This window comes from Bos grunniens, chromosome 5 (assembly GCF_055505025.1).
Source record: "Bos grunniens cultivar Pamir isolate PY7600 chromosome 5, Bosgru_T2T1.0, whole genome shotgun sequence".
NCBI classification, from domain to species: Eukaryota; Metazoa; Chordata; class Mammalia; order Artiodactyla; family Bovidae; genus Bos; species Bos grunniens.
The window spans coordinates 31267684-31379748 of record NC_141169.1 but is presented as its reverse complement, the minus strand read 5'-3'; the positions used below and the strand labels follow the sequence as shown (position 1 = coordinate 31379748).

Here is a 112065-nt window from a genome sequence, read left to right as displayed (position 1 = left end):
AGAGTACATCATGAGAAACGCTGGGCTGGAAGAAGCACAAGCTGTAATCAGGATTGCCGGGAAAAATATCAATAACCTCAGATATGCAGATGACACCATCCTTATGGCAGAAAGCGAAGAGAAACTAAAAAGCCTCTTGATGAAAGTAAAAGAGGAGAGTGGAAAAGTTGGCTTAAAGCTCAACATTCAGAAAACGAAGATCATGGCATCTGGTCCCATCACTTCATGGGAAATAGATGGGGAAACAGTGGAAAGAGTGTCAGACTTTGTTTTTTGGGGGGTCCAAAATCACTGCAGTTGGTGACTGCAGCCATGAAATTAAAAGACGCTTACTCCTTGGAAGGAAAGTTATGACCAACCTAAATAGCATATTAAAAAGCAGAGACATTACTTTGCCAACAAAGGTCCATCTAGTCAAGGCTATGGTTTTTCCAGTGGTCATGTATGGATGTGAGAGTTGGACTGTGAAGAAAGCTGAGCGCCGAAGAATTGATGCTTTTGAACTGTGGTGTTGGAGAAGACTCCTGAGAGTCCCTTGGACTGCAAGGAGATCCAACCAGTCCATCCTAAAGGAGATCAGTCTTGGGTGTTCATTGGAAGGACTGATGCTGAAGCTGAAACTCCAATACTTTGCCACCTTATGCGAAAAGTTGATTCATTGGAAAAGACCCTGATGCTGGGAGGGATTGGGGGCAGGAGGAGAAGGGGACAACATAGGATGAGATGGCTGGATGGCATCACCGACTCAATGGACATAAGTTTGGGTATACTCTGGGAGTTGGTGATGGACAGGGAGGCCTGGCATACTGCGATTCATGGGGTCACAAAGAGTCAGACACAACTCAGCAACTGAACTGAACTGAAGATTTTTGTTTATTAATAATGCTAATGAATTATTTAATTTATTCTGGTATATAATACTTTGTAAATAACAATATCAATAGTTAATAGAAATATGATTACTGAAAGCAGATTTTGTTTTGGAGTTCCTTTTCTTCCTTAGACTATATACTTACAATGGATATACAATCAAATTATTTCTTTTTTCTGGCCACCCCCTGCAGTGTGTGGGATTTTAGTTCCCCCAAACCAGGGATTAAATGCTGGGCCCTTAGCAGTGAGAACATGGACTTCTAACTACTGAACTACCAGCGAATCCCCAAATACTGTGATTTAAAGTCACTTGAAATAATCCTCCAGTTTGTAAATAAGCCACCAACTTCATACTTGGTTAGATTGATTTGTTTCATTTTGCTTTTGATTGGCAGATATTTTTTCCACCTTGATTTAATTCATTTGTATAATACATAATACAGTTACATGTTTCTACAGTCAAATGATACAACAAATACATTCAAAGAAGACTGGCTAGACCATATTCCTTTCCCTCACAGGTAATTTAAAAAATTTGTTTTGGTTTATGCTTCCATTGTTTGTTTGTTTGTTTAATCATGGTGAGATATTACAAACATTAAATGTACTATTTTAACCTTTTAAAAATCCTGAAATATAGGTGATTTACAATATTATAGAAGTTTTAGGTGTACAATGTAGAGATTCAATATTTTTATAGATTATACTTCATTTAAAGTTATTATAAAAAATAAAATAATAAAGTTATTATAAAATATTATATCAACTGTGTTGTTTTTGTCGTTCAGTTGCCCAGCCATGTCTGACTCTTTGTGACCCCATGGACTGCAGCATGCCAGGCCTCCCTGTCCCTCACCATCTCTCAGAGTTTTCATATTCATAGCATCGGGTGATGCCGTCCAGCCATCTTTTTCTCTGATGCCCTCTTCTCCTTCTGCCTTTAATCTTTCCCAGCATCGGGGACTTTTCCAATGAGTCATCTATTCACATCAGATGACCAAAATACTGGAGCTTCAGCTTCAGCATCAGTCCTTCTAGTGAATATTCAGGGTTGATCTCCCTTAGGATTGACTGGTTTGATATCCTTGCTGTCCAAGGGACTTTGAGGAGTCCTCCAGCACCACAGTTTGAAGTCATCAATTCTTTGGCATTCAACTACACTTCACTAAAAATAAAAGTTATTATGAAATAATGGCTATGTTTCTCTGTGCTATACAATATATCCCTGTTGCTTACATTTTAACCTATTTTAAATGTCCAGTTGAAGTTGTAGCATTAAGTACATTCACATTGTTGTGCAACCATCACCACTGTTCATCATTTCAAACCAGATGAAATAGTGTATCCTTTAAACAATAACTTCCCATTATATGCTCCCCCCATGCCCTGGGAACTCCTATTCTATTTTCTGTCTCTATGAATTTGACCATTCTAGTTATCTCATAAGTGGAATGAGACAATATTTGCTTTAAAAAAAATTATTTTTGGCTGTGCTGGGTTTTCATTGCTGCATTTGGGCTTTCTCTAGTTGTAGTGAGTGGGAGCTACTCTTCGTGTGGCTTCTCATTGCAGTGGCTTCTCTTGTTGTAGATCACCGTCTCTAGGCAAGTGGGCTTCAGTAGTTGCAGCTCTCTGGCTCTAGAGCTCCAGCTCAGCAGTTGTGGCACACGGGCTTAGTTGCTCCGTGGCATGTGGGATCCTCCTGGGCTCAAACCTGTGTTCCCTGCATTAACAGGTGGATTCTTATTCACTGTGCCACCAGGAAAGTACCAATATTTGTTTTTTTAACTCAATGATTTTTGTATTTGTTCCTATTTTATCTTACACTTTACTCTTCTAGCGAATGACCATTGTACATCTACCATGTATCATATTTTGCTATATGCTGGGAATGTAAATTAAACGCTGACATTTGATCTCATTTCCACACTAGTTTTTTATCTGAATGAGCAAAACCTTTTACTTTTGTGCATCAGATCTGTTTCCATTAGCTTTAGTTAAAACTGCTGAGCAGAAGTCCCCTCTTGGTCCAGTAGCTAAGACTCTGCGCTTGCAATACAGGGAACCCAGGGTTCGATCCCTGATGAGGGAACTAGATCCCACATGCTTCAACTATGAATCCACTAAAGATCCCCCATGCAATTAAAGATCCCACATCCACATCGAAGACTGGAGATCTCACAACTAAAACCCAGCACAGCCAGATAAATATTAAAAAAAAAAAAACTGCTAAGGAATACTGAATTGACTTTCAAATTAGTTGATCTATTTTTATTTCTATTAACTTACATTAAACTGATTATAGCACTACAATACAATTCACCCTTTAGTTTGCAGTGCCAAAGAAAAAAATAGATTAAATAGGTAGTTAATACCAGAAAATCATTTCATCGTCACTGGGTATTATCCCAGAACAAGGTAACACGATGGCACAAGACAACTTGCTGTTCCTGGGTTCTTAGCCTTTTCGTCAGTTGGACTGGCAGCTGACCTCTGTTGCTGAAGTCCTTAGTCCAAAACTTTCTTTCACCATGTTGGTTGTCGCCTACAATTACAGTATTAGAATTCTGTCTTCTGAAGTTATTGGCTCATATTAAAATAAGAAAATCCTCTGAGAGTTAAAGTTCAGGTATATAATAGAGTGAATAAATGTATCAGGCTGTTCCGATGTGATATTCAGCTGAAAATAAGTTTGGAGAGAAGAAAGTAAAGAACGAGGTCTAGTATAGTAGGAAACTGCTTGGAGAGAACAGACATCTTTTTAGAACCCAGGGCAGAGAAAGTGTGATGGCACGAGACACTTGCCAAGGAGATGAGGCACAGGAAAATCGGCTTATAAGCCCCACGATGCATTTGGAGTAGTCACTATTTTATCTGTTGAGTTGCATGAGACCAGCAGTCAACCAGATTTTAGTTGTGCATTAGATATAAATTCTCAAAGAACTAGGAATTTAACTATTATGCTTGTCAAAACTTAAGAGTAGCATGGATGTTATCTAATGGTATTCTTCACCTTTTTAAAAAATCAGCTTTTAAAGTTGAAGTACAGTTGATTTACATCTAATGATAATTTTTAGATATGTATTTTATATTTTGTAATATACTAGGACAATTTAAAATTAAAAAGCAAGTTGCTGTGTAAAATATGTATAAACTACAGTCAATAGTTATTCTTTCTTCTCAATGTACTGAATAGATGAAAAATTTCTGGACACCTGAATAGAAAACACAAGACTGAGCTCATTTAAGACAGGGAATACTTTATTCAAACCCATCGGAGAAACGGATAGCTTGGGTCTGTAACAAAGCATCATGTTTTAAAGCATAGGTCAGTAATTGTATATGAGCGTATACACTGCAACATACAAATTAACTGATCAGACCACAACTTTTCAATGTTTGAAACAGAATAAGCTTCCCTGTAAAAGCAGCACCTTTGTGACATTTTAACTTTAGTATTCCTCTCCTTCTTCTTCTCCTTCTCCTTCCACAGAATCCACACCAACCTCCTCATAATCCTTCTCAAGGGCAGCCATGTCCTCACGGGCCTCAGAAAACTCTCCTTCCTCCATGCCCTCACCCACGTACCAGTGAACAAAGGCACGCTTGGCATACATCAGGTCAAACTTGTGGTCCAGGCGAGCCCAGGCCTCAGCAATGGCTGTGGTGTTGCTTAGCATGCACACAGCTCGCTGTACTTTGGCCAGGTCGCCACCAGGTACCACAGTGGGAGGCTGGTAGTTAATGCCAACCTTGAAGCCAGTGGGGCACCAGTCCACAAACTGGATGGTACGCTTGGTCTTGATGGTGGCAATGGCAGCATTGACATCTTTGGGAACCACATCACCACGGTACAACAGGCAGCAGGCCATGTATTTCCCATGGCGAGGGTCACATTTCACCATCTGGTTGGCTGGCTCAAAGCAAGCATTGGTGATCTCTGCTACAGAAAGCTGTTCATGGTAGGCTTTCTCAGCAGAGATGACAGGGGCGTATGTGGCCAGAGGGAAGTGGATGCGGGGATAGGGCACCAGGTTGGTCTGGAACTCTGTCAGATCCACATTCAGGGCGCCATCAAACCTCAGGGAAGCAGTGATGGAGGACACAATTTGACCTATCAGCCTATTCAGGTTAGTATATGTCGGGCGCTCAATGTCGAGGTTTCTACGACAGATGTCATAGATGGCCTCATTGTCTACCATGAAGGCACAATCAGAGTGCTCCAGGGTGGTGTGGGTGGTGAGGATGGAGTTGTAGGGCTCAACGACAGCTGTGGAAACCTGGGGGGCTGGGTAAATGGAGAACTCCAGCTTGGACTTCTTGCCATAATCGACTGAGAGGCGTTCCATCAGCAGGGAGGTGAACCCAGAACCAGTTCCCCCACCAAAGCTGTGGAAAACCAAGAAGCCCTGAAGACCTGTGCACTGGTCAGCCTGAAAAAAGAGGAATAGAAAAAACATAGTTATTGCTCTTTGTGATGTCATCATAGTAAAGATTTTCACTTTTCACATTAATTCCAAAGAATGAGATTGCATTTGGACAGAAACTTTTAAAATGTAGACCTTTCTTAAACTACTCAGCATTTCTTTATTAAAAATATCTTCGTGAATATTTATCAAATGACATCAAATAGTACATATTTTAATTGAACTTTAAAACTATAAAGGAATAATTAACCTTACTCTTTATTGCATTTCAGTTGTTTTTGAAAAAAAAAGAGCATATTTCAAATCTCTCAGGTTCATTAATTTACTTTATTCTTTTTTTTTTTTAATTTACTTTATTCTTGAGAATAAATGTACCAGTTTCCGAATTCGGTCCAAGACGAGGTCAATGATCTCCTTGCCAATGGTGTAGTGACCCCGGGCATAGTTATTGGCGGCATCTTCTTTGCCTGTGATGAGCTGCTCAGGGTGGAAGAGCTGGCGGTAGGTGCCAGTGCGAACCTCATCTGGAAAAGGAAAATGAAGCAGCCACCCATCATTAACAACCCACACAAGTCTGCTCCACCCCAGGCTATCAGTGGAGCCCACAGGACACACCTCCTGTCCCAGACCCCCAGGATTCTCACTGAAGCTACTGAGGTCAACTCACCAATGACTGTGGGTTCCAGGTCTACAAACACTGCCCTGGGCACATGCTTGCCAGCCCCTGTCTCACTGAAGAAGGTGTTGAAGGAGTCGTCTCCTCCCCCAATAGTCTTGTCACTTGGCATCTGGCCATCGGGCTGAATGCCGTGTTCCAGGCAGTAGAGCTCCCAGCAGGCATTGCCGATCTGGACACCAGCCTGGCCAACGTGGATGGAGATGCACTCACGCTGTGGGAAGGAAAAGAGAAAAATTGTCAAATTAGTTATATTAGCATTTTCAATTTTCAATAAATTTCCAAACAATTTCTAGTAATATACAAGTATTCTTCAAATTTATTTAAGGTCATATCCCTAACATAATAGAAACAGTTAAAGAAAAGCACTTGCTACAAATGCTGCAGATGGGTGTGGTCTGAATAATAAGGCTGCACAGTTAAGCACATGGTGCAAGCCAATTGTTCCAACAGCCATACTCGAATAGATTTTTCATATTTAAAAAAGTCAAGCACAAAATTTTTGTAAAATGAATTAAATTCAATCACTAGTTAATTGGAATCATTATTACTGCCTCCTTCACCTTTAAAGATGAACATTTTTTCTGATAGGACTTGGTATTTCTATATGGACATTGTACTGCAGATGAGGCTAGAAGCCACACCCTTCTGCAGTCTATCTGCAGAATCCATCAGTATTAGGGGATAGAAGCTAAACAAGGACTGTCTCTTGCATTGCTGCATTTGCTGTGCCTGGTGCCAGCCTGTACTATCTGCTACATTATTTAACAGAGCAAGCTCTATTTCCAGCAACTGCCTACATGATCTCATTGTGCTATCTGCCAGTTTTCCTCTTCTGACCCAGCCTGGGACCATATGCCTAAATTGAAATGAATTAAAGAAGATGCACTAGAACAAAAGACAGCTACACAAGAGTGTAAGTCTTCTTTGCAGCATTTTCATTATTTAAAAAAGTTTTCCCAGAGTCTTCTCCACTGCAAAAAACTGAAAAGTTATTAGTATCTTTAAAACAACAGTTCCTAAACTAGAAATAAATAGAACATGAAAAGCTACCAAGCTTAAAGCCCAGTGAAAGAATAATGAAATATTTATATAAAACAACAAAATAATGTTTTCATTCTGAAATTTCGTACCCACCACAGAATACTCATACTCATTACATTCAGTAGAGAGTGTCCCCTCCGTAGCCTTTACGGTACAACTTCCTTTGTCTGTCCATTGTCTAGTCACTGACAAACGGGGGCTGGGCGGCGCGGGGCGGGGAGCGGGGAAGGGCGTTTCCCTGGGTCCTCCACATTAGAGCACCCTGGCTCACAAAATCGGCTTTTTCTCTCGCTGAATGTGCGATCGAGACAGACACACACAGGAGTCAGCCAGGGCGGGGCGGCCCCAGACCAGACATTAAAGGGCTTGTCATGTGAATTGTGACTTCGCTCCTCAAGGGAAAAAAAAAAAAATTAATCTAAGTTTTGACAGTGAATGAAAAACCTTTTACCGCCTACGGTTCTGCAAAGATGAAAGGCTTGTTAAAAGTCTTTCTGACAGAGGAGGCTTAGTGAGGACGAACCCCGCCCAGCGGCTCCAAGGCCAGAGAAGCAGAAACAAACAACTCCGCCCCTGCGCCGCCTCGACGCCGGCCGCCACAGAAACTAACCATTTTCCCTGTTAATACATGGGTGTCTTTCTAAAACACCAACGAACTGGCGAGGGATCCTTTTTTTTTTTAATACTAACCTCAGGCTCCGCTTTGTCCCTTTCCTTCTCTCCCCGAGTCTTCTTCCCAGCTACACCCACCGACCCACGTCTTTTCGGTCGACGACGCCTCTCCCTGTCCCCGGGGAACAACGCGAGGAAAGGCCTCTCCGAGTCACACGACTATCGTGCGCACACGGGAGCCGAGCAGGCGACGCCAAGACCGCCCTGCCTGCTCCAGCCCCTTTCGTGACCGACAGATGGGCTGCTGCATGCGGCTGCCAGGGGCTCGGATAACAAAACCTCCCTAGGCGCCGCCTTTGTTCCCCCTCACGGCTCAGCCGCGCCCTGGACTCAGTCGTGGCGGGGCTCCTGCACCCCGCACTGCGGCGGGGAGCCCGGCCGCAGACAAAGCTAAACCTCGCAAATAAAGTGTAAAGCTACTCTTACCCAAACGAGTTGTAAAGGACAAAGGTTTTAAGATTTTCCAAGGAGACCCTGGGGAGGCTGAACCCACCCAGCGTCACAAAGAGCCGGAGGAGACACTCTTACCATAGTTGCTGTTTTGCGGCTGCCGAGCAGATGGCGGAGAGAAGAGGTTGTTACTTCTTACAGCGCGACTCTTAGGCGGTCGATGTAAGAGAACCTGCGGCACATGGGCGTCTGCGGCTCCCTATATACAACTCGGTCACCATGGGGATGGGCTGGGGCCTTTTCCTGTTGGTCCAGACCCCTCAATCTGCCCAGAGGAGCCACGACAGAAGAGTGGTGATTGGTGCATGCGACATGGGATGAGGTAATCTCTCCCCCACCCCTTTTCCCCTAGCATCCATAGACTGCTTGCATCCTTCAGACAAAGAGACCGAGCAAAACAGTCAGCCGAGCATCCATTACGGGGTGGGGTTGGGAAGGGGTGGGGGGAGGGAGAGAAAGAGAACTGGAGTTGGGTGATTTTATATTGTTTAAACCTCAAACTGCAGTTAAAATCATCAATGTAAAGACTTTCCTCCCAACATTTAATCGCAGAACTTGAGATGAAATATTTTAATGGAAAATTACTTTCAGCTTCTCCCTCAAAGTGTACTAAACCCACATTCGGTGAAGATTCAGTATCTCTAATGCTTTAAAAATAAAGTAGAAGAGAAGATGGGAATGATGCTTAAAATGGCTTGGGTAAATGTGTTTTTTTTTTAATTAAAAAACTATTCAATAACCATCCAAAATGGTTTCTCAGGTTCAAGTAATTTTTTTTCAGACCTTCTTTTGCCACCCTCTCCCTAAAAGCTAAACAAAAACAGTAGATGAAAAGAACAATCATACTAACTATGGAAGCACACAAATAGTTCTAACATGAAGATAATTCAGATCTAATGAACATACCATACTTACTCTACTAGAAATATTCCAGAAGTCTATGTTAATATATTTTATGTCGTGTATTGTTCCTTAAAATGAATCATCTTTTCTAATATAGAATTGAGAAAATACAAGGAGAGAGAATTATGTTTAGACGCTAGTACTACCTGTGCATGCAGTTATATTGTGCATTGTTCTGTCTTCTGGAAAGAGAAAAATTACTGGGACACCACATTAGAAAGGAAGAGAGTTGTATAGTGTAAAAAAGAAGACCATTTTGTAATATTGTCTCCTCCCATGGACAGCTGTGTAGATGTCACCTCAATAACTGCATTTTTTTTTTTTTAATGTAAATCTTATGTGAATTCAGTAAATTCTCCTCCTCTAAGATTGGGCTTCTAACTGTGGGAATTGTAGCCAGCCTCATACAGCTGCTATTCAATTAGAGACTCTGGTGGTTGCTCAATTGCCTCTTGGGACAAAAGGCTTTGCTTAAGGAAGTGGACTGCAGTAACATTCTTTTGCTACTCAGAAAGCTTCCATTATCAACAAAGATGTACAATGCAGAATATGACTCTGGACTGGGTACATTTGACATTGCTAATGAAATTTCAGAGGTAAAGAAGTTTGCTGTGGCCCCCGAAGTTGGCAGATGATTTTTCCTTTTGGTTTTTAGCAAGAGATTTTCAGGATCTGCAGCACCATTTATAGTGCTCTGCAGAATCCATTCATTCCTGCTGGGCTGGCAGGCAGTGCTTTGGCGTGGGAGGGAGGGACTTGAGACAGCTGCTGCAGGTTGTGGTGTGACAGTGGCAGCCATGGATTTTTCTAGGCTGCCAGCCCCAGCTCTGCTTTACTTGTTCAAATTTGCTGCAGTAGTGTTCTCTAGGAAAAAACAAGACCCGACACAAATAGTTTTACCTATTTCTTGCATATTTTATAGGAAAAATAGTCTTTATTATCTTATCTTTATACACCCTTTTTGCAAATAGAAGTATATTTCAGTAAAGAGACACAGGATTAAGGATGACTTGAAGCTTTTTTTTGAACCCAGAGATACACTTAACAAAAATAGGAATTAAATGTCATAGGGAAGTATAAGGATTAATAAGTAGCTCATTGAAAATACTTCTTTCAAAAATTTAATAATGAAATAAATCACACACTTTTGGACCATGATACAGTATAAAAATCTCCTTTTTTGGAATGAGAGACACTGTTTTGAATTTGATTTTCTTTACAGTATAGAAGAAATATGTCATTTCCTCAACAGCCTCCGTTCTTTATGCAATTTACAGAGGATTCAATAAAAGAGGGGTGGGTTCATGCAATTGATTCTTTGTAATTCTATCTCAGAACCATTCATGAAATGTGGCTTTTTTTCCCCCTCTCCTTGGCCATAAGTAACAGTAAGATCTAGGTCAGAAATCAAATATATGAACACCATTAATCTTAAATATATAAATGGAAGATGAGGGGAAATAATAATCTATTATTTTTGTTCCTCATTATCTGGCTTAATAGCATGCAAACTATGGGAAACAAAAAAAACCATTTTTTTACTAGATCATTTTTTATATTTACTGTCAACTTTAACTTACATCAGCATGCATGTATAAATATTCTACTAATGTATTATTTCTTGTCGACAGTAAAATTAGCATAAAACATTTTTCTTTCATAGTATTTTTGGAATTTAAATTATTTATTTGATGGTCTGTATCTTTCCTCTATTACAATGTGAATCCGAGTCCTTGACAAATTGCCTAGCATATGGTAGACATTATATACATGTTTGTTGAATTAAATGAATGATTTCTTTCTGTGCATATTTTCATTAACTTTTCATGGTTAGTAGTTTAGAGGTATTTAATAAACCATTTTCCTTTTTTATTTCATAAGCATTTACTCACTGTCTACAATAAGCCTTGGATCATCCTATATATCTTAGAGAATTCAGAGGTAGTAGAAAGGTCTCTTTTCTCTAGATTCTTCCAATTAAAGAAATAAAACAAGTACATGTATATAAGTTTGAGAATGGCATGTGTTTCTGTGTGTGTATGGGGAGGAGACTTGTAGAATCCATTGAATGGCCCCAAATATCATAACTTCTATAGGAAACAAGGGAGTTATTTATCACTTCTTTTTCCTACTTTTTTTTTTTCTTTTCTACTTCTCACCTCCTATTTAACCCTAAATACATTTCAGTCTGGATTCTGCTCCCACCACTCCTTGAAACCAAATGCCCTCTCTGTTGCTAAATCCACTGGACACTTTTGGGTTCCTGTTGACCTGTGATAAGCTTTCTCACAGTTGACTGTTATCTGTTTCTTGAGACACTTTGTGTACCTTTGGCTTCAAAATTCTCTTATTTTCTGGGTTTCCCTCCTACATTTTTTTGTTTCTTCTCAGTTTCTGATTCTTCTTCTTTTAATCTTTAAATATTGGAACTCCTCAAGGTTTGGTCCTAGACTTTTTCCTCATTTTATACTGTGGATCCTACTCTGGTGGATGGTAAGTGTGTTCATTCCCAAGACTGCAGATCCTTTCTGTGCGCAGATGACTTCTTGACATCTCCTTTTAGATCCTGATCTTATAGTAAACTTCCAGTCTCTAGCCAGGTTTCTCACATATATACCAAATTGAACTAGTTCAGTTCAATTCAGTCGCTCAGTCATGTCCAACTCTTTGTGACCCCACGAATCGCAGCATGCCAGGCCTCCCTATCCATCACCAACTCCCGGAGTTCACTCAAACTCATGTCCATTGAGTCGGTGATACCATCCAGCCATCTCATCCTCTGTCGTGCCCTTCTCCTCCTGCCCCTAATCCCTCCCAGCATCAGGGTCTTTTCCAGTGAGTCAACTCTTTGCATAAGGTGGCCAAAGTATTGGAGTTTCAGCTTTAGGATCAGTCCTTCCAATGAACATTCAGGACTGATCTCCTTTAGGATGGACTGGTTGGATCTCCTTACAGTCCAAGGACTCTCAAGAGTCTTCTCTAACACCACAGTTCAAAAGCATCAATTCTTTGGCGCTCAGCTTTCTTCACAGTCCAACTCTCCCATCCATACATGACCACTGGAAAAACCATAGTCCAGTCAAAGCCTTGACTGGATGGACCTTTGTTGGCAAAGTAATGTCTCTGCTTTTGAATATGCTATCTAGGTTGGTCATAACTTTCCTTCCAAGGAGCAAGCGTCTTTTAATTTCATGGCTGCAGTCACCATCTGCAGTGATTTTGGAGCCCAAAAAAATAAAGTCTAACACTGTTTCCACTGTTTCCCCATCTATTTCCCATGAAGTGATGGGACCAGATGCCGTGATCTTCATTTTCTGAATGTTGAGCTTTAAGCCAACTTTTTCACTCTCCACTTTCACTTTGATCAAGAAGCTTTTTAGTTCCTCTTCCCTTTCTGCCATAAGGGTGGTGTCATCTGCATATCTGAGGTTATTTATATTTCTCCCAGCAATCTTGATTCCAGCTTGTGTTTCTTCCAGTCCAGCGTTTCCCTCCCATCAGATCAGATCAGTTGCTCAGTCATGTCCGACTCTTTGCGACTCCATGAATCGCAGCACGCCAGGCCTCCCTGTCCATCACCAACTCCCAGAGTTCACTGAGACTCACGTCCATCGAGTCAGTGATGCCATCCAGCCATCTCATCCTCTGTCGTCCCCTTCTCTTGTCCCCAATCCCTCCCAGCATCAGAGTCTTTTCCAATGAGTCAACTCTTCGCATGAGGTGGCCAAAGTACTGGAGTTTCAGCTTCAGCAACATTCCTTCCAAAGAGATCCCAGGGCTGATCTCCTTCAGAATGGACTGGTTGGATCTCCTTGCAGTCCAAGGGACTCTCAAGAGTCTTCTCCAACACCACAGTTCAAAAGCATCAATTCTTAAGCACTCAGCCTTCTTCACAGTCCAACTCTCACATCCATACATGACCACAGGAAAAACCATACCTTGACTAGATGGACCTTTGTTGGCAAAGTAATGTCTCTGCTTTTGAATTATGCTATCTAGGTTGGTCATAACTTTCCTTCCAAGGAGTAAGCATCTTTTAATTTCATGGCTGCAGTCACCATCTGTAGTGATTTTGGAGCCCAGAAAAATAAAGTCTGACACTGTCTCCACTGTTTCCCCATCTATTTCCCATGAAGTGGTGGGACCAGATGCCATGATCTTCATTTTCTGAATGTTGAGCTTTAAGCCAACTTTTTCACTCTCCACTTTCACTTTCATCAAGAGGCTTTTGAGTTCCTCTTCACTTTCTGCCATAAGGGTGGTGTCATCTGCATATCTGAGGTTATTTATATTTCTCCCAGCAATCTTGATTCCAGCTTGTGTTTCTTCCAGTCCAGTGTTTCTCATGATGTACTCTGCATATAAGTTAAATAAACAGGGTGACAATATACAGCCTTGATGAACTCCTTTTCCTATTTGGAACTAGTCTGTTGTTCCATGTCCAGTTCTAACTGTTGCTTCCTGACCTGCATACAGATTTCTCAAGAGGCAGGTCAGGTGGTCTGGTATTCCCATCTCTTTCAGAATTTTCCACAGTTTATTGTGATCCACACAGTCAAAGGCTTTGGCATAGTCAATAAAGCAGATATAGATGTTTTTCTGAAACTCTGTTGCTTTTTCCATGATCCAGCGGCTGTTGGCAATTTGATCTCTGGTTCCTCTGCCTTTCTAAAACCGGCTTGAACATCAGAAAGTTCACGGTTCACATATTGCTGAAGCCTGGCTTGGAGACTTTTGAGCATTACTTTACTAGCGTGTGAGATGAGTGCAATTGTGCGATAGTTTGAGCATTCTTTGGCATTGCCTTTCTTTGGGATTGGAATGAAAACTGACATTTTCCAGTCCTGTGGCCACTGCTGAGTTTTCCAAATTTGCTGGCATATTGACTGCAGCACTTTCACAGCATCATCTTTCAGGATTTGGAATAGCTCAACTGGAATTCCATCACCTGCACTAGCTTTGTTCATAGTGATGCTTTCTAAGGCCCACTTGACTTCACATTTCAGGATGTCTGGCTCTAGGTGAGTGATCACACCATCGTGATTATCTGGGTCGTGAAGATCTTTTTTGTACAGTTCTTCTGTGTATTCTTGCCACCTCGTCTTAATATCTTCTGCTTCTGTTAGGTCCATACCATTTCTGTCTTTATCGAGCTCATCTTTGCATGAAATGTTCCTTTGGTATCTCTGATTTTCTTGAAGAGATCCCTAGTCTTTCCCATTCTGTTGTTTTCCTCTATTTCTTTGCATTGGTCGCTGAAGAAGGCTTTCTTATCTCTTCTTGCTATTCTTTGGAACTCTGCATTCAGATGCTTATATCTTTCCTTTTCTCCTTTGCTTTTTGCTTCTCTTCTTTTCACAGCTATTTGTAAGGCCTCCCCAGACAGCCATTTTGCTTTTTTGCATTTCTTTTCTATGGGAATGGTCTTGATCCCTGTCTCCTGTACAATGTCACAAACCTCATTCCATAGATCATCAGGCACTCTATCTATCAGATCTAGGCCCTTAAATCTATTTCTCACTTCCACTGTATAATCATAGGGGATTTAATTTAGGTCATACCTGAATGGTCTAGTGGTTTTCCCTACTTTCTTCAATTTAAGTCTGAATTTGGCAATAAGGAGTTCATGGTCTGAGCCACAGTCAGCTCCTGGTCTTGTTTTTGCTGACTGTATAGAGCTTCTCCATCTTTGGCTGCAAAGAATATAATCAATCTGATTTCAGTGTTGACCATCTGGTGATGTCCATGTATAGAGTCTTCTCTTGTGTTGTTGGAAAAGGGTGTTTGTTATGACCAATGCATTTTCTTGGCAAAACTCTATTAGTCTTTGCCCTGCTTCATTCCGTATTCCAAGGCCAAATTTGCCTGTTACTCCAGGTGTTTCTTGACTGCCTACTTTTGCATTCCAGTCCCCAATTATGAAAAGGACATCTTTTTTGGGTGTTAGTTCTAAAAGGTCTTGTAGGTCTTCATAGAACCATTCAACTTCAGCTTCTTCAGCGTTACTGGTTGGGGCATAGACTTGGATTACTGTGATATTTGCCTTGGAAACGAACAGAGATCATTCTGTCGTTTTTGAGATTGCATCCAAGTACTGCATTTCGGACTCTTTTGTTGACCATGATGGCCACTACGTTTCTTCTGAGGGATTCCTGCCCGCAGTAGTAGATATAATGGTCATCTGAGTTAAATTCACCCATTCCAGTCCATTTCAGTTCGCTGATTCCTAGAATGTCGACATTCACTCTTGCCATCTCTTGTTTGACCACTTCCAGTTTGCCTTGATTCATGGACCTGACATTCCAGGTTCCTATGCAATATTGCTCTTTACAGCATCGGACCTTGCTTCTATCACTAGTCACATCCATAGCTGGGTATTGTTTTTGCTTTGGCTCCATCCCTTCATTCTTTCTGGAGTTATTTCTCCACTGATCTCCAGTAGCATATTGGGCACCTACTGACCTGGGGAGTTTCTCTTTCAGTATCCTATCATTTTGCCTTTTCATACTGTTCATGGGATTCTCAAGGCAAGAATACTGAAGTGGTTTGCCATTCCCTTCTCCAGTGGATCACATTCTGTCAAATCTCTCCACCATGACCCACCCATCTTGGGTTGCCCCACGGGCATGGCTTAGTTTCATTGAGTTAAACAAGGCTGTGGTCCTAGTGTGATTAGATTGACTAGTTTTCTCTAAGTATGGTTTCAGTGTGTTTGCCCTCGTATGTCCTCTTGCAACACCTACCATCTTACTTGGGTTTCTCTTACCTTGGGCGTGGGGTATCTCTTCACGGCTGGTCCAGCAAAGCGCAGCCATTGCTCCTTACCTTGGACGAGCGGTATCTCCTCACCGCCGCCCTTCCTTACCTTCAATGTGGGATAGCTCCTCTAGGCCCTCCTGCGCCCGCCCGCGCAGCCCCTGGCTTCTTGGACGTGGGGTTGCTCCTCCCCGCCTCCGCCCTTGGCCTCGGGCTTGGGGCATGGGGTATCTCCTCCCGGCCGCCGCCCCTGACCTCGGACGCGGGGTAACTCCTCTCGTCGCCACCCCTGGCCTCGGGCCTGGGTTGCTCCTCCCGGCCGCTGCCCCTGACCTCGGACACGGGGTAGCTCCTCTCGACCGTTCCTGCACCGTCGCAGTCTGGTACTCTCGGCCGTTGCCCCTGACCTGGACGTGGGGTAACTCCTCTTGGCCGCCGCCCTTCGGGCATGGGGTCCTCCCGGCTTCTGCCCCTGACCTCGGATGTGGGGTGGCTCCTCTCGGCCGCGCTATGGCGCGCCTGGCGCAGCCACCTGCGCCTATAGAATAAGTTAAATCCTGGTAAGTCTATCTCCTAGATATGTCTCAAATATTATTCTTTTCTCTGCATCTCTATTGCCTCCACTCTAATAAGCATATCATCTCTTGCCCAGACAACCTCAGTGCCCTTCTAGATTTCCTCTACATTCACTCCTATTGCTGTCTAGTTCCATCTCCACACAACAGCTGGAGTGGTCTTCTTGTGATACATATCACTGATAATGTCACGTGTACAGTTGTAGTCTGTTAACATACTACACCTATGTAGTATGTTAACAGTACAAACTCATGAGTTCATAAAGATATCCCTATCTTTATGCAAAAGGAAAAAAAAGATAAAAGTGAACTAAAAATAATGTTATCTTTGCACCATTGGAGATAACGAGGACACCAACTCCATTCTCTATACATTGGCATATAGTCAAAGAATTGAGCATTTGTCTTGCATTGCCTGTATTTCAAGGTAACCAGATGATCCTCATTAACTAGAGAAAATCATTCTTTATATCATTTACAATGCCAGCTTGTAAATATATAATAGAGTTAGAATAATCACCCTTTACATCCTCTAGCAAAATAGTTTGTTCAGGAAAAGAGTATCAGTAGATGAAAAATAAAATATTGATGGGGAGTGTTTTAATAGAAGTATAGGCCGTTGCCATCTGAACTCCTTAGTCAATCATAGCATTACTAACAGTGAGACAGTCACACCTTGTGAACCTAAAATGTGGTCCCATAGGAAGTACACAGCACCACTGGTGAAGTGATCTATCAGAAGCAATTGTGCTGAATCTAATTAAGCCTTTAGAGCCCACTTCTGTTTATAGGAAATATAGGAGCTACAGGAACAAGTCAGTTGATAACTCAAGAAGGAAAACATAGACAACTGCAGAGTGTAGGACATTCTACAGGACAAATTATCTTGTTTTTGCAACAAATCAATGGTGGAATGGGTGGAAAAGGTGAGAAAGGGGGACAGCTCTAGATTAGAAGAGTTTTTGGAGGCTAACTACTAAATATAACAACAGATGTTTGGATCCTGATTCAAATAAACCAAATGTAAAACATGATGGAGATAACCAGGGAATATGGACTAGTTATTATATAATAGCAACAAATTATTATTAATTTTATTAAGTGTGATAATGGTAGTATGATTATGCAATAAATTTTCTATAACTTTTAGAGATGCATGCAGAAGAGTAGTAGGTTAAATACATAAGGTCTAAGATTTGCTTTAAAATACTTCAGCAAATAAAAAGGAAAAGCATGATAGATAAGAGATTGTAGCAAAAATCTTGATAGGTACTGAATTTTAGTAAGGGGTATAAGGAGTTCATTATATTTTTCTCTACTTTTGCATACATTTGAAAATTTCTTAAAAGATTTCTAAAGAATATATAAAAAGAGGAAATTATGGATGCTGAAAACAAATTTTATCTATATTTATTCTTTACTGCTTTGAATGGAAAATTACAGAAATTTCAGAGAGGAAAAAGTCTTTATATTATGATCTATGGTTTATCATGGAAACCTTTTTTTGGAATAGTGGCTTTTAACTGAATGGGATAGTAGTAGAGTGAGTACTTAAATAATATTTAAGGAAAATAATATTAGCAAAGACATAATATGATGATGATATGGGACCTATATAAGGGAGGGCAAATAAATTTACTTGATTAGGGCATGCAAGAGAATTGTGGGTGATGTGTTATATAGGGAGAGTGGAGCTAGTTAATGAAGCATTTTGAACCCCAGTCTGAAGAAGGAGTTTGGGTTGAGTTCACACACATGGACAACGTGAAGCTTTTGTATTCTCATAGAAAGGAATGAAGGGAAGGGAACAACATTTCTGTAAAATTAATCTGACAGGTTAGTGGAGTAGGGAAAGAGATTGCAGATAAGTGGGCCAATAAGAAGGTTATTGTAATAATCTAAGCAGAACGTGTTAAACCATTGTAATCATCATGGGAATGGGTAGAAAGGAATAGTAGAAGAGACCACCCAAAGGATGAATCCTGGTGATGATTGATTGGACATGAGGTAGAAAGGAAAGAGTCAACATTAACCCTTGAAGTTTTCAACTTGGAGAAGAGAATGAAATGCTAGTTGTGCTCTTTACAGAAACGGGGAAGTTGAAAAGGAATGCCTGTTTAAGTAGGAAATGTGTTTGTGTATGTTTTTAAAATATTTATCTATTTTATTTTGGTTGAGCCAAGTCTTAGTTATGTAATGCAGGATCTTGTAGTTGCAGCATGTGGGATCTAGTTCCCTGAGCAGGGATCCAACCTGGGTCCTCTGCTTTGGGAGCACAGAGTCTTAGCCTCTGGACCACCAGGGACATCCCTATATATGTGTTTTGAGGAGGGCGTTGAGGGTGCGTGTGTACTCAGTCACTTCAGTTGTGTCTGACTCTTTGTGACCCCATGGACTGTAGACTGCCAGACTCCTCTGTCGATGGGATTTTCCAGGCAAGAATACTGGAATGGATTGCCATGCCCTCCTCCAGGGGATATTCCTGGCCCAGGGATTGAACCCACCTCTCCTGAGTCTTCTGTATTGCAAGTGGATTCTTTACTGCTGAGTCACTGGGAAAGCCTATTGAGGGCAGGACCCATCAGTCAATGTGATCTTACAAGTTGAATGTTACTGTTTAAGGTGGTAGGTGAATCAAGTGGAGAAATCATAGAGGCCACAGGGAATCTGCAGTTGGCACTGCTCAGGGAAAGGTCAGCATTAGAGGGGTGACAATGTATATTTGGGTACTCTTGCCTGGAGAATCCCATGGACGGAGGGGCCTGGTAGGCTGCAGTCCATGGGGTCGCTAGGAGTTGGATATGACTGAGCGACTTCACTTTCACATTTCACTTTCATGCATTGGAGAAGGAAATGGCAACCCACTCCAGTATTCTTGCCTGGAGAATCCCAGGGACAGAGGACCTGTTGGGCTGCCGTCTATGGGGTTGTACAGAGTCGGACACGACTGACTCAACTTAGCAGCAGAAGCAATGTATATTTGGAACCTAATGACAACAGTATTATGTGCCAGCAGTATGGTATAAGTAGAATTCTCCAAGTGTAACCCAGAATTTCAAGTTATGCTGCTAAACAGGCAACACAATTCAGGTACAGTTATGTTCACCAGGTGAAAAGACTTCCTTTTTTATTCTTTGATATGAGAACTTTTTATTGAAGAATAACATACATACATAAATTTTCATCATGTCTGAGTCTTTGCAACCCGGTGGTCTGTCCATGGAATTCTCCAGGCAAGAATACTGCAGTGGGTTGCCATCCCTTCTCCAGGGGATCTTCCCAACTTGAGGACTGAACACGGGTCTCCTGCATTGCAGGCGGATTCTTTACATTGTTTTCATTTCTATGTAATGCCCCATTGTATGATTATACCATAACTTACTTCTATTATACCATAATTCACATTTATTTCCCAATGTTAATGGATATCTGCTTAGTTTCCAATTTTTTTGCTAATACAAATGGCGTTGCTATTAGCATTCTTGTACACATGTTTGGGTGAATATATTTACAAATTTTTGCTGCTGTATACCTAGGAATGGAATTGTAGGGTGATAATATATGTTCACTTTAGTAGAAAAACGCTAATTTTTCCAGAGTGGTTGTGATTATGTACATTCCCACCAGCAGTATGGGAGAGTTAGTCCTCATCCTGTTTCACTGTAGCCATTTAGTGAGAGTTTATCATGTATCTATCACATAATGGATTGGAAACATTTGAGATGAAAGACAAGGAGACTAATTTGTAGCTCATACCATAAAGAATCTACCTGCAATGCAAGAGATCTCGGTTTGATCCCTTGGTTGGGAAGATCCCCTGGAGAGAAGGGTATGGCAACCCACTCGTGTATTCTTGCCTGGAGAATCCCATGGACAGAGGAGCCTGGCGGGCTGCAGCCCATGGGGTCACAAAGAGTTGGACATGACTGAGCGACTAACACTTTCACTTGGAATCATCCAGGCTTTAGGATGAAAGCCATGGGGATAGAAGGAATGATCTGCATTGCAAGAAAAGTGATACATGTGAGGTTGACTTACCAAATTTGGGAATAGACTTAAATTAAAAACAGTAAAGGACTTTGAGAGAAAGAAGTGTCAGAAAAGGAAACACTGATGCAGTGGCCAAGAAGGAGAAAAAGCTGGACATTGATGTTACAGAGACAAAGGAAGGACCACATCAGGATAGAGTGCTGAGTAGCCTCAAATACTGGATTTGGCTACCAGGAAATGAGTATGTAGCAAGGGCTTGATACAAAAGACAAAACGTGCTTTCTGGCCAGAGTTCAAGGTCCTGAGGATGGAAACTATGTTGAGTGCTGTGAGAGAGGTCAGTGCAGGAGCTTTCAGACACAAAGAAGTGTGTCACATTTCCCCACTTCATCCTGCTGTGGTGTGCCCTGTCTCACACCAGGTCATCACTGCCTCTGCATCCTTTGTGAAATGAAAATACCTGTCACCTCATGCTGCCTCCCTCATGCAGGTTAAAAAAAATTTATTTTTTTTTTTTCTATTTCTTTTTTTTTCTCATTTTAATAATGTTTTTATTAGGCTTAGAGACATCTTGGTGTGCCGCATAAACTTTTTGTGTGGTGTGTGTGTGACTCAAACTTTCATTTATTTATTTATTTTTTACTTTACAAACTATTTCTTTATTATTTTTGGCTGTGCTGAATCTTCATTGTGGTGCGCAGAGTTCTCATTGCATTGGTTTCCTTGTTGCAGAGCACAGGCTCTAGATGCTCAGGCTTCAGTGGTTGTGATACATTTGCTCAGTAGTTGTGGCACATGAGCTTAGTTGCCCCACAACATGTGGGATCTTCCCAGACCAAGGACAGAACCCATGTCCCTTGAACTGACAGGCAGATTCCTAAACTCCTGGACCACCAGGGAAGTCCTCCTCAGGCAAATTTGACTGTAAATGGAGAAATTCAAACAAGTACGTTTCCCTTAAATTCTACAACAAAAACACACCTCAAATTTTAATTTAAGCAAGGAGATGAACATGATTATGCTGACATGTTGAATTTACATTTATCTTTATTTTCAGGTTCAGCACTGATCAATATATTGAATGAATTGACTCTTACTAAGTATGGCCTTTAACGGAATATCTACTGCATCCCCCTTGGCCAGATCTTAATGTTAAAAGTTTAGGTAAGAATATGACCCCACATCTGAATTCAGAATTTTATTGAAAGCTTAACATTCACCTTTTCAACCTCTTGTCAACAAATGCACTATTACTAAATAATAGTTTTTTCTGGATAACAATGGTAAGAATTATCTGTGGTGATTCTGGTAACTGAGTTTCGTCTATTTTGGGGAGGACTTTTGTGTGTATGGCAGAGATAAATAAATATTAATGAATTTCTGTTCCAGAAGTAAAACTTATAACATAATAACATAATAAGTACATGTACTCCATAATATGAAAAATATACCTCTGGTATTGTAATGCAGTGCTTTGAGGTCACTCACTGATGTTCAGTTATTTACTGAACCATTTTTTTAAACATAATATTTATGTACTGAGATACAAATTTTAATTTGTAATTTTGCTGTGGTACCTTGAAGAGGTGGTTTCCCCACATCTACGAATGAAATCTGACATTTGGAAAAAGGGACAAAACTTGGAAGAGGCTCAAAGGCATCCTGAGAAGAGAAGGAGAAGGAAGTATAAAAGACAGTGGATAATCTCAGTTTTCCATGAAACACAATTTATAATTTAGTTGCATTTCATTAACCCCAATTACATATGCTCACAAGAATGCACATTGAACTGCCTCAGTCCTGCCCCTCCTTTCATTCAAAGCAGATGGAAATTAGGTGGCAGACTGGGAACGTTGCCATGGTGTACTGGCTTCAGGGATTTAATAGCAATCAAAAGAAGCTCCAGGGTCCCTTCCCCCAGTCATCCAAGTGTGTGTTTCTCTTTTCCTCTCAAGTCCTTGTCTTAATTAACTCCATGTAATGGATAAATCAGGATGAGATTGATTTACTAGTGAGAAAAATTTTTTACTGCCTCCATAAGTGTTTATAGATGCATTGATATTGTTAGAAGTAAAATACTGATGAATTATAACTGGTTCATTTTTATGTAGAGCTAGCCACACAGAGAGTAAGAATTTATTTTTTAAGTATTAAAAAATAAGTATTATTTTTAAGTAATATTTTTTAAGTATTGTACAATATGCCCCCAACTTTGAGATTTATTTTTCTTATTTGTTTTTATCCCCCTGGATAATATGCAGGCATCTCAAATTCAATATATCTAAATGAAATTAATTATTTTTCTCCATTATCCTCCTCAGTATTCTATACTCTCAATTGTTCCATATTCTCAATATCAAGTTCATTGTCACCATCCTTCCAGTTGATCAAATTAGTTGAAAATAATAATAACCTCATATAATATCTACTATGTGTCAGGCTCTGTCCTTAGCACTTTATGTATGTTATTAACTGATTTAAGTTAATCCAAACTAATCACTAAATTCTGTCAATTATATTTCAAAATTGTCTTAATATTTGCAGAATGAAGAAATGACTGATTTAAAACTTGACCAATTTTATTAGCCAAGGGGCCTAGTTCAAAGGGAGGATGTGGCAGAATATTTAGGACTTGGTCTTTGAATTTTCCTCTTTAAGCATTACATGTATAAATCCAAGAGCGAGAATAGTAGAAGCTAACCCTTTGTAGCATATGGAAATCATCCCCTGCATCAGTGTTTCCTGATGTTCTGAAGTAACTAGGGTGCTAGTTCCTGAACTGAAGAATCTGATGCAGCAGGTCTAATTCAATAAATAATAACCTCTTATAATTAATAATTTACCATTTGAAACTAAAGGGTTTTAATGCTTTGCGGTAGTGTGATTCAGTTCTTTCTAAATTTTGATAGCTCCTGGATAAATTGACAGAGAATTACTCTTCAGACAGTTAATCCTGAAAAACACAATCCTCAATGATGTCCAGCTGAAAAAGGTTTTGGGAAACATTTCCCCATCTTCCTTTAGATTTAAAAAGCAATTATACATATGCAGAAGAGAGGAAAGGCTACATTTTTCTTCATCTGATCAGCCTGAAAGATCATTTCTCCATTCCCCTTAAACACTGATTATGCATGTGTTGAAGAGAAAGGATTAGAAAATGCTGCAGGTTTGGGGGTTTTTTTCATCTGCTTATAAGAACAGCAATCTTTTATTCTTGTATGTAGATTATAAGATGTAGAGATATACTCAAGATATCATGGCCTTAAATAAGATCCTCCTCATGGTAAGAGTATCTCTGCATTTTGTATATTTTAGTAAATGAGCCCAGGATTAATATTTTTAAATGATTTCAATATTTTTAGGTATGTAAGAGAGACTTCATTCTCACCCTTCATGTTACTAAGCAACGTATTATACAGTTGCTAGGAGACAGGCTGGCAAGCTTTGGGGTAGTTCAGTTTTCCCTTATCACCTTGCAAACCACATGATTATACACTAGAGAGTTTTACAGCCTTAGAGAAAAGAAAGAAAAGTTAATGGCCCATGGAAAGGATGGAAAAAGAGATCAGGATGAAGAAACAGAATAAAGAAAACAGCAAGGTATTTGAGAAGAATATGTGAACTTGGCTGAGGAAGGCTATTATGCAATTTCCTTGAATGAGTCATGAAAAAACCTTAAATTGCTCATATTCTTTGTCTTTCTATCTTTTCTAAAAACAAATGAGACAGTAAACTGGAGAAGAAGATCTTTCAAATATTATTCCTGAATATTTTCAGAAAGGTGGATATCAATTGTAACTCTTACAGAAGACTGACAGTTACAAACACATTAAACAAGTCATACATTATTTAAAATTCCAAAGTCAGATATACAACACTATTTCCTTCCATTTCTCCCTCAAAATAGTAAAAAAAAAAAAAAAAAAAAGATAATACTGAGAGGGAGATTATAATATAAATATTCTTAGACAAACTTAGAAACAAGGTGGTCATTTAGGCTCCTGGCGGTATATATTTCTGTACAGAATTAAACAGATCTAATATAAAGAGGGGAAAGAAGAAGCTATTGTGCTCTACTTTGAGGACTCTGTTGTATCTGAAATAAGAAACCAGGCTCTAGGTTTCATTGTGCGCATGTGAAAGGTTGAGTCTTTGTGTCTCTGTGGTATTTACTGTTGCTGGCAACCAGGAAGCTCCCTAGCGATTGTTGCTAGGTCCTCAGTGCCTCTGTTTGCCTGAAACCTCAATCAATGCCAAAAAGACCAGAGATAGAAATCATTGCACAGATTCCAGTGCCTGTTGTCCCCAGTGATCCTGCTGCAAACAGTCCCTCTTGTGTTCAGTGAAAATCAGTATAAAATGGAGACCTCACACAAAGAATTCATCCTCAGCTTCCTCTTCATGACTGCTAGTGCTCTCAGTGCAGAGCACTAAAGCACACTGGGGCATGGTTTAATTAAAATACGTTTATATTCTGGTGTCACCAGCTTTGACTAAATATGTAATGAAGAGACTGAGACAGGGAATGCAGACAAGAATGATTTTGATAGATTTAGGTGACTTCCTGCTCTGAGGTAGGATGGTCCCTTTAATGTTTGCTGACAGTATGACACCGTAGTGCCCACAGAAGCCGTGGTACAAACGATGGCACCATTCTAAATCGAAATCTGGAAGATTCTGACAAAGATCCATGCCAGCTATATTCAGCATCTTGTAAGAATGTGTGTGTGTATCTGAATCACTTTGCTGTACACCTGAAACATTGTAAATCAACTATACTTTAATTAAAACAAAAAAAGATCCATGTCAGCATCATCCCCAGAATAACTGACATCTTCTCTTGAAATTAACCATCAGCTCTTAGATGAACCTCACAGTCAATACATCCGACTTGCTCAAGGCATCCTGTACAGATGCAGGCTTTAAATTTTCTTTTCCGTGCAACTCCTGCCCAGTCATAGACAGTTTTAGCTCTGAATTTACCTGGAAACAATTATAAATCTGGGGTGAGATTTATTATGATGCTAAGACATAGTATCTACTTAAATAGTATTGTGTCTACTACATCAGGCATCTAGCTTCCAAAAGTAGGACTGAGATTTATTTATTATTGTTATTAGTACTAATTTTTGAGCACCTAATCAAGGCTAAGTACTTTATATGTATTATCTAACTTAATCCTTAAAGTAATTCTAAGAGGTAGATACAGTTATATTCCCTTTTTTCCTCAGTTGAGGAAGCTGAAGTTCAGAAAAATTAAATAATATGTTCAAGGTCTCTCACAGCTAATAAATGGCAAAATGATAATTCACACCGGGACCTATTCTGCTCCAGTGTTTGGCTCTGAACTACTGTTCTATGTTTTCATTTAATAGCGAATGCTTTTTTTAATGGGAATAAATTGTGGTGGTTCAGTTGATAAAGAATTCGCCTGCAATGCAGTCGACCTGGTTTGATCCCTGGGTTGGGAAGATCCCCTGGAGAAGGGCATGGCAACCCACCCCAGTATTCTGGCCTGGAGAATCCCATGGACAGAGGAGCCTGGTGGGCTGCAGTCCATGGGATCACAAAGAGTTGGACGTGACTGAGCAACTAAGCACAGCCCAGCACATCATTGTGTCAGGGTGAAGGATGTAGGCTCTGGAATTCTTCTGTCCCCTTGTAGGGTAGTTGAAACTCGAATGTCTGCTCCCTCTGTGGTTGGCTTTGTCATAATGGCTCTTCCAGGACAGTCCTCCAGAACCCTGAACTTCTCTATCCTTGCATTTCCCCACATCTAGGTTATTCAATATGTAATAACACCTAGAGGGATCTTTCGATGGATGGTTCAGAGGGAGCTCTGCAGTCCTAGTCCAGTTAAGCTGCCAGTTCTTTTTCAGTGTGAGGCAGACTTGCCCCTACAGCCTTCCTGCATTCATCTGATTGCGTATTCTCATTTCCTTATCTAATAAGAACAGGAGATCATTTTTAGGGGCTGTTTGGTCTGAATTCTAATTTAGAAAAGAAAACTTTTCAAAAGAACAATCTGGAGAGCTGTAACATTTTACATTATTCAAAGAGTGGTTCAGTGTCTTGGAGTCACATTGTCTCCATTATTCACATTCCAGAATAAATATTTCCTTTCTCTTTGCAGGACCAAGGAGTCCATTGATTTGATACTTCAAAACAAAGAAACATTTGATGATTTAAAAATATTTTATCTAAAAAACCTTTCATTCTTCCATAGGCAAAAAGGCATGAAACAGTTACGTGCAGGTGGTGGTGTCTGCTTGTAAAGGCTCATGAGAACTGACTGTATACACCTGTTCCCACAGTTCTGCATTCAGTGATTCACATTGGTAGCTTGAAATTGGTCATAAGGGAACCATTTATATCATGGAAATCGGCCAGCACTACAAATCAGGGCTTTTTTCCCACTCTGAGAGCTAGTTGTTAAACATTTACTAGAAAACCACTAAGAGAAGTTCTCAAAGAGCAGTGCATCAGCTGTTCAACTTCGGTGAAACCTAGCAATCCTTGTGTTACTGGCATTATGTTGCTGGACTTCCCCTATATTGTATAAATGAAGGAAGTCCTCAACTCAGTGATGTGCACAGTACAGGTTTTAAGTGAGGGCATACAGCTTGTGCCCTTCAATCACAATACTTGGTAGAGGAAATTCCATGGCAGTCCAGTGGTTAGGACTCCCGCTTTCACCGCGATGGCTGAGTTCAGTCCCTGATTGGGGAACTAAGATCCCACAAGCTGTGCAGTGTGGCCAAAAAAAGAAAAGGGCTTCCCTGGTGGTCCTGTGGTTAGAAATCCACCTGCCAATGCAAGGGACGCAGATTCAATCTCTGCTCTGGGAAGATTCTGAGATGATTGCCCAGAGAGTCTTTATTGAAATCTATAAATGACAGGCCTAGTCTATAGATGATTGGCCCATGTGTGAGAAGCCTATGACCTGACTTAAAATGGTACATGTTAGAAACATGGAATTTTAAAATCCTGATTTCCATTACTAAATGATGTGAGAATATTTATAATAATGGCTAACATTTCTTAATTTATTACTCTGTGCCAGATTCTGTTCTAGATGCTTTTTGTATTAACTCATTTATTCCTCTTTATAACTCTGACAGAGAGAGAGTATAAGTATGCCTGCCCATTTACAGATGACCGAACTGAGACACAAAATATTTATAAGTTGCTGAAAGTCACCAAGTTAATATTAGAGCCAGAGTTCAAACCCAAGAAGTCTGAGTTCTAATCCTTTATAGGCCTTCTGGTATGTTTTTTATGTTAGATATAGATCAAGATTAACATTTAGGTTTAAAAGAACATATGGAATACACTAGTTCAGTGTTTTCAACCTTTGACCATCAATCCATTGTAAAAAATACATTTTGCATTCATATTATATATCCAAAACAGAATAATATGCTTGCTATGCATAATATCATCTAGTGTTTTCTACCTAAAATTCTATTCTACTTCACTTTTTGAATGCTGGTCACAATTCACTAAATTGATTTCTTGACTTACTAACGGATAGTAAACCTACTCTTTGAAATTCACTGAACCAGAATTTTGTATATGTGGCTCCATGCCATGGCTAAGTTTGCTACTGGTATCTTTTTTAAAATGGAATCTACAGTATTCTCATTCCCTTTCCAGTTACCCTATGGTCTAGTATTAATAGCAAAGTCACTTGAAGATGAACACATGATTTTAAAAGATCCAAGAGGTAATAAAATCCAAGATTGTAAGTTTGACAAACTATTCCCAAAACGTTTAGGAGGTCAGAGAATCCTAGAATAGAATGTGATGAAAGAATTTAGCTGTGTGACAAACGTATGAACCAACCTCTCTGAAAAGGATGGGGAGAAAAGGTGCTGACCTCAGTAACTTTGGAAATGGATGGAGTCTGTATGACTGAAAGTGAAAGGAATTGTACATAATAAGTACTGTACTCTAGTCAATAAAGATGCTTCCCTCAAGGGTACAGATAAACAATTCTGAAACCAGTGTACATCCATACTGGAACTGAACAATCAAGTAAATGGATGGAGGATGGTGAGAGTAAGATTTCTTTCTTGGAGTTGGAAGTTACAGAAAAGCAAGAAGAAGCAGCTAAATGATCCATGTGATAATGGATTAGAGTTGGGGACATCAGTGTGAACCAATTTTTAGCTTGATATAGATATAATGGTTATATATAGAAATATTAATAAATATGTCCATGTGTATATATAAAGGTTAGTATACATACATGTATTTTCTTTCTGTTAGCTGAGAGTGCCTAGAAGCAATGACACACCCCAATAGCAGCAAGCACCCCTATCTTGTATTTCTAATAACATTCTCCAGTAAAAGGAACCAGAGCTCTTTGGAGAAATGGCTGATTCTAACACTAGGGCAAGAAATATACAAGATGATCCTAGAGCATCTTGTAGTGCCAGAAAGTAGTGAAGTGTTCAAGAAACCTGCAATGGTAGAATTATATCAGAGGGACACAGGTGCCAACTGAAAGAGCTCAATGCCCCAAACTGGAGCAACTTGAGCACAAATAAATAAAGCTATATTGGATTAAAACTCAAGATATAAAATCAGTATCTATGAGTACATAGTGTTATAAATAAATAAATAATTGAATGAATGGAGGAGTATAAACAGAGTTGTCATGCAGAAGAATTCCAAATAATTTATATAGATACTCCCCCTTTAAGGAGAAGGAACATACCTTACTCCATAAGTATGGGTTGTGCATAATTACTTCCAAAGAGTACAGTATGAAGAGGGAGGAGAGGAGTAACTTTAAAGTGGGAAAAACCTGACAAGTATTACCTCAGCCTGGTGATCAAGGTTAATGTCATTGGTGATAAATCATGTTGATAGCATGAACCTTTGATAGGATGCGGTGAGAACTGTATTTTACCTCTGTGATCTTCCTCCCCAAGCCGCACAGTCCCAGGGCAATTATGAGAAAAACATCAGACAAATCCCAGTTGTTGGACAGTCTATAAAATGTCTGACCAGAATTCCTCAGAACTGTTAAGATCATCACAAAGAAAGTCTGAGAAGCTGACTGAGTCAAAAACACCAGCCAAGAAAAGCCTGAGGAGACTTGTTGACTAAATGTAATGTGGTATTATCGATGGTATCCTGGAACAAAAAAAAAGATTACATAACAGCTAAGGAAATCTGAGTAAAGTATGGACTTCAGTTAATAATAATGCAGCAGGGCTTCCCTGGTGGCTCAGTGGTAAATGGGCTCAATCCCTGATATGGAAAGATCCCACATGCCTTAGAGCGTGTGGGACCATGCAGCACAACTATTGAGCCTGTGCTCTAGAACCCAGGAGCTGCAGCTACTGAAGTGCACATGTCTGTGACCTGTGCTCCGCAACAAGAGAAGCCACCACCATGAGGAGCCTGCGCACTGCCACTAGAGAGTAGTCCCCACCCACAGCAACCAGAGAAAAGGCACACGGCAATGAAGACCCAGCATGGCTATAAATAAGTAAATAATAAGTAAAATTATTTTTTAAAAATGCAGCAGTATTGGTTCATTAATTGTGACAAATATACCACTCTAATAATGCTAATAATGAGGGAAACTGTATGGTGTATATGAGATTTTTCTTTGTATTATCCCCACAATTTTTCTTTAATCTAAAACTATTCCACAACAAAAAGTTTGTTTTAAAAAGCCAATTTCCCACTAAAAAGAAGCAGAGCTTTTTGGAGAAATGGCTAATTCCTGGTCTGAGGAATAAAATGTACAGTAAAAGCCTGAAGCATCTTGTTATTCTAGAAAGCAAGCAAGTTCTCAAAAAAAACCAACTGGATTATATCAAAAGGACATAGGGAGCTGGCACAAAGAGACTCTTCTTGGTAAAAAAACTGGACACCATAAGCATTCACAAGAACATTTACAGCAATCGATGGGAATGCACTTATCATTATTTTTCAAATCATGATCTCATAAGAGATTTTACAGAGAAAGTGAAAAACATTCTTATATATTCTGAAAATTGGCAATATAAAGGGAAAGAATTAAGCTTTATCCTATCTTTTCCATATGGACTGTTTCAGGCAACAAAATGGCACTTCTTCACTCTTTGTTACCTATGGTCCTTGAACCTGGATCTAAGCAAGCTTTAGAGCTAACTTAAAATTACAGGAAATATGGAGGATAGAGGAACAAGTTAAGTGAACCATTAAGAAGCAAATAAATAAGAATGGCTCACACTCTTTTAATTATTCAACAAGACAATTGCATAGGGAAAAAGAAGGGCTTTAGATTCAAAGAAATGTGACGTAACCAAAATAATGTGTTCCCCTTATATAGATTCTAATTAAAACAAGCTTATTATAAAAATGAATTTTAAAAGATAATTAGGAAAATCTGAATATGGACCAAGGAATTGTTATTAGTTTATTTGGTATGAAAATGGCATTGAGGTTATGTAAGAAAAGGTTCATATTTGTTAGCGATGGATAGTGAAGTTGCAAGGATGAAATGATATGAAGTCTACTTCAAAGTAATGAATCAAAAAAGAGAAAGGGATAAATGAAGCAAGTGTTGCAAAATCTTGATAATCGAAGTATCTAAATAATGTGTTGTTTTTGTTGTTTAGTTGTTAAGCTGTATCCAACTCTTTTGGCTCCTCTGTCTATGAGATTTTCTGGGCAAGAATACTGGAGTGGGTTGCTATTTCCTTCTCTAGGGATCTTCCCAACCCAGAGATCAAACCTGCCTCTCTTGAACTGGCAGGCAAGTTCTTTTATCACTGAGCCACCAGGGAAGCCCAATGGATATATAGCTGTTAATTATACTCTTCCCTCTATTTGGAATATGTTTGAAAATAATCATTAATCTTTTTGAAGAGCAAGTTGCAGAAGACATACATCATATTCCGTTTTTGTAGCCAGTGTGGTGGGCTCTATGATACACTGCCCAGATCTCCCTTTACTGAGGACTTGCCCTGGCTGATGCCTTCAGCTGTCAGCCCCGTCAGAGATTGCCTCAGCTGTAGAGAGCTGCCTTGACCAGGGTCATACCACTTTTTGAGGTGGCAAGTTCCAATGACTGACTGATGTGGTGGTATAAAGCCCTGGCCCTCTCAGCCCAACTTAGTACAAGTCTGAAGGATCATTCTTGCTCCAGAGAACCCTGTGGGGTTGGCTAAGGCAGTTGTGGAGTCTGCATGATGACATGACATCCCTCTATTGATCTTGTCTGCTTCCTTTCTCCAGATGTTGAGCCCAAGGACAAGTCTCAATAAACACTGTGCATTAACTACTTAAAAAACTCAAGACATGGAAGCAACCTTTATGGAACACTACACAGCCATAAAAAAGAATGCAATGATCCATTTGTAGCAACAAGGATGGACCTAGAGATTACCATACCAAGTGAAGTAAATCAGAAAGAGAAAGACAAATACTGTAGGATATCACTTATATGATATCGAGGGGAACCTAAAATATGGCACAAATGAACATATTTATGAAACAGAAACATATTCAGACATAGAAAACAGGCTTATGGTTGCCAAAGGGAGAGAAGGAGTGGGAGAGGGATGGATTGGGAGTTTGGGATTAGCAGGTGCAAACTATTATATTAATATATAGAATAGATAAACAACAGGTCCTACTATACATAATATAGGGAACTGTATTCAATATCCAGTAATAAAGCATAATGGAAAAGAATATGAAAAAGAATATGTGTGATAACTGAATCACTGCTGGACAGTAAGAACTGACACAACATTGTAAATCAGCTATACATCAATAGAATAAATTTAAAAACAAACCACAGGGCTTCCCAGGTGGCTCAGTGGTAAAGAATCCTCCTGCCAATACAGGAGACTCCAGTTCGAGCTCTGGTCTGGGACAATCCCACGTGCTGTTGAGTAACTAAGCCCATGTGCCACAACTACTGAGCCTGTGCCCTAGGGCCTGTGTTACACAGCACGAGAGTAGCCCCTGCTCACCACAACTAGAGAAAAACCCTCACAGCAACGAAGATCCAGCACAGATCAAATAAATAAATAAAATTATTTTAAAATAAATAAGTAAATAAAAATAAGAAAAAGCACTGTGCATGCTAAATTCCATCTCAGAGTCTGCTTCCCTGGGAATCCTATTTGTGACAGTCTGATGTCATAAATTTGGAAAACTCAGCAATGGCCAGAGGAGTGGAAAAGGTCAGTTTTCATTCCAATCCCAAAGAAAGGTAATGCCAAAGAATGCTCAAACTATCGCACAATTGCACTCATCTCATGCTAGTAAAGTAATGCTCAAAATTCTCCAAGCCAGGCTTCAGCAATATGTGAACCGTGAACTTCCAGATGTTCAAGCTGGTTTTGGGCAGAGGAACCAGAGATCAAATTGCCAACATCCGCTGGATCATGGAAAAAGCAAGAGAGTTCCAGAAAAACATCTACTTCTGCTTTATTGACTATGCCAAAGCCTTTGACTGTGTGGATCACAATAAACCGTGAAAAATTCTGAAAGAGATGGGAATACCAGACCACCTGACCTGCCTCTTGAGAAATCTGTATGCAGGTCAGGAAGCAACAGTTAGAACTGGACAAGGAACAACAGACTGGTTCCAAATAGGAAAAGGAGTCCGTCAAGGCTGTATATTGTCACCCTGCTTATTTAACTTCTATGCAGAGTACATCATGAGAAACGCTGGGCTGGAAGAAGCACAAGCTGGAATCAAGATTGCCGGGAGAAATATCAATTAACCTCAGATATGCAGATGACACCACCCTTATGGCAGAAAGTGAAGAGGAACTAAAAAGCCTCTTGATGAAAGTGAAAGAGGAGAATGAAAAAGTTGGCTTAAAGCTCAACATTCAGAAAACTAAGATCAGGGCATCTGGTCCCATCACTTAATGGAAAACAGATGGGGAAACAGTGGAACCAGTGTCAGACTTTATTTTTGGGGGCTCCAAAATCACTGCCGGAGAAGGCAATGGCACCCCACTCCAGTACTCTTGCCTGGAAAATCCCATGGATGGAGGAGCCTGGAGGGCTGCAGTCCATGGGGTCTCGAAGAGTCAGACACGACTGAAGCGACTTAGCAGCAGCAGCAAAATCACTGCAGATGGTGATTGCAGCCATGAAATTAAAAGACGCTTACTCCTTGGAAGGAAAGTTATGACCAACCTAGATAGCATATTCAAAAGCAGAGACATTACTTTGCCAACAAAGGTCCATCTAGTCAAGGCTATGGTTTTTCCAGTGGTCATGTATGGATGGGAGAGTTGGACTGTGAAGAAAGCTGAGCGCTGAAGAATTGATGCTTTTGAACTGTGGTGTTGGAGAAGACTCTTGAGAGTCCCTTGGACTGCAAGGAGATCCAACCAGTCCATTCTAAAGGAGACCAGTCCTGGGTGTTCATTGGAAGGAACTGAATTGGCCACCTCATGCGAAGAGTTGACTTATTGGAAAAGACTCTGATGCTGGGAGGAATTGGGGGCAGGAGGAGAAGGGGACGACAGAGAATGAGATGGCTGGATGGCATCACCAACTCAATGGATGTTAGTTTGAGTGAACTCCAGGAGTAGGTGATGGACAGGGAGGCCTGGAGTGCTGCGATTCATGGGGTCACAAAGAGTCGGACACAACTGAGCGGCTGAACTGAACTGATGGGCTGGATTGTATCCCACTCTAAAATTCATATGTTGAGGTCCTAACCTCCAGTAGCTCAGAAGGTGATTTTTCTTAGAGATAGGGTCTCTAAGGAGGGTTAAAGCGAGGTCATTAGGGTGGGCCCTCATCCCCTGGGATTCTTATAAAAGGGGGAAACTTGGACATATCTGAATTGTGGGAACACGTGCAAAGTTCTCTTGCAGAGTTTGGCATTACAAGAGAAGGAAGTATGGGGACTTCCCTGGAGGTTCAGCAGTTAAGATTCTGTGCTTTCACTGTTGGGGGCGCAGAGTCGATCTCTGGCTGGGAAGTTGGGGAACTAAGATCCCGCATGTCTCATAGTACAGCCAAAAAAAAAAGAGGACAATAATAACAAGAGAAGGAAGTATGGGCAAACACAGAAATCTGTTTCCTTTTATAAGGACCGAAGTACACATAGGAGACTTTCTTTGGTAACATTCACTTCTGGTCCTTCTGGGCATCTTTAATGGCCAGTGGAACACGACATGGTGGCGGGGAACCCTGCTTCCATTCACAATGCTTCAGGAAACAGGTTGCTCATATGAACTCAATGATGAACACCTGAAATGACTCATTTATGTAATTTTGAGAAGAGATTCAGATTTCTTTAATTCCAAAATATTGACTTGCAGTGGAAAACAATGTGATTCACCTCATTCTCCATCTTGCCAGAAAATAGGATTAGTGTTTTACCTCAGAACAGTAATATGAGGCTTAATGTTTCAGAGGAGGTTTTTGATGAGTGGTATTTAAGAAATTCAACCTGTTTGAGCTGCAACTGAGGTCAACTGTTTTCTTGTTTAGCTAAACAGGAATTCTATTTTGTTCTTCCTTTAGTACCGGCCTGGGTGCCTGGTATTCCCTCAGAGGCCAATAGTACTGGCCCTCTCACCTTCTGAAGGTGATAATGAGGCTTCCTGAAGTCATAGCGAGGCAGGTCACTGCCCCTCTGCCCCTTGCGTGGTTGCCACTGGAGGGTATGCCTTTCCTGCTCTGGGGTCCTGAGCCCTTTTTCCATAAGGAACACTCTCCATACCCAGGAAGGTCACTTAGGGCTGAGTAGCTTCAAAAAGGCAATTAACATTAAGTGGAAAAGCAGTCCAGTCTCAAAAACTTGGCAGCCAGCGGATTGCAGCTCAAATCACACATCTAAACATTGGGAGTAGGGAACAATGAAAAGGAACAATTGCTTAGCGGACACTGAAAACCTATTTTCCTAAGGCTACAATCATGTCTCTCTCTTTTAACCCCAAGATAAAGAACACGGTTGAAGCTCTTCTCAGAAAGCAGGTGGGATTGAGGAGATTTATTTATGACTTACTGGAATCACAAACAGAAGCTTTTATTGTTGATAGCTAGGCTGGGTGGCTGCCAGGAGACACATCACAGAGGAGCTGGGCTGCCAAGTCCTGACACACAAAGAGAGCTGACCTAGTCCTTTTTTATGCTGACTGCCTACTTAGAAATTATATCAGAGAACGGTATTGAAAGACCCAGTGATTTAAGACAATTATGGAGACGTTAGAGCAATCCTAATTCTAAGGGACCATTTAAAGGGAAGTGGTGAATTGGTATAGTCATTAGCTTTATGTGGAACCACTGTTCAGTTTCTGTAGAGAAACTGCCCTGAGACAGCTCTACATGGCCAAACATTCAGTACCATCATCTTCCTCCTCCTTGGAAACTACAGATTTAAGTTCAAACTTTCAGCAAATGCCTCCTAGAAACCACCAGGGGAAAACATTGTTAACCAGTAATTACAGGCTAGGGAATATTTTTCAGATTCTGAAATGTAAGTCAGAGGGAGAAAGGGACAGTGTGTGCATGCTGGGAGGTTTGGGGAAGAAGAAAGAGAGCAGGGGAGGGGAGAGAGAAAGATCAAGTTTTTAGGTGAAGAGTAAAAGCAGAGACATTACTTGGTCAACAAAGATCCGTCTAGTCAAGGCTACGGTTTTTCCAGTAGTCATGTATGAATGTGAGAGTTGGACTATAAAGAAAGCTCAGCGTCGAATAATTGATGCTTTTGAACTGTGGTGTTGGAGAAGACTCTTGAGAGTCCCTTGGACTGCAAGGAGATCCAACCAATCCATCCTAAAGGAAATCAGTCCTGGGTGTTCATTGGAAGGACTGATGTTGAAGCTGAAACTCTGGTATTTTGGCCACCTGATGCGAAGAGCTAACTCATTTAAAAAGACCCTGATGTTGGGAAAGATTGAAGGCAGGAGGAGAAGGGGACGACAGAAGATGAGATGGTTGGATGGCATCACCGACTCAATGGACATGAGTTTGGGTAAACTCCAGGAGTTGGTGATGGACAGGGAGGCCTGGTGTGCTGTGGTTCATGGGGTCGCAAAGAGTCGGACACGACTGAGTGACTGAACTGAACTGAACTGAATCTACACTATGGGCTTCCCTGGTGGCTCAGCAGTAAAGAATCTGCCTGCCAATACAGGAGATGTGCGTTTGATCCCTGGGTCAGGAAGATCCCCTGGAGGGGAAATCTTGTCTTGGAAATCCCATGGACAGAGGAGTCTGGCCAGCTACAGTCCATGGGGTGGCAAAAGAGTTGGACAGGACTTGGTGACTAAACAACAGCAAATCTACAATGTGGAGTTAGACATAGATCTTCTTAGACACAACAGAATCCTAAAATGGCGGGGCTAGAAAGAACTCTAGAGATGATTTTCCTGTTCCTCACTGGTCATTTTACTAATGAGGAAAAGTGGAGCGATCTGTTCAAAGAGGAAGTGCCAAGTGGTGGCGCAACAGGACTGGGAGCCAGGTGCTCACTCTTGTCACGAAACCCTAACTTCCCATCCATCTGTGTGTGATTCCCACCTTACCTGACAGCTCTGGCCCCTCATCCATCAGAGGTTTTGGACAAAGGGAACAGTTAGCAGGTGGGATTCTGACTCAGTACAATTACCTTCCAGCCTCTGTCTTATATCATCTCATCCTAAAACAAATAAATCAATTCTGTTTTTCCACCAGCTCTTATTTTCTTAATATTTCATTTGGAAAATATAACACTTAAGTATAAAAGAAGAGGAATAGCCCTAGAGGATACTTTTACAAAGCAATTCACATTCTATGATCTTTTATTATGGTATGGATCCACACATATCCCACACTTGTAGTATCATCTGCTGAAGTCTCATGTCCCCCCACCTGCAGTAAGTTTGTTCTTTGTAGTAACCTGAGTCCCAAGGATTTTACCAGGATGCAGTCCAGGGACCACAAAGGACTTAAGGTAATGGCTCTTCCAGATAAACTGATTGAAACCATTTAATTTGTAGAACACTGTGGGAGGGGCATGCATGGTAATTGGTATAATATAAAACATAATAATAGTGTTTGTCTAGAGCTCAGCCTTGGGTCTTTAATTACCTTCTTCTCACCTTTATCATCATCTTGTACTCTACTAGACATACTGTCGCCTCAACTACCAACAGGCCAATATAGTAATTTATGTTTATTTCTTTGGGGTACACACAGTCAAACACAAGAATGACACAAATGGGGACTATTTAGTTTGGATTCTTAGCAGATGGCTGGTAGCTAGCACCCAGAATCCTCCAGGCGTCTGAGTTGTATCTTGTCATCCAATGCTTATTCCCTGTTTCCTTATAGAGGAAGGGAGGTAATCCTCTTGCTTTCCTCACCTGGTCTCCAGGACCTAGGTGAGGGCATATATGGGGTAATGATGAGATATTCTTCAAAACTGGAGAGGTAAAATTGTCCACATAAATGTTTTAAAATGATTAATATCTGTATAAATACACCCTTTTGCCTCAACACAAGAATTTCTGATTCTTTCAGGAATCTAAAAGAAATGTAAGGGACTTTGCTGGCGGTCCAGTGGTTAAGACACCGTGCTTCCACTGCAGGGGTCTGACTTTGATCCCTGACCAGGGAGCTGAGATTTCACATGTCACATGGCCAAAAAGTAAAAGACAATAAAAAGAAGAAATTTACATGTGACCAACTAAGTCAGCAAAAATTAATTTTTAGGCATCTACTCAGTGGCTTCCCAGGTGGCTCAGTGGTAAAGAATCTGCCTGCCAATGAAGATCCCCTGGAGAAGGAAATGCAGCCCACTCCAGTATTCTTGCCTGGGAAACCCCTTGGACAGAGGGGCCTGGCGGGCTACCATCCATGGGGTTGCAAAGAGTTGGACACGACTGAGCACGCACGCAGTGACGCAGTGACTCAGTGTTAAGTGATATGCCCAGTAGTAGGGAGGTTAATGGTAATAGCTGGTGTTTACTGAGTTCTTACAGTGTGCCAAGCATCAGCTGAGCATTAGCACATGAGCTGCCTCATTTGCCCTTATAGCCACTCCTGTGAGACAGGTCCCGTTACCATGTCCATCTTAAACATTAGGAACTAAGGCACAGAGAAGGTAGTCATTTGCCCATCGTCATACAGCTGGCAAGTGGGACAGGCAGGATTTGAGCGTAGTTTGATTCCAGAATTTATGATCTTAAGGAACTATACATCATGATTCCCACCTTCCGTAAATTTATAGTCTAGTTGGGTGAAACGTGTCTGACACACATTAAAATGATTGTAAATTATGTTAGATGCACATATAAAATCAAGAGCTAAATTAGATGCTATCAACTGTGAATGCTTCAGAAGTTCAGGAGGCACAGGGAGCCATGGATCAGGCAGGCAGGGTTTCTTGAAGCTGAGCCTTGAATTGTCTCTGAAATGTGCACAGAGAAAAGACCACCTCAGGCAAAAAGGAGGCAAAAGAGCTGGAAGCAAGAGTGAGCAAGACCTGTGCAGGAGGAGGAAGCACTCAGCCTGACCACAGCTGTGTGGGGCTGAAGGGAGGGGCTGGACTGGCTATGAAGTCCTTTAAAGCAGAGCAGAATTTAGGCTTGTGCAGCAGCAGGGAGGGAGTCATTAAAGGCCCTGGATCAATAAAACAATATGGGGATATCCCATTAGAAAAGGAATGCTTAAGGAAGATGTGCCTGGCAGGATATAGAAGATCCCTCTTACTAAAATCCACCAATTAAAGATTGACACAAAGCTTAGAAAAACATGTATGAAATTACTCTAAATTGTTACCAATTCTTATTCTCAAGTTCACTGTTTATTCTGTATAATCTTTGATTTATTTTTATACTTATTTCACATGAGCAAGTTCTACCAATTTGATCTCTGCAATACTTTTCACAGTTGTCCATTTCTTTATACTTCCTTGCCATTACTTTAGTTTGGCTACCTACCATCTTAAGGGAGAAGGGAGGCATCAGAGAAGCCTTCCTGGAAGAGATGACATTTTTCCAGAGTTCTGAATATTTAGTAAGAATTTGCCAGGTATGAAGGAAGGAAAAGCAAGAGAGTTCCAGAAAAACATCTATTTCTGCTTTATTGACTATGCCAAAGCCTTTGACTGTGTGGATCACAATAAACCGTGGAAAATTCTGAAAGAGATGGGAATACCAGACCACCAGACCTGCCTCTTGAGAAACCTGTATGCAGGTCAGGAAGCAACAGTTAGAACTGGACAAGGAACAACAGACTGGTTCCAAATAGGAAAAGGAGTCCGTCAAAGCTGTATATTGTCACCCTGCTTATTTAACTTCTATGCAGAGTACATCATGAGAAACGCTGGGCTGGAAGAAGCACAAGCTGGAATCAAGATTGCCGGGAGAAATATCAATTAACCTCAGATATGCAGATGACACCACCCTTATGGCAGAAAGTGAAGAGAAACTAAAAAGCCTCTTGATGAATGTGAAAGAGGAGAGTGAAAAGTTGGCTTAAAACTCAACATTCAGAAAACGAAGGTCATGGCATCTGGTCCCATCACTTCATGGGAAATAGATGGGGAAACAGTGGAAACAGTGTCAGACTTTGTTTTTTTGGGCTCCAAAATCACTGCAGATGGTGACTGCAGCCATGAAATTAAAAGACGCTTACTCCTTGGAAGGAAAGTTATGACCAACCTAGATAGCATATTCAAAAGCAGAGATATTACTTTGCCAACAAAGGTCTGTCTAGTCAAGGCTACGGTTTTTCCAGTGGTCATGTATGGATGGGAGAGTTGGACTGTGAAGAAAGCTGAGCGCCGAAGAATTGATGCTTTTGAACTGTGGTGTTGGAGAAGACTCCTGAGAGTCCCTTGGACTGCAAGGAGATCCAACCAGTCCATCCTAAAGGAGACCAGTCCTGGGTGTTCATTGGAAGGACTGATGCTGAAGCTGAAACTCCAATACTTTGGCCACTTCATGCGAAGAGTTGACTCATTGGAAAAGACTCTGATGCTGGGAGGGATTGGAGGCAGGAGGAGAAGGGGACAACAGAGGATGAGATGGCTGGATGGCATCACCAACTTGATGCACATGAGTTTGAGTGAACTCCGGGAGTTGGCGATGGACAGGGAAGCCTGGCATGCTGGTCACAAAGAGTCGGACACAACTGAGCAACTGAACTGAACTGAAGGAAGGAGTTAGGAATGGGGATGGGATTGAGAAGGTGGGAATAAGATGGAGGGGGAGAAGGGGATAGCATAATGGGCAGAAGAAAGCAAAAAACAAAGTAACCGACACAGAATTTAGTGCTAGACCTCAGGTGATGCAATAAGAAAAATTAAAGGTGGTGTTAACTTAGTGACAGGGATCACTAGTGGTTGGTGAGGGCCCAAAGATTTCAGGCTGGAAGACTGATGACCTTGTTATGTGGTATCTAAACATTTGATCAAGATGTCACTTCTTAGGACTTCCATGGTGGTCCAATGGTTAAGAGTCCACCTGCCAACACAGGGGGCACAGGTTTGTTCTCCGGTCCATGAGGCAACTAAGCCCACATGCCACAACTGCTAAAGCCCGTGTGACCCAGAGCACATGCTCCACAACAGGAGAAGCCGCTGCAATGAGAAGCCCATGCACCGAAACTAGAGAGTAGCCCCTGCTCCCCGAAACTAGAGAGAATGTCTGCACATAGCACAAAGACCCAGTACAGCCAAAAATAAGTAAATACGTACATTTCTTTTTAAAAGTCACCTCTTACACCCTGAAAGACAGACAGCCTCCAGTGTGGGGGATACAAAGGGCCCTTGAAGAGATGATGTATGAGCCAGCCTTGAACACACAATTTGGCCTTCTCAGTGGAGGGAACAATCTTGGCAAAGGCACCATGTCTGGTGGCAAGAAGAACAAGGATCCTAAATGCCAGACTAAGCTCTGGGAAGATTAATCTCTTTGAGGGTATGGGGTGCTGGGAAATATACCTAAGTAGGGATAAACTAAATTAAAGGATAAGATCCATTTGGAAACTATGTATTATTTTAGAGATATGTTGAAAAATAAATTAAGTAAACAATTTAAATTATCTTTCAGAATCCAGTGAGAAGTTAGTGCTAGATTTTTTAAAAACAATCTTATTGGGATATAATTCATATACCATACAATTCATATCTTGAAAGTGTACAATTCAGTGGAAATACATTCACAGAGTTACACAAACATTGCCACAATTAATTTTAGAACATTTTTCACCACCTCCCCAAAGAAGCCCATTTCTACCCTTTCTGCCAGCTCCTGGTAATTTACTAGTTTACTCCTATCAGTGTGGGGTTGTTTACTTTGGACATTTCATATAAAAGGATTCATAGAATATATGATCTTTTGTGACTGACTTCTTTTATAAATGCTAGATTTTGCAACTTCATGATTTGTCATTAAATAACCAATGGTTATACATTTTCAATTGTATTAGGAAGTAATAATAGTAAATATTCAGAAAACAGTCAGTGGGGCAGGACAGTAGTGTAAGGATAAAGACTCCAGGCCAAGAATCAGGAGGTTTGAGTTCTTGTCTTTTTTCTGCTCTTAACAAGGTGTGTGATCCTGAGCAAGGCAGCACCTCTCTGGGCCCCAGGTCACTATCTGTAAGATAAGAGGAATGGAATTAGAACAGCCATTCTTAACCTTTAACATACAGTAGAATTGCATGTGAAGCTTTTTGAAAAATAAGCAATCCTGGGATCTCACCCCAAGATATTTCAAAAGCTTCTAAGATGAGTTTGTTGCTTGACAGGCGTTAGGAATTTCAGGGCTGACGTGTTCTTTAGGTTTCCTTCAGATCTGACATCCTATGAGGTAAATTTATTTACCAGTGCATTTTGCCTAGACCCATAGCTGTGGCTTTTGGTGAAGTCCCTCTGTCTGTGGTCAGTAATTACATCAGATGTGAGGTCCTTGTGATGATGCTCTGGATACAGCAGTTGCTGGTGGCAGTGGTCCTGGGTGCCTGACTTGACTCATTGTGAGTCATAGTAATAACCAAGAGCAATTTGCCTTCCCAAATACCTCCCTCTCCACCGAGGACAGAAATAACTGAAAATAAGGAACAAGCTATGTGAGTAAATAGCATATGTATGGTGTGTTGCTAAACACTGAAATCTGTGAATATGTGTGTGTGAGAGAGAGACAGAGGGAGAGAGAGCCAGATGGAGAGAGAATGCTTGACGTTTTAAAAGCCCATTTCCCCCTAGACAGCTGGTCAAATTCCTAACTTGTGAGGCTACTTTAAACAAGATGGGAAGAGATACTGAACACTTTTAGGGAAGTCTTGAGTTCCGTACTTTCTGTTTACAAGAAAAATGTAGACATTTGACCTCTTTGAGTATTAGCAGTTCGTCACTCCCATTCCTCTTTATCTCTCTTCAGCTGCCAAACTCCTTCTTAAAGCGGGAGAAGGCGAAGCTAAAATTATAAGCCTGGCCTCCACTTAAGAAAAAGTAGAGAAAGAAACCTCTCAAATGTAAATGAATTAACACTCACTATTACCTAATATGCAGTGTTCAAAACAGCCAGGGAGAGTTGCTTGCTTCCTAATTTAGTTTAGTTACAAAATCAGTCTTCAGCACATGGTTTTGTGGCCATCTTACATGCGTGTGTGCTAAGTCACTTCAGTCATGGCTGGCTCTTTGTGACCCCATGGACTTAGCCTGCAAGGCTCCTCTATCCATAGAATTCTCCAGGCAAGAGTACTGGAGTGAGTTGCCGTGCCTTCTCCTCCTCAAAGCTTCCTTTTACTACATATGAAATAATTTTATTCCATAAATCTTATAACATTTTGGCTTTCGAGTTTACCTTATCTAATGATTTTCATGTCCTTTATTTCCCTTCATCCCACTTATCTTTATGCACAATTTTCTGCTGTATAGTTTTTCACATTTTAATATCTCTGAAATCAGGAAGTACCTCACAAACAGTGATATCTGAAGTTCAGTGAAATATGGTAAATTCTTTTTTTTTTTTGGTAAGTTCTTTTTTGAGTGAGCTTTTTTACCTCCTACCATCCACTGAATGAGGTTCTTCCTTCCAACCATTTGGTTCTAATTCATAAATTTCATAACAGTGAAAGTTGCTCAGTCCATAGAATTCTCCAGGTCAGAATACTGGAGTGGGTAGCCTTTCCCTTCTCCAGGGAATCTTCCCAACCCAGGGATCAAATCCAGGTCTCCCTCATTGCAAGTGGATTCTTTACCAGCTGAGCCACAAGGGAAGCCCAAGAATACTGGAATGGGTAGCTTATCCCTTCTCCAGCAGATCTTCTGACCCAGGAATTGAACCAGGGTCTCCTGCATTGCAGGCAGATTCTTTACCAACTGAGCTATCAGGGAAGCCCTTAAATCTCATAAAAGTCTTACATTATTTTTGTGAAACTATTTGACATTAATATAATTCCAATAGCACTCTGACATATATATTCATAAGAAGTGACACATAAGTCTACCTTATTTTAATGACTATATAATATTCTATTCTCTGAATAGAATTTTATTAGCTAGTCCCTATTGATATTGCAAATAATGTTCAGATAGACATGCTTTGTATACTTACCTAGTTATTTCCCTAGGATGCATTTCTAAAAGCAGAGAATGATTACCTGTATTACTGGTACAATGCAGCAAGCTTTCCTCTCCCTATGTTTTCATGTGATAAATGGACTGTAAACCTTTATTTCCAGTCCAGTGATGATCTTTTCCTTTCTCTTATTCATTTTTTCCAGTGGAGTAAAACATACAGCATAAAGTTAACTATTTTAACCATCTTTCTGTGCACAGTTCAGTGGCGTTAAGTGTATTCACGTGGCTGTGAATACATCACGGTTATCCATCTCCAGAAGGATGATCAAATCGCAGTAAGTAACTGCTGCTCCTCACAACTTATTTATCTACGAAACACACATTTGTTGAATAGTCTCATGTGTCAAGTAGTGTACTTGTTACCCATAAATATTAGTGAAGGTGGTTTTGTTGCAAATGACAGAAAACCCTACACAAACTGACAAGCAATAGTTTTCTTTCCAAACATAGCTGAATTCTTTTCTGTTTCCATCACCAAGATTTTGTTTCTCTCTCTTTCTCTTGGTTGTCTTCTCTCCAACTACTGCCTTTATTTTCAAACAGATTTATCTCTTGTGGTATGAAAATGACTGTAGCCCTGTGCCCTACTGACCATGTGTGGAAGAAAGAGGGAGAGAAAGAAAAGAATTCCTCTTCTAGTAACTGAAGAAAGTCCTGAGATTTACTGTGATTGGAAAGGCTCAGAGCACATGGCTCCCCTAAACCAGTTAGGCCACCAGAAACAGACAATAACTGGCTGATTTAGGCCTGTGTCTTTTCCTCCACCCTGGGACAGGGTATTGGGGAAGCCTCATCCAGATCACAAACCTCAAGAGCAGAGAATTCAGGAAGAAAATCAAGCCTGTTGCCAAAAGAACAGGAAGGGACACTGTGGTGACAAAAATAATGTCCACTTCCATTCAGGAGTAGAGCGAAGATATCATAGAAGAAACCATATCACACATCACATAAATGTACTTAAAGAAGAGAGGAAGTGAAGTTTTATTCAATATGGTGGTAGTTTAGTCGCTCAGTCGTGTCCAACTCTTGCGGCTCTGTGGTTCCTCTGCCAGGTTCCTCTGTCCATGGGATTCTCCAAGCAAGAATACTGAAGTGTGTTGCCATTTCCCTCTCCAGGGATCTTCCCAACCCAGGCATCGAACCTGGTCTCCTGCATTGCAGACAGATTCTTTACTGACTGAGTTACAAGGGAAGCCCTTTGTTAAGTACATCAGTTTTTAAAATACATATATAGTGCCTTGTACTGTACTGAGTACTGATGCTATAATATGTTAAAAAAAAATTCAGCCTTGGCCATCAGGAAATTTATATTCTAATGAGGAAACAGGCATATAAACAGGTCTAATAGGCTGAGTGTCAGGAGATGTGGGCTTGCTGCAGAAGCCCAGACAAGGGCACCCACAGCCTGAGAACCCTGGAAAGTCTCCCTAGAATAAATGACACCTGAGCTGAATCTTGCTATATGACTTGAAGAAGGTGGAAAGAGACTTTAGGGTAAAGAAAACGGAATGAAATGGTTAGAGGGGAATTATAAATAGTTCAGTATCCCAAAACTAACATCTGTGGAATGCTACTATATGCTAGACACTTCTCAGCCCTTTTCCTATAATATTTCATATAATTGATATAATCAGAGAATATCAAATAACCTAGCATCCTAGAAGGAAGGTGTATGAGAAGAAAAATAAAACATAACAAAAACAAGCAAACAAACACCAAAAGATCAGGCTGATAAAAACAGGTTGGAATCAGATTATGGAAAGGCTTTCAATATCTGTATTAAACCTAATTCAGTAGGTATTAGGAGCTAATGAAAATTTTAGGGCAAGGGTTTGACCTGACCAAAGCTATACTTTATAAACATTTTCCAGATTCAATACCTCCATGATGGCAGAGAGCAGACAGAATTATATATGGATAACTGTTGAAGAGGTTGCTAAAGTATGCCAACCAGAAGTCAAGAGTCCCCTTCTGCCCCTGTGACTCTCAGACACTGCTGATCTTCTTGTAAACGCTCTTCCTAATGCCATCTGAAATCTTTGCTTTATTGGACCAACCCTATATTCTATTTTTTTTTTTCAACCCTACATTCTTAATCTCTACAGAATATACCCTTCTCTTCCTTGCCTTAACTAAAATTTGTTTTTTTGTTTTGTTTTCTTCTCTCACGAATTCACTTCTACTGACCCCCTTGAGCAGAGGTAATTGATCATCCCACTGGACTAGAACTAATCCATTTAAAAACCATTTCTAGCCACCTCCCTCTTGCCATGAAGACCATCCAACCCACGCCCTCATCTTCCAGGCTTCACTTATTCTCCCCTCTTCAAATTATACTCTACTGAATGTTCTTTGGCAATTATCATTTAGATGCTAAATCCAATGGGTTTCATGTTTTAACTTGGGACATTTGATTCTATTGACCCATTGTTTCTTCACAGATTCTCCAGAAATTATTTTTCCCTGTTTCTCCTCATACGCCTCTGGCCATTCTTCTTAATCTCTTTTGTAAGTCTCCCTATCCCCACTTCTTAAATGTAAGTATGCCTTGGGCTTCTTCCTCCGCCATCTTCCCTTCTCACCTGCCATGCTCCTTCAATGCTTTGAATTATCACCTAACTGCTGGTGAGCTGACAGCTCACAAATCCACACCACCAGCCCCAGGTGCTCTCCTGAGCTTTAAAAATCTGTGTGTCCAATTGTCTACTACACAGCACTAAGTTGATGTTTCACTGAGAGTCCAATTCTGCATCCCTGAAAGAGTAAACTCTTTGCTATCTCCCCACCCACCCAAGCAAAAAACTGGAAGTCACTGCAGTTCTTCAGTTTCACTAACCACTTATAATCAGTCACTGAGTACTGTTCATTCTGCCTGTTTAGTATTTCTCATAGCTCTCTCCTCTCCATTCTCATTATAATTCCTTTATAATGCTATGCTATAATTTAGCATCTCATTGTTTATTTGCCAAATTGTGTCCCACTCTTTTGTGACCCCCATGGATGGTAGGTAGCCTGCCAACCTCCTCTGTCCGTGGGATTTTCCAGGCAAGAATACTGGAGTGGGTTGCCATTTCCTTCTCCAGGGGATCTTCCCAACCTAGAGATCGAACCCACATCTGCATTGGCAAGTGGGTTCTTTATCACTGGGCCACCTGGGAAGCCTTAGCATCTCATGATCCTTTACCAAAATGTTAGCTTTTTATTTTGAAGATTTTCAGATATACATGGAGTATAATAAAACCCTACATATCCATCATCTGAGCTGAATAATAATTAACTTTCTGCCATAGCTACTTCATCTATTATTTCTACCATGTTTTGGGGCAAATCCAGACATCATGACATGTCACTCATAAACATTTCAGTATGCTGTTGTATTATACTACCACAGTAGCATTTTCACACCTAACCAAGTTAACAAGAACACCTTAATATTATCTGCTGCTGCTGCTGCTGCTAAGTCGCTTAAGTCGTGTCCGACTCTGTGCGACCCCATAGACGGCAGCCCACCAGGCTCCCCCATCTCTGGGATTCTCCAGGCAAGAACACTGGAGTGGGTTGCCATTTCCTTCTCCAGTGCATAAAAGTGAAAAGTGAAAGTGAAGTCACTGAGTCGTGTCTAATTCCTAGCGACCCCATAGACTGCAGCCTACCAGGCTCCTCTGTCCATAGGATTTTCCAGGCAAGAGTACTGGAGTGGGTGCCATTGCCTTCTCTGTAATATTATCTAATACTGTGTTTTTCTTCCAGATGTTCTGTTTGCAGCTGGCCTGTTTGAATCAAGATCCAGACAAGGTCCACACACTGCGTGTAGTTGAAGCCTCTTGGAAAGTAAAACAGTTCCCCTTCCTTGATCCTTCCCATTGAAATCTTTTTAAAATTAATTTTTTGACCACACCTTGTGGTTTGCAGGATCTTAGTCTCTGTACCAGGAATTGAACCTGGGTCCCGTACAGGGGAAGTATGGAGTCCTAACCATTGAACCACAGGGAATTCCCCCTCCTGGCTCTTTAAAGAGATTGAATTAGCTGTCTTGTCTCAACTAAATTTTTGCATTGTCTTTCTGTCTTGGGTCTTGCTTCTTCCTACCTCTTCCCGTTCTATCTTCTACGCTGCCATCAGAGCCATCTTTCAAAACCGCAGTTTGGATCATGTTACTCCCCTATTTGGAGAAGGCAATGGCACCCCACTCCAGTACTCTTGCCTGGAAAATCCCATGGGTGGAGGAGCCTGGTAGGCTGCAGTCTATGGGGTCGCAAAGAGTCGGACATGACTAAGTGACTTCACTTTCACTTTTCACTTTCATGCATTGGAGAAGGAAATGGCAACCCACTCCAGTGTTCTTGCTTGGAGAATCCCAGGGACAGCAGAGCCTGGTGGGCTGCCGTCTATGGGGTCGCACAGAGTCAGACAGACTGAAGCGACTTAGCAGCACTCCCCTATTTGAAACTCTTCAAAGGTCCCCATTAGCTGCCACAATAACATCTAAACTTCTTCATTTGTCATATAATGTTTTCACTGATCTCTACCTAAATTTCCAGCTTAGTGCGATACTTCCTCATACTAAGCAGACCAAAAAAGCCCTGCTCCCTCCCCCATCACCACCACCAAGCACCGGACTCACTGTCTATCTGAATGCTATGCACTTGCCTCACTCCACCTGGAAAATAACCTTCATTTCCCAAAGCTCAGCTCAAGTATTACCTCTTCTATGACATTTTTCTGATTCCTTAAACCCCCACCAAGGCAAGTTGACCATCTCCTCCTTCCATCCTGGTTCCCACCGTGCTGCACTGCACCTAAGCAATTTACACTTCTGGTTCTTTCTAAAGCTCCTTGAGGCTGGGTCCTACTCATTGTAGTAGTCTTATCAGCTTTCAGGGGATTAGCAAAACATGGGCTTTTATTAAAAGGTTGTAAGTGAATGAATGATAAATGAAGGGATTTACATTCCAACCTAGAAACACTAGATTTGTTCCAAGAAGAAATTCCTGACGGTCTCTACTGCGCACAGTTCTTGAGGCTGTAGGCACAGCCAGGCTTAGGTCAAAGACAGGCCCGCTCTTATTTGAGAGCAGGGCCCCAGACCTCAGCCTACTGAGTGTCATCCTGGGCCACTGTGAGAGGCATGTGGCCTCAGGTGACTCAGGTTCTAGCACAAGACCATTGGCATTGGGTTGGTTCTTAGTAAAGGGAAGCATTTCTGAAAACATAGCTCTTGGGTGAGGGGAATTTCTTCCTTGGAGAAAGAAAGTTGCTTTCCTGGCCAATAAAGCTTCTTATCAAGCATAGGCTAAACCAGGAAAAGGCATGTTAGTGACAAAGCTGATTAGCAAGCCATTGTTCAGCACCATGTGTTTAAAGCCTGTGAACTAATTTCATAACACTACGCCTGTCGCCTCCTCCTTTCAGCCTGTGTTTTTCAGTCTTCCAAAGAAAGATACTAGACTAGATGATCTCTTAGATTCTTTCTAGTCCTAAAATTTTATTACCTAATTCTTATATAATACCAGTGTAACATGATATGATAAAGGTTCAGGAATTATCGATGGCATTTTACAGAAATGGAAACTGAAGGCAGGGGGCGAGGGATTTGCTTCAGAACCATGGATGCAGTGCCAGGGCCTGAATCCTTCTAGAGCTCTGTCTTATGAAGCACTGAGTATTTGCTGCTCCTGGGTAGAACTGCAGTGTCTTTCCCTTTAGTAAGCTGGTCTGTTTCCTCCCCCAGGCCTGCAGGAGAAAAAAAAAAAGAGTATTAATGTCAAGATATAAATTAAATGTTAGTGTACACTTATTCCACTCACACAGCCCATGAGGGTTTGACTCTCACAGTATTGAAAGTAAGAAAAGTCAGTAGTGCTGAGACTGCCAGGGGCCAAGTAAGAAGGAGGCTAGAGGAGAAGTAAAACAGATTTGAGCGGCTGGGGATGCCTTTCTGTGTCTGTGGACTGGGAATGGGGGTGGGGAGCTGATTCCAAGGGCATAAAGACAAGGTTGGCCTCATCTCTTCCTCTCTGTTCTTGGCAATAGCCAGTCTAGCTAGAAAGAGCAATCTGTCAAGTCTAATTAGAGTAGAAGAAAGTGAACAATGAGCGCCCACCTCTAAAATGACAGCCCAGTTTAGTGGTGTGGAGGAGCTTGGGAGGAGGCGTGCTTTGTCTGCTTGGAACTGGTTCCTTTAAATATGAATCCCTTCTGAACTCAAACTGCAAAACAACTTAAACTGGATTCTTACTTACTTCACTAGAAATCTTCAGGTCCCCACGCCTTTGAACATAGGCACATCCAGCAAAAGCAGATGAGAACCTGGCTCTGTTTCAAAGGTGAGGCTGTAATTGAAAATAGTTAGATCATGCGGCGTGCTGCTGTGGTAGGCAACTGATATTTATTAATGTGTTCATGTTTCTCTTTTGTGCTTAATTATATTGGTGATAGTATTTCTCATATTATTTTTGCAATCCTTTTTATTATAAGGTTTATAATTGGCTACTAAAATTTCAGAACAGCCTGAAATTTTAGTAGCACCACAAATAAGCACATTTTAAGATGCAAAAAAAAAAAGTGTAATGCATTTTTGGCTTATACTTTAAATGGCCTCTCTGTTTGGATACTGTAGTTTTTGTACCAAAAGTAGGTTTTATAAGAAAAGAACATATTTTATAGATGGAATCAAACAGATATATTCCTTAAAATAAATACATGAATACAGGTTATTTAAGCTTAAAAACTACACATGTGCATAACTATAGCTTCAAGTAATGTAGGCCTATTATTAGCAAATGTTATCTGAAGATTAATGGTTTGTTAATTTAACTCTGCCTCACTGTGGGGCATTCAGACATCTAAAAGTACATAAAATAATCATTGTCTGAAGTGGAGGAGAGAGAATGGGAAGAAAAACACAAACACATTTATAAATATCAGTCTGCATGATTTTGTTGTTCTTTCCTGAGCATTATTTCATTTACTCCTCAAAGCACCCTCTGAAGTATGTTACTATTATCTTGATAGATAAGGAGACTAGGGCCCTGAGAAATTAGCCCAAGGTTACAGAGAAATGCAGTCAGGCCTTGGACCCAGTCATCTGGCTCCAAGCCTAGTATACTTCACAGCCCTGTAGTTCTGGTAGAGTCAGGAAACATTACGTTTAAAAAACCATACAATTGATCATGATAATGCCAGCACGAGGAATCTCTTCTAATCTATTGGTCTTTTATGGACACGAATGAGGCAGTGGGTGTTAGTTTGTGTATTTGTATCATTTACTTTTTGTTGCTAACCTTTCATTTTCTAACAGTATCACTTGTTTCTTTTCTGTCCTTTTTTTTTTTTCTCTTATATACACATTATTTGAATAAATTATTTAATAAAAAGATAACAAAGAAGTCTGCCAATACTGTGCACCTCAGCCTGGACCCAGTCCTCTCTCCGGATAAACCTATTATCAATTTGAGGTGTAACCAATTGTTTTCTGTGTGTGTTTGCATAGATGTGTGTGTATTCGTATTACACTGTTTCGTATCTAAAACATAAATGGTACCATTGTTGTACTTTTAATTCTGCAGCTTGCTCGCCTTTCTTTCTTTTTTTAATTTACTATGCCTTGTGGAGATCTTTTCTTAGCCACATATTTAAATCTAATTCATTCTTTTTGTTACATCACATAGCATTTCCTTTTACTGTTTCCTCTCTACCTTGCCTCAGCTTTTGAAATGGCTTATTCCATAGTGAGTCAACACTTAATTGTATCTGCATTTATGGGACAAGTAGAGACAAGCATAAGCTTTATGGCTCACTGGAGTGTTAGTAAGAGAGGAAAGAAACACAAGAAGAACTCGTACCAACACTCTCAGCGGAGGTGAGATGCTTAGGGCAAGGACAGTGTTATCAGATTTGTTGCCTCTCAGTTTAGCATTTACTTTTTAAAAAATTAGCCCGTTCTCCAGAGATATATTCCTGAGATATATCCAGAGATATATAAGAGACAGTAGTAGCATACTTGACAGTGCTATGGGGATTAAATGAGATAACATACAGGAAAGAACATCAAAACCACGCAAACCGAAATGTGTACCTTATGAACTGTGTCTGCTTACTTTCTTCCCTCTCTCCCTCCCACTCCAGATATTATGTTGTGAGGCAACCCCTCAAAGACGGTAGTAAATGGAACTAGAAGTGTCATTATTAGATATTCTGGAGCAGGAATGTACTTCAGAGCATGCACCTTGGAGCTGGATCTCTCTCTAGATTCAAGTCCCTGATGTGACTCTCAATTAGTTGTGTGACTTGAATAATGCCTTGCCATATGTAAAATAACGATAGCAATAATAATAAACCGAGCCTGTAGGGTTGTGGTGAGGTTTAAATGAGATAATTTGTGTGACGTATTTATAGTTTCTGGTCTAGCAAAGTCAGCTGCTATGGTCATTATCAGAGAAGCTGCAATATCCCCACTTTCATTTTCTGTCCACAAAGTACCACTATCCATTTTCTTCAGATGTGACAAAAAAGGCAGGCCTAATCTCAGGATTAAAGCACAGCCTATATATATATATATAATTCCCTGAGCACCTACTGTCTAATACCCGTTGGACACACTGTGCAAAACATAAAGGCAGTGCAAGCAAGACATGGCTCTTGCCCCAAAGTGCTTGTTAGTTGTTAAATTGAAATGCCTTAATGTATGAGGTTAACACTGGAAAGAACTTTGAACCGGTCAGATGAAAGGCGTTCTGTAATATACTCTCTGGGTAACAGGTAATAACCTAAACACAGGGTAGTATTACGACTATACGTGCCCAGTGCTATTTTATCCAATTTTTCTGTTAATTACAAAGGTATATATAATCCTTTAACACCTGCTCATTCGTTTCTTGTCTAGCTTCAGAATCATTTTAGAAGCTTAGCTGTAGAACTTGGGCCATCAGATCACGTACTTACACTGGGCTGGTTCCCTGGCTGGAGGTTGTTCTCACTTCCTCTTTACCCTGCTGGAAAGAGCGAGGTTCCCCAGGAGCTGGTAGAGAGCTGCTCTCCACAGGGCCCCAGGATTGAATACAAATGTGCAGATATTCTGTTACTCTGGACAAAATACCTGATATTTAGCGAGCACATAAAATCCCCAAAAGTTGGAACTGTCTTAAAGAGCCTGAGGATGCCACTTGAAGGGACCAAAGGTACTTTATTTTGGGAGGAAATGAACCTACAGCATTTCCAAAATATTAGCCTAGTCCTCAGCCCATTAAGCTTCCTCTGACCAACAGAGCCCATTTTCTGTTGTGTGGGCAAACCCATTCAAGCAGGCCCAGACAGAAATTCCAACTGGATAGAAAAGGCCACCTCAGCTGTCAAGCACAGAAGCCATGTGTAGCTTTGGTTTAAGAATCAGTCCAGGGAGCAGATGCTCCGAGTGCCTGGGGTGTGGCAGGCCTATTCCTGGTACAAGAACAAACATCCTTTCTCTTAATTCCACGCATAAGTCAGGGGCAGACAATACTGAATGTTTTTATCTTTAAAGGAGCTATATTAAATCATTCTTATGAGAAAAAAAATCACTTGTAGTATAAAAAAGTGTGACTTCTCAGAGAGCCCGTATTTCTTAGCAAAGGAATATGCTCATTAAATCATACCTCTGTAAGGAAGAGATTCTTAAGAATAGAGTGCATGACATCTATTATTAGGTTAAGAAGGATTCAAAGCACTGTCTCAATTACCCCTTTCAGAAGATGACCTTTTTATTATATTTTTATTTGATAAGGAGGGGCACCTATTTGAAATTTTTGCCTAGAAACCCAGAATAAAACTTACAGCGTGTTAGAATTGTAATGAGTTTGCCCCTGCATTTCACAGTCAGAGTTCAGGGCTCTGAAAAATATGCTGTCCAAATTTTTATTGGGAATTAACTTCTTTTTGCCTTCCTCTGAGAGATGAAAGCAGCTGGTTATGAGACTTAAGAGAGAGCCTATTTTCCAAGGAAGAACAAAGAGAAAGCAGGCACCCCTCCCCCTCGGAAAAGCCACTTTGCTTTGTCTGAGCCGACTCCCTCTGAGGACTGTGGCAGGAGAGGCTCAGAGCTGTGTCCCTGCCGATTAGTTTACTAACACATGGTTCAGCAGTCCTGGGGATGGGGAGGTGTGTGCTCGCCCGCACAGTATTAATGTTATCAGCTGCCCTGTTCCTGTGTCCTCGCCCCGAAGGACACTTTTGTAACAGTAACACTGAGGGAGACAGCTCCTCCTTTACTCCTGTTTCTCTGCAGATAAACAAATGTCAGGCATGTCTTGGATCCTGTCCCCGACTCAGTCAAGTTACTGTATATCCATTACTCTTCTTTGTACTCCAGACACTGTGCTCTCAGTGTTCATTTGGTTGGATCCAGATTGTGAAGGCTACAGTAGTCATAAACAGGACTTGGGGGCCCAGCTTTCCTTCTGGACCCTCACGAAGCTTCTCTTCCAGTCAGGTTCCTAATTTCTGGTGCTACTGCTCAAAAGAGAGGGCCTGCTTTGAACCAGAGCCTATAATAAATGCCTGCAGCTATGCCTTGATGGGAGATGGAAATTTTCATGCCAAGAGAACATCGACCTGATAAACAGCATGATTAATCTAAATAAAATTGTCCACCTATGGGTCTTCACTCCCTTAAAAGAAGACAAAGGGGGATGTACAACTCTTAGGCTTAATGCACTGAATCTCTGCAAGTAGAAGGGAGGAGAAGGTTATTAGCACACCATTTGGGCAACGTGAAGGACAGGGCTCTGTAGGGGAAAGCATCAGCTTAATGAAGGGCAACCTAAAACTCTATACAGCATAAAAGGAGGGAGGCTGCGCTTTGGCATCATCTTGCAAGTTAACAGTTCCCAACAATCGCGCTGGGTCAGGAGCAGAGACGCAACCGTCATCTTCTTTCCGCGGGCTTCAGCCATAGGGGGAGAAAGGTGGTACCACACTTCTCTCCCAGTGGATGACGATGACGTATTCTAGGCCGATGACTGCGGAGGCTCCTGTCAAATGAGTGAAGAGAAAAAGGAAGTGGGGAGAGGAGGAGGGACTCTAGAAATGAAACTGCAACAACCCTGGAATAAAAATGAGGGGCCATAATGAGAAATGATAAGCACAATCACCTTGAAATTCAACCTTCTGCCCGTTTTTTCCCAATTTGCTTCTGATCACCTTTTTTTTTTAATTTTGTAAATAAAGCAGGGTGGGATAAATGAAAGAGAGCCCTTATAGGATTCTATTTTTCACTCTCCTTTATGGATTGCTTTAACAATTATATCATAATAATAAAATCCACCATTTTTAGCTTTAGGAAGTGTTAACAACAGTGAAGGTATTTGAAACACTGTATTCCCAAACCACAACGGGCCTCTAAGATTTCTCTTCTCTACAGAAAGACTTATCTGGTTGTGCCCATTACTTTCAGTTTTGTTGGGGAAGGGGCATAACGTGCAGCATCTTGACTGTAAATGTCTGTGGGGAGTAACTGTCCAGGGAGCCATGCTGCAGCCTCTGGCAAGATCCGAGCTTTTTCTCTTTCGACCAGCAGGCGGCGCTGTTTTTCACGGCCACCGCCCCGCCCGCCTCTAAGGTCACTTCCGCTGCGGCCCAGCGAGGCTCTCCCCTGCCACTCCTTGTTGGTCTTTTTGAGGCTGCCTTTCTTTACCTAGCACACACTGCTAGCGTTTCTGAACCACTGTGCTCTTGTGACAGTTTATGCTACTTGAGAACTTCCTTCCGGAATCATTTGTGAGAGTGGAAATTCTTAACAAAACAACCCCCCGCCCCAACCCCGTATTTGGGATTGCGTCATCGCTGATTTTTTTTTTTAACATCTCAAATGCATTTCAATTTAAGTCAAATTAAAAAAGCTTATGACTCAACAAAGAAGGCAATATATATTGAAACAGAATGCTTTAAAAAACAAATTCCCCTTCCTGTTTATTCCAGACGCTTCTCCTGGTTTAGAGAGCGGGTCGCGAAAATTCAGCTGCGGCGCCATCTGCTGGAAGCGCCGCGACGCTGCAAGGAGCTTGCCGGGGAAGGAGGAGACGAGTTGCAGGTGAACGTCCTTTGCCCAGAGAAGGCTCTGACACCAAGGTAACATTCAAATGCAGTCCGCTTGTCTAAAAAGAGACCAAGTTGACCCTGCAAGAAAATGGCCTCAGTTTTGAGGAGCCCTGCGGCCTAAATGAACTGGCATATGGTGTATGGGTGTTAGGAAAACCTGGGGCTTCCCGAGAAGAGGAGGCTTAATTCATTTCATTACCCAGCCGCCAGCCCTGCCATATTCTCCGGTGCAACGCTGAAAACTAAAACCGTATTTCCCATCAGTGCACATGAGGAGGTATAAGGTGCAGAAGTCACAATGCATTTGTTCTGTTGAATGGAACTGATTTTGCTGAATGGAAGGAATTTTAAAAGATGAAGAGGGTGACAGAAATTAAATTAATCTGGGAGTGGGGATATGTTGGAATGTGGCCTTGGCCATGGTTTGATACAAGGTCACTAAGACGCACTACCATTTTCCAAACTCTTGAGTCAGTTCTGATTTACTTGATGATTTTTCTATTTAGGAGACTGCAGGCTTTTTCCACACCAGGATCTAAACCTATTTGCAAACACATTTATATACAGACTCCAAAACAAACCTCAATTTACCGTTGCTGGGAACTTTGCTAAAGGCCACAATCAGAAAACTCCTGGGGAACTGGATGAAAGCAAGATTTAGAGCAGAAATACAGTTGGCTCACCCATCTGGAGAAATATGGTGTCACTGATAGGAAACATTTATAATAGGGAAATGTTATCAAACATAGTCCTCACCCTCCAGAGCTTGATAATAACATTCTAACAAAAATGAGTTTTTGTTTTCTGGGATGAGCTCATAATGGGTTTCCTGAAAAAGATGAAGTAGCTTTACCAACAATATAAACCTGTTGGAACCTAACTGGTGATGTAGTTCTTGGGGTCCATGTCATGTCACTTTCGTATGCAGTCAGTGTTTTATAGAGACATCCTTTGGTGCTTGTATATCTAAGCCCTCATGTAGGAGACCTACCTGATTCTACTGCCATAGTGAATTGTGTCACAGAGAAAATGTTAACCCTCCAAGTGGATGCTGGAAGAAAATAAACTAGGAAATCAGGAAGAGAAATAAAATGACAATCCACTGTGATAATGTAAGAAAGGACTGTATCAGAGAAGATTCAGTATATATTCTATTTTGAATGAGCAAAGAGTTATTGGGTGTCAAATTGTTACCAGTAGAGGAATTATTTAATGGCTGATGCCGCATCTGTTAGACCTCGATTCTACTATGGCATTTGTTGAGGAGAGTCTTTCATAGAAATAAACAACTTATAACACATCAGTAGAGTGAGTGGTGACATGCCATGGAATTGAGCATCTCTTGGTGAAGGTGCTTTCACGGTCTCTGGCTTGGAACAGTGCAGGAGGGCAGCGGAGGTGGAGCGCTGAGGCCCAGGCAGTTTAAGCCCTCATGGTCCCTTCCTTTTGCAGGACACAAAGCAGTCCCTAGAAACTGAATTTCTCTCTTCTATGGTGTTTCTTCTTTCATTAACTTGTTTGTTTAGAGGGTGCCTGCACCCTCAGAACAGAGCCACATATACAGCCTGCCCTGGCCTTCCTCACAGATGTCTCAAGAGTATTCCTTGGGCACTATTTCTGGTGAACCCAATATAAAAAGTCTACCCATTCTCCCAGCAGTTGAGCTTGGGATTCAGATATTTTGTGTTTGGCAAAAAAAAAAAAAAAACACACAAGGGAAATTTTTTCTAGAGATGACCTCTCCCTTGACTTTCAGCCTATTCTAAATTGGGCTTTTGAGAGAAATGTGATCCTTCGTTCAAAGACATGAAACAGATTGAGCTTAGTAGAAGTTTCTGTCTGGACCTTAGGGTTAGGTAAGTGTGTCTCTCGTGATGAAAATCCCGACTTCACAGAGGACTTGCCTTAACAACGTCAGTTCAACTCACTGTTGTTCTCTCAGCACCAGTCAGTCTTCTCCTCCCTCCCTGCAAAATGTCAGGCTAATGCCTGCTCATCAGTGGGTCTTGTCTTTCTGGCTACTTCCTCCAAGATTTCCTTGATTTCCCCGGGTGAAGGGAGAGTGCCCCTGCTGAGCTCCCCTCCCCTTGTGGTTCCCTGTCATCGCTCTGTCATAGCATACTGTCATTGCTTATCTGTCTCCCATAACAGACTCTTAAATCCTGTGAAGACAGGGTTAAGGCTATTATTATGTTTATTTTGCATCCTCAGTGCCTAATTAGTGCTTCAGATCAAGCAGATAATTAGATAGGCGTTCAGCATACAGAGATGACAAGGAAGGGTATTTCTGATAGAGGGACTAACATGAACACACACAGGTATAGACTTGGAAGAATGGCCAAAGCCTGAGTGTGGTTTGGCCAAAGCCTGAAGCCCCTAGCTCCATTTTTAAATTAAAGGCAAAGGCTAAGAGGAGATTAGGTGGGAAAGAGTCTGAGGTGGTTACGAATATTGTGAATGTTTGTTTAAGGCAGTGGTCATCAGAAGTTGAAACAGTTGTGAATGATGACATTTCTGGTATATTGTCTATCAGATAAGTACTGTACATGTATTTTCATCAGCAAGGAGGAGTCACAGAGCTAGCCCATTTCCCTTATGAAAAATACCACTACGTTGGCAAAACCGATTTACATGATCAAACTAGGCAGTTAAGTAGGCTTATTTTCTATTAGGAAAAGTTAGCCTCCATTTATGGCACCCCACTCCAGTACTCTTGCCTGGAAAATCCCATGGATGGAGGAGCCTGGTAGGCTGCAGACCATGGGGTCCCAAAGAGTCGGACACGATTGAGCAACTTCACTTTCACTTTTCCCTTTCGTGCATTGGAGAGGGAAATGGCAACCCACTCCAGTGTTCTTGCCTGGAGAATCCCAGGGACGGGGGAGCCTGGTGGGCCGCCGTCTATGGGGTTGCACAGAGTCGGACACGACTGAAGCAACTTAGCAGCAGCAGCAGCAGCAGCCTCCATTTAAAAACTTTTTTTGGTAATTTTTGGTGATTTCCTAGCTCTGTTTTTAAATTAAGAACACTATATTACTTTAAGGTCTTCCAGCACCTCACTTGTGACTTCTAATTCTAAGACAGTCACTGTCCAGGGCACAGAGGGTTGCTGGGAATCTGTTCAGGGGATGAAATAAGGCTCTGCCCTTTTTGGCATTTCTTACCGGGATCTCAAGAGACTCTGCCTTGGGCATAGTACATTCTCAAATCATCCCTTCCTTTGGTAACAAATCAGAGTTCAGGGTGGCTGAGGAGTGCCTTTCTCTTGTGAAGGGTCAGAACAGTTGCAAAGAGGAGGCTGGAAAAGAGAAGTCAGCTCCATGTCAGCCGTGATCTGTCCACCTGACAGATCACTTCCAGGAGAGGACACATTTGGTAGCTCAGAATCTGGAAATGGAGCCTCTTATACCATCTATGGGGTGTACCCTAAGGGTACCTAGATCCCAGCTTGAAAGCTGTGTTTCTGTTTTCATTGTTGTTGTTTTAATTATTTATTTGGCTGGGTGCTGGGTCTTAGTTGCAGCACGTGGGATCTTCCTTGAAGCATGCCCGATCTTTAATTGCAGCATGTGGGTGGGCTCTTAATTGCCTTACCAGGAATAGATGGAAGCTGGGCCCCCTGCATGGGAGTGTAGGCTGTTAACCACTGGACCACTGGGGAAGTTCCTGAAGACTATGGTTTTTAAAAAAACCTGGATTTTATCCTATAGAACAGTGGTCTCCAGAGTGGAGTATATAAAAGGTACAGAAAGGAAATATTACAAATTCTACTTGTTAAATGTCATCCTCTTAAACTCTCTATATTGATAGATGTTTATGATTTATATAAAGTAGAAGTATAATAGTGTATAAATAATTTAAAAATAAATTATGTGTGTGTGTGTATCAGAGGATGTGCAAACCTTAGTCTACCGGTAGGCACATGCAATTTAAAAAAGCCTGTGGACTGCTTTTAGGGACAGTGAAGAGTCACTGAAGGTTTCTAAGTGAGGGAGTGAAAATGAGCACTGTCGTTGCCTGCATCTGAGAATGAGGAGCAGTGCTGGGCATCCAGGGAGACACATGGAGGTACTGCCTCCTTCAGAGCTGGCAGCCTGGCTGACGGGTACAAAAGCGAGTAACAATAGTGAGTGCTTGGCTAAGCAAAGGGAGGACAAAAAGGCATCACTTTAAAACAATGTGGAGGGGCTTCTCTGGTGGCCCAGTGGTAAAGAGTCCACCTGCTAATGCAGGAGACATGGATTCGATCCCTGACTTGGGAAGATTCCACGTGCCTCGGAGCAGCTAAGCCTGTGTGTCGCAACTACTGAGCCCACGCACCCAGAGCCCATGCACTGCAGCTAAAGAAGCCACCACAGCAGGAGTCCTGAGTACCGCAGCTAGAGTAGCCCCTGCTCTCCCCAACTAGAGAAAAGCCCTCACAGCAACAAAGACACAACTCGGCCAAAAATAATAAATACATAATTTTTAAAAGATAAAAGAATGTGGAAAGAGCAATTGTTTTTTATTGTTTTTAAACATGTATTTCCTACAGAAAGAGCTGAATTTTCAGTAAAGCCCTAAGATGGTGATAGTCTTGCCTTGTTATTTTCATTTCAAATTTCAAGCATTCTGTTTAGTCGTTCCTTTTTCTCTGTCTTTAACCACCAAATTGATGTTTTATTTCTGACTGGGGGGACCATGCTTTTCTGTTCTTAGAAAGTGAAAAAAGTGACAGTTGCACAGTCATGTCCGACTCTTTGCGATCCCATGGACTGTAACCAGCCATGCTCCTCTTTTTATGGAATTCTCCAGGCAAGAATACTGGAGTGGGTTACCATTTCCGTCTCCAGGGGATCGTCCCAAGCCAGGGATAGAACCTGGGTCTTCTGCATTGCAGGCAGATTCTTTGCCAACTAAGCCACTTGGGAAGCCTTGCCATGCTATTTTCATTTCAAATTCCAAGCATTCTATTTAGTCTTTCCTTTTCCTCCATCTTGAACCACCAAATTTATGTTTTATTTCTGATTGGGGCGGGAATCGTGCTCTTCTGTTCTTAGAAGAAATACCTAAAAGCTGAGAGTTTGTGATTAAGAAGGGTTTATCTATTGTGTTGGTCTTTCAGAAGATATCAACATAATGGTTAAAATGTCCAGGGAAAAAGGAAGTTAGGGGAGTAATTTCAGTAGCTTCTCCATATTTAGAAATTCTACTGTGATCAGAAGTTCCCAGAGAGAGAGCCATTTTTAAAAGTTCCCAAAGAACATCATCATAAGGCATAATGATACCTTAATAGTTGTGTATAATAGATGCACTCTCAAAGGATTTTCATGGTATTATCCTTGTTATTCTCACCAGTTATGTCTCTATTGAAGTGTGAGGGTGATAAAAGAGATCCAAAAGAGTCCCAGGCTCCATCTGAATGGAAGCTTAGACTTCCTGAAAAACAAAAACACTGTTGGAAAAGAATCCTGAAACATTCATCCAGATGCTTACTCTTACCCCTCCCTACTCACAGTAACACCATAGGTATTATTTTTTTAATGATATTGATTTTATTGCATCATTTTACAGATTAGAATGCCAGATATAGTGGATATAAATATGAAAAGAATCAAATTCTTACAAATAATACTTTGCTGCTACAGTATTGAATAATTAGTGGAGGTTGTAATTATAGTACAGCTTTAAATAACATTCTCATAATGGATTTAACACAATGAACCAACCAGGGCCTAAGGTTTAAAGTTCTGCAAAGAGAAATCTGGGACAGTGTGAAAACTCAGAAAGTTCATCCTTCAGCTACGTGCTTCATTTAACCGTAAATCCAGCAACAGAAACATTCACAAAACTTGCAGCGACCCCTGATGAGAGATCTTTTAAGAAACAGGCAAAATAATAATATGGAAACCTGGGTTAGTTTCCCAGGTAGATTCATTCCATCCCATCCCTGTCTAGTCCTATCCTTCCTACCCGAGAACTCTGTACCTGAAGTGCATTATTATGTATCCATAGGCGTTGTTTTAGCCATTTAACAGAAGAAAAAAAACAAGACTTGGGCAAGATAAATATACTTCCCGAGTACATAATTGCTAAGTGGCAGACTTAGAATTCACCTGATGTCTGTTTTACTCAAAGCCTGTTTGACTGCCTGGGAGGCAACTGATAATTTTTGATGGGAGAGTCTCAGTAGTGTGGTAGAGTAGAAGACAGATAACACAGGGTTTGCTGCTGCTGCTGCTAAGTCACTTCAGTCGTGTCTGACTCTGTGCAACCCCATAGACGGCAGCCCACCAGGCTCCCCTGTCCCTGGGATTCTCCAGGCAAGAACACTGGAGTGGGTTACCATTTCCTTCTCCAAGACAGGGTTTAGTCACTCATTATTCAAATATTTATTGAGGAGGGTGGGACTTCTAGGTGTGGTAGAGTGAGGAGGTGGGCAAATCAACTCTCCCAAAAAGCAACTACTAAGCTGGAAAAAATGGATGAGGACAACCATTTTAGCACCCTGAAAATCTACCAAAGGCACAGAATAATGTGAGAAGCGTTTGTGTTTGAACAATTGCTGAAATGTAGTAAAAACAGTGGGAATCTGTGACACGCTTGCTTGAGGATGCTCCCGTTTTCCAGCCCTGCTGCCAGCCTTGTCACCATGGAGATTTTGCCAGAGGTGGGGATACTGTGAGGACTGGCAGCTTTGCTGCCAGAGTCAGAGGGCTCACTTAATAGGGAGCAGGAAAGGACCAATGGTTCTACTAACGCAAGGTTCTAGTTGTTGGGGGAAGAGTATTCCTGGCTGAAGTGTGTATATTTGCAGCTGAGAACAGAGGGCCTAAGATAGCCGCATACTCCTGGCTGACCGCGAGGATTTGTACATGGAGGAGCTATGAAAGGGCCCAGTGGAAAGTAAAAGCAAAAACTCAAATAGGATTGAAAACAGCCTGAACTTTAAATGTGCTCCCCTGCCCACACACCCATTACCAGAGGACAGAACCAATTTCTGTCTGAACACTAGCTAACCACTAGGCTACTTAGACACAGGAATGACCCCTAGGAAGCCAGACTTAAAAAGTAAAAACAAGAGAAAATAAACTGAGCAGGATATCAATAGCCATACCCTTCAAAGGGGACAGATTTAATTGATTTAACTAAAGCAACTTGCTAAACACACAAATGCAGAAGATAGCCTGGAGGGAGAAAAATTGGAATCCAGAGTTGCTACAATACAGTATTTAAAAATCTAGCTTTCAAATAAAATACGCGGAGATAGGAAAGTATGACCCGTTCTGAGGAAAAGCAAAAATCAGTAGAAACTGTCTTTCAGTGTCCCAAGAAGTTGGATTTAGCAGGCAAAGATATCAAAGCAGTTATGTTCAAAGAACTAAAAGAAATTGTGTTTAAAGAATCGAAAGAAAGTAGGACAGTAATATTAATAAATGAAGATACTCAATAAGAAAACACATTATTTAAAAAATTTTAAGTGATTAAAAATGTAGAAATAATACTTGAAAAATTCACTAGAAGGGCTGAAAAGCAGATTCAAGATAGCAGAGAAAAAGAAGCAGTGAATTTGAAGAGAGAGCAATAGAAATTATGTACTGAAGAACAGAAAGAATGAGAATGGAACAAAAGTGACCAGAGCCTCAGAGACTGGTGGGGCAACAGACCAACATATGTGTAATGGAAGAGGAAACAAAAGGTTAGAAAAAAATACTTGAAAAAATAATGTCTGAAAACTTGGCAAATTTGATTGAAAACATTAATCTACACATGCATGTAGCTCAACCAACCCAACTAGGATAACTACAGAGATCCGCACCTAAACACAGCATGCAAACTGTTAAAAACACACAACAAAAAGTCTTTAAGGCATCAAAAGAAAACCACCATCATGCACAATGGAACATCAGTGTAATTACTAATTTCTCATCTGAAACAATGAAGGCTGGGAGGCAGTGGAATGGAATATCAAAGTGTGAAAGACAAAACTATCTACCAAGAATTTTTTTTCAACCAAGAATTTTATATCCCACAAACCTTCCTTCAAAAATGAAAGAGAAATTAAGAGATACCCAGATAAACAATTTTGAGGAAACTGCCCTCAAGAAATGCTAAAAGGAGTTCTTCAGGCTGACAGGAAAGGATATCAGATGATATTAATAACCCAAATCCAAAGGAAGAAATGAATAAGTAAAAGTTTTTAAAAAGAAGAAATAAAGAGCACTGGAAATGGGTTAATATAAAGGATTATATAGTGCTATAGCTCTGTACTCAATATTTTATAATATCCTATAAGGGAAAGGAATCTGAAAAGGAGTATATATGTATATTTCTGAATCAGTTTGCTGTCCCCCTGACACTAACTCAACATTGTAAATCAATTATACTTGAATAAAAAAAGACAATATAAATATATATTTCTCGTTTCTTCACAAAACGTCTTTTAAAAATATGAAATTGTATGAAGCAATAATTATAACACTATATTGATGAGTCATAATGTGAAATAATAAAATACCTAATAATATATTGAGTAGTATAGATATAACTAGGGAGAAGGCAATGGCAACACACTCCAGTACTCTTGCCTGGAAAATCCCATGGACGGAGGGGCCTGGTAGGCGGCAGTCCATGGGGTCGCTAGGAGTCGGATAGGACTGAGCGACTTCACTTTCACTTTTCACTTTCATGCATTGGAGAAGGAAGTGGCAACCCACTCCAGTGTTCTTGCCTGGAGAATCCCAGGGACGGGGAGCCTGGTGGGCTGCCGTCTATGGGGTCGCACAGAGTCGGACACGACTGAAGTGACTTAGCAGCAGCAGCATAGATATAACTATATGATAAATAATATTAAGTGTTAATATGAATATATATTTGAGATATTAATATATATTATAGCCCAAAGGAAAGTGTGGGTAGAGTTATATTGGACCAAAGTTTCTATATTTTCCTGAAATTAAGTTAGGATTAATCTGCAATAGATAGTAGTGAGTTAAGATGTATTTTATAATCTGTATAGTAACCATTAAGAAAATAATTTTAAAATATATGGTAAACCTACATAAGACTTAAATGGTACACTAAAAATATTTATTTAACACAAAAATGGCGCTGGTTCAGAGTGGCTATAGTGGAGACAATGAAAAGTGGAAATACAGTAGATATATTTCAAGGTAGATCTAATGGGATTTGCTGACATACTGATGGGAGTGATAGTAAAAGACGAGTCAGTGATGACTCCAAAGTTTTGGGCTCAGGTGACAGGAAAAATGACATTGCAATTAATTGAGATGGGAAAGGGAGGAGCATGTTTAAGCAGAAGATTAAGAATTTAGGTTTAAGAATCTATTAGATATCTAAGCAGAGAATTCCAACAGGCAGTTGGATACATGGGTCTGCAATTCTGGAAAGCATTCTAAGTTGGCAACTTACGTATCTATTGGTGTTCAGTTCAGTTCAGTCACTCAGTCGTATCCAACTCTTTGCAACCCCATGAACTGCAGCACGCCAGGCTTCCCTGTCCATCACCAACTCCCAGAGCTTGCTCAAACTCATATCCATCAAGTCGGTGATGCCATCCAACCATCTCAGCCTCTGTTGTCCCCTTCACCTCCTGCCTTCAATCTTTCCCAGCATCAGGGTCTTTTCCAATGAGTCAGTTCTTCGCATCAGGTGGCCAAAGTATTGGAGTTTCAGCTTCAGCATCAGTCTTTACAGAGAATATTCAGGACTGATTTCCTTCAGGATTGACTGGCTTGATCTCCTTGCAGTCCAGCAACTCTCAAGAGTCTTCTCCAACACCATAGTTCAAAAGCATCAATTCTTCAGCACTCAGCTTTCTTTATAGTCCAACTCTCACATCCATAAATGACTACTGGAAAAACCATAGCTTTGACTAGATGGGCCTTTGTTGGCAAAATAATGTCTCTGCTTTTTAATATGCTGTCTAGGTTGGTCATAACTTTTCTTCCAAGGAGCAAGCGTCTTTAATTTCATGGCTGCAATCACCATCTGCAGTGATTTTATCACAGACAGAAAATAAAGTCTGTCACTGTTTCCATTGTTTCCCCATCTATTTGCCATGAAGCAATGGGACCAGATGCTATGAGCTTAGTTTTTTGAATGTTGAGTTTTAAGCCAGCTTTTTCACTCTCCTCTTTCACTTTCATCAAGAACTCTTCAGTTCCTCTTCACTTTCTGCCATAAGGGTGGTGTCATCTGTGTACATGAGGTTATTGATATTTCTCTCAGCAATCTTGATTCCAGCTTGTACTTCATCCAGCCTGGCATTTCGCATGATGTACTCTACATAGAAGTTAAATAAACAGGGTAACAAATACAGCCTTGACGTACTCCTTTCCCAATTTGGAACCAGTCTGTTTTTCCTTGTCCAGTTATAACTATTGCTTATTGACCTGCATACAGATTTCTCAAGAGGCAGGTAAGGTGGTCTGGTATTCCAGTCTCTTGAAGAATCTTCCACAGTTTGTTGATCCACACAGTCAAAGGCTTTGACATAGTCAATAAAGCAGAAGTAGATGTTTTTCTGGAACTCGCTTTTTTGATGATCCAGCAGATGTTGGCAGTTTGATCTCTGGTTCCTCTACCTTTTCTAAATCCAGCTTGAACATCTGGAATTTCTCAGTTCACATACTGTTGAAGCTTGGCTTGGAAATCTTTGAGCATTACTTTGTTAGTGTGTGAGATTAGTGCAATTGTGTGGTAGTTTGAACATTCTTTGGTATTGCCCTTCTTTGGGATTGGAATGAAAACTGACCTTTTCCAGTCTTGTGGCCACTGCTGTGTTTTCCAAATTTGCTGGCATATTGAGTGCAGCACTTTCACAGCATCATCTTCCAGGATTTGAAATAGCTCAACTGGAATTCCATCACCTGCACTAGCTTTGTTTGTAGTGATGCTTCCTAAGGCCCACTTGACTTTGCATTCTAGGATGTCTGGGTCTAGGTGAGTGATCACACCATCGTGGTTATCTGGGTCATGAAGATCTTTTTTGGATAATTCTTCTGTGTACTCTTGCCACCTCTTAATGTCTTCTCTTCTGGGATTTAGGTCCCAGAAGAGAAGAATGGTATTTAGGTCCATACCATTTCTGTCCTTTATTGTGCCCATCTTTGCATGAAATGTTCCCGTGGTATCTCTAATTTTCTTGAAAAGATCTCTAGTCTTTCCCATTCTGTTGTTTTCCTCTATTTCTTTGCATTGATCACTGAGGAAGGCTTTCTTATATCTCCTTGCTATTTTTTGCATTCAGATGCGTATATTTTTCCTTTTCTCCTTTGCCTTTTACTTCTTTTCTTTTCTCAGCTCTTTGTAAGGCCTCCTCAGACAGCCATTTTGCCTTTTTGCATTTCCTTTTCTTGGGGATGGCCTTAATCACTGCCTCCTATATAATGTCACGAACCTCCCTCATAGCAAGACTAGATGAGTACATAGAAATGAAAGGAGACCTTGAACCCTTGACATTAGGAGTTTAGGAGGGACTTTCTTGATGATCCAGTGGTTAAGACGCCACACTTCCACTGCAGGGGGCACAGGTTTGCTACCTTGTCAGGGTACTAAGGTTCCACATGCCATGTGGTGCAGCTAATAATAATAATGAATTGTTGAAAGAGTTTAGGAACCAAGAAGGAAACAACAATAGCAACTGAGAAATTACAGCCAGGAAGAAAACCAGAAAAAAAACTAAATGAAGAAAGTGTTAAGTGAAGTGTTTTACAGTGTCAGATGATGCTGATATTTTAATTAAAATAACTGGGAACTGACCATTAGATTTGGTAAACTTGGGGTCATGGGTGACCTTTTGAGAAGTGATGAGAGTTAAAGGCTGATTCCAGTGGGTTCAAGGAATAAGGGGTGGAAACGAGGTATTGTTGGTACATAATTTTTTGCTATGATGATAAGGAGAAAATGGGATAATAGCCACAGGCAGAAGTGAAATCGAGAGAGGTTGTTTTGGAGATGGAGGAGCAGGTCTTAATGCTAAAAGAAAACATAGACTAGAGGTGGGAAATTGATGCAGAAGACAGAAAAGAGAATCACTAGAGTAAAATCCTTGAGTGGGCAAAAGTGGATGGGATATAATGTTGTTCAGCTGCTAAGTTGTGTCAGACTCTTAGTGACCCTGTGGACTGCAGCATGCCAGGATCCCCTGTCCTTCACTGTCCCAGAATTTGCTCAAATTCGTATCCATTGAGTTGGTGATGTAATCTTTTTTTTTTTTTTCTTATTAAAAATTTTTTTTTTGTTGTTTTTTTTGGTGATGTAATCTAACCATTTCATCCTCTGCCACCCTCTTATCTTTTTGCCTTCCGTCTTTCCTAGCATCAGGCTCTTTTTCCACTGAGTTGGCTCTTCACATCAGGTACCCAAAGTATTGGAGCTTCAGCTTCAGCATCAGTCCTTCCAATGAATATTCAGGTTTAATTTCCTTTAGGATTGACTGGCTTGATGTCCTTGCTGTCCAAGGGATTCAAGAGTCTTCTCCAACACCATAATTCAAAAGCATCAATTCTTCAGTGCGCAGCCTTCTCTATGGTCCAATTCTCACATCTATACATGACTCCTGGAAAAACCATAGCTTTGATGATATGGACTTTTGTCGGCAAATTGATATCTTTGCTTTTTAATATGCTGTCTAGTTTGGTCATAACTTTTCTTCCAAGGAACAAGTGTCTTTTAATTTCATGGCTGCAGTCACTGTCTGCAGTGATTTTGGAGCCCAAGAAAATAAAATCTGTCACTGCTTCCACTTTTCCCCCATCTGTTAGCCATTTAGTGATGGGACTGGATGCCGTGATCTTAGTTTTTGTTTTTGTTTTTTTTTTTAGTTTTTTGAATGTTGAGTTTCAAGCCAACTTTTTCACTCTCCTCTTTCACCTTCATCAAGAGGCTCTTTAGTTTCTCTTCACTTTCTGCCATTAGAGTGGTGGTGTCTGCGTATCTGAGGTTGTTGATATTTCCCCTGGCAATCTTGGTTCTAGCTGTGATTCAACCAGCCCAGCATTTCACATGATGTACTCTGCATAGAAGTTAAATAAGCAGGGTGACAGTATACAGCCTTGACGTACTCTTTTCCCAATTTGGAACCAGTCAGTTGTTCCGTGTTCAATTCTAACTGTTTCTTCTTGACCTGCATACAGGTTTCTCAGGAGACAAGTAAGGTGCTCTGTTATTCCCATCTCTTTAAGAATTTTCCATAGTTGGTTGTGATCCACACAGTCAAAAGCTTTAGTGTAGTCAATAAGGCAGAAATAAGTGTTTTTCTGGAATTCCCTTGCTTTCTCTATGATTCAACAAATGTTGGCAATTTGATCTCTGGTTCGTCTACCTTTTCTAAACCCAGCTTGTTCATCTGGAAGTTCTTGGTTCACCTACTACTGAAGTCCAGCTTGAAGAATTTTGAGCATTACCTTGCTAGCGTGTAAAATGAGCACAATTGTGCAGTGTAGTTTGAACATTGGCATTGCCCTTCTTTGGTATTGGAATGAAAACTGACCTTTTCCAGTCCTGTGGCTACTGCTGAGTTTTCCAAATTTGCTTGCATATTGAGTGCAGCACTTGAACAGCATCATCTTTTAGGAGTTGAAATTGCTCACTTTATTTGTAGCAGTGCTTCCCAAGGCCTACTTGACTTCACACTCCAGGATGTCTGGGTCTAGGCACAGATCCAGATCACATCATCGTGGTTATTCAGGTCATTAAGACCTTTATTGTTTAGTTCTTCTGTGAATTCTTGCCACCACTTCTTAGTCTGTTCTGCTTCTTTTAGGTCTTTACCATTTCTTCCTTTATCATGCCCATTCTTGCATGAAATGTTCCCTTGATCTCTCCAATTTTCTTGAAGAGATCTCTAGTCTTTCCCATTCTTGTTTTCCTCTACATTTTTTCATTGTTCAGGTAAGAAGGCCTTCTTATCCCTCCTCGCTATTCTCTGGAACTCTGAATTCAGTTGGGTATATCTTTGCCTTTCATATATAAGTGGAAATATTGACCTTGAATGAGAGCATGGACAGTTTATTGTCAGAAGCTAGAAGACAGGCAGGAGTGCGTGGGACAATCACAAATAGGTAAATGTTTAAGAAGAACTATCCCAAATTTTGAAATCATGCTAACAGGATTGCCGGGTATCTTTTTAGTGAAGAGCTGGGCTCTGTCCAGCAGGCCCTCTGGGGATTGTCTCATTTTCTAAGGGCAGCCACCTTTGCTTGACTTTCTACTTATTACTGATTAGGATTGTTTTTTTAGTGTTTTTTTTTTTTAAGGTATATTTATTTATTTTTGTCTGAGCTAGGTCTTTGTTGCAGTGCACAGGCTTTCTCTAGTTGCGGCAAGCAGGGGCTACTCTTTGCTGTGTGCAGACTTCTCATTGGGATGGCTTCACTTGTTTCGGAGCACAGGCTCTAAGCGGGTTGGCTTCAGTAGTTGTGGCGCACGGGCTTGGTTACCCTGCAGCATGTGGGATCTTCCTGTATCAGAAATCAAACTCGTGTCCCCTGCATTGGCAGGAGGATTCTTATCCACTGGACTACCAGGGAAGTCCTGATTAGGATATTTAACAATCCTGTTTCTTATAGAAAACTTACAGTGATGCACACTGTTCATCCGAGAGAAATACAAATGGTTTTTGCCCTATGGAAAAGATAGCCTCACAGGTTATGATTTTTTTGTTTTCCCTTGAAGGGCATTATCAGTTTTGTTTCTACCTAGCAGCCTTATTCTAATATTTTTAAGGTACCTTTCCTGATGAAGTATAACAACTCCTGTTCCTTAAATGCTCTTTGCACCAACTTTATCATTTTACTGGTTCCTTAGTCAGTAAATCTTGAGCACATGTTTAATTCTCTATATATATGTTATGATTTTAACTTTTTAAAATATATGTATTTATTTATTTGGCTGTGCCAGGTCTTAGTTGCAGCATGCAAAATCTAGTTTCCCAACCAGGGATTGAACCCAAGCCCCATGCACTGGGAGCTTGGAATCTTAGCCACTGGACTACTAGGAAGTCCCATGATTTTAACTTTTTGAAAACTATGTTTTAGCAAGGAAAGCATAATATTGGGAGCTTGTGGACAGCCTCTTCTGATTGGTTCTATTTTCCCAGTGAATAAAGATGCAAAGTTATGAACTGAGCATGAGAATGGGAAGAACTTTGGAGGGTTTGAGGATCCTGAAGAAGACGTTTAAAAAAATGTTTAGGAGAATGGGAAAGTGAAGGGACTTAGGGAAATACAATATAACTGATAAGCAATGGAAGGCCCCCTGGAGGGTAGTGATCATGAATTTTAAGTGGATCTGTCAGCTCGCCACAGCCATGCCTGTAGGCATGGGGTAGGTAGAGATTTAATTAGGTTTGAAGTTTTGCTAAGTGAACACGACAAAGAAAACGGAACTAGGGAGTTGCAGGTGTAACCAAGAGTGTAAGATTATAGTGATGGACTGTGCGAGGAGAGGCGTGAGGACAGAGGGTAAAGAACAGTGAAACGGTGGCATGATTGGCGTCTCTCAGCCTCCTTAAGGGGAAGCATTGTTGGGATTGATTTTCTCTTACTGGAAAGGTGGAGATGGTAATTGGATGGTGGGATGCTTAAAATGGAAAAATTGACCCCACTGGGGTCAGTGGGGTGGGGATACTTATTAAAGCTAAGCAGTAAATGGGCAGATGGAAAAACCCACTGCTGCTGCTGCTGCTAAGTCGCTTCAGTCGTGTCTGACTCTGTGTGACCCCATAGATGGCAGCCCATCAGGCTCCCCTGTCCCTGGGATTCTCCAGGTAAGAACACTGGAGTGGGTTGCCATTTCCTTCTCCAATGCATGAAAGTGAAAAGTCAAAGTGAAGTCGCTCAGTTGTGCCTGACTCTTAGCAACCCCATGGACTGCAGCCTACCAGGCTCCTCCATCCATGGGATTTTCCAGGCAAGAGTACTGGAGTGGGGTGCCATCGCCTTCTCCGGGAAAAACCCATAAATTTGAATAAAAGGGAAGAGATATAGGATAGTAACTCAAACAGGAAATGACAGTATGGTGGTTTAGGAGTAATTTGTGTAAACAAAGAGAATTAAGGGTCAAGCAAAGGGGTTAATTAATAAAGCAAATTCCCAGAGGCTGTCAGCAGGAATATAAACTAGGGCTCAAGTGGGAGGGATTAGTATTAATAAAATTGGAGGGGACATTAGTGAGAAAAGCGAGAGAATAAGGAACAAGAAAGACAAACAGTTTGTGGAGAATGGGATGAAAGCTATTGGAGCTCAGATTGAATCATTTAATCCTATCACTACATTAGGAATCTAGGTTATCTGCGGGGAATGAGCAGGTAAATGAAGACTAGGAGCTTGAAGGATACAGAAGCAATTGGAAGCACCTCTTTCCTTGGGAAAGGAGTAAAAGATGGATAAGAGTTGTACAGCAGTGAGGGGTGAAGAGTAAGAGAAGTTCAAGTCTTTGAGGAAGGTGATAGATTAGCTTAACTTCCTGTGTCTCTCTGTAAAGGTGGAAAGCACAATGAGCTACTTCTATGGGTTGATTTATATAATGTAACAGGTTATAAAGGGAGAAGGCAATGGCAACCCACTCCAGTACTCTTGCCTGGAAAATCCCATGGACGGAGGAGCCTGGTGGGCTGCAGTCCATGGGTTAACTAAGAGTCGGACACGACTGAGTGACTTCACTTTGACTTTTCACTTTCATGCATTGGAGAAGGAAATGGCAACCCACTCCTGTGTTCTTGCCTGGAGAATCCCAGGGACAGGGAGCCTGGTGGGCTGCCATCTATGGGGTCACACAGAGTTGGACACAGCTGAGGCGACTTAGCAGCAGCAGCTACAGGTTATAAAATTGATCACATAGAAACAATGGTACCTTAAATCATTCTTGAGCTCCAGATACAGACCCCCTTACTTACTAAACCTACTTGTTTGTTCTGATGGTGTCCAAAACACTCTACTGGAAGGCCAAAAGAAATCTAGCTTCAGCCTCTTATATAATAAATTAATAAATAAATAAACAGAAGTAACCCCAACCCCCACCTCCTCTGGTATTTCCTATTATGATTGCCAACCTAGGCTCCAGAGGTAGGAAATTCAGAGCATTTTCCTATCCCTCACTCTCCAATCCAATTAGACACTAATTTCTACAAATTCTACATTGTAAACACCTCTAAAAGTTTGATACTCCTATTGGGATTACTTATAAACTGTTGTGAAATAACATTCATATTTTATGTCAAGACAAGAAAAATCTAAACATAAAAAAGTCTTTCTGCCTGTTGTCCTCCCCTCCCACTGTGCGTTTTATATCTACATCATGATTGACTAAACCTCCCCCATCAGCAGGAATACCTGCTCAACCATAAAGAGAAACCTTCTCCTAGCATCAACAAGACAGCTCCTTAAAAGATAACATTCCTTCTTGAGCTTGTGAGTGGTCACATGACTCACCACAAGGACACCTAGATCTAGATCATGTAAACTGTCAATAATACTTCATTTAGTGTACAGCCCTCTGTCTCAAAAAACTTACATAACTGTGCCTTGACTGCTAATGGACAGAAGAGTTCTCAGAGCTTTCTGAGTTGTGCTTTCTGGGTTATGATCCTCAAATTTGGCTCGAATAAAAATTTCCATTCCTTTCTTAGATTGATTGATTAATTTTTCATTGACACTGTCCAGAATCTTAGGTTTGCATATGCCAAATTGGGACATAAGGGAATGAGGCAGATTAGTTATGTTCTAACTCAGGCGTAGAGGAAACTAACTCTCTCAGGTCAAATTCCTTGGATGGCTAAACTGTAATGGGCTTACAGTCTCCAGTTCCAATTTGTACAGGAGCACAATATGTGGTCTCACATCAATACATGGGGCCTTGGCACTTCCCTGGTGGTCTAGCAGCTAACACACTAAGTTCCCAATGCAGGGAGCCCAGGTTCGATTCCTGGTCAGGGAACTAGATCCCACACTCCACAGCTAAAAATCCTGCATGCTGCCACTAAGACCTAGTGCAGCCAAAATAAATATTAAAGAAAGAAAAGAAACAAAAACATACACTTTAAAAAAATACTTGAAATGTATTAATACTTGAAATGTCTTAAAATGCATCTCTAGTCTAGACTTCTTTCCTCAAGATGGTTTTGAGTCTCAGTATCCTTTTCTGCTGACTGTTTTGAGTCTCAGTATCCTTTTTTGGATGTGAGAGTTGGACTGTGAAGAAGGAGAATTAATGCTTTTGAACTGTGGTGTTGGAGAAGACTCTTGAGAGTCCCTTGGACAGCAAGGAGATCCAGCCAGTCCATTCTGAAGGAGATCAGCCCTGGGATTTCTTGGGAAGGAATGATGCTAAAGCTGAAACTCCAGTACTTTGGCCACCTCATGCGAAGAGTTGACTCATTGGAAAAGACTCTGATGCTGGGAGGGATTGGGGGCAGGAAGAGAAGGGGACGACAGAGGATGAGATGGCTGGATGGCATCATTGACTCGATGGACGTGAGTCTGAGTGAACTCTGGGAGTTGGTGATGGACAGGGAGGCCTGGCGTGCTGCCATTCATGGGGTCGCAAAGAGTCAGACACGACTGAGTGACTGATCTGATCTGATCTGATCCTTTTCTGCCACTGGGCTGTTGTCAAGCACTCCTAGTTCTACCGAGGCTAGATTCCCTAATGTAGAAACTTGAGAATTCGTGTTGGAAGTCCTGGTTCCTTTCCACCCTAGGATTCTTATGCATATTGATTCATTGCCTCCTTAAGTTCTCTACTTGATGTCTGTTAGGCATCTCATCCTCACCATGTTCAAAGCAAACCATGAACTTCCTGTTCCTTACCACCCTTAGACCTGCTCCTTGCAAACTGTTCCTCATCTTAGTATCAGCTCCACTTTTCCAGTTGTTCAGACCCAAACCCTTGGGGTCACTCTTAAAGTTTTACAATTTTATTTTATATATTTATTTTTGGCTGCACTGGGTCTTTGTTGCTGCATGGGTTTTCTCTAGTTGCAGCGAGCAGGGGCTACTCTCTAGTTGCAGTGTATGGGCTTCTCATTGCAGTGGCTTCTCTTGTTGCAGAGCATGGGCTCTAGGGCCTGTAGGCTCCCCAGTTGTGGCTTGAGAGCACTAGACCATGGGCTCAGTAGTTGTGGCACATGGACTTAGTTGCCTGTGGCATGTGGGGTCTTCCCAGATCAGGGATCAAATCCATGTCCCATGCACTGCAAGGTGGATTCTTAACCGTTGGACCACTGGGGAAGCCCCAATTAGGCGGGGAGCATTCTTGAATGTTTTCTCACAACCCACATCCAATCCATCAGAAACTCCTAACCCGAATCGGGCCACATCTCATCATCTCCTCAGCTGCTGCCCTGGGTTCCTGCTCAGATTATTACAGTAGCCACTTAATTGGTCACCTGCTTCCATTCTTACCTCCCTAGAGTCTATTCTAAGCATAGAGGCCTGAGTGACCCTGTTAAAACAAAAGTCTAATTTTATCATGACGTTGGGCCAATGACTTCCAACCTCATGCAAAGAGAAAGCCAAATTCCTTATGGTAGCCTCTAAAGACCTGCACAGTCTGGACTCCCCTCTCTCTCTAACCTTTTCTTCTGCTTTTCCCCTCATTCTCACTCTCTAGCCATTTCCTCTGCCTGGAACACTCTTCCCCCAGACAGTCACATGGCTCAGCTCTTCCTTCAAGTCAGAGAGGGCTTCGTGTTTAGCTAAAACAGCACTCATTACTCTCTAGCATCCTCACTAGATTTCATTTTTCTTCCTACGTCACTTCTCTTCCCCAAATGCAGTATGATCTCCTCAGAGGCTTTGTCTTTTCCTTAATTCCTAGTACAGTGCTTAGTACACACTAGGGGCCAGATAAATATATGTTATGTAAAACAGAATAATGTAATTTTGCATTTCTAGAAAATCTTTATGTTTTCAGGGCACTATGTAAAGTAACTAAATTATATAAGGAAACTTAGAAGCTATGTTTTATTTTACAAATGATGAAACTAAGATCCATTCAGTAAGTTGTGCTAGAACTAGAATCTAGATCTCCCAACCCTGAATCCAGGGATCTACTTATTCAGAGATTTGTTTTAGATCAGTTATTATCCTCACACTGCCAATGGGGAAACTCAGAGGCAATATAGGAAGGGACCTTACCAAAGGTCATCTTATCTATTCACACTAGAAACCAGAATTCCCAGTTCCTAGTAGTTATAATGGCTTTGAGAGTTTACATTCTTGTCAGTGAGGAGTCAATAAAGTTGTTACTTCAATAGGTTGTTATTCTAATCTTTGCCTCCCCAACCTGCCAGAGTCTTTCATTTTGCATTTCACTCTGTCTTTGTCTCTAGAGGTCAGAATGATTCTGTTGCTGTCTCAGTCAATTCAGTCACTCAGTTGTGTCTGACTCTGCGACCCCATGGACTGCAGCATGCCAGGCCTCCCTGTCCATCACCAACTTTTGGAGCTTACTCAAACTCATGTCCATCCGGTCAGTGATGCCATCCGACCATCTCATCCTCTGTCGTCCCCTTCTCCTGCCTTCAATCTTTCCCAGCATCAGGGTCTTTTCAAGTGAGTCAGTTCTTCACATCAGGTGACCAGAGTATTGGAGTTTCAGCTTCAGCATCAGTCCTTCCAATGAACACTCAGGACTGATCTCCTTTAGGATGGACTGGTTTGATCTCTTTGCAGTCCAGTGGACTCTTGGGAGTCTTCATCACTACAGTTCAAAAGCATCAATTCTTTGGTGCTCAGCTTCTTTATAGTCCAACTCTCACATCCATACATGACTCCTGAAAAAACCATAGCTTTGACTAGACAGACCTTTGTTAGCAAAGTGATGTCTCTGCTTTTTAATATGCTGTCTAGGTTGGTCATAACTTTTCTTCCAAGGAGCAAGCGTCTTTAATTTCATGGCTGCAGTCACCATCTGCAGTGATTTTATCACAGACAGAAAATAAAGTCTGACACTGTTTCCATTGTTTCCCCATCTATTTGCCATGAAGTGATGAGACTGGATGCTATGATCTTAGTTTTCTGAATGTTGAGTTTTAAGCCAACTTTTTCATTCTCTTCCACTTTCATCAAAAGGCTCTTTAGTTCTTCTTCGCTTTCTGCCATAGGGTGGTGTTATCTGCATATCTGGGGTTATTGATATTTCTCCCAGCAATCTTGATTCCAGCTTGTGCTTCTTCCAGCCCAGCATTTCACATGATGTACTCTGCATAGAAATTAAATAAGCAGAATGACAATATGCAGGCTTGATGTACTCCTTTCCGTATTTGGAACCAGTCTCTTGTTCCTGTCCAGTTAACTGTTGCTTCTTGGCCTGCATACAGATTTCTCAGGAGGCAGGTAAGGTGGTCTGGTATTCCCATCTCTTTAAGAATTTTCCACAGTTTGTTGTGATCCACACAGTAAAAGGCTTTGGCATAGTCAATACAGCAGAAGTAGATGTTTTGCTTTTTCAGTGATCCAGTGTATGTTGGCAATTTGATCTCTGGTTCCTCTGCCTTTTCTAAATCCAGCTTGAACATCTGGAAGTTCTCAGTTCATGTACTGTTGAAGCCTGGCTTGGAGAATTTTGAGCATTACTTTGCTAGTGTGTGAGATGTGTGCAATTGTGCGGTAGTTTGAGCATTCCTTGGCATTGCCCTTCTTTGGGATTGGAATGAAAACTGACCTTTTCCAGTCCTGTGGCCACTGCTGAGTTTTCCAAATTTGCTGGCATAATAAGGGCAGCACTTTCACAGCATCGTCTTTTAGGATTTGAAATAGCTCAACTGGAATTCCATCACCTGCACTAGCTTTGTTCGTAGTGATGCTTCCTAAGGCCCACTTGACTTTGCATTCCAGGATATCTGGCTCTAAGTGAGTGATCATACCATTGTGGTTATCTGGGTCATGAAGATCTTTTTTGGATAGTTCTTCTGTGTATTCTTGCCACCTCTTCTTAATATCTTCTCTTCTGTTAAGTCCCTACCATTTCTGTCCTTTATTGTGCCCATCTTTGCATGAAATGTTCTCTTGGTATCTCTAATTTTCTTGAAGAGATCTCTAGTCTTTCTCATTCTATTGTTTTCCTGTTACTGTTGCTGTCTAAGCATTAATAAATAACCACTACTTTCAACCTAGACAGCATATTAAAAAGCTTTAGAGACATTACTTTGCCAACAAAGGACTGTCTAGTCAAAGCTATGGTTTTTCCGGTAATCATGTATGGATGTGAGAGTTGGACTATAAAGAAAGCTGAGTGCCGAAGAATTGACGCTTTTGAACTGTGGTGTTGGAGAAGAGTCTTGAGAGTCCCTTGGACAGCAAGGAGATCCAACCAGTCCAATCCTAAAAGAAATCAGTCCTGAATATTCATTGGAAGGACTGATGCTGAAGCTGAAACTCCAATACTTTGGCCACCTGATGCGAAGAACTGACTCATTGGAAACGATCCTGATGCTGGGAAAGATTGAAGGCGGGAGGGGAAGGAGACAACAGAGGATGAGATGGTTGTATGGCATCACTGACTCAATGGACATGACTTTGAGTAAACTCCGGGAGTTGGTGATGGACAGGGAGGCCTGGCATGCTGCAGTCCATGGGGTTGCTAAGAGTCGGACAAGACTGAGCGACTGAACTGAACTTTTTCTTATACTTGGACTTCATCTTCTTTGACTTCGATAACAATGAGCTTGGGCTTCCCAGGTGGCACTAGTGGTAGAGAACCCTCCTGCCAGTGCAGAAGACAGAAGAGACATGGGTTCAATCCTTGGGTCAGGAAGAACCCTTGGAGGAGGATATGGCAACCCCTGTAGTATTCTTGACTGGAGAATCCCATGGACAGAGGAGTCTGTGGCCTACAGTCCTTGGGTCACAAAGAATCGGACATGACTGAAATGACTTAGCACGCACACAACAATGTGCTTGGGGTTAGGCTGTGGCTTTGTTCAGTCTGCTCTAACAAAATCCCATAAACACGGTGGCTTATTAACAACAGAAATTTATTTCTCACAGTTCTGGAGGCTGGAAGTCCAAGTTCAGGGTGCCAGCATGGTCAAATTCCAGTGCAGACCCTCTTCCCCATAGTAGACTGCCATTTTATCCTTGTATCCTCTCAAATGGCAAGAGAGCTCTCCGGGTCCCTTTTATAAGGGCACTAATTCCATTTATGAGGGCTCCGCCTCATGACCTAATTATTCCCCCTTAGCCCCACTTCCAAATACCATTACAGTGAAGGTCAGGATTTCAACATATGAATTAGGTCGGGGTCGGTTGGGGGAGAGGGGCAGGGGACAGAATACATTCAGTCCATTGCAGGCTCCCCGGGCCCTGATCAGAGGCCATGAAACCCCTCAATTAAGCAAACCAGCATCAAGGAAACAGGTTTCATGGCTCGTTAGGTGACCTACATTCCAGGTTATTTTTTTTTCCTCTTTGAAACAACTGTGGTTTACTATCAGTTGTTTCAGGCACAATAAAGGGAAAGAGCAGCCTGAATATAAAATTTGTTTCTTTGTTTTGAACACAAAGAATTTCCTCCTCCTCTTTTTCTTTTTCCCACAGTGTGTGAACCTGGCTCTGTCCCTTGGGTTCAGTACAAATAAACGGAGCTGCTGAGGGAACAGGGTAAGCAAGCTGATTTTTGTAGTTACAGGCTGTTCCACATAACCCATTTACAAGGTCAGTAGGGACCACAGCTTACCAAAACAAAGAGGTATGTAATTTTAAATGAGGAACTCTTGATCCATCAGAAACAAGCAAAGACCTTCCAGGGTTTCTAAATGGTTTATATTCCTGACTGTATTGCAATAGAAAATTGCTGGAGGGTAAGGAGAAAAGAACACAGACTAGAGGATCAAAATATTAAAGTGCTGTAAAAATAGAGTTCTGAGTACGGCCGGTGTCTGTTAGAACTCTGTACCAGCCTCTTTCCTTCATTGTATTCTTATAACTGAATGGGATCATTACAGGTTTGGATGATTTGGAGAAATAAACATGTAATTAAAGTTGTAGATATAAAAGTGGTTTCATATGGATGTTTTTAGAGAGAAGAACAGTGGTTAAGACATGAGAGCTTTAAAACCAACCTCCTGAGGAAAGGGCTGAGGATCCCAGCGAGGAAGGCTGGACTGCAGGCAACATGGGCCGGCATGTGCCTTTAGATAAGTTACTTCAACCCACGAGCCTCAATTTTCTCTTCTGTAAAGTGGAGATAACAGTAGTTTCTACCTCATAACCTCATAGACTTATTGTGACAGGTTAACAAGTGAAGGTGTGTAAACTCTTCATCCTGAGGGTGGAAGCTGAGTGGAGACACTGGTCCTGGAGGTGGGATGCTGGGGTGGAGTGTGGCTAAACAGGAGTTGGGGACTTCTATAATCAAAGAAATAAAAGCATTGGAAAAGAAGATGTTGATTGGGATTGGAGGGGCTAAGAGGTAGTAACACTTTCGTAATTCCGAAAGCTGAAATTGGGAGGAGAAGCCAAGCTGGGCTTCTGGGCTTTGGCTGGCTATGAGGAGAGCAATGAATCAAGCTCTGAGACCAAAAAAAAAAAGTCCTTTTTTTTTTTTTTTTCAATATCAGAGTTCTAAAGAACTAAGAGAAATGTCCCGATTTGGACTAGAGTGGAAGTAGGGACAATGGAAAAATGTTTTAACAACCAGCTGAGAGTGGAGATGAGAGCCTAATTTGTAGTATTCACCAGTTTCCATGATGTAAATACATCCATCGTTGCTGATTTCAAGCTGCCAATGCGATGTCTAACTGGCTCACCAAATTCCTAAAAATCTAAATTGTTGGCTCTAGTAGGCTCTCTCACACACCAATGAGTAGGAGGATTAGTATTACAAAAGAATCATATGGGGTTCAGATTAGGAAGCAGCCCACTGACTTGAAGTGGGAGAAACAGACACTGCTGCTGCTGCTAAGTCACTTCAGTCGTGTCCGACTCTGTACAACCCCATAGACGGCAGCCCACCAGGCTCCCCGTCCCTGGGATTCTCCAGGCAAGAACACTGGAGCGGGTTGCCATTTCCTTCTCCAATGCATGAAAGTGAAAAGTGAAAGTGAAGTCGCTCAGTCGTGTCCGACTCTTAGCGACCCCATAGACTGCAGCCTACCAAGCTCCTCTGTCCATGGGATTTTCCAGGCAAGAGTACTGGAGTGGGGTGCCATTGCATTCTCCGGAAAGAGACACTGGAAAAGGCCAAGTGCTTTCGGCCAAATTAAACTAATTATGGGCTTCCCTGGTGGCTCGGACGGTAAAGAATCTGCCTGCAATGAAGGAGACCCGGGTTTGATCCCTGGGTTTCCCTGGAGAAAGGAATGACAACCCAGTCCAATATTCTTGCCTGGAGAATTCCATGGACAGGGGGGCCTGGTGTGCTGTAGTCCATGGGGTCTCACACTTTCATTTCACTTTTTCACCTGAGTAACACGAGACTGTTTTACCTTTAAATTTCCCAACTGTGTACAATTTATGCACTGACTCCCTGGAATTGAGGTACTACTGGACTAATTAGGTAGGAAAAAACAAGTATTGGTGTATTTGAAAATGGCTGGCTCTGTGTCTTAGGAGGAGGTAAAAAGATAGCAGGAAAGTGAAAGAGGAAAGATTATCCTAAGATTCACAGTCTCTGAGTAAACCGCCCCTACCATCTCAGCTGCTGGCAAGGAGGTACAGTCACAAGGAAAGAAGTTTCTCAGGGGCCTTTCCACTTTGGGCTGCCAGGGGCTTTTTAGGTACATGAATAAATAAAATTATTAAGTAAACATTGCTATAAATAGAAAAGAGTTCCAGACTCCAGGATATGGTCTACTTACTGAAATAATAATGTAGATGATTGGAGAATGTGAGTAGTTCTTTTTAATTTTCTGCAAGAGTATATTACCTGTCTATCCTGAAGGGACAGGGGAGGAGAATCATGGAAATGGGTATTAATTACAGGAAAGATCAGAAAAAGCTTAAGAAGGATTGGCTCTGGGATATAAAGTGGGAATACAGGGGAAACACAACCTACTCAGTTGCTTCATTTGGTCAGTGTGAGGAAACAACCCCCAAATACAGTATTTTTAGGGATTATAAGGCAGGTTTGAAAAAGCCATGTGATGTCTCAGTGGAAATAAAATGTGAACTTTCAGAGATGAAAGCCAGTCTTCTGTGGTAGTCTCACAGAATGGAGCTTACATTTCACATAAAGTCCTAATGGAAGAGAAGGCCAAAACCCTGCTCCAGTCATGAGGGAGGAGAAATTCAAAAGAAAATATTTGCAGAGAACAGTAAGTGAAAGTTAAAGGATCTGAGGATTATTTTTCCCATATTACCTAGAAGATAATGTCCTGCTCTTCTCTATTTACAAAGGGTAAAGAGAAGAAGGGAAAAAAATGCTTCAAAATACATTTATTTTATTTTATTATTATTTTATGTAGAGGGCTCCCATGCCCCCTGCATTGGGAGCACAGAGTCTTAACCATTGGAGGGCCAGGGAAATTCCAAGATTTTAAAAATGCTTATCATAAAGAAGGTGGTTGGACATAACTGTGAGGAGTCTTGGCTGTTCTTTGGAGGTCTTGAAAGTAGGACAGATTCTCTTTTTCTTATTATATTAGCCTTGCCTTGAAAAATTCAACAAATGACTTCTAGGACATCCTTTCCTTGTGAACTAGTGCCAGCAGCAGGCTAACATAGGGCCAAGAAGTAAAAGAGGCAACTGCCATTTTAGGCATTTGTTCTGGGTTCCACCTCCTGTGGTTCAGAGTAAATTATTTCAAGTCTCAAGACCTTATTTCCCACAGTTCCAAATAAATATCCTTGTTAAAAACTTATTTTTGAAAACTTTTCCAAGGCACTATTGAGTTGAGTTCAGTTCAGTTGCTCAGTCATGTCCAACTCTTTGTCACCCCATGGACTGCAGCTTGCCAGGCCTCTCTGTCCATCACCAACTCCCATCTCATCCTCTGTCGTCCCCTTCTGCTCCTGTCTTCAATCTTTCCCAGCATCAGGATGGTTTCAAATGAGTCAGTTCTTCTCATCAGGTGGCCAAAGTATTGGAGTTTCAGCTTCAGCATCAGTCCTTCCAATGAGTATTTAGGACTGATTTCCTTTAGGATGAACTGGTTGGATCTCCTTGCAGTCCAAGGGACTCTCAAGAGTCTTCTCCAACACCACAGTTCAAAAGCATCAATTCTTTGGTGCTCTGGACATGGAACTGGACATAGAACAACAGACTGGTTGCAAATAGGAAAAGGAGTACGTCAAGACTGTATATTGTCACCCTGCTTATTTAGCTTATATGCAGAGTACATCATGAGAAACGCTGGGCTGGATGAAGCACAAGGTGGAATCAAGATTGCTGGGAGAAATATCAATAACGTCAGATATGCAGATGACACCACCCTTACGGCAGAAAGCAAAGAAGACCAAAGAGTCTCTTGAAAGTGAAAGAGGAAAGTGAAAAAGTTGGCTTAAAACTCAACATTCAGAAAAGTAAGATCATGGCATCCCATTACTTCAAGGCAAATAGATGGGGAAACATTGGAAACAGTGGCTGACTTTATTTTTCTGGGCTCCAAAATCACTGCAGATGGTGACTGCAGCCATGAAATTAAAAGATGCTTGCTCCTTGGGAGAAAAGTTATGACCAACGTAGACAGCATATTAAAAAGCCAACAAAGGTCCGTCTAGTCAAAGCTATGGTTTTCCCAGTAGTTATGTATGGATATGAGAGTTGGACTATAAAGAAAGCTGAACACTGAAGGCACAATTGGAATAGGAAATGTTTTGTTCTAAATTGCTATATGAGCACAAAATATCCCTATACATTACTGCTGCTGCTGCTGCTAAGTTGCTTCAGTCGTGTCCAACTCTGTGCGACTCCTTAGACGGCAGCCCACCAGGCTCCCCTGTCCCTGGGATTCTCCAAGCAAGAACACTGGAGTGGGTTGCCATTTCCTTCTCCAATGCATGAAAGTAAAAAGTGAAAGTGAAGTGTCCAACTCTTAGTGACCCCATGGACTGCAGCCTACCAGGCTCCTCCATTCATGGGATTTTCCAGGCAACAGTACTGGAGTGGGTTGCCATTGCCTTCTATGTATACATTACTTGTAACATGTAATTTGTAACTGGACAGAAATAAGTTCTTCAGTATTACTGGTAGCCTAGCAGAGAAAACACTAAAAAACCCAAGGTTTGATTTTATCTGAATTCACTTCTCTTTACTATGTGTGGATCCTATATATGATGACATAAAGCCCAAGCTTCCCTGAGCTGGAGTAAGTATTCAGCACTTCTTTCCCTAAAGCATTGTAAGACTCCAACAAAAGTCCAATATATAAGAATGTATCTAATGTACTGGTGATTCCAAGAAGACCCTGACTGAAGCATGTTTTCAACTTTGCTCATTTTTGTACAACTCTCATGTACAGCAGAAGTCTCAAGTCAGAGTATTTCAGAATATTAGGGCTGGAGGAGGCCTTAGAGATGACCCTGTGTATGCCCCTGATACTGCACACACAAAGCCTGGGGTCCAAGGAGGAGGAGTGCCCGTCCAAAGTTATAGTGCCAAAAATGGCAGAGCACTAGCTCTCTCTTAATAACTCAATATGTTTGTGATCAGTTCTGGAAACTGTCAGCTAGAAAGTAAGCCTTTCCTCACTCAGTAATTTTTAGACCCATAAAGACCTGTTTACATAAAGGTTAAAATTTTAACTGTCCACGCAGGAAAAAGATTCCCCACCCCTCCAAAAATAAAATCCAGCAGGGGGCAGAAAACTTAAATGTGGATCCCAACTTAAATACGGATGCTTAAAATGATTTTCACATGCAAGATGCAGCTTCATCTCTGAATTTGTCTGCCACCACCACCACCTTAGAACCACGTGGTGCCATACTAGGTGTATGCACTCTGAATTATGTATCTCATTTAGTCCCTACAACAGTGTATCGACCTATGAGTTATACATTGTCCCCATTTTATAAGGGAGGTAATTCAGAGATATTAAGAAATTTGCTGAAGCAAAATTTGCTAGAAAGCAAAAAATGCCAGAATCCAAAACAAGGTAATCAGGACTACAAAGCCCTTAAAGATAGTGTGATTCCTCAGGGGCAATCTGCTTGAATGTGAGGAGGTAGGGAGTTAGAGGAAGAAAAAGTATTTTGTTAATGAATTGTATGAAAACAGAATCTAAAAATAAAATGCCTATTAATATATTTTTTTAACTTTTTATTTTGTATGGGGGTATGGCCAGTTAACAATGTTCTGACAGTTTCAGGTGAACAGAGAAGGTATTCAGCCATACATATACATGTATCCATTCTCCCCCAAACTAAATGTCAATTTTTCACTCACCACACTGAACTATTCCCATCCAGGTTACTAGTGACTTCTGTGTGGCTAAATCCTTGGTCATTTTTGAGTTCTCATCTTGTTTGGCCTACTGGTAGCATATGACACTGCTGATCATTCCTTCCTTAGTTTCCAGGACTTCACACTCTCAGGTTTCCTCTGAACTCACTGACTGTTCCTTCTCAGTGTCCTTCATGGGATCTGCCTCCTCTCCCAGAGCTCAATCCTTGGTCCTCTTCTCTCCTGTTTCTATACTCATTTCCTTAGTGATCTCGCCCCATGTCATGCCTTTAGGATGGCACTTAGATATATATCTCCACCCAGATCTCTCTCCCTTGAGATCCAGACTCTCATATCTAGCTATGTCCTGAGCATCTCCACCTCTACATGGACATCTCAACGTCTGGATTTAACATCACCAAAGACAAACCCCTGATAATATCCCCTTCCAAGCCTGCCCCATTCCCAACATTTTACATCTGTTGATGGCAAAATCATCTCTTACTCATTCAGGCTACAAATCCTGGAAAAATGCTTGGCTTTTCTTCCCCCTCATATGTGAGCCTTCAGGAAATCATTTTGGCCCTATCTTCAGAATGTAACCAACTGTAACCACTTTCTGCCACTTCCTCTACTACCACTCTGGTCTGAGTTTCCATTGTCTCTCAAAGGGCACTGCAGTAAGTTACCATCCTCCTTCTCCCTGTGCCCTCCTATAATCTGTTCTCAACACACCAGAGGGATCTTAAAAAAAAGGTAGTCAGATCATGTCACCACTGTTTTGTACCCTACTTTGGCTCCCTGTGTCAGGGGTAAAACCACGGGACCTTTTTTTCTCGGTTTGTTGCTTACGTACTGAATAGCAAAATCAATCAGCCATGCATATGCATATATCCCTCCCTTTTGGACTTCCTTCTCCTTAGGGTCACCACAGTGCATTAAATAGTTTCCTGTGCTATACAGTATGTTCTCATTGGTTCCCTATTTTATTAATAGCATCAATAGTGTAAATGTGTCAATCCCAATCTCCCAGTTCCTCTCATCTCACCCCCTTTTCCCTTTGGTATGCATATATTTGTTCTCTGTGTCTCTGTCTCTATTTCTGCTTTGCAAATAACATCGTCTATACCATTTTTTCTAGATTCCACATTCTATTCTGTTCAGTCGCTCAGTTGTGTCCGACTCTTTGCGAACCCATGGACTGCAGCGCACTCAGGCTTCCCTGTCAGTCACCAACTCCCGGAGCTTACTCAAACTCATGTCCATTGAGTGGATGATAGAATCCAACCATCTCATCCTCTGTCATCCCCTTTTCCTCCTGCCTTCAGTATTTCCCAGCATCAGGGTCTTTTCCAATGAATCAGTTCTTCACATCAGGTGGCCAAAGTATCGGAACTTCAGCTTCAGCATCAGTCCTTCCAATGAATATTCAGGACTGATTTCCTTCAGGATTGACTGATTTGATCTCCTTTCAGTCCAAGAGTCTCTCAAGAGTCTTCTCCAACACCACAGTTCAGAGGCATCAATTCTTTGGCGCTCAGCTTTCTCTATGGTCCAACTCTCACATCCACACACAACTCCTGGAAAAACCATAGCTTTGGCTAGATGAACCCTTGTTGGCAAAGTAATGTCTCTGCTTTTTAATATGCTATCTAGGTTGGTCATAGCTTTTCTTCCAAGGAGCAAGCGTCTTTTAATTTCATGGCTGCAGTCACCATCTGCAGTGATTTTGGAGCCCAAGAAAAATTAAGTCTGACGCTGTTTCCATTGTTTCCCCATCAATTTACCATGAAGTGGTAGGACTGGATGCCATGATCCTTGTTTTTTAAATGTTGAGTTTTAAGCCAGCTTTTTCACTCTCCTCATATATGTGTTACTATACAATCCCTGGTGGCTCAGATGGCAAAGTGTCTGCCTACAATGTGGGAGACCTGGGTTCAATCCCTGGGTCGGGAAGATCCCCTGGGAAAGGAAATGGCAACCCACTCTGGTACTCTTGCCTGGAAAATCCCGTGGACGGAGGATCCTGGAAGGCTACAGTCCATGGGGTTGCAAAGAGTCAGACATGACTGAATGACTTCACTTTCACTTTCTACCATGTTTATATTTCTCTTTCACTTACTTCACTCTCTATGGCACTCTCTCTAGAACCCCAGGACTTTGTAGTAGCTTATATGAAGCCACAAGATCTGGCTTCCATTGCCTCTCCAACCCTCACCTCCTACTGTTCATCTCTTCCAGTCAAGCTGGCCTCCTGCTCTCCTTCCAGGAACACTAAACTCTCACCCTTGCCTGGGGGGCCTTGGCTCCAGCTTCTCAGTATTCTGGTACTGCTCTTCTCACAGGGTCCTGACTAGCCCCTCAGGATCATCAACTCTGTTCACATCTCACTTAACATTAAGGCTAACCTTGCCCATCTTGCTTACATTGCAGCCTCCTCCCACACTCTCCCCTCCCAGCACCCTCATCCCACTTTACTTTGCTCTTTTCTTCTATAGTTTACTTATGTTCATTGTTTATCTTTCTTCCCTATCCTGCTCTAGAACATTCACTCCATGACACAGAGACCTGTTTTGTTCACATACTTATTTCCAAGCACCTAGAAACTCTGCTAAATATATATTTGTGGAATGAATTTAAAAATGGGAAAGCACTACCTATTAAGACTAAAATATCTAACAACAGACTAAAGTGCTAGTTATTCCAAATTTCAGAATATCTCGCCACACAATAGGTGCTCAATAAGCATTTGATGAATGAAGGGAATTATGTACTGTAATTTGAAAAGGAATCTCTGCACACATTTCCACAGCATCCATTTTGTGTGTATGAGTTGGAGTGTATCTTGAGTTCTGCCTATTCAGTATCTGAAACTCATTTTGCCGTTTTCTACTTCAGGAAAAAGCTCTTTAACATATTCTTCTACTATTCAGTAGAATATTTCTTTTTTAAATTGAAGTACAGTTGATTTACAATGTTGTGTTAGTTTCAGGTGTAAAGTGCTTGAGTTACATATATATATGTATTTCAGATTGTTTTCCCTTGCAGGCTATTGCAATATATTGAGTATAATTCCCTGTACTGTACAGTAGGTCCTTGTTGATTATCCATTTTGTACATAAAGTGTTAGTCACTCAGTCGTGTCCGACTCTTTGCCACCCCATGGACTGTAGCCCACCAGGCTCCTCTGTCCATGGAATTCTCCAGGCAAGAATACTAGAGTGGGTAGCCATTCCCTTCTCCAGGGGATCTTCCCAACCCAGGGATCAAATCCAGGTCTCCTGTATTGCAGGCAGATTCTGTACCATAGTGTGTACTTATTAATCCCAAACTTCTCATTTGTCCTTCCTCTCCCTTCCCCTTATGTAACCTTAAGTTTGTTTTCTATGTCTGTGTCTGAGTATTTCCATAAATTCTATGACTCAGAGGTGGCTGAGGAATTTAAGAATTAGGATAACATGATGAAAGGGTTGCAGGAAGGGGAACCCCTTCCAGCAGTCTAACACTGAGAAATGAATCATCCAAGGAGACACACGTACTTATTATTGAAAGGTAGAGTCTGGCTGCTCGCTGCCCAAAAGTCAATAAACAGGCCCGGTTGGTGGCAAGGAAAGTTTGCTTTATTTCAGATGCTGGCAACTGGGGGGTGAGGGGGTGGGCAGACATCTGTCCAAAGGCTGATTCCCACCCCCGACAAGCAGGAGGAGAAGCTTTTATACAGAATAGGGTTTGGCTACATACAGAAACAGCATAGTCAGCTCTGACAGTCATCTTCAGATTGGTCATCGGTAGTCTGACTAGCATCATCTTGATTGTTTTAGGTACAGTTAATCTTCAGTTCCAGAGTCTGTTTGTTCCCATTTGTTTGAGAACAGTTCTTGGAATTGTGGCAGCTCATGTCCTGGGTACAGTCTGGTCATTATGTAGTTAACTTTTCCACCTGGGGTTTCAGTATCTGTAAGACAGCTCACAGGATATGGCTCAGAATATTATCTGTAGTCCTTGAGAGGGAACTAAAGGTCCTTGACTATGCTTAGTGACTACATTATTATTATTTCATCTCCTTTGACTGTTTTCCTTTGTTTCTGCATTTCTCACTTCTCTGATGAAATGTATTCTTAATGCTAAAGTTTTCCACAGACAACAGGCAGGCAGAGAACATGGCTGGGGGGAAGGATCATAGTGTCATGCTCAGTTTCATGCTGATAGAGCAAAAAGAGATTTTATTGAGAAGGGGTGCCTGGGCAGAGAGCAGGAGGGTAAGGAAACCCAGGAGGTCTGCTCTGACACATGGCTCACAGCCCAGATTTTATAGTAATGGGATTAGTTTTTGACTCAGGGTCCTTCCTGGTGGTGTGCACATCACTCAGTCAGGATGGATTCCAGCAAGGAGGATCCTGGGAGGTTGGTAGGACACTAGGCATGTCGTTTTGAACTTTTGAACTTTCCTGAATTCTCCGGGTTGGTGGTGGCTTAGTTTCCTGTTCCTTACCAGGACCTCCTGTGGTAAAGTAACTCACATGAATGGTTACTATGGTTCCTGGCAAGGAGGGGGATTCCAGTCAGTATTTCCCTTAACACCTCCCCATTCAGACACTGCATACTCAAGATGCTTCTTGGTAATCAAGGCAGAGGTCTCTTTCTTCTGTAATTACTCCCTGCTGAGATTCTTTGCCAACTGAGCTGGGGCTTTCCTGGTGGCTCAGTTGGTTAAGAATCAGCCTGCAATGTGGGACACCCAAGGTCTATCTCTGGGGGGGTGGGGGGGTGCGGGGGGAAATCCCCTGGAGAAGTAAATGGCAACCCATTCCAGTAATTTTGCCTGGAAAATCCCATGGATGAAGGAGCCTAGGGGCTACAGTCCATTGGGTCGCAAATGGACTTTATTTCTACTTTATTAGTAGAAAACAGAAAAAAGTCTCCCAGGCCTTTCTTGAGTGCCAAAGAGCAAGCGAAAGCAGTTACTAATAGGGCAACAGAGTTACAGGACACCTAGTTCTTCCTGAAGCCATAAAGATAACAATCTGATGCATTATCTTTGAGTTATTCTACAAAAACTAAAGACAGGCACCCAGGAGGCGGTAAATACAAGTCCACCACAAGCACACAGACTCCAGACTGGTTGGAACCAGAAGGTTGAGATTCTGGAAACACCACCCTGTTACCTCACCACTAACCAATGAGGTCCAGGAGCTGGTCAAGCAATCTATGACCCATTTCGCAGTCTTGCCTGAAAGTGATTGGAGGGTTCAGGTCTTTTGTGCACCCGACATCTATTCTTGCTTTTAGCCTTTGCAATAAATCTTTTTCTGCACCAAACTCCCAGGTTCTGGATTGTTTGGCTTCAGTGTGCCAGGGACACAGGAACTTGGGTTCCGTAACAAAGAGTGGTATACTTAGAGTAAGGCAGTGCAAGGCAGTTGAGGGCCTAACTCGCTCCAGCTGTGTGACCTGCAACTAGTTTAATTACTCTAAACCCTAGTTTCTTTATCTGTAAAAACGGGGGTAAGGCACAGCATTTGTCTAATGTATGACATGTGATTAACATTGTCTGAAAAACAAACAACTCTGCATAGTAAGCATCTGAAAAGTGAAAGCTATTATATGCACGTGTGCTCAGTCATGTCAGACTCTTTGAGACGCCAAGGACCGAAGCCCACCAGGTTCCTCTGTCCATGGGATTCTCCAGGCAAGAATACTGGAGTGGGTTGCCATTTCCTACTCCAGCAGATCATCCCCACACAGGGATCAAACCTGCTTATCTTGCCTCTCCTGCATTGGCAGGCAGATTCTTTACCACTAGCGCCACCTGGGAAGCTGGGGTTAGTATAATTAATTCCAGGCGGGGGAAAAACTGCTTTTGCACCAATTGGAAGGAGTTTGCTGTTGGGAACGAAAACGTTCATTTAAAAGGAGGTAGGAAAACAAGGGGGGAAAAGCAACAAAAAAGATGAGATTCAAGATTTCAAGTAGGTTTGTGGTGATTAGGACCTGGAATGGGGAACCATAGGTCTTCCTCTTGGAAGTCCCTCAGCTGCGAGAGCTGCGGGCGCCGGGGTTACCCGCGGTGGAAGCACCGGATCGTGTGGGAGGTCCTGATTGGGGGTGTGCGGCTGGAACTGGCTGAAGGCCACCTAGGCCGCCCTCCAGTGCAGGGTAGGGGGTCTGGAGCCCGGGGACCGGGCGGGCAGCGAGAGGAGCCGCGCCCCCAGGGCCCCGCGGCCGCTCCTCCCTTTACCTGGCGCCCCTCCTCGCTTACGTGTCGCCCACTGCCGTCCCCACCCTTCGCCTCCCTTCGCCTTCCAGTCGCCCAGTGCACCCTCTTCCTCACCCCACCGGCCCATTCTGCGGCCCCTGGATTCCTCCTCCCTTTCCTGGTGGTTCTGGCTGGGTCCGTTAGTTTGGTTTGAACTTTTGAACCCACCAATGAGCACCGTGCGCCCCTCCTCTCTCCGCCCGGAGGGTAAAACCCTGCGTAGGGCTGGGAGGCTGGGCCGCGGAGGCCGGGGCGGGGGCCGGGGCGGGGGCGGGGGCGGGGGCGGGTGCCGGTGCCCGCCCTCCTGACACGTGGCCTGGGTAGGGGTTTATAGGATCCCTCCCGGCCCCGGGCCTCTCACTACTTCTCCCCCGGACTCCTTAGTAGTCTGTCAGTGGGAGATCGTCGCGGCCGTCCTCTCCCCTGTTCCAGCCCCGCAGAACCGTACAAGTCTCCGTTATGGTGAGTGGGGGTCCCCGGGCGGTGGTGTGGGGGCACAGTGCGGAGTCCCAAGGGGCGTTGGGATCCCAGTGCGAGTGCAGCCACGTCCACGCCTCCGGGCAAACTGGTTTCTGGTGGCCGGGTTGGGAGAGTCGAGTTCACCTGGCTGACTCCTCGTCGGGCTCGAAGACGCGGCCTGGGTACTGCCTTGAGGGGAAGTGGAAAAGCCACTTGGTCCTAGAGAGGGGCCATTCATTGATTCGTTCGGGGCCGCTACTGCCCCAGAAAGGTCGGAGAACCTTCGCACTGGCTCCCAAGGACTTGTGAAAGCTACAAATCCATCCCATTTCTTGAAGTGATCTCACCTTCCCACAGCCTTCGGCAAAGGACCCCTGGAGCATCCCGTGTGCTCCAGCATAGTAGGTGCAGACGTTTCCTGGCGACCCCTCTCGTGTGCCCTGTGATTTGGTGCTGAGTCCACCTGTGGCCAGACTCTGGGAAAAGTTTCCAATTGCGGCTTCGTCACCTGTGGCCGGGATGGCGGGGGTTGGGTGGGCGAGGGGAGCTCTTGAAATTGCATCAATCCACTTGAAGGATGAAGGCAGGCTCCTCCTTTGAAGGAAATTACTGTCCCGTGTTTAACCCTGCATTTCTCGCGTTAATGTAGTGGGCTGTTTAATAGCTGAAACTTTCTGATTACAGGTTTTAAAAAGTCCATAAAAGAGATATTTATTTATAAAGTCACAGAGTAATCTAGTAATGACATAATATTCTTGCTTTTAAAGAAACATGAAATTACACACAACTTGAGTATTTTCTATTTAGTTGCCACAGGTTTTGGAAACAAGTATCTTAGGAAACATCTGTTGGAGGTCTATCTAAAGCAGGCCATGAGTATCAAATGCATCAAAATACCTTTTTTTAAAAAGGAATATAGTGAATAAATATTTACTTTTTTACGGACTACTTCAGTTATCAAAGGATGTCTGACTGTAACACTTGCTTGAGTGCTTTTTACTAAGCCAGACCAAAGGACACTGGTAAATGTGTAATTGAGTAAATAGTGGGAGTGTTTAAAGGGCAGGAAATCAGCAATAGCCCCAAACCTATGAAGACATACACTGGTTAGACTCTTATTTCACAAGGGACAGGTGCTGATTATCCTGTTAAGGCTAGACTAAGTGACACCATCACCGGTATCTCACTTCATTTTCCAAGTGGCCAGGGGAGAGTGGAGGGCAAGCAGTGGCCACAGCCTAAGCCATACTGTTGCACAATATGAAAAGTTTTTTAACTCAAAAACTTCATTAGAAGTGCTTCATTACGATGGCAGGGTCTTCTCAGATACTTATCTCCTTGGACCTGGGACTGTCATGGGCAAATATCTGGTTCTTTCGTGGTTTCTAGGGCTGTGGAATGTCCAGAGTCCAGTTAAAGGTAAACACGATGCAGTGGTTAAAAGTCATGGGTTCATCACAACAAACACCCTTTTCTCCCACAGCCTTAGAGCTGGGCAAGTAGATGCAGGTTAATAGTAAGCATGCTGATGTCAGCAGAGGATAATTGCTTTATGGGGAGTATGGTGAGAAGGAGGGAACCATAAGTCAAAGGTTATGAGTAATTGGAGGTTTTGTCTTGGGGTTATGAGACTAGGCCCTTTGACATCTTAGGTGATGTTGAATTTTCTTTAGATTCCTGTTGTTGTTCATTTGCTAAGTCACGTCCGAGTCTTTGCGACCCTACGGACTGCAGAATGCCAGGCTTTCTGGTCCTTCACTGTCCCCTGGAGTTTGTTCAAACTCATGTCCATTGAGTTGGTGATGCTATCTAAACATCTCACCCTCTGCCACCCACTTCTTCTTTTGCCTTCAATCCTTCCCAGCATCAGGGTCTTTTCAAATGAGTCGGCTCTTTGCCTCAAGTTGCCAAAGTATTGGAGCTTCAGCATCAGTCCTTCCAATGAATAGTCAGGGTTAATTTCCTTTAGAATGGACTGGTTTGATCTCCTTGCAGTCCAAGGGACTCTCAAGAGTCTTCTCCAGCACCACAATTCAAAAGTGTCAATTCTTTGGTGCTCAGCCTTCTTTACACTCCAACTCTCACATCCATACATGACTATTGGAAAAATCACAGCTTTGACTATGTGGACCTTTGTTGGCAAAATGATGTCTGCTTTTTAATATGCTGTCTAGGTTTGTCATAGCTTTCCTTCTAAGAAGCAAGTGTCTTATTTCATCGCTGCAGTCACCGTCTGCAGTGATTTTGGAACCCAAGAAAATAAAATTGGTCACTGTTTCCACATTTTCCCCATCTATTTGCCATGAACTGATGGGACCAGATGCCAGCTTTTTCACTCCTCTTTCACCCTTATCAAGAGGTTCTTTTCTTTAGTTCCCATTCTCTTTATGGTATCATCTGAGGTTACTGATAGTTCTCCTGGGAGGCTTGATCCAGCTTATGATTCATCCAGCCTAGCATTTCACATGATGTACTCTGCATAGAAGTTAAATAAGCAGGGAGGTAATATACAGCCTTGATATACTCCTGTCTCAGTTTTGAACCAGTCCATTGTTTCATGTCTGTTTCTAACTGTTGCTTCTTGACCTGCATACAGGTTTCTCAAGAGACAGGTAAGGTGGTCTGGTATTCCAATCTCCTTAAGAATTTCCCACAGTTTGTTGTGATCCACACAGTCAAAGGCTTTAAATCCTATTAGCAGCTTTCAGAACCCTGAAACTCTCTTATTTGGAGAAAATGTAATAAGAGATATTTGATGTGGATACTTGAAAGACTTTCAAGCAGCTAATTTGATTTATGATGGAAATACAGTAGATATCCTCTTTGTTTTCCTCTTAAGTCTGTGGGTTTAGATTCTATCTTCACTGCCTTCTTTTGCCAAGCAAGTATGAGTTTGGTAACTTACAAATGACCCTGTTCAGCAAGTAAAGGAAAACAAACGCTTGCCTAACATCATTAAATTTATGAAATTATAGACTCTTCTTCCACAGCGCCAGAGACAGATGTACATTTTACTAGAAAACAGCTGATTTCTTAAACTATTAGTGAAGTCTTGGTGACACTTCAAGCTTTTGTTACCCTATCTCCATCTGCCGACCCTCCCCCACTCTCCCCTCAAGGTGTGTGGACAGTGAAGGAAAATGTTTTTCCCTAAGATTAAATACTTCCACAGGGATAAAAGGATGCCTTTGACCACAGTTTTTAAAGTCCAGGTAACTGCTGCTTATCTGCTGTTTTCTCCATGAGTCATACAGCTGTAGTTTGCTGGTTTAAGCTGGTTTTAAGGGAGAGGCAGAAGCTGTTTAAAGAACAGAATAAAGAGGGATGGGAATGAGCTGTAGTTACAGTCACATAGGGAATGAATCAGAGCTGGAAGGAGGAATTTTGCATGCCTCTAAGGAGTCAGCAGGCATATTTCCCAGGAGTTGGGGAAAATCTATTGCTAGAGTAGCTTGTGTCATTCTGAAGGTAGACACCTGACCATGAATATCTAATGTGGCTGTAAAGGGAAAGTCTGGTCCCTGGCCTTGTCTAGTTGTTCATTAACATGTCTGTGGTTTTCCAAAACCTTTTCTCTGAATTGGCCTGTTTGTGAAATAGTGCCTGGGCAGGCATGGCCTCCAGAAAGGTGCTGATTTGTCTGGAAGGTTAATAGTCATTTCCGTGTGACTCATTCCTGAATGTCCCATCTGACGGGTCACATTCTGACACTTCCTTCTTCCTTCCCACAGCGTGAGTGCATCTCCATCCACGTTGGCCAGGCTGGTGTCCAGATCGGCAATGCCTGCTGGGAGCTCTACTGCCTGGAACACGGCATTCAGCCCGATGGCCAGATGCCAAGTGACAAGACTATTGGGGGAGGAGACGACTCCTTCAACACCTTCTTCAGTGAGACGGGTGCTGGCAAGCATGTGCCCAGGGCAGTGTTTGTAGACCTGGAACCCACAGTCATTGGTGAGTTGACCTCAGTAACCCCAGTGAGATCCCAGGGATCGGGGACAGGAGGTGTGTCCTGGGAATTCCACTGATGCCCTGCGATGGAGCAGACTTGTGTGGGTTGTTAATGATGGGTGGCTGCTTCATTTTCCTTTTCCAGATGAGGTGCGCACTGGCACCTACCGCCAGCTCTTCCACCCTGAGCAACTTATCTCAGGCAAAGAAGATGCCGCCAATAACTATGCCCGAGGTCACTACACCATTGGCAAGGAGATCATTGACCTCGTCTTGGACCGAGTTCGGAAACTGGTAAACGAAGAACTTTTTTTAAAATAGGATGAGCGTTTTCTCTTAGAGTTTTGAGAGACCAGACTATGGGAATCATTCTTTGCGCACCAGAATGAGCTTTATACTGCCCAGTGTAACTTGACTTCTAAACCAAACGGTGCTGTGCTATGGGACAACTTTTTGAGGCTGAAGTAGGTGCTGCTTGGCCTCCTCCTATGTCTTCTAAGGCAGATTTGGGCAATTGCTCACTCAGTGAGGCCAGTTTACCTGAAGTCAAGTGAGTACCAGGAAGCCTTAACCGTTTTACTGACACTTAAGCCCATTAAACATCCTTGTTCATCTTAATCAGGCAGCTTCCTGCCTCCAAGCTGAGGCATCCCTTTTTAGGTCATCTTAGTCTCAGGGGTAGGTGGCTGGCTTTGAATGTAACTAATTGATCAAACTCATAAAAATTAGACAACTGCCCTATGTTGCTACAGAAAGTTACAGCAAAAGAAGCTGATGTAATACCGACTAGAAGTAGCTGGCGTTGGTAACTTCCAGCAACACTGAAAGTGGAGTCAAGGGAGCTCCCTTGTTACAGAAGCAAGTATAAGTCACTGGAACTTTGAAAGTATTAAGATATAACCACAAAAAGTGGTACCCTTGTTTTTCTACTAGAGCTCAGGGCAGTGTAGATTAGCCTTGAGGCAGAAAAATCTAAGGTAACTGTATTCACATCGGTAAGGTTGAAAAGGGTGCTGTTCAGATCATTTTAATTAAGAGTCTGGCAATCAGATGACTCTGTTCCTTAGGCATATGGGCAACTTGTAACTAATTAACTAAAATCAAGAATGAAGGCCTAGGTGGAATAGCTTGTCAGGAAAATCCTATAATGCTAAGCCCGGCAACAACAGGTCTATTTTCAAAATAATGGCCTTACATTGTTCTTGGCTTCATACTTTGAGATGTTTATCATAGTTTTCGCAGCAAAATTGGGCTAATGGTTGGTTCCTCTGTTTGCAAGTGAAGCTTCAGCTACAAGCACTGACTTGGAAATCGGGACCTGCCCTAGGGACAAATAAACGAGTGAAGTCACTGAGGTTCCATAGTGAAGTTCATTAACCACCAGAACAATTGCATTTGTCCCTGGTGTTTATTACTGTGTCCACAAGAGTCTTAATGGGTGGAAACTGGTAAACTAGAGTCTGCCCCTTACATTGATCTCATTCAGAGGGTGGATAGAAGTGACTAAGGGCTCAGTAGAGAATGTCCACAAATCTTGGAGCACCTTAAAGTGAAGACTGTCCAGAGAATACTCTGTCAGGTTAAGATCATCCTTTCACAGAGGAGCAGTTTGTTAGCCAGAAGAGCTCAATTAAGTGGTGGAAAGCCCCAGTGACACAAGGACATCGATTTGTGACCGTGAATCCCCTTTCCCGGAATGAAGAGACTTGCTGCTAACCTGTGCTGACTGTGCCAGGCACTATTGCAGTACTCATTTAATTCCCAGCAACCTGAAGCAGGTTACTGTTCTCCTCATTTAATAAATGAGAACACTGAGACTGAGAAATGAATTTGGTCAGAGGCACATGGCAAGGAACTGGTAGAGCCAGAGCCAGCCTTATTCTAACACCAGGGCACTGGCTCTTCACTCTGCTCTTGGATTCAGAAAGCAGCTGCCAGAATTTTTGTAAGACATCATTGTATGGGGCCGGTGTGGCCTCAGGCCTGCTGTTGGTAGCTCTCCAACTGATAAGAGGTTGCCTTTGGTCTGTGGTCATGGCACGGGCAGCAGAGGTGAGCCTCCCGGTCACCAAAACTTGTGCCCGGCATCCATTCCAGACTTCGTGATTCCTCTGCCTGCAGAAATGAAAAGAATTCATTAAAAATAGCCTTTTCACAGATCCCCTCCCTCCAGCCCCCAAGAGTTGATTGTGAAAGTTTCTCTGAATCACTTAGCACTTAAAAGCTCTTTAGGTCTGCTTTCTTAGCAAATATTGTTCAGAAATTTTCTGATTGTGTTTATATTTTGAAGATCTTGATCAGTGCGATTATGGATTCAAAGAAATCACTGCAGCTGTCACCAAGGCTAAAATTAAAACTTTTTTCTTTTTTCAGGCTGACCAGTGCACGGGTCTTCAGGGCTTCTTGGTTTTCCACAGCTTTGGTGGGGGAACTGGTTCTGGGTTCACCTCCCTGCTGATGGAACGCCTCTCTGTCGATTATGGCAAGAAGTCCAAGCTGGAGTTCTCCATTTACCCAGCCCCGCAGGTTTCCACAGCTGTCGTTGAGCCCTACAACTCCATCCTCACCACCCACACCACCCTGGAGCACTCTGATTGTGCCTTCATGGTAGACAATGAGGCCATCTATGACATCTGCCGTAGAAACCTCGACATTGAGCGCCCAACCTACACAAATCTTAACCGCCTCATGAGCCAGATAGTGTCCTCCATCACTGCTTCCCTGAGGTTTGATGGCGCCCTGAATGTGGATCTGACAGAGTTCCAGACCAACCTGGTGCCCTATCCCCGCATCCACTTCCCTCTGGCCACATACGCCCCTGTCATCTCTGCTGAGAAAGCCTACCATGAACAGCTTTCTGTAGCAGAGATCACCAATGCTTGCTTTGAGCCAGCCAACCAGATGGTGAAATGTGACCCTCGCCATGGGAAATACATGGCCTGCTGCCTGTTGTACCGTGGTGACGTGGTTCCCAAAGATGTCAATGCTGCCATTGCCACCATCAAGACCAAGCGTACCATCCAGTTTGTGGACTGGTGCCCCACTGGCTTCAAGGTTGGCATTAACTACCAGCCTCCCACTGTGGTACCTGGCGGAGACCTGGCCAAAGTACAGCGAGCTGTGTGCATGCTGAGCAACACCACAGCTGTTGCTGAGGCCTGGGCTCGCCTGGACCACAAGTTTGACCTGATGTATGCCAAGCGTGCCTTTGTTCACTGGTACGTGGGTGAGGGCATGGAGGAAGGAGAGTTTTCTGAGGCCCGTGAGGACATGGCTGCCCTTGAGAAGGATTATGAGGAGGTTGGAGCCGACAGTGCAGAGGGAGATGATGAGGGTGACGAGTATTAGCATGTCTGCTGCAGTTTCATCTTGGGACTGTATTATTTGTGTTCCGTGGAGCTGCACACTGTGGCCCTGTCTTATCAATAAAGGTGATATTTCCACTTCCAAGGTCACGCTGTATCATAGTAAATATTTACTTACTGAAGGCCAGTTTGGGATGGAGGAGGTTGGCAATTTCGAGGCAACAGGCTCATTGGGCCAGTGCTTTTGAAATTTTAATATGGATGTGAATGTCCTGTAGATTTTAAAAAGCAGACCTCAATCTGTAAGTCTGAAGTGGAGTTTCAACAAACATAGTGCATTTTTTTCTTTTTTTTTTGCCTTTGTTTTTTAAAGCTCTCTGGTGTTTTGATTTTATTTTTAGTTAGAGGATAACTGCTTTCATTATTGTGTTGGTTTCTGCCATACATCACCATGAATCAGCCATAGGTATACATGTGTCCCCTCCCTCTTGACCCTCCCACCCCATGCTACCCTCTAGGTTGTCACAGAGCACTGGGTCTCAGCTGCCTGCATCACACAGCAAATTCCCACTGGCTGTTTTACATATGGTAATGTCTATGTTTCAGTGCTACTCTCTCAACTCATCCCACCCAAAGCTCCTGGGTATTCTTGGTCTGCTGTGACCACATGTGGAGGAGCGAGGGGTTAGGTAACATAGCTAATAAATGGTGGAGCCATAACTCAAGTTGCCAGGATGACTGCCAGAACCACTGCAGTCTTTAGTTCATAAAGTGTTGGAATCACATGGGAAGGGCTTGGAACTGTGCTGATTGTTCATCCTTGGCCAAAATCTACAATGGCAAACTAGGACGGTGCTTTCAGAAGTCACTGCTTGGAGAAAGTAGAGCAGGCTGAGACACGAAAGTACAGTTGTCTCGGGTGTTAGGATATTGGTCCCTGACCCAGTGTATGTCATGGGGAATATGTGAAGTAGGGGAATAATAAGGAAAATTGAAGGAGTATGTACATAACAAAGGTTGAAGACCAGAGCTCCCTAATTTGGATGCTTTTCTGAGCAGCTGCTGGAAGCTGTGTGGTTCTTGAGCAGGGCAGGAGGCAACTATGAGAAGCTGAGGGTGGGGGAAGAATGCGCGGGTGGCCCGAGAGCTTGGTGCTCAGGGACCAGTGCTGTGGCCTCTGAGGCTGAACTGAGCAATGAAAGAGGACAGCGATCATCAGAGGGCCAGGTCATGCGGAAGGGAGGAGCCATTTTTGATGCTTAGGTCCTGGCCTGAATGGGAAGACCAAGCAAGTGGCAGGAGGTGAGGGTGAGTGCAGGTCTGTTCACCTTTGCTCCAGGACTGAGCTTATTCAATGGCGCTCAGCTACCATCTTTCTTTTCCCACTGGTGTTTTCACCTCTTACTCATTGCTAACCTCTGCCCCCTTACTCTTTAAGGACAGCATTTGAAACATGCGCATTCTGGGAGTTCCCTGGTGGCCTAGTGGAATTGGCGCTTATCAGTGCTGAGGGCCCGGGTCCAATCCCTGATTGGGGAACTAAGATTCCACAAAGCACATGGCACAGCAACCCCCTCCCTCAAATGCACATTCTGTCTTGGGGCACAGCTTCCAGCCTGAGCTCTCTCAGCTTTGTGCTCGGAAGGGTTATCATGAGAGCAACCGTTGTCTCATGCTTCAGGATGATGCCCAACCTGCCCCATCCTTGAGTACAGCCAGCCAGCCACTGCTACTCAAAGTGATGGACTAGATCCCTTCTGCAGCCTCAGCCTGGGCGTCCTGGGCTGAAACAATGAACCTCGGAGAGGCTGGCCACTCCAGCTGCACTCAGACCTTCCCAACCTGGGGTATCTGCCAATTGCTACAGTGCGAGCTCTGGAGGGAACAGGACATCCAGGTGTGAGAAGGAAGAGACAGATCATCAGCTTCAGCTGAGCACAGCACCCCACGACACCTGAAAGGTCCATTCTCGGAGCCTGCGTGTCCCAAGCTGGAGACTCTGAGAATGGGGTTCAGGGCTTGCCTGTTCTCCTCCTCCTCCCTCAGCCTTCAGGAGAGCCTGGCAGCACCTGCAGAGCCTGAAGCCCTGGGGCCAGTGCACATCCCCACCCCCCGCAGCCCCTGGCCAGGAGCAAGCCCCTCCAATTACCTCCATAAGCCTTACAGGTGAATAATCTGCCAAGATGTGGAAGGGGCTGGAAACCTTTAAGCAGCCGCAATGGCGTGGAGGTGAAAGAAGAGTTTAGCTGAGAAAAAAGATTCCAGTAGAACAGAGCCTGGGGAATTGGAAAGGGCAAAGTGCAGGAGCTTGCAGAGGGATCTGTCCTTGTAGTGATGATCCCCCCACCCCTGTGCTGGCGAGAGAGTGAATAGAAGTTAGCCTGCAGCAAGAACAAATATACCCCAAGGTCTGTCACTGCTTTGTGGCTGACAACCATCCCATCTGCCCTTGAGCACAAATGGAAAGTCTGCACTCAGAACTGCCCCCAGGGCTGAAGCCACGGGGGTTTGATGGGGATAAATGGAGAAAGTGTAAGGGGGTGCAGCCCCAAAATTGGCTATCCCTGATAGCTCAGTGGGTAAAGAATCTGCCTGCAATTCAGGAGACCGGAGTTCTATCCCTGGGTCGGGAAGATCCCCTGGAGAAGGAAATGACAACCTACTCCAGTATTTTTGCCTGGAAAATCCCATGAACGAAGGAGCCTAGCAGGCTACAGTCCATCAGGTCGCTAAGGGTTGGACACAACTGAAGCAACTTGGCACAAGTGGGCGTAGGCATGCACAGGAGGCCTAACAGGGCCCAAAAAGGCAGGCAAATTTTGAGTTGAATTTTGAATGTGGTAGATGCAGAATGTGTCACTTTCTTCTGATTGGTTAGTGGTGAGGTAATAGGGCAGTGCTCCAGGAATCTTGTGCTCAACCTGAAGTTACCATCCTCCACCTGGGTAGGGGCCCTGGTTCTGCAGAACTCAGAGACATTGTTATGCATATTGCTTGAGTAGGAACCAGGCTCCAAGGCTGTACAACCAGTTGACTTCTATTTCTGCATCCCCTCCCTTTCCTGATAATCAACTGTTTGAATCCGCCCTTTGGAGTTCAGGGAAGGTCAAGGAGGCTGAATGAAGCCTATATCCTACAAACAAGAAAAGCAAATGAAATAAAGGACGCTTCTGAGGAATAAATCGTTGTATGGAAGGTCAGAGTGAAACTGAGCTGGACCTTGCAGGTCCTGCCCAATTTCAAAAGGCCCTCCATATCCCCTGTATCTTATTTGTAGAAAACAGAAAAAAGTCTCCCAGGCCTTTCTTGAGTGAAAAAGAGCAAGCCCAAGCAGTTACTGATTAGGACAACAGAGTTCACAGGACACCTAGTTCTTCCTGAAGCCATAAAGATAACAACCTGATGCATTATCTTTGAGTTGTTCCACAAAAACTAAGACCCCACCGCCAAGGAGGATGTAACTACAAGTCCACCACAAGCACACAGACTCCAGACTGGTTGGAACCAGAAGGTTGAGATTCTGGAAACACCACCCTGTTACCTCACCACCAACCAATGAGAAGGTCCAGGAGCTGGTCAAGCAATCTATGACCCTTTTCCATAACAGTTGTCTAAAAGTGATTGGAGGGTTAGGTCTTTTGCGCACCTGACATCTATTCTTGCTTTTAGCCTTTGCAATAAATCTTTCTCTGCTCCAAACTCCTAGGTTCTGGATTGTTTGGCTTCAGTGTGCCAGGGACACAGGAACTTGGGTTCCATAACAAAGAGTGGTATACTTAGAGTAAGGCAGTGCAAGGCAGTGAGGCCTAACTCACTCCAGCTGTGTAACCTGCAACTAGTTTAATTACTCTAAACCCTAGTTTCTTTATCTGTAAAAACGGAGATAAGACACTGCATATGTCGAATGGATGACATGTGATTAACATTGTCTGAAAAACAACTCTGCATAGCATCTGAAAAGTGAAAGCTATTATATGCACGTGTGCTCAGTCATGTCAGACTTAAGAGACCCCCAAGGACTGAAGCCCACCAGGATCCTCTGTCAATAGGATTCTCCAGGCAAGAATACTGGAGTGGTTGCCATTTCCTACTCCAGCAGATCATCCCCACACAGGGATCAAACCTGCTTATCTTGCCTCTCCTGCATTGGCAGGCAGATTCTTTATCACTAGGGCCACCTGGGAAGCTGGGGTTAGTATAATTAATTTCAGGCGGGGGAAAAACTGCTTTTGCACCAGTCGGAAGGAGTTTGCTGTTAGAAACCAAAAAGTTCATTTAAAAGCAGGTAGGGAAACAAGGAAAGAAAAGCAATTAAAAAAGGTGAGATTCAAGATTTCAAGTAGGTTTGTGTGATTAGGACCCGGAATGGGGAACCATAGGTCTTCCCTCTTGGAAGTCCCTCAACTCCGAGAGCTGCGGGCGCCGGGGTTACGCGCGGTGGAAGCACCGGATCGTGTGGGAGGTCCTGATTGGGGGCTGTGCGGCTGGAACTGGCTGAAGGCCACCTAGGCCGCCCTCCAGTGCAGGGTAGGGGGTCTGGAGCCCGGGGACCGGGCGGGCAGCGAGAGGGGCCGCGCTTCCCTTTACCTGGCGCCCCTCCTCGCTTACGTGTCGCCCACTGCCGTCCCCACCCTTCGCCTCCCTTCGCCTTCCAGTCGCCCAGTGCACCCTCTTCCTCACCCCACCGGCCCATTCTGCGGCCCCTGGATTCCTCCTCCCTTTCCTGGGTCTTCTGGCTGGGTCCGTAGAGTTTGGTTTGAACTTTTGAACCCACCAATGAGCGCGGTGCGCCCCTCCTCTCTCCGCCCGGAGGGTAAAACCCGGCGTAGGGCTGGGAGGCGGGGCCGCGGAGGCCGGGGCGGGGGCGGGTGCCCGCCCTCCTGACACGTGGCCTGGGTAGGGGTTTATAGGATCCCTCCCGGCCCCGGGCCTCTCACTACTTCTCCCCCGGACTCCTTAGTAGTCTGTCAGTGGGAGATCTTCGCGGCCGTCCCCTCCCCTGTTCCAGCCCCGCAGAACCGTACAAGTCTCCGTTATGGTGAGTGGGGGTCCCCGGGCGGTGGTGTGGAGGCAGAGTGCGGAGTCCCAAGGGGCGTTGGGATCCCAGTGCGAGTGCAGCCACGTCCACGCCTCCGGGCAAACTGGTTTCTGGCGGCCGGGTTGGGAGAGTCGAGTTCACCTGGCTGACTCCTCGTCTTGCTCGAAGACGCGGCCTTGAGTGGAAGTGGAAAAGCCACTTGATCCTAGAGAGGGGCCATTCATTGATTCGTTCGGGGCCGCTACTGCCCCAGAAAGGTCGGAGAACCTTCGCACTGGCTCCCAAGGACTTGTGAAAGCTACAAATCCATCCCATTTCCTGAAGTGATCTCACCTTCCCACAGCCTTCGGCAAAGGACCCCTGGAGCATCCCGTGTGCTCCAGCATAGTAGGTGCAGACGTTTCCTGGCGACCCCTCTCGTGTGCCCTATGATTTGGTGCTGAGTCCACCTGTGGCCAGACTCTGGGAAAAGTTTCCAATTGCGGCTTCGTCACCTGTGGCCGGGATGGCGGGGGTTGGGTGGGCGGGGACAGCTCTTGAAATTGCACCAATCCACTTGAAGGATGAAGGCAGGCTCCTCCTTTGAAGGAAATTACTGTCCCGTGTTTAACCCTGCATTTCTAGTATTTCTAGTGTTAATGTAGTGGGGTGTTTAATAGCTGAAACTTTCTGATTACAAGTTTTAAAAAGTCCATAAAAGAGATATTTACTTATAAAGTCACAGAGTAAACTAGTTCTGACAAAGTAGTCTTGCTTTTAAAGAAACATGAAATTACACACAACTTGAGTATTTTCTGTTTAGCTGTCAGAGGTTTTGGAAACAAGTATCTTAGGAAACATCCGTTGGAGGTCTACCTAAAGCAGGCCATGAGTATCAAATGTATCAAAATACCCTTTTTAAAAAGGAATATAGTGAATAAATAGTTAACCTTTTTTACGGACTACTTCAGTTATCAAAGGATGTCTGACTTTAACAATTGCTTGAGTGCTTTTTTACTAAGCCAGACCAAAGGACACTGGTAAATGTGTAACTGAGAAAATAGTGGGAGTGTTTAAAGGGCAGGAAATCAGCAATAGCCCCAAACCTATGAAGACATACACTGGTTAGACTCTTATTTCACAAGGGACAGGTGCTGATTATCCTGTTAAGGCTAGACTAAGTGACACCATCACCGGTATCTCACTTCATCTTCCAAGTGGCCAGGGGAGAGTGGAGGGCAAGCAGTGGCCACAGCCTAAGCCATACTGTTGCACAATATGAAAAGTTTTTGAACTCAAAAGGCTTCATTAGAAGTGCTTCATTACGATCGTAGGGTCTTCTCAGATACTTTATCTCCTTGGGACCTGGGACTGTCATGGGCAAATGACTAGTTTTCCTGGTTTGTCATGGGCAAATTTCATGTGCAAATGACTGGTTCTTTCCTGGTTTCTAGGGCTGTGAAATGTCCAAAGCCCAGTTTAAGGTAAACACGATGCAGTGGTAAAAAGTCATAGGTCCACCAGAAATAAATCCCCTTTCTCCCACAGCCTTAGAGCTGGGCAAGTAGATGCAGGTAATAGTGAGCTTGCTGATGAGGTCAGCAGAAAATAATTGCTTTATGGGGAATATGGTGAGAAGGAGGGAACCATAAGTCAAAGGTTATGAGTAATTGGAGGTTTTGTCTTGGGGTTATGAGACTAGGCCATTTGACATCTTAGGTGATGTTGAATTTTCTTTAGATTCCTGTTGTTGTTCAGTTGCTAAGTCACGTCCGAGTCTTTGCGACCCTACGGACTGCAGAATGCCAGGCTTTCTGGTCCTTCACTGTCCCCTGGAGTTTGTTCAAACTCATGTCCATTGAGTTGGTGATGCTATCTAAACATCTCACCCTCTGCCTCCCCCTTCTCCTTTTGCCTTCAATCGTTCCCAACATCAGGGTCTTTTCAAATGAGTCAGCTCTTTGCCTCAAGTTGCCAAAGTATTGGAGCTTCAGCATCAGTCCTTCCAATGAATAGTCAGGGTTGATTTCCTTTAGGATTCACTGGTTTGATCTCCTTGCAGTCCAGGGGACTCTCAAGAGTCTTCTCCAGCACCACAGTTCAGAAGCATGGATTCTTCGGTGCTCAGCCTTCTTTACACTCCAACTCTCACATCCATACATGACTATTGGAAAAATACAGCTTTGACTGTATGGACCTTTGTTGGCAAAATGATGTCTGCTTTTTAATATGCTGACAAGGTTTGTCATAGCTTTCCTCCTAAGAAGCAAGCATCTTTTAATTTCATGGCTGCAGTCACCGTCTGCAGTGATTTTGGAGCCCAAGAAAATAAAATCTGTCACTGTTCCCACATTTTCCCCATATATTTGCCATGAACTGATGGGACCAGATGCCAGCTTTTTCACTCCTTTTTCACTCTCTTCCAGAGGTTCTTTTCTTTCGTTCTCATTCACTTTCTGCCTTTAGAGTGGTATCATCTGAGGTTCCTGATAGTTCTGGGACGCTTGATTCCAGCTTGTGATTGATCCAGCCTAGCATTTCACATGATGTACTCTGCATAGAAGTTAAATAAGCAGGGAGGTAATACACAGCCTTGATATACTCCTGTCTCAGTTTTGAACCAGTCCATTGTTTCATGTCTGTTTCTAACTGTTGCTTCTTGACCTGCATACAGGTTTCTGAAGAGACAGGTAAGGTGGTCTGGTATTCCAATCTCCTTAAGAATTTCCCACAGTTTGTTGTGATCCACACAGTCAAAGGCTTTAAATTCCTATTAGCAGCTTTCAGAACCCTGAAACTCTCTTATTTGGAGAAAATGTAATAGGAGATATTTGATGTGGATACTTGAAAGACTTTCAAGCAGCTAATTTGATTTATGATGGAAATACAGTAGATATCCTCTTTGTTTTCCTCTTAAGTCTGTGGGTTTAGATTCTATCTTCACTGCCTTATTTTACCAAGCAGGAATGAGTTTGGTAACTTACAAATGACCCTGTTCAGCAAGTAAAGGAAAACAAACGCTTGCCTAACATCATTAAATTTATGAAATTATAGACTCTTCTTCCACAGCGCCAGAGACAGATGTACATTTTACTAGAAAACAGCTGATTTCTTAAACTATTAGTGAAGTCTTGGTGACACTTCAAGCTTTTGTTACCCTATCTCCATCTGCCGACCCTCCCCCACTCTCCCCTCAAGGTGTGTGGAGAGTGAAGGAAAATATTTTTCCCTAAGATTAAATACTTCCACAGGGATAAAAGGATGCCTATGACCACAGTTTTTAAAGTCCAGGTAACTGCTGCTTATCTGCTGTTTTCTCCATGAGTCATACAGCTGTAGTTTGCTGGTTTAAGCTGGTTTTAAGGGAGAGGCAGAAGCTGTTTAAAGAACAGAATAAAGAGGGATGGGAATGAGCTGTAGTTACAGTCACACAGGGAATGAATCAGAGCTGGAAGGAGGAATTTTGCATGCCTCTAAGGAGTCAGCAGGCATATTTCCCAGGAGTTGGGGAAAATCTATTGCTAGAGTAGCTTGTGTCATTCTGAAGGTAGACACCTGACCATGAATATCTAATGTGGCTGTAAAGGGAAAGTCTGGTCCCTGGCCTTGTCTAGTTGTTCATTAACATGTCTGTGGTTTTCCAAAACCTTTTCTCTGAATTGGCCTGTTTGTGAAATAGTGCCTGGGCAGGCATGGCCTCCAGAAAGGTGCTGATTTGTCTGGAAGGTTAATAGTCATTTCCGTGTGACTCATTCCTGAATGTCCCATCTGACGGGTCACATTCTGACACTTCCTTCTTCCTTCCCACAGCGTGAGTGCATCTCCATCCACGTTGGCCAGGCTGGTGTCCAGATCGGCAATGCCTGCTGGGAGCTCTACTGCCTGGAACACGGCATTCAGCCCGATGGCCAGATGCCAAGTGACAAGACTATTGGGGGAGGAGACGACTCCTTCAACACCTTCTTCAGTGAGACGGGTGCTGGCAAGCATGTGCCCAGGGCAGTGTTTGTAGACCTGGAACCCACAGTCATTGGTGAGTTGACCTCAGTAACCCCAGTGAGATCCCAGGGATCGGGGACAGGAGGTGTGTCCTGGGAATTCCACTGATGCCCTGCGATGGAGCAGACTTGTGTGGGTTGTTAATGATGGGTGGCTGCTTCATTTTCCTTTTCCAGATGAGGTGCGCACTGGCACCTACCGCCAGCTCTTCCACCCTGAGCAACTTATCTCAGGCAAAGAAGATGCCGCCAATAACTATGCCCGAGGTCACTACACCATTGGCAAGGAGATCATTGACCTCGTCTTGGACCGAGTTCGGAAACTGGTAAACGAAGAACTTTTTTTAAAATAGGATGAGCGTTTTCTCTTAGAGTTTTGAGAGACCAGACTATGGGAATCATTCTTTGCGCACCAGAATGAGCTTTATACTGCCCAGTGTAACTTGACTTCTAAACCAAACGGTGCTGTGCTATGGGACAACTTTTTGAGGCTGAAGTAGGTGCTGCTTGGCCTCCTCCTATGTCTTCTAAGGCAGATTTGGGCAATTGCTCACTCAGTGAGGCCAGTTTACCTGAAGTCAAGTGAGTACCAGGAAGCCTTAACCGTTTTACTGACACTTAAGCCCATTAAACATCCTTGTTCATCTTAATCAGGCAGCTTCCTGCCTCCAAGCTGAGGCATCCCTTTTTAGGTCATCTTAGTCTCAGGGGTAGGTGGCTGGCTTTGAATGTAACTAATTGATCAAACTCATAAAAATTAGACAACTGCCCTATGTTGCTACAGAAAGTTACAGCAAAAGAAGCTGATGTAATACCGACTAGAAGTAGCTGGCGTTGGAAACTTCCAGCAACACTGAAAGTGGAGTCAAGGGAGCTCCCTTGTTACAGAAGCAAGTATAAGTCACTGGAACTTTGAAAGTATTAAGATATAACCACAAAAAGTGGTACCCTTGTTTTTCTACTAGAGCTCAGGGCAGTGTAGACTAGCCTTGCTTTGAGGCAGAAAAATCTAAGGTAACTGTATTCACATCGGTAAGGTTGAAAAGGGTGCTGTTCAGATCATTTTAATTAAGAGTCTGGCAATCAGATGACTCTGTTCCTTAGGCATATGGGCAACTTGTAACTAATTAACTAAAATCAAGAATGAAGGCCTAGGTGGAATAGCTTGTCAGGAAAATCCTATAATGCTAAGCCCGGCAACAACAGGTCTATTTTCAAAATAATGGCCTTACATTGTTCTTGGCTTCATACTTTGAGATGTTTATCATAGTTTTCGCAGCAAAATTGGGCTAATGGTTGGTTCCTCTGTTTGCAAGTGAAGCTTCAGCTACAAGCACTGACTTGGAAATCGGGACCTGCCCTAGGGACAAATAAACGAGTGAAGTCACTGAGGTTCCATAGTGAAGTTCATTAACCACCAGAACAATTGCATTTGTCCCTGGTGTTTATTACTGTGTCCACAAGAGTCTTAATGGGTGGAAACTGGTAAACTAGAGTCTGCCCCTTACATTGATCTCATTCAGAGGGTGGATAGAAGTGACTAAGGGCTCAGTAGAGAATGTCCACAAATCTTGGAGCACCTTAAAGTGAAGACTGTCCAGAGAATACTCTGTCAGGTTAAGATCATCCTTTCACAGAGGAGCAGTTTGTTAGCCAGAAGAGCTCAATTAAGTGGTGGAAAGCCCCAGTGACACAAGGACATCGATTTGTGACCGTGAATCCCCTTTCCCGGAATGAAGAGACTTGCTGCTAACCTGTGCTGACTGTGCCAGGCACTATTGCAGTACTCATTTAATTCCCAGCAACCTGAAGCAGGTTACTGTTCTCCTCATTTAATAAATGAGAACACTGAGACTGAGAAATGAATTTGGTCAGAGGCACATGGCAAGGAACTGGTAGAGCCAGAGCCAGCCTTATTCTAACACCAGGGCACTGGCTCTTCACTCTGCTCTTGGATTCAGAAAGCAGCTGCCAGAATTTTTGTAAGACATCATTGTATGGGGCCGGTGTGGCCTCAGGCCTGCTGTTGGTAGCTCTCCAACTGATAAGAGGTTGCCTTTGGTCTGTGGTCATGGCACGGGCAGCAGAGGTGAGCCTCCCGGTCACCAAAACTTGTGCCCGGCATCCATTCCAGACTTCGTGATTCCTCTGCCTGCAGAAATGAAAAGAACTCATTAAAAATAGCCTTTTCACAGATCCCCTCCCTCCAGCCCCCAAGAGTTGATTGTGAAAGTTTCTCTGAATCACTTAGCACTTAAAAGCTCTTTAGGTCTGCTTTCTTAGCAAATATTGTTCAGAAGTTTTCTGTTTTTGTTTTTTTGAAGATCTTGATCAGTGCGATTATGGATTCAAAGAAATCACTGCAGCTATCACCAAGGCTAAAATTAAAACTTTTTTCTTTTTTCAGGCTGACCAGTGCACGGGTCTTCAGGGCTTCTTGGTTTTCCACAGCTTTGGTGGGGGAACTGGTTCTGGGTTCACCTCCCTGCTGATGGAACGCCTCTCTGTCGATTATGGCAAGAAGTCCAAGCTGGAGTTCTCCATTTACCCAGCCCCCCAGGTTTCCACAGCTGTCGTTGAGCCCTACAACTCCATCCTCACCACCCACACCACCCTGGAGCACTCTGATTGTGCCTTCATGGTAGACAATGAGGCCATCTATGACATCTGCCGTAGAAACCTCGACATTGAACGCCCAACCTACATGAATCTTAACCGCCTCATGAGCCAGATAGTGTCTTCCATCACTGCTTCCCTGAGGTTTGATGGCGCCCTGAATGTGGATCTGACAGAGTTCCAGACCAACCTGGTGCCCTATCCCCGCATCCACTTCCCTCTGGCCACATACGCCCCTGTCATCTCTGCTGAGAAAGCCTACCATGAACAGCTTTCTGTAGCAGAGATCACCAATGCTTGCTTTGAGCCAGCCAACCAGATGGTGAAATGTGACCCTCGCCATGGGAAATACATGGCCTGCTGCCTGTTGTACCGTGGTGACGTGGTTCCCAAAGATGTCAATGCTGCCATTGCCACCATCAAGACCAAGCGTACCATCCAGTTTGTGGACTGGTGCCCCACTGGCTTCAAGGTTGGCATTAACTACCAGCCTCCCACTGTGGTACCTGGCGGAGACCTGGCCAAAGTAGAGCGAGCTGTGTGCATGCTGAGCAACACCACAGCCATTGCTGAGGCCTGGGCGCGCCTGGACCACAAGTTTGACCTGATGTATGCCAAGCGTGCCTTTGTTCACTGGTACGTGGGTGAGGGCATGGAGGAAGGAGAGTTTTCTGAGGCCCGTGAGGACATGGCTGCCCTTGAGAAGGATTATGAGGAGGTTGGAGCCGACAGTGCAGAGGGAGATGATGAGGGTGACGAGTATTAGCATGTCTGCTGCAGTTTCATCTTAGGACTGTATTATTTATTTGTGTTCAGTGGAGCTGCCCACTGGGGCCCTATATTGTCAATAAAAGTTATATTTGCACATCAGAGCTGAATCTAGGTCTGAAGTGGAGTTTTAGTAAACATACAGCCTTTTGTTTTTAATTTCTGGGGGGTTTTTTTTTGCCTTTTTTTTAAAAAAAAACTCAGATTTTCTTTTGTTTTTATTTTTAATTGGAGGATAATTGCTTTGCAGTATTGTGTTGGTTTCTGCCATACATCACCATGAATCAGCCGTAGGTATACATGTATCCCCTCCCTCTTGACCCTCCCACCCCATGCTACCCTCTAGGTTGTCACAGAGCACTGGGT

The 112065-nt window shown here is 42.6% G+C and overlaps 3 protein-coding genes and 2 long non-coding RNA genes across 19 annotated transcripts; 2 read left to right on the top strand and 3 right to left on the bottom strand.

Moving 5' to 3' along the window:
• Positions 1–4113: 4113 nt before the first annotated feature.
• On the bottom strand, positions 4114–8318 carry LOC147371659 (tubulin alpha-1A chain). Of its 2 annotated transcripts, none has more exons than XM_086399627.1 (4): positions 7711–8318; positions 5968–6190; positions 5676–5824; positions 4114–5306 (listed from the first exon to the last, which is right to left on the bottom strand). In XM_086399627.1, the coding sequence occupies exons 2-4, from the start codon at positions 6086–6088 to the stop codon at positions 4326–4328; spliced, it is 1251 nt and encodes a 416-aa protein (XP_086255753.1). In that variant the 5' UTR covers positions 6089–6190; positions 7711–8318; the 3' UTR covers positions 4114–4325. The 2 variants fall into 2 exon arrangements, with proteins under 2 accessions (XP_086255753.1, XP_086255752.1); XM_086399626.1 differs by having other exon boundaries at positions 8221–8318.
• On the top strand, positions 8019–99450 carry LOC147371657 (tubulin alpha-1C chain). Of its 13 annotated transcripts, XM_086399634.1 has the most exons (9): positions 8019–8464; positions 21424–21530; positions 44131–44207; positions 47683–47763; positions 50183–50258; positions 55885–56034; positions 95776–95998; positions 96141–96289; positions 98369–99450. In XM_086399634.1, exons 7-9 carry the CDS (start codon positions 95878–95880, stop codon positions 99341–99343), a joined length of 1245 nt encoding a protein of 414 aa, XP_086255760.1. In that variant the 5' UTR covers positions 8019–8464; positions 21424–21530; positions 44131–44207; positions 47683–47763; positions 50183–50258; positions 55885–56034; positions 95776–95877; the 3' UTR covers positions 99344–99450. The 13 variants fall into 13 exon arrangements, with proteins under 13 accessions (XP_086255760.1, XP_086255761.1, XP_086255764.1 ...); XM_086399635.1 differs by lacking the exon at positions 44131–44207; XM_086399638.1 differs by lacking the exons at positions 21424–21530; positions 44131–44207.
• Positions 53639–55522, bottom strand: LOC147371658 (uncharacterized). The gene is made up of 2 exons (XR_015163690.1): positions 55355–55522; positions 53639–55010 (listed from the first exon to the last, which is right to left on the bottom strand). It is a non-coding gene; the product is annotated as an uncharacterized LOC147371658 (long non-coding RNA).
• Positions 97719–104112, bottom strand: LOC147371656 (uncharacterized). The gene is made up of 2 exons (XR_015163689.1): positions 103981–104112; positions 97719–98110 (listed from the first exon to the last, which is right to left on the bottom strand). It is a non-coding gene; the product is annotated as an uncharacterized LOC147371656 (long non-coding RNA).
• LOC147371655 (tubulin alpha-1C chain-like) lies at positions 103531–111809 on the top strand. Of its 2 annotated transcripts, none has more exons than XM_086399642.1 (4): positions 103531–103620; positions 108128–108350; positions 108493–108641; positions 110723–111809. In XM_086399642.1, exons 2-4 carry the CDS (start codon positions 108230–108232, stop codon positions 111695–111697), a joined length of 1245 nt encoding a protein of 414 aa, XP_086255768.1. In that variant the 5' UTR covers positions 103531–103620; positions 108128–108229; the 3' UTR covers positions 111698–111809. The 2 variants fall into 2 exon arrangements, with proteins under 2 accessions (XP_086255768.1, XP_086255767.1); XM_086399641.1 differs by lacking the exon at positions 103531–103620 and adding an exon at positions 103794–104338.
• Positions 111810–112065: the final 256 nt, after the last annotated feature.

Excerpts from the sequence above, each read along its gene's own strand:
- LOC147371659 (XM_086399626.1), bottom strand. Across the intron at positions 5,825-5,967 it reads CCTGGAACCCACAGTCATTG|ATGAGGTTCGCACTGGCACC; the intron begins GTGAGTTGACCT and ends TTCCTTTTCCAG. Across the intron at positions 5,307-5,675 it reads TGGACCGAATTCGGAAACTG|GCTGACCAGTGCACAGGTCT; the intron begins GTACATTTATTC and ends CTCTTTTTTCAG.
- LOC147371657 (XM_086399629.1), top strand. Across the intron at positions 95,999-96,140 it reads CCTGGAACCCACAGTCATTG|ATGAGGTGCGCACTGGCACC; the intron begins GTGAGTTGACCT and ends TTCCTTTTCCAG. Across the intron at positions 96,290-98,368 it reads TGGACCGAGTTCGGAAACTG|GCTGACCAGTGCACGGGTCT; the intron begins GTAAACGAAGAA and ends TTCTTTTTTCAG.
- LOC147371655 (XM_086399641.1), top strand. Across the intron at positions 108,351-108,492 it reads CCTGGAACCCACAGTCATTG|ATGAGGTGCGCACTGGCACC; the intron begins GTGAGTTGACCT and ends TTCCTTTTCCAG. Across the intron at positions 108,642-110,722 it reads TGGACCGAGTTCGGAAACTG|GCTGACCAGTGCACGGGTCT; the intron begins GTAAACGAAGAA and ends TTCTTTTTTCAG.